Source organism: Carcharodon carcharias, chromosome 30 (genome assembly GCF_017639515.1).
Source record: "Carcharodon carcharias isolate sCarCar2 chromosome 30, sCarCar2.pri, whole genome shotgun sequence".
Classification (NCBI taxonomy): domain Eukaryota; kingdom Metazoa; phylum Chordata; class Chondrichthyes; order Lamniformes; family Lamnidae; genus Carcharodon; species Carcharodon carcharias.
In genome coordinates, this window is record NC_054496.1 from 18,525,390 (window position 1) to 18,652,763 (window position 127,374).

Sequence of the window (127,374 nt, forward strand, 5' to 3'; positions counted from 1 at the left end):
AAAACGCTGGGGGTCACCACTGTACACTTCCAGTGTGGAAAACGTCCAGTGACCACTCTTCTCCATGTTCTATCAGTCAATTTTGTATCCCTTTTAACCCCATGGGCTTCAATGCCATTTATTCAATTCTTCCTCAAAATAAACATCCCAGCTGTGGAGCAAGTATACTCCATCATCTTGTTGTGCGATTAATTAATTTACTTGGCACGATCCACCAGCTTCTGGGGCACACGCCTCACATCAAGCAAATGTTGAGGTTGGCTTCACAGGAATTAATTGGTTGAAGCCCTGCAGCACATGGTACAGTCAATCAGAGCCATTTTAGTGTTTCTAATTTTTTTAACAAAATAATTGCTTGTTTATAAAAACTGGCCTCAAGGGCTTTCTGACAAGGTTTTTGGACACTCTCCTCGCTCTACTCTGATCCTGTGGCATCCGCCTGTCTTTTCCCATTTTAATCTACAGCAGCTCATCAGGCCTAGTTTTCTTTTGTTCTTTCCTGGGATGTGAGTATCACAGGCAAGCTCAGCATCCCCAATGGCCCCTTGAGAAGGTGGTGGTGAGCTACTGCCTTGAACTGTCGCAGTCCACCCACGGTGCTTGTTAAAATGTTTTTGACACAACTGAGTTTTTATTGCCCATCCCTAGTTGCCCTTGAGAAGGTGGTGGGTGAGCTGCCTTCTTGAACCGCTGCAGCCCATGTGGTGTAGGTACACCCACAGTGCTGTTAGGGAGGGAGTTCCAGGATTTTGACCCAGTGACAGTGAAGGAACAGCGGTACATTTCCAAGTCAGGATGGTGAGTGACTTGGAGGGGAACTTCCGGGCGGTGGTGTTCCCATCTATCTGCTGCCCTTGTCCATCTAGGTGGTAGTGGTCATTGGTTTGAAAGATGCTGCCGAAGGAGCCTTGGTGAATCCCTACCGAGAGTGGCTTTTCACAGTCAGGAGTCACTGCTGACACGCTAGAATCACATATAGGCCAGACTGGGTAAGGTTGGCAGATTTCATTCCCTGTAGGACATTAGTGAACCTGTTGGGCTTGCATAGCCTCCTGGAAGTTTCATGGTTATTACTAATGAGAGGAGAATTTTCTTTCCAAATTTACTATTTGAACTTAAATTCCCCCAGCTGTCATTTGAACTCAAGTCCCTGGGTTAAAAGCCCAGTAGCAATATCACTATGTTACTGTCTTTGCTTGATTATAAGCAAAAGTGAGGAGAGGCAAAATCAACCTAAATACCAATGATGTAAATGGAAAAAGAAGATCAGGAGGTGCAGGTAAATAATATTTCAGGATACTCAGTAAATCATTAATTGGGGACATGATGTGTAGTGAGTGTAGCATGGATAGAAGGAACAGGAGTTTTTGGGCCTATGGTTCCCAGAGTTCTCCACTACTGGAGGTTTTCCTCACTTCAGGCAGAATCCTGTTGAGATGTTTGGGGTCTCCACCACCAGCTGGAGAGCTAGCACAAAACCTGAATTGCCTCTTTTTGGGAAGGCCTGCCGAACCACAAACCAATAAACCAATCAGGCAGTGGCGAGGCCAGCGGCTGCCCTTCACTTGGAATCAAGACCCCAGGGGCAGATTACTTGCCCACCGAGAGCTGATGGCCAATCAGAGGATGGAAGCTCTTGTGCTCAGTAGCGCCACTGGGGAGGTGGTGGCTGCTGCCAGAAAGACAGGTACCAGAGTCCCAGGATTATTGAACGATCCAGGCCACAGGTCAGTAATGTGTTGGGGGGTGGGGGGGGAGTTGGTTTTGTGGGATGGGTGTCGGGGGAGTGGGATGCAGGGGATTAGCAGCAAGGGAAGGGGGTGTGGCTCTCAATGACCCCCAACCCTCCCTGACCCCCTGCCCTTTCTGATGCCCAGTTCCTCGATCAGGGGCTGAGTACCTCTGATCAAGGGAAGCCCCTGGATATGGCAAGCTGGTTGCAGGGTTTTAATTGTCATGCATGCCGCATGGTGACAGACCCGCCCGACAATGGGTTAATACCAATGGTGGTGGGATGAGGCTCTTAAGTAGTCAATAATGGGCAACTTAAGGACCTCAGCAGGTGGTGGGGCAGGAAGGTCGACCATAGGCATTCCCACGGTGGCGGGGTTCTGATACGCCACTATCCTGCCTAAGAAAATGCCCTTCTTGCTCTTGCTACCAGCAAGAACAGAAGATTCCTCCCTCCATGTCTGCTTCAGTTGCAAACTCATTGATAGAGGTTGATTGTTATTGTTAGTCAACAACACCAGTATCATTGATTCATGTGACTGTCAGGATAGTCGAAAAACTGGATGGAGCTTGGCCTTCTCTCATCCTGGGAGGTGGTTGCATTGTGGTATTGTAAACTGACTAGTAATCCAGAGGGCCAGGGTAATGCTCTGGGGACTCAGGTTCAAATCCACTATGGCACATGGTGAAATTTGAATTCAATAAAAATCTGGAATTAAAAGTCTAATAATGACCATGAAACCATTGACGATTGTTGTAAAAACACATCTGGTTCGTTAATGCCCTTTAGGGAAGGAAATCTACCATCCTTACCTGGTCTGACCCACATGTGACTATGTGGTTGACTCTTAAATGCCCTCTGAAGGGTAATTAGGGATGGGCAATAAATGCTGGCTTAGCCAGTGACACCCACATCCAATGACAGGGTTGATACATTTAATGATGCCTGATTGGTGAGGATGATAGAAATGCATAGCAGGTACCCCATGGTGAAAGGTCATTCAGCCCAACCACTCCGTATCTGTGTTTACTCTCCACACAAGATAAGAGTCTCAATCACATTCGGCCACCCTTGTTCCCACATTCCTTTATCCCACTTTCTTTCAGTCAGATGGTTGTGGGTTCAATCTCCTCTCCACGAACAAAATCCAGGCCAATGCTCCCAGTGCAGTACTGAGGGAGTGCTGCACTGACAGGGGTGCTGTCCTTCAGATAAGATGTTAAACTGAGGTCTGGCCTGCAATCCCATGTTGGCATAAAAGATCCTGTGACTCTGTTTTCATAGAAAAGCAGGAGGTGTTCTCTACCATATCCTGATCAATATTTATCTCCTTCCTCTACAAGAGGGTTGAGTAGTGTCATCACCTACCTGTCAATCAAAGCAGCAAACCGCTGACTCCAATCCACACTCTGTGCTCATGGGGTGATCCCAGCCAGTCCACTACAAATTGGACTCAGTACCCTAGGGCTACAAAGAGGACCAATCAGCTAGGGTTCCTGCTCATAATCACCATCCAATGAGCAATGGATAGTGTGTGCATTAATAAGTTCAGTTCCAAAGAAGAGTCATATTGGACCTGAAAGTTTAAGTCTGTTTTTCTCCCTCTCCACAGATGCTGCCAGACCTGCTGAGGTTTTCCAGCACTTTCTGTTTTTATTTCAGATTGCCAGCATCTGCAGCATTTCGCTTTTATCATTAGGTTTGTTTGTACATGTTGACTTTGGGCGAGGGGAGGGTCGACCTCAAATCAGATGCCCCTCACCACTGCCTGATCCACAGGTGAATAATGGCACTTGGCTGAAGTACTGGTTTATAGTTTGTGACTGTGGAAATACAGTAAAGCAACAGTCAGCACAATGAGGCAGGGAGGATAGAACAGGCAAGAATTAACAACACTCCAGAGGTCCCAACACGTACCTTGGGTGCTCCTAACTGGTGAAAACCATCTTGGCGAAATGCCTCATCTCATTTTACTAAAACCATCTCCGCAAACTAGTAAAATCCCAAAGAGGCAACCTCCCAAGCCGTGCCCTGTGGGCACACCCAGTACTTAGAGAGTTACAATCGCAGTTTGAAGTTGGTGGCAAATGGCTGATGAGGTCAGATGATGAGTGAGCAGAAAATACAGCACTGAGAGGCAGAGTGAGTCTAAGGATTAGCTGTAGCTTGAAGGAGCTCCTCATATCATAATTACTGTGATATACTGATTGGAGACTACACCCTATTTTCTGGAATTTTCTGTCAATGGTTGTCCAGATCAGTCTCCTGTGGAAACTAAATGCCACAGATGCTGGAAATCTGAAATAAAAGCATAAAATGCTGGAAAAGCTCAGCTGGTCTGGCAGCATCTGTGGAGAGAGAAAAACAGAGTTAGCATTTTGAGTTCAATATCCTACAAGAGCTCTTGCTCTGAAGAAGAGGCATACAGACTCAAAATGTTAACTCTGTCTCTCTCTCTCTCTCTCTCTCTCCACAGATGCTGCCAGGCCTGCTGAGTTTTTCCAGCACTTAAGGTTTTTATTTCAGTCTTTTTTCTGCTTTGGCATTCTGTCTGTATGAACTTCCTTTATCTATGTGTCCTTTTTTCTCGCTGTCTGAAGTTGCATCTAATTAGTATCACTGACACCTCTAAGCCAGGGGGTTTTTAGCTTCAACTCCCACCTGCAAGAACTTGAGCACATGATCCAGGCTAACACTCCAGGGAAATACTGAGGGGGTGCTGCACTGTTGTAGGTGTTAACTTCCGGATGAGATGTTAAACTGAGACCCCGTATGCCCTCTCAGGGGACCGTAAAAGATTCCACGGCACTATTTTGAAGAAGGGGCAGGGTGGTGCGAGCTCTCCCTGGTGTCCAGGTTAATATTTACTCCACCACTGACATCACTAATATCAGGTTGTCTGGTCATTTCTCACTTTGCTGTTTGTGGGAGCTTGCTGTGCACAAGTTGGCTGTTGAATTTCCTTCATTACAACACCATTGGCGCTTCAAGAGTACTTCATTAGCTGCAAAGTGCTTTTGGACCTCCTGAGGTCTTGAAAGGCGCTATATAAATGCAAGTTCTTTATCACTGTTCCTATATGGATGAATGCAGCACTGCCAGGTGGGAAGGCAGTACTGAGCAATTGGCATTAGCATCTCTCTCTCTTCCTGTAGTGTTCTGATCAGGCTAGAAAGAGAGATGCTAGAAAGAGCGAAAACCAGTGGGCTCCTTCTTTAAGGATTGGCCTCCAATTGCTATTTGAACTTCGGGCTTGAGTGGGGAAGGCCTGAAGTTTCGTCGTCAGGACAACCAAGCGGATCAAGGCAGAGAAATGGTCAGTCTTCCTGTAACTTACTCTTACTTACACCTTGTGGAGCCAGAAAGAAGAGGAAAGACACGCAATTCTACAGGGCCTTTCGCAGCCTCGGGTCGTTCCAAAGCGCTTCACAGCCAAGGAGGTACTTTCAAAGCGTAAGTCGCTGTCGTAATGTAGGAAATGCGCCAGCCAATCTGCGCACAGCAAGATCCCACAAACAGCAAGGTGACAAGGACCAGATCATCTGTCTTTGTGGCGTCGGTTGAAGGATGAATATCGCGGGCAGGACATCGGCGGTGTGGGGGAGCAGGCGGAGAACTCCCCTGTTCTCTTCCAGATAGTGCCGGGGATCTTTTTCACCCACGTGATGGGACAGAGAAGGCCTCAACACCTCATCAAAAAGACGGTAGCCCTGACCGTACTAGATGACGTACTCGTGTCTCTGGGTGCTTGAACCTACAGCTTTCTGACTCATAGGTAAGCGTGCTATCCAGTTGTCCAAGAGTGGGTGAGCAAGCGAGAGACCCAATCTTCAATTCTATTCTGATTTTATTTGCAGTCTGCATGGAAGAAGGTTCCATCAATGTACATTGACCTAGATTTTACCTGTGAGGATAGAAGACCCTGCTGTTTCCCCATGTAATGATATGATGTAAATCTTTCCATGGCAGACTTACAAGGTGACTACAACACAGAAATCAGCATGCATTATTTATTTCAAAATCAATTGTAATGAACAGCAACTGAGGAACATGATCCCGGAGTGCGGTCTCTACAATAAAATCCTTCATAAGTATATCTGATTATAACAGTTTATCACGTCCCTCTCAATGCGATGCCACGTCACTAGCACATAGCCACATGCTTCAACATGGCCGCCAAGGGTTGCCAACCCTCCAGGATTGGCCAACCATCCCCAGGAGTTGAAGATTAATCACCAGGACAGTGATCAGGGCAGTACCCGGGAAAGAAATAATGGGAGCATTATAAATAGAAGTGTTCTTGTTTTTTTTTCCTTTAAGCGCTTGCCTTTCTTAATCATAACATTATTGGGATTTTGGTGAATAGAACAAGGCTGGTTGATGGCCACGAATCATCCAATTGAGTAATGAAGAGTGCGCCTGCTTTGAAATTGGCCAAGGGGTGACCGTGTAGTCATGAGAGTGGATGTATTGGATTGACCAATGGCTAGGGGTTGGGGGAGGAGAAGTGGGAGGCAGGGTACCCATGTGGCATAACCTCCAGGATTACATCCACACAGAGTTGGCAACCCTGACAGCCTCTGAGGCATTTTGCCCAAAAGATCCAACAGCGAAGACGAAGTGATTTTGTGCTTCAAACGAGAGGACCAATTACCTCAGTGCCTGAAGCTGTTATAAGAATTTTCCTGTGATAAAATATTTGTGACAACAGGGATAATTTAATCTGACCCCCCCTCTCCATCCGAGCGGGAACGTGGTACAATTGGTTTGGGGTGGCTATTCACCAGGTTTGGTACTGGATTTCAGTGGATCGGGCCCTGTCGCAGTACTGGACATCCTCGGGTCTGGTATCTTGTAGCTCTCATTGTTAACAGTGCCGCGGCCCAGCCTGAAGGAAGGTCCATTCACTCACTGCGTTTGTCCACCAATCTGGAAAGGACTTTACATGATTGACATCAAAATCAAACAATGATTTAGGGTTGCCAACCCTCCAGGATTGAATATCCATCTCCAGGACGCTGCTGTGTGCAACCCCGGAGACGAGTCATCGGGATATTTTTATTGTCATTTTCTTTGAACATTTCTCTTTATCAGATAAAAAAATATTGAAAATGGGGGAAAGAAATGGCTACATTGGAGAGACCAAACGTAAACTGGGCGACCGCTTTGCAGAACACCTGCGGTCTGTCCGCAAGAATGACCCAAACCTCCCTGTCGCTTGCCATTTTAACACTCCACCCTGCTCTCTTGCCCACATGTCTGTCCTTGGCTTGCTGCATTGTTCCAGTGAAGCCCAACGCAAACTGGAGGAACAACACCTCATCTTCCAACTAGGCACTTTACAGCATCCCGGACTGAATATTGAATTCAACAACTTTAGGTCTTGAGCTCCCTCCCCCATCCCCACCCCCTTTCTGTTTCTTCCCCCTTCCTTTTGTTTTTTCCAATAAATTATATAGAATTTTCTTTTCCCACCTATTTCCATTATTTTAAAATATTTTTAAATCTTTTATGCTCCCCCACCCCCACTAGAGCTATACCTTGAGTGACCTACCATCCATTTTTAATTAGCACATTCATTTAGATAATATCACCAACTTTAACACCTATGTGTTCTTTTGTTCTGTTGTCTGTGACATCTTTTGATGATCTGCTTCTATCGCTGCTTGTTTGTCCTACAACCACACCACCCCCCTCCACTTCTCTCCCCCTACCCAAACCCCGCCCGCACCCCCCCGCCCCACCCCACCCCCCCCACCCCCCACCCCCAACACACACCTTAAACCAGCTTATATTTCACCCTTTCTTGGATTCACTCAGTTCGGTCGAAGGGTCATGAGGACTCGAAACGTCAACTCTTTTCTTCTCCCCCGATGCTGCCAGACCTGCTGAGTTTTTCCAGGTAATTCTGTTTTTGTTTTGGATTTCCAGCATCCGCAGTTTTTTTGTTTTTATCTAGAAAGAAATGGCTGTTTGGCTGACAGTCAAGCATCATCCAATTGGGGGGGTAATGTGTCTTTTTGCTTTCCTATTGGCTTAGGAAGGCAGTGTGGCACAAGGATGGATGTGTTGGCCGCCTAATGGCTGGAGCGTGGGAGCAAGTCATGTGATGAAACCTCCAGGGACACATTTAATCACAGTTGGCAACCCTATTAAAGATCAGTGGCTGAGCAGTTCCAAATGGACACCCTAGCCAGCTTCATTGGTTCAAATGCATGAAGTCACCCAGGTTGCCGAGCGGCAGCTAAAAAGGGTCCTGTCCGACCTGCCCTGTACTCTTTATGACGCTGCCCTCAACATTACCTGATGTTGACCCACCAGTCTCATTGAGTAATGCCAGTGTCAGTCATTTAAAATTATTTTCAGGTCCGCAATTGTGATTCTTTGTGCAAATGCAAGTGCTGTGCCCATTTTAAGCTCGTAACCCTTTTTTTCTCACATGTATGCAGGCACAGGGGGCAGGGTCCATCGACAGTTTCCCTACCTAGCCATCCTAGGGCCACACATTTTCTACCCTGTCCAATTTTAACCTTCCACTGAAGTCCCGCTCAGGGGAGGGCTGGGACTGGGTTGAAGTTGTTCCCCGATATCTTGTAGCTTCCCTGCACTGAGTCAGGCGTGTTCCTAAAGATGTTCAATGTGCATCTCAAAATGGCTACTGAGGTGCCTGCACAGTTTGCCTGAACAAAACAAATATGACCTGCAGTAAGTGGCTGAAAGTGGAGTGAGCGTTAAGTGAAATAGAAGGCACGTCAAGACTTTGTAGGATCTAATTCCTGTCGGGAAAACTCATTTTTATATATCATTAAGCAATTCCAAGAAAACGTTTGATTTCAGGAACCTGGGAAAGGAATCTTTCTCCATCAGACTGTACGTTCTCTCCTGGGCCACCTCAAAACAGGAACTGGTCAGGTCACTTAGGTTCCTGGTAACGATTTCCCTGGTCAGTGAGTCAAGGTTAACCTGAAATTGAGGGAATAACACATCAGGAGGAGAGACGTAACAAGGCATCATGGGAGAACAGTTTGGCAAAAGGAACCCTAAGGTTCCTTCAGATAGTGATGGCTAATCTTTATGGACACTGTGCTCTTTGAGTTTTTCGTTAGGAGTTGAGTTCAAGAGAGAGTCATACACAGGTAGGGTAAAAGAAGTAATACAGAGGATATCTGGAAATCACTTGTGGCAGTAGCGGTGGATAAACGCTTAAGGTGTTCATGAAACAACGATTTGAGCGTGAAATGCAGGGATTGATGGTGGTGTAGTGATAACGTCACTAGACTAGTAACCCAGGGTACAGGCTAATGTTCTGGGGACATGGGGTCAAATCCCATCATGGCAGCTGGTGTAATTTAAGTTCAATCAGTGACATCTTAAATTTGAAGCTAATTAATGGAACTACCATTAGGTGTTGTAAAAACCCATCTGGTTCACTAATGTCCTTTGGGGAAGGAAATCTGCCATCCTTACCTGGTCTGGCCTACATGTGACAGCAATGTGGTTGACTGTTAGCTGCCCTCTGAAATTCTATAACAAGCCATTCTGGCAATTAGGGATGGGCAATAAATGCTGGTCTTGCCAGTGATCCCTTATCTCATGAAAGAATCAAAAATCTTTAACATTTTGGGTACAATTAAGAAGTTTGCAGACAATATAAAAATCGGTCACGTCGTTAATAATGAAGGAGGAAGATATAGACTGCAGGAAGTTATCAATGGACTAGTCAGGTGGGCAGAACAGAGGCGAACGGAATTCATTACGGAGAAGTGTGAGGTAATGCATTTCACCGAATCACAGAATTCTAACAGCACCGAAGGAGGCCATTCGGCCCATCGTGTCTGCACCAGCTCTCCAAATGAGCATTATGACCCAGGGCCATTACCCTGCCTTTTCCCCATACCCTTGCACATTGTTTCTGTTCAAATAATCACCTAATGCCCTCGTGAATGCTTCGATTGAATCTGCCTCCACCACACTTCCAGGCAGAGCATTCCAGACCCGAACCATTTGGGGAAGATTAACAAAACAAAAGGGGATGCACAGTAAATGGTAGGTTACTGAGAGGTGTAGAGGAACTGAGGGAGCTGGGAGTGAATGTCCAGAGATCCCTGAAGGTGGCTGGACAGGTAGATATGGTGAAGAAGGCATACTGAACACCACTTTATTAGCCGGGGGATAGAGCATAGAACTGGGAGGTTTTGCTAGAATCCTACAACACATTGGTTAGGCCACAGCTGGAGTAGTGTGTGCTGTTCTGGTCACTGCACCATAGGAAAGATGAAGATGCAGAGGAGATTTACAAGAATGGTGCCTGGCCTGGAGAATTTGAGTTCTGAGGAAAGGTTGGACAAGCTGGGGTTATTTTCTTTGGAGCAGATGAGGCTGAGGGGAGACCCAATGAACTGTTTAAAATTATGAGGGTCTAGATAAAGTGGATAGAAAGGCATTTATTCCCCTTCAGTGACGGGTCCATAACCAGGGGACATAGATTTAGAGTAAGAGGTAGAAGGTTTATGGGGGATTGAAGGGTAATTCTTTTCACCCATAGAATGGTGGGGATCTTGGACTCACTGCCTGAAAGGCAGAAGCCCTCCTAAAAGTGTCGAAAGAATATTTTGATACGCTCTTGAAGTGCCACAACTGACAGGGCTGCAGACCGAGAATGGAGTGTGGATGAAGCTGGATGGTTACTTGATGGCCAGTGCAACCACAATGGGCCAAAAGGCCTCTGTGCATGTCATAATTTTCCTGATTCTATGTTTGGATGGTATTGTCCGTTATCTTAGACACATTGAAGACAAATTAACCCCTGTAAATACATTGGATGGAGCACTATCTGAACTTATTAAATATTCACCTTCTACTATCCCCAGTAATTATTCCAAGGTTATAAAGACATCCCGACAGTGTCCAGGCCCCTGTAGTGTCCAGGCTCAAATCCTGCCGATTATATCCCAGTTTGAGGATTCACCATGAGGTTATGATTTAAAGTGCATCTATAACACTGCTCCTTGATTCTTGCCACCATTCATTATTAGGAGCAATTACATTCATGGATTCCTGGCATGGAGACTGGCATTAAAAATATGGGATTGAACTCCAGCACTACAACATGAACAACTAGGGTTAGAATGGGGGTTGTGAAAGTAACAGGAATGTGAACAGATTGTCCATGGATGTGAGTGTGCCTACACTGGAGTGTGAACACACTGGAATGTGAACACACTGGAATATTGATGCACAGGATTGTGATCACACTGGAATCTGAACACACTGGAGTGTAATCATACTGGAATCTGAATGCATTGGAGTGTAATCACACTGGAATCTAAACGCACTGGAGTGTAATCACACTGGAATCTGAACACACTGGAGTGTAATCACACTGGAATCTGAACACACTGGAGTGTAATCATACTACGATATGTACACACTGGAGTATGATCACACTGGAATATAAAGTCACTGAACTTCTAAATCAAAGGTAGAACCAGAGGCACACACCAGAATGGTATGAAGCCAATTCAATGATTATGAATGAATTGGGAAAGTGGGGACATGCTGTACACAAATAGTTAGGAGGCACAGAAACACTCTGCCCAGCCTCCTTCCCCAGTGGTTGTTTGTTCCAGTCTACCTCTTTTGGGGCCTGGACCCTGACGAACTCATCGTAAATCTTCTGGGCCTTGAGTGTGAGCTTGGAGCCGGTCTTTGTGTTCTTGTATTCCTCACAGGCGAGCCAGAAGTCGATGTTCTCCTCGCTGAACTCGGAGCGGAGGAAGGAGCGGAACGCAGCCACGCCGCCTGGAAGTGTGACATCACTTCTCTGTCATTTTCATTCATTTATCATTCCATAAAAATCCCCCCCCCAATCCTAAACTTGGAGAGTTAATTTCCACTCTCCCAGTAATTTTTCTGCTGCTTTTCTTCTAACTTGTCTCCAATTCTGGCCTCTCGTACACCCCACACCCCCATTCCCTACAATCCACCATTGGCGGCCATGACTTCGGCTGCCTGGATCCCAAACTCTGGAATTCCCTTCTTAAATCTCTTGACCTCTCTTGTCTCCTTTTGCTGCATTCTTCTATATGTCGCAAACGTTCCAATCATACAACAAGGACTGGTAAAACAATAATGCGGGCTCTTTATTTGAAGACTATACAGAGACAACGGTAACCAGGAGGCTATGTAGACATGTCTGACCTATAGGACTGCTGCTCTGTTCTGCCTACAGAGCCATGGGATTGTACATCACATACTTCCTTGTGGTGGACAGTGATGGACAGCAGTTGATGATGTGCAGCCTAAAAGGTACATGTACATCACATCACCACACGGTTAAGATCCTGTTGAAAACCTACTTCTTTGACCAAGCTTTGGCTTACATGTCCAGCTATCTCTTTGCATGGTTCAGTGTCAAATTCTGTTTGATAATCCCCTTCTGGAACACTTTGCGCACTTTTACTGCATCTGAGGTAAATGCAAATTGTTGTCGCCCTCTCTGTTTTTTCTCTGTCTGACAATGATGCCTCGCAGCCAAGAGCCGTAAGGAAGATTTCACTCCCAAGCTATCCCTGGTCAGCTGCCAGAACCATCCCTGTGAAACTTCCTCTTCCCTTCCTGCTCCATTGTAATAAGAACTCACATCTATAGCCTATCTTTGATATAAAGTGCTAAGATGCTTGCTCTGCCATTCAATTAGATCAGGGCTGATCAGCCCCTCAACTAATTTTTATGCCTTTGCTCCCTATTCCTTGATGTCCTTACCCGACAAATCTCTATCAATCTCAGGCCTGAAAGCTTCAATTGTCCCCCAGCCTTTTAAGGGAGAGAATTCTAAATTCATGAAAAAGTGCAAACAAAATCCCCTCCCTTTGGCCCTGCTCAAATTTTAAGGTTCGTTCTTGATTCTCAAACCTGAGGTAATATTTTCTCCGTATCTACCCTGTCAAATCCTTTGAACGTTTTTAACACCTTGATCATTTCTCCCCCACCCCCTCAACCACGTATAATCAAGAGAATAAAAACCCAGTTTATGCAGCCTGTCCTCCTAAGTTAACCCCTTAAACCCTGGTATTTTTCTAGGGAGTCTGTGCAGCACCCACTCCAAGGATAATATGTCCTTCCTGAGCTGCTGAACTGAAGGCAATTCTCCAGAGGGAGCCTGACCAGGGGTCTATGAAACTGAAGCACAACTTCCTCTTGTAATCCACACCGTTTTGTAATCCAGCTTCCTTTAGATATAGAACAACATTCCATTAGCCTTTTTGATTACTTTTTGCCCAGTAGCTGTTAATGATTTTATATCACAAATCTTTTTATATCTCTACAGTCCCTTCGCTCTCACCATTTATAAAAAGACACAACTGGGTCACTGTACCTGGACCAGAGGAAGGAGCCTATTGCTCCGAGGGAGTCAGTGCCTTCAGGGAAGATGGGGAACATGTCTCTTAGAGGGAGCCAGCCCTCAGGAGTGGAAGGGCCTTGGGTGTCAGCTAAGAAAATATTCAACAAGGTCTTCATTAGGAGCAGAGTCAGTGGGCAGTGTTTGGCTGGTGATAAATGGCTGAGCCAGTGGAGTTGATGCTTACGTTTGTTAGTCAGGAGCTTCTCGAAGAATTGACCTCCTTTTAGTGTGTCCTCAGTGCTGGGCCTGGGGGAATGAAGACAAGAGACTGAGAAGACGTTAACATTAGTATCTCATGTACAGCCTCTGAGGTAAGTGCTGCCTCCAAGGTGATTGTGGAGAGTGTCGTCCCAGACTAGATTCCACCACCCCCCCCACCCCCACACACTGAGTTATCAGCCTCACTCACGCAGGTGTCTGCTGTGGGAAAATCCCACATGGTGCAGTAGGAAGCGCTCTACTCTAAATGAGGCTGAGTAATGGACAGACTCTTTTCCACTTACCCAGTGTGTGGCTTAACCAGACCCAGAGTTTGATCCCAAAACAGTGCACTCACTGATCCCAGTGGAGCACACTTCTGGCCTCAGAATCCCTAGGTTACAGAGGAGGAGGAGGAAATAAATCAGCCTTGAATCCTGATGCTGGTGGCTGTGCAGTAACTGCTGTTGGAAGAATGTGTGTGTGTGTGCGTGTGTGTGTGTGTGTGTGTGTGTGTGTGTGCTTATGTGTGTGTCCATATGTGTGCCTCTGTGTGTAAGCGTATGTGTTTGCACGTGTCTGTGTCTTTGAGTATGTATTTATGTATGTGTCTCTGTGTCTGTGTGTACTTGTGCATATATGTGTGACTGTGTGAATCTATGTCTACGTGTGCATGTGTGTATGTGCGTGTCTGTGTGTGTATGCACACATGCCTGTGTGCATGCTTCTGTGTGCATCAATGTGAGATTTTTTACATGAACACTCACTTGATCACTTTCGTAACTCTTTCTTGTTTGACAGGAGGAAGACTATCACAGTCACCGATAACTTTCGATTTGTGCAGGAAATGTCCCAGGTGAACCTTCATCTCTTTGGCCCTGGAACAGAGATAAATAAAGAAACGGCCTCACATTAGAGTCACACAGCTTCGAAGAGCAAGATAAACTGAGCTGGTACTTGGTGACTGCTCTCATGCTCCATCGTACAAGGTCCCAGGGTGAGCTGTGCCTTCAGGGGAGGAGGGGGAGCTCTCTCCCCCGGGGAGGAAGCACCCCGAGAGGAGATGGGGAAGTGGGGAACAGTACTCCAGGAGAATCTTGGGCAGAATTTTCCATTCTGGAGGTTAAGAGCAGTGGCAAGCGGGAAATTCAGCCCTGTTCCCGTCGGCCGGCAGGGCAGCATGTGGTCTTCCACTTTTCAGCTCAAGTTATGCATCCGTGAGGAGCTCAGTGAATTTTGTGATGGGGTGGGCTGGAAGCCATCGGCTCTGCCATTACATCGTGGGGACAAAGGTCCTGGTCCCATATTTAAACAGCACCCGGACAGACATTCACTCAATGCAGGCCAGGAGATCTGCATTGTTCCTCCAGAGTCTTTGCAGCCGCATCTCATACTGGAGAAGCTTGTCCTGGGACATCCCAGGACAAACAAGGACACCTCCAGCATTGCCTTTCACTCATCTCCAGCCAAGAGCACAGCTGCTGGCGATACACTCAGGGTCAGGCCAGTGCTCAGCATTGCAGTGGTCCATGCTCACCAGCCTCTTGACCTTATAGAGCCTCCGGCTGCCTCTTGCTGCTCAGGTCCTTGTTCCTCCTGACCCTGTACCAACCAGTGATGGGTTCTCCTTCTCCTCACCTGGATGAGGCCATTACCAAGGCAGGGTTGCCTGCAGCCTGCATCATCAACACCTCAGTGGATGTGTGAACAAATTGAAGTGATACATTTAGTGAGCATGTCCTTTACAGGTTTCCCTCCATCTCAAAGCCAGCAGGCAAGTGCTAATCCCTTCACCTGGACTTCGTCTAGACATCGTGTCCCCAGCCCACCCCTTCCAGATAAAGGACATCTTGGAGGATCAGAGATGGGCGTTCCTCCTGTTCATATATGATTGTGTATGGAGATGATGCTCTTTGACCAGGGTGAGGAGTACCATGTGTAAGAAGCCTCACGCGGACACTATTCCGCTTGTCCTCACTACCCGTGAAACTCCATAGAGAGACCATTGCTTTGGCAGCATAGAATGACTAAACTCATGATCCCTTGTCAGTATTGACCATTCACCCAGGAGGTTGGAGGTTTAGAGTCAGGAGTTGTCTGCCCTCCACCAGCTGTGCCCCTAGGAGGCATCCACCTCCCTCCCTCCCTCCCTCCATCCCTACCTCAGGCTGCAGCTGATGGCAAATGACCCAGAATGAATGATCTGGGATCTCGATGTCATGAGACCCATGAGTCAGGAACAAACCTTCTGCAATGCGGCCCTCACCATAGAGAGGAGAACACAAGTGAGCATCTTTCACATCCAGTTGCCTCATCATTATTAGGGAGTCCCTTTTATCGGCCACTTGTGTTGACCTTGAACTCCACCCACCCAAAAAGACCCTCCACCCACCTCAAGGGATCTCACTGACTGACTAACTACATGGGCTAGGTCAGTTTGGAAAAATGGTACGTGTCACCTTTCAGACTTACTCCACCACCTTCTACCCTCCCCCGTCACCCACCAACTTCCCCCCATCACCATTGACCCACCCAATGTCACCATTTCTCCCCCCCCTCCGTCACCTTTGAACCATCCCCACGTTACCCTGAACCCTATCATGATCCACCTCCACAGGCCTTTCCTCCCCTCAGAGCTGACACCCATTACTGTCCCCATGCCCACCCTGACCCTTCCCCCTCCCCTGATCCGAGCCACTTGTCTTGTCCCCCTCCCTGACCCACCCGGCGAGATCTTCACCTACCAGACCCTCACTCTGAGCCTGTCACCCTACAGCGTGCCACTTCCCTCTCTGACCGCAACTGTTCCTTCCTATGACCTGTACCCTGAGTTCTCCCCACAGGATGCCACCATCGACACCACTGACCCCACCCTCTAAGATACTCTCCCCCACTTTCTGGACAACATCCCCCCCTGCCACAACTTCCCCAGACATCCCATCCCACCTTCCCTGGACACCCTTCCCCTGTAAGCCTGCCTCTCCTGTCCAGCCTTGGGGTAGCTTGTGACCAGACACCCGAAATCTCACAGCAACGCTCTTAAAGGAAGGTAAAATCAGAGTCTATGTATCTCACAGTAATTGATGAACTGAAGATCGGCAGATGCACACCACTTATGTACAATCGGGAAACAGAACATCCTAATTATCCACTGGCGGGGCACTTAATTTGAAGGGGGAGCGTAATTCTGGAGAGTTGTTCTCTTAATGAGCATTTCTGAATGCAAGTGAAGTTCCCGACATAGGGCAGCGGGAAACCTGCCATCAAAGTTGACAGAATAAAATTCCAAACTAATTTCCCGCCGGCAGGAAACTGACTTTCCCCATGATGCCAAAATTCGTGCCCCTGCCAACCCCGATTCCCGCTGCCGGCCGGAGCAGAAAATTCCCACTCAAAGCCTTCACAGGAAGGAGGAATCCCGGAGATTCTGAAAGCACAGCAATGACCATACTTTGGCAACTTGTTCGCCATTACTGCCACATTCCTCCATGCTTGTTCAAGGACGCAGCCAGAATGGGAACGGCACTTTGTGCACAGCAAGATCCCACAAACAGTGTCCGAGAGAAACGACCAATAATTGATTTTTCAGTGCAGCGGTTGAGGGTTTGATGTTGACCAGGGTACACTGGGAGACCTCCCCTCCTCTTTTTCAAAGTAGCACTTTAGGATCTTTGACTTCTGCCTGAAACGGCCGAAAAAGCCTCATCTGAAAGATGACACCTCTGGCAGTGCCGCACTTCCTCAGTGCCACACCAGAGGGTCAGCCTGAACTATGTGCTCAAGTCTTTTTTTGAAGTGGGACCTGAACCCACAACCTTCTGACACAGAGCTCAGTATTCTACTGTTTGACTAAACTAACACTGTCCAGGCCGACTGTATCAATGTCCTGACCAACTGGTCACCTGTGCCAATGACCTGACCAACCGGTCAACTGTGCCAATGTCCATACTAACTGGTCAACCGAACCAACACCCAGACTAACTGGTCAACTGTACCAACATCCGTACTAATTGGCCAATGTGCCGACTGTTCATGCCAACTGTACCAGCCATTCATGCCTACCGACCAATTGCACCAACCATTCCTCCTAACTAACCAGGACACAAACTGTTCATACCAACTGACCAATAGCAGCAGAAGAGGTAAAAGAAAAAGGCAAAATACCTCTCGATGCAAGTACTGGGCAACGCAGCCAATCCCCTACACATCCTGACCGAATGCTTTTGACCTACAGAATGTTAAAGTGGAAATGATTGTCAGGTTGAGATTCCGTTCGAAGATTTGTGTTTTCTCAGTCTGGGTTTCTACAGCTCTGGCTGAAATAGGCAGAGGGCACAGAGAGATATATATCCACAGTCGAACTCAGATATGGGGAGGAGCTGCCGGCCCATGTCAATCACCAGTTCAACCCTCACAAAGAGCCATCTGACATTTAACAAGAACAATGAGAGGATGGGAACATTCAGAGCCTGTGCCTCGGTATGACTGAGATTGAAAGATGCACTGATTCGCATCCTTTTCTCTGTTATTGAGCAAGCTTTCATCGGCCTGTCTACCAGATTCCCCCCGAATTAGCAGCATCTGCTCAATTTGTCACGAGTTACCCTGCCCAGTTTCCATTTACAGATTGGACTGATGATAAACCAGTCCCAAGTTATCGCAAAGAAATACTTAATCCTTGAGGGGCAGATGGTGTGAGGGGGCAACCGTGAACGACTGCCTGGGCAGGATTTTCCCATCAACTTTGGGGTCCCAACATGTGGGCCGAATGGGGGTCCCCAAGTCCACACTTGCCGTGAGCCAGGCCAGGGAGCTATTTTCCTTCTAACTGGCTCACCCGGAAGTGCTCCCTATGCACCAGCCCAATCAGAAGGCAATGACTCGAAAGCCTCGGCAGCACCAAGGGAGGGTAGGCGCTGCCAAGGCAGGTCAGGATCCTGAGGGCACCCCGGTTTGGAGGCAGGAACCATAAAACTAGAGAACTATTTACACTCGCGAAGGCTTCGTGGGTTTGAGGAAAAGCCCCTGCAGTTGAATGGTTGAGCTCAGGAGATGTCCTTTGATGCCCGCAATCCCCTCTTTGGGGGCATTGAGCCCCCAGCTCCAATCGCCCCTTCCCCCAGACTGCCAAGAGGAAGAGTCTCCATTAAGCTGGTGGTCTCTACAGCTGGTGGGGTTTGAGGTGTGGGGGGTGGGGGATGGTGGGTGGCATTGCGCTTCCCCTGGCAAAATGGTAGCAGATCCTCTAAACCACCCCTGAGGATGGGTGCCATAAGTGGCAAAAATGCCTGCTGCCCCTGTGGAGCAGGGATCTGATCCGCATCCCAGCCCCACTCCAGGAAACTCCCATGGCAAAAGGAATGTATCGGGGAATCATCCCGATATGGCTTCCCCCCTAACTTCCTGATCTGCCTTCAAGCCCACCACCATATAAGGCCAAGAAAATTCAGCCCATTGTATTTACATGATGTGGTGTTACAGTTCAGCCAGGAGTCCGAGATGCATGGCAACATGCACTTTTACATGCATCCATAGCCCAGTAGTGATGGTAGAGACTCCAACATTCTTTCCATCACGTGGCTGACCAGGAATCTCTCCCACTCTTACCGCCTGCCATTGGCATGTGTTGGAAGGATTTGCAGGTTGATAATCAACCTATTTGGCCACATAATGAACCTTGGCCATCAAGCCCTGGGATGGGACTCAAACCCAGAGCTTCTGGCTCAGAGGCAGAGACACTACCCACCAGGCTACCAGATCTCCCAGTATTCTTACAGCACCTTTTAAGTACTAAAATGGGCCAAGGCACTTCACAGACACAGGTATCAAAGTCCAATAAGGTTAGACTGACACAGAACTGGAATAAATGTTGTCATGAGGTTGGTACAATGGGGCACCTGCCACCAGGACTTAGAATATCAAGGTGAGATTCTGTCGACTGGTGCATTGAGTTGGTAATTAGGAGGGAGTACTGCTCCACCTGAGGTACAATCTTTCAGATGAGACATTAGCCTGAGGCCCTGACTGCCCTTTCAGGTGGACCTAAAAGACCCATGTCACTAGTTCAAAGAAGACCTCCCGGGCATCCTGGCAAATATTTATCCCTCAACCAACGTCACTAAAAATATAGATGAGCTGGTCACCAGCAGATGGCTGCTTGTGGGATCTTGCTGTGCGCCGATGGCTTTCCTACATCACAACGCTTCCAAAGTAATTTGCCGGACCCAACATGATTCGGCGACATTCCTAAGGCTGGGAAAGGTGCTATAGAAATGCAAGTCCCTCTGTGCATCCACCCTGAGAGCGGCTGTGCCCTTCCACTTCGGAGCCAAGACCTCCCTCCTGACTGAGCTTCAGCAACGCAGAGTTTCCATTGATCAAAGACAGTGGCTGTCGAGTGAAGTTAACACCTGCTGCTCAGCTCACTGGCTCTATAACACACACAGTCCAGGCACTGACAGCTCAGCCTCAAACACAGCAATCTCTGACAGACTCTATCATCGCTGCCTTCAGAGCAGAAGGTGTTGGTGATCGAATTCTCGAGGGGGTGCGGAGCCTCACTGAAAGGGTTATAATTTTATTTTGTTATCGGTGTCTGTTAGTTAAAACAGAACAGGAAAGCAAAACTGGGAAGCAACAGATGTCTTTCAGTCAGGATAAGAAATGAGATAGGCAAGCTGGTAAAGCAAGGGACAAGCTCCAAGGAGTGGGTGTTGAAATCAAGAAGGCCCAGACTCCCAGGTACAATCAGCAAGATATGGTGATCTTGCAAAGTTGAGAACAATGTCTAGTGTCTGTGCAGACAGGAAGTAAGTGACTAAAGCTGGAGACACCTGTTGACCATGTGATTGTGAGTTGACAAGATTAGAACATCTGGACGTGACTGTGTATAGAAAAGGTGATTTCACTGTAATCTGTAGAGTTCCGTCTTGGGCTGCCCAAGGCTCCGAATGCTTGAAGAATTTATAATAAACAATCTTAGCCTGCACCTGAGTCTCCCGGTGGTTTGTAAGGCAAACTGCAAAACTCACTATTTGTCAACTTGATTCTATATATAATCTCACATGCACAAAATCCAGTCATGTTCACACTGATGAAGAAGATTCCCTCTTGTTGCTGTAAACTCTAAGGTCATACCTATCAGTTGCTGTATGGCCTTGCAGTGTGCACTTTGATCACGTCCAATCCTGCACCCATTCCCACCTGTATAATCTCCTTCAATTCTATAACTCTCCCTCCCTGTGCTGGTGGTGGTACTGTGGCAGTTCACTCAGGGACCCGAGTGGCTGTGACAGCATGCACTATTTACATTAATGTTGTGGTCTGGAGCTATGGACAGTGACAAAGGCTCCAACTTTGTTTCCATCACATCACTGACAAAGGAATCTCTCCCACTCTTACCACCTGCCATTGGCGTGTGTTGGAAGGATTTGCAGGTTGGTAATCAACTGGTTTGGGTACGTTATGAATGCACCTTTCACGGCCATCAAGTACCAGTGTGGGACTCAAACCCAGAGCTTCTGACTCAGAGGTGGGGACACTACCCACTGCACCACAAGATTTTGTCCTCCCTACCTGTAACCTCCTCTAATCCTACAACCCTCTCCACCTCTATAACCTCCTCTGGTTCCACAGCCTTACAACCCTCTCTACCTCTGTAAACTCCTCAGGTTCTACAGCCTTCCCTCCATGTAACCTCCTCCAGCCTTACAGCCCCCTCTATCTCTGTATCCTGCCTTACAACCCTCCCTGCCTCTGTAACCTTCTCCGGGCCTATCTCTGTGCATCCCCAATTTTCATCACTCCATCATTGTTGGCTGTGCCTTCACAAGAAAATTAAAGTATGTGGAATTAGAAGCAATCTATTGGCTTGGATAGGAAATTGGTAAGAGCTAGAGACAGAGTAGGGATATGTAATTAACAGGAATAAAGGTACATACTCAAATTGGCATGAAGTGACCAGTGATGTCCTCCAGGGATCCGTACAAGGATTCTCAACCTTTCACTATGTTTGTAAATGACACGAAAGAAGGAATAGAGAGAGGTGTATCTAATTTCACTCGCGACACTGAGTTAGGTGGCACAGTAAATAGTGTGGATGGGAGCAGAAAGCTACGAAGGATTAAGAGAAGGGGCAAAACTATGACAGATAGAGTGCGGTGTGGGAAAATGGGAGCTCATCCACACTGGACCTAAGAAAGATAGTTCAGAGTATTTTTGAAATGGCAAAAAGCTAGGCATTGTCGATGAGCAGAGATATAGGGATCCAAATACCGGAATCACTAAAAGCTAGTGAACAGACAGAAAGCTTGGAAATCGAAGATTAATGGGTGATCTAATTGAGGCTTTCAAGATGAATAAAGGACTTGATTGGGTAGATGGAGAGGTGTATAAAATTATGAGGGGCATAGATAGGGTAGACAGGAAGGAACTTTTCCCCTTGGTGGAGGGATCAATATCCAGGGGGTATAGATTTAAGGTAAGGGGCAGGAGGTTTAGAGGGGATGTGAGGAAGGATTTTTTTACCCAGAGGGTGGTGGGAATCTGGAACTCACTGCCTGAAAGGGTGGTAGAGAAAGAAACCCTCATAACATTTAAGAAGTATTTGGATGTGCACTTGCGATGCCATGGTATACAAGGCTATGGGCCTAGTGCTGGAAAATGGGATTCGAATAGTCAGGTACTTGTTTGACCGGCACAGACTCGATGGGCCGAAGGGCCTTTTTCTGTGCTGTAGACCCCATGACTCTATGACTCTAAACTATTTCCTCTGGTGGGGAAATCCAGAACACGAGAAGGTAAAACTTTAAAATTAGGGTCAGGCCATTTAGGGGTAATGAAGCACTTCGCCACAAAGGGTAGTGGAAATCTGGAACTCTCACCCTTAAAAGTTGGGAAAGCTAGAGGTTAATGAAAAATTTAGATGGATAGGTTCTTGTTAGGCAAGGGTTGTGGCACAAAGCCAGTTAGTTACTGTTAAAATATAGATCAGCCATGATTTAAATCAATGGTGGAACAGGCTTGAGGGGCTGAACAGCCTCATCCTGTTCCTAATGCTCCAGTGACTAGGCCTAAGGGTCTGGAATTATTTCCCTAACCTTGCCTGCCTCAGTACTCCTTCTTTAAGTTGTATCTTAAAACCTATCTCGGCCACATTTTTGACTACCTGCCTTAATCTTTTCTCTGATAACGAACCTCTGAAGTGCCTTGGGACAGTTTTACAATGTCGGAATCAGAGCGCAAATACAAGTTTGTTACGGATGCTCCTCAAACATCTGTCTTTTTGGGGTGTGGGGGAGTCTCTCTGCCAGGCTCTGTTTGGCTCTGTTGGACTCTGATTGGTTCTGTGAGGCACTGTTGGGATATGTTTGGCTCCGTTTGGCTCTGTTTGGCTCTGTTTGGACCTGTTTTGCTCTGCCAGGCTCTGGTTGGCGCTGATTGGCTCTGTTTGGCTCTGCCAGACTCTGTCTGGCTCTGCCAGGGTTTGTTTGACTCTTTTGGGATCTGTTTGGCTCTGTTTGGCTGTGTTTGGCTCTGTCAGGCTCTGTTTGGTTGTGCCAGGATCTGTTTGGCTCAGTTATGCTCTCTTTGGCTCTGCTTGGCTCTGTTTGGCTCTGCGTGGCTCTGTTTGGCTCTGTTCAATTCTGCCAGGCTTTGTTTGGCTCTGTTTGGACTGCCAGGCTCTGTTTGGCTCTGTTTGGATCTGTTTGGCTCTGTTTGGCCCAGTTTGGCTCTCATTGACTCTGTTTGGTTTTGCCAGGATCTGTGTGGTTCTGCCAGGCTCTGTTTAGCTCTGCCTGGCCCTACCGGGCTCTGTTTGGCTCTGTTTGGCACTGTCAGGCTCTGTTTGGCTCTGCCAGGATCTGTTTGGCTCTGTTTGGTCTTCCAGGATCTGTTTGGATCTGTTCAGCTCTGTTTGGCTTAATATGGCTCTGTTTGACTCTGTTCAGCACTGCCAGGCTCTGTTTGGCTCTGTTTAGCTCTGCCAGGTGCTTCTTGGCTCTGTTCGGCGCTGTTTGGCCTGTTTTGGCTCTGTTTGGACCTGCTAGGCCCTGTATGGCTCTGCTTGGCTCTGCTAGGCTCTGTTTGGCTCTGTTCAGCTCTGTTTGGCTCTGCCAGACTCTGTTAGGCTTTGCCAGGCTCTGTTTGACTCTTCCGGGATCTGTATGGCTCTGACATGCTCTGTTTGGTTCTGCCAGGACCTGTTTGGCTCTGTCATGCTCTGTTTGGCTCTGCCAGTCTCTGTTTGGCTCTGCTTGGCTCTGTTTGGCTCTGTTTGGTTTTGCCAGGCTTTGTTTGGCTCTGTTTGGATCTGTTTGATGCTGTTTGGCTCTGTTTGGCTCTGTCATGCTCTGTTTGGCTCTGCCAGTCTCTGTTTGGATCTGCCTGGCTCTGTTTGGCTCTATTTGGACTGCCAGGCTCCGTTTGGCTCTGTGTAGCTCTGTTTGGTTCTGCTTGGCTCTGTTTGGCTCTGCCAGGCTCTTATTGGTTCTGTTTGGCTCTGCTTGGCTCTGCCTAGCTGTGTTTGACTCTGTCGCGATCTGTTTGGCTCTGTTTGGCTGTGTTTGACTCTGCCTGGCTCTGTTTGGTTCTGCCAGGATCTGTTTGGCTCGGTCATGCTCTGTTTGGTTCTGCCTGGCTCTGTTTGGCTCTGCATGGCTTTGTTCAGTTCTGCCTGTTTTGTTTGGCTCTGTTTGGACTGCCAGGCTCTGTTTGGCTCTGGTTGGATCTGATTGGCTCTGTTTGGCCCAGTTTGGCTCTCTTTGACTTTGCCAGACTTGTTGGCTTTGCCAGGCTCTGTGTAGCTCTCTTTTGCCCTAGCAGGCTCTGTTTGGCTCTGTCTGGCTCTGTCAGGCTCTGTTTGGCCTACCCGGATCTGTTTGGTTCTGTTTGGTTCTGTTGGGCTCTGTTTGGCTTAGTATGGCTCTGTTTGACTCTACTTGGCACTGCCTGGCTCTGTTTGGCTCTTTTCGGCTGTATTTTGCTCTGTCAGGCTCCGTTTGGTACTCCCAGGATCTCTTCAGCTCCGTCAGTCTCTATTTGGCTCTGCTTGGCTTTGCCAGTCTTTGTTTGGCTCTCCTTGGCTCTGTTTGGCTCTATTCCATTCTGCCAGGCTTTGTTTGGCTCTGTCTGGGCTGCCAGGCTCTGTTTGGCTCTGTTTGGATTTGTTTGGCTCTGTTTGGCCCAGTTTGGTTCCGCTTGAATCTGTTGTGCTTTGCTGCGCTCTGTTTGGCTCTGATTAGATCTGCCTGATTCTGTTTGGCTCCGTCTGGCTCTGTTTGGCTCTGTTTGGACATTTTTGGCTCTGCCAGGGCCTGCTTCGCTTTGCCAGGTTCTGATTAGCACTGCCTGGATCTGTTTGGCTCTGTTTGGCTGTGTTTGGCCCTGTAAGGCACTGTTTGATTATGCCAGGACCTGTTTAGCTCTGCCATGCTTTGTTTGGCTCTGCCAGTCTCTGTTTGGCTCTGCTTGGCTGTGTTTGGCTCTGTTTCCTTCTGCCAGGCTTTGATTGGCTCTGTTTGGACTACCAGGTTCTGTTTGGCTCTGTTTGGATCTGTTTGACACGGTTTGGCTCTGTTTGGCTCTGTGTGGCTCTGTTTGGTTCTCCCAAGCTCTGTTTTGCTCTGCCAGGCTCTGAGTGGCTCTGTTTGGCAATGTTTGGCTTTGCCAGGCTCTTATAGTAAGGTGTTTACTAAAACCCGCTTTCACAGCCATATCTCCTTTCTCAGTGACTGTCTCCGTCTCCGAATTACCCCACGTGGATTTCAACTGAAATTCCACCCCTCATGTTTCGAACCCACCAGGATTACATGTATTTCCAGGACATAAAACATTTCTCGGACTGCTGTTCCCGTCGCATCCTGGGATCCACACTCAGTGCCATGCGCCGCCATATGAACACACTCGACCTCTCCCTCCAGCAGCACCGCTGTACCCTTTTTCAAAGCTGCACGTGCCCCCAGTTTCATTTTATCCTTCGGCTCATCCGACGCCTCAACAAGAAACTTTTTCTCTTTCTCTCAAGTGCTAAGGAAGGCAAGCTGCAACAACTCATCGACACCAACACCCATCTAGGACCCTCCACCCCTGCCTGTCCCTCCGTCCCCACCCCATCTTCCAATCCCAACCCCAGCCGTGTATTCACTATACCCCCTGACCTTCCCCTCTCTGATGCTGAACATTCAGTGCTCAGCAAAGGACTTAGTTTCATACCCTTACGCCCTCACCTTAATGAATTTCGGGCTCGGCACGATGCTGAACTCTTCTTCCGCCGTCTTCGTCTCCGGGCTCACTTCTTTGGGCAGGAGTCCTCTCCCAGTTCAACAGATCCTTTTACCCACCTCCAATATTCTCCCTCCACCTGGACCCCTCCCTCTGGATTCTTACCTTCTCTTGATCTTTTCATTGAGAACTGTCGGCGCGACATTAGTCATCTCAATTTCTCTGCTCCTCTCACCCATTCTAATCTCTCTCTCGCTGAACTTACTGCATTCCATTCTCTCAGGTCCAACCCTGACATCGTCATCAAATCCGCTGACAAGGGTGGTGCTGTTGTTGTCTGGCGCACTGACCTCTACCTCGCGGAGGCTGAGCGTCAACTCACAGACACTTCCTCCTACCTCTCCCTGGACCATGACCCCACCACTGAACATCAAGCCATTGTTTCCAGGACTGTCACTGACCTCATCTCCTCTGGGGATCTTCCTCCCACAGCTTCCAACCTGATAGTCGCCCAACCTCGGACGGCCCACTTCTACCTCCTACCCAAAATCCACAAACAGAACTGTCCCGGTAGACCGATTGTGTCAGCTTGCTCCTGCCCCACAGAACTCATTTCTCGTTATCTTGACTCCCTTCTCTCTCCCCTTGTCCAGTCCCTTCCCACCTACATCCGTGATTCCTCTGACACCTTACGTCACATCAACAATTGCCAGTTCCCTGGCCCCAACTGCTTCCCCTTCACCATGGACGTCCAATCCCTCTACACCTCCATCCCCCACCAGGATAGTCTGAGGGCCCTTAGCTTCTTCCTCGAACAGAGGCCCAAACAATCACCATCTACCACTACTCTCCTCCGTCTGGCTGAACTTGTTCTCACACTGAACAATTTCTCCTTCAACTCCTCTCACTTCCTCCAAATAAAAGGTGTAGCTATGGGTACCCGCATGGGCCCCAGCTATACCTGTCTCTTTATGGGGTACGTGGAACATTGCTTGTTCCAGTCCTACTCCGGCCCCCTTCCACAACTCTTTCTCCGGTAAATCGATGATTACTTTGGTGCTGCTTCGTGCTCTCATTGGGGTTTGGAAAAATTTATTAATTTTGCTTCCAATCTCCACCCCTCCATCATTTTCACGTGCTCCATCTCTGACACTTCCCTTCCCTTCCTTGACCTCGCTGTCTCAATCTCTGGTGATAGACTGTCCACCAATATCCATTACAAACCCACCGACTCCCACAGCTACCTTGACTACAGCTCCTCACACCCCACTTCCTGTAAGGACTCCATCCCATTCTCTCAATTCCTTCGCCTCCGTCGCATCTCTTCCGATGATGCTACCTTCAAAAACAGTTCCTCTGACATGTCCTCCTTCTTCCTTAACCGAGGCTTTCCACGCACGGTCGTTGACGCATGGCCCTCAACCGTGTCCGGCCCATCTCCCGCGCTTCCGCCCTCACGCCTTCTCCTCCCTCCCAGAAACATGATAGGGTCCGCATTGTCCTCACTTATCACCCCACCAGCCTCCACACTCAAAGGATCATCCTCCGCCATTTCCGCTAATTCCAGCATGATGCCACTACCAAACACATCTTCCCTTCATCCCCACTGTTGGCATTCTGTAGGGATCGTTCCCTCCGGGACACCCTGATCCACTCCTCCATCACCCCCTACTCCCCAACCCCCACCTATGGCACCACCCCATGCCCACGCAAAAGATGTAACACCTGCCCCTTCACTTCCTCTCTCCTCACCATCCAAGGGCCCAAACACTCCTTTCAAGTGAAGCAACATTTCACTTGCATTTCCCCCAACTTAGTCTACTGCATCCGTTGCTCCCAATGCGGTCTCCTCTACATTGGAGAGACCAAACGTAAACTGGGCGACCGCTTTGCAGAACACCTGCGGTCTGTCCGCAAGAATGACCCAAATCTCCCTGTTGCTTGCCATTTCAACACTCCATCCTGCTCTCTTGCCCACATGTCTGTCCTTGGCTTGCTGCATTGTTCCAGTGAAGCCCAACGCAAACTGGAGGAACAACACCTCATCTTCCGACTAGGCACTTTACAGCAATCCGGACTGACTACTGAATTCAACAACTTTAGGTCTTGACCTCCCTCCCCCATCCCCACCCCCTTTCTGTTTCTTCCCCCTTCCTTTTGTTTTTTCCAATAAATTATATAGATTTTTCTTTTTCCCTCCTATTTCCATTATTTTTAAATATTTTTAAATCTTTTATGCTCCCCCAACCCCCGCTAGAGCTGTACCTTGAGTGCCCTACCATCCATTCTTAATTAGCACATTCGTTTAGATAATATCACCAACTTTAACTTTAACACCTATGTGTTCTATTGTACTACCGTCGTTGACATCTTTTGATGATCTGCTTCTATCACTGCTTGTTTGTCCCTACAACCACACCCCCCCCCCACCTCTCTCTCTCTCTATCTCTCCGCACCCCACACACACACCTTAAACCAGCTTATATTTCAACTCTTTCTTGGACTCGAACTCAAGTTCTGTCGAAGGGTCATGAGGACTCGAAACGTCAACTCTTTTCTTCTCCGCCGATGCTGCCAGACCTGCTGAGTTTTTCCAGGTAATTCTGTTTTTGTTCTTATTACCTCTGTTTGGCTCTGTTAGGTTCTGCCTGGCTCTGTCACGCTCTGTTGGCTCTGCCTGGCTTTGTCAGTCTCTGTTTGGCTCTGTTTGGCTCTGTGTGGCTCTGTTTGGCTCTGTTTAGTTCTGCCAGGCTTTGTCCGGCTCTATGTGGACTGCCAGGCTCTGTTTGGCTCTGTCTGGATCTGTTTGGTTCTGTTTGGCACAGTTTGGCTCTCCTTGACTCCGTTTGGCTTTACCAGGCTCTGTGTAGTTCTGCCAGGCTCTGTTTGGCTCTGTTTGGATCTGTTTGGTTCTGTTTGGCACAGTTTGGCTCTGCTTGACTCCGTTTGGCTTTACCAGGCTCTGTTTTGCTCTGATAAAAACAAAAAGCAAAAAACTGCGGATGCTGGAAATCCAAAACAAAAGCAGAATTACCTGGAAAAACTCAGCAGGTCTGGCAGCATCGGCGGAGAAGAACTCTTGAGTTCTGTCGAAGGGTCATGAGGACTCGAAACGTCAACTCTTTTCTTCTCCGCCGATGCTGCCAGACCTGCTGAGTTTTTCCAGGTAATTCTGTTTTTGTTCTGTTTTGCTCTGTTTGGCTCTGCCAGGCTCTGATTGGCTCTGTTTGGTGATGTTTTGATTTGCCAGGCTCTTACTGTTTCTGTTTGGCTCTGTTGGGCTCTGGCTGGCTTTGTTTGACTCTGCTGGGATCTGTTGGGCTCTGTTTGGCTGTGTTTGGCTCTGTTTGGTTCTGCCAGGATCTGTTTGGCTCTGCTTGGCTCTGTTTGGCTCTGTTTGGCTCTGCTTAACTCTGTTTGGCTCTGTTTGGCTCTGTTCAGTTCTGCCAGGCTTTGTCTGGCTCTGTTTGGACTGCCAGGCTCTGTTGGGCTCTGCCTGGATCTGTTTGGCACAGTTTGGCACTCCTTGACTCCGTTTAGCTTTGCCAGGATCTGTGTGGTTCTGCCAGGCTCTGTTTAGCTCTGCTTGGCCCTACCAGGATCTGTTTGGCTCTGTTTGGCTCTGCCAGGACCTGCTTGGCTCTGCCATGTGCCGTTTGGCCCTACCAGGCTCTGTTTGGCTCTGAATGGTTCTATTTGGCTCTGTTTGGCTCTGTCTGGTTCTGTTTGGCTCTGTTTGGACATATTTGGATCTGCCAAGGTCTGTTTCGTTCTGCCAGGTTCTGATTGGCTCTGCCTGGATCAGTTTGGCACTGCGTGGCTGTGTTTTGCTCTGTGAAGCTCTGCTTGGTTCTGCCAGGACCTGTTTGGCTCTGTCATGCATTGTTTGGCTCTGCCAGTCTGGCTCTGCTTGGCTCTGTTTGGCACTTTATGGTTCTGGCAGGCTTTGTTTGGCTCTGTTTCGACTGCCAGGCTCTGTTTGGCTCTGTTTGGCTCTTCCAGGTTCTGATTGGCTCTGTTCAGCTCTGTGTGGCTTTGCCAGGCTCTTATTGGTTCCGTTTGGCTCTGTTTGGCTTTGCTTGGTGCTGTTTGACTCTGCCGGGATCTGTTTGGCTCTGCTTAGCTGTGTTAGGCTCTGTCAGGCTCTGTTTGGCTCTGCCTGGCTCTGCCAGTCTCACTTTGGCACTGCTTGGCTCTGCATGGCTCTGTTTGGCTCTGCATGGCTCTGTTCAGTTCTGCCAGGCTTTGTTTGGCTCTGTTTGGACTGCCAGATCTGTTTGGCTCTGGTTGGATCTGTTTGGCTCTGTTTGGTCTGCAAGGATCTGTTCGGTTCTGTTTTGATCTGTTCGGCTCTGTTTGGCTTAGTTTGGTTCTGTTTGACTCTGTTTGGCACTGCCAGGCTCTGTTCGGCTCTGTTCGGCTGTATTTTGCTCTGTCAGGCTCTCTGTGGTTCTGCCAGGATCTGTTTGGCTCTGTCATACTCTACTTGGCTCTGTTTGGCTCTGTTTGGCCCAGTTTGGCTCTCCTTGACTCCGTTTGGCTTTGTCAGGATCTATGTGGCTCTATTTGGTTCTGCCAGGCTCTGTTTAGCTCTGTTTGGCCCTAGCAGGCTCTGTTTGGCTCTGTTTGGCTCTGTCAGGCTCTGTCTGGCTCTGCCAGGATCTGCTTGGCTCTGCCATGCGCTGTTTGGCTCTGCCAGGATCTGTTTGGCTCTCTTTGGTCTTCCAGGATCTGTTTAGTTCTGTTTGGATTTGTTCAGCTCAGTTTGGCTTAGTATGGCTCTGTTTGACTCTGTTTGGCACTGCCAGGCTCTGTCTGGCCCTGTTCGGCTGTATTTTGCTCTGTTAGGCTCCGTTTGGCTCTGCCAGTCTCTGTTTGGCTCTGCTTGGCTCTGTTTGGCTTTGTTCAGTTCTGCCAGGCTTTGATTGGCTCTGTTTGGATTTGTTTGGCTCTGTTTGTCCCAGTTTGGCTCTGCTTGACTCTGTTTGGCTTTGCTGGGCTCTCTGTGGCTCTCTTTGGTTCTGCCAGGCTCTGTCTTGCTCTGCTTGGCCCTACCAGGATCTGCTTGGTTCTGTTTGGCTCTGTTCAGTTCTGCCAGGCTTTGTTTGGTTCTGTCTGGACTGCCAGGCTCTGAGGGCTCTGTTTGGATCTGTTTAGCTTTGTTTGGCCCAGTTTGGTTCTGCTTGAATCTGTTGGGCTTTGCCAGGCTTTGTTTGGCTCTGATTAGTTCTGTTTGATTCTGTTTGTCTCTGTCTGGCTCTGTCTGGCTCTGTTTGGACATGTTTGGCTCTGCCAGTTTCTGTTTATCTCTGACAGGTTCTGATTGGCTCTGCCTGGATCTGTTTGGCTCTGTTTGGCTGTGTTTGGCCCTGTAAGGCACTGTTTGGCTCTGCCAGCCTCTGTTTGGCTCTGCTTGGCTCTGTTTGGCTCTGTTTGCTTCTGCCAGGCTTTGATTGGCTCTGTTTGGACTACCAGGTTCTGTTTGGCTCTGTTTGGATCTGTTTAGCACTGTTTGGCTCTTATTGGCTCTGTGTGGCTCTGTTTGGTTCTCCCAAGCTCTGTTTTGCTCTGTTTGGCTCTGCCAGGCTCTGATTGGCTCTGTTTAGCGATGTTTGGCTTTACCAGGCTCTTACTGGTTCTGGTTGGCTCTGTTAGGCTCTGCCTGGCTCTGTTTGACTCTGCTGGGATCTGTTTGGCTCTGTTTGGCTGTATTTGGCTCTGTCAGGATCTGTTTGGTTGTGCCAGGATCTGTTTGGCTCTGTCATGATCTGCTGGCTCTGCCTGGCTCTGCCAGTCTCTGCTTGGCTCTGCTCTGCTCTGTTTGGCTCTGCACGGCTCTGTTCAGTTCTGCCAGGCTTTGTTTGGCTCTGTTTGGACTGCCAGGCTCTGTTTGTCTCTGTTTGGCTCTGTTTGACCCTGTTTGGCTCTCCTTGACTCCGTTGGCTTTGTCAGGATCTGTGTGGCTGTGTTTGATTCTGCCAGGCTCTGTTTAGCTCTGTTTGGCCCTAGCAGGCTCTGTTTGGCTCTGTCAGGCTCTTGTTGGCTCTGCCAGGATCTCCCTGGCTCTGCCATGCACTGTTTGGCTCTGCCAGGATCTGTTTGGCTCTGTTTGGTCTGCCAGGATCTGTTTAGTTCTGTTTGGATTTGTTCGGCTCTGTTTGGCTTAGTATGGCTCTTTTTGACTCTGTGTGACAGTGCCAGGCTCTGTCCGGCCCTGTTCAGCTGTATTTTGCTCTGTCAGGCTCCGTTTGGTTCTCCCAGGATCTCTTTGGCTCTGTCAGTCTCTATTCGGCTCTGCTTGGCTTTGCCAGTCTCCATTTGGCTCTGCCTGGCTCTGTTTGGCTTTGTTCAGTTCTGCCAGGCTTTGTTTGGCTCTGTCTGGACTGCCAGGCTCTGTTTGGCTCTGTTTGGATCTGTTTGGTTCTGTTTGGCCCAGTTTGGTTCTGCTTGAATCTGTTGGGCTTTGCCAGGCTCTCTTTGGCTCTGATTAGTTCTGTTTGATTCTCTTTGGCTCTGTCTGGCTCTGTTTGGCTCTGTTTGGACATGTTTGGCTCTGCCAGGGTCTGTTTCACTCTGCCAGGTTCGGATTGGCTCTGCCTGGATCTGTTTGGCTCTGTTTGGCTGTGTTTGGCCCTGGAAGGCTCTGTTTAGTGCTGCCAGAACCTGTTTGGCTCTGCCATGCTTTGTTTGGCTCTGCCAGTCTCTGTTTGGCTCTGTTTGGCTCTGTTTGCTGCTGCCAGGCTTTGATTGGCTCTGTTTGGACTACCAGGTTCTGTTTGGATCTGTTTGGATCTGTTTGATACTGCTTGGCTCTGTTTGGCTGTGTTTGGCTCTGTCAGGCTCTGTTTGGTTGTGCCAGGATCTGTTTGCTTCTGATTGGCTGTTTTTAGCTCTGGCTCGCGCTTCCAGACTCCTCTTGACTCTGGCTCTGTTTGGTCATGCAATGCTCTATTTTGCTCTGGTTGGCTCTTTGTGGCTCAGTCTGGCTCTCTTAAACTCAGTTTCGCTCTGCCAGGCTCTATTTGGCTCTGTTTGCCTCTCTTAAACTCAGGTTGGCTCTGCTGGTCTCTGTTTGGCTTTGTTCAGCTCTGCCAGGCTCTTTTTGGCTCTGCCAGGCTCTGTTTGGCTCTGTCTGGCTCTGCCAGGCTCTGTTCGGCTCTGCCAGGCTCTTTTTAGCTCTGCCAGGCTCTGTTTGGCTCTGTCTGTCTCTGCCAGACTCTGTTCGGCTCTTCCAGGCTCTGTTTAGCTCTGCCAGCCTCCATGAGCCACTGTCTTGCTCTGCCAGGCTCTGTTTGCCTCTGTTTGGCTCTCTTTAGCTCATCCAGGCTCTGCTTGGCTCTGGTTCACTCTATTTGACTCTTCCGGGCTCTGTTTGTCTCTGTAGGGCCGTGTTTGGTTCTGATTGGCTCTGTTTGGCTCTGCCAGGGTATTTTTGGGTCTGTTTGGCTCTGCCAGGCTCTGTTTGCATCTGCTTGGCTCTGTTTGGCTCTGCCAGGTGCTGTATGGCTCTATTTTGCTCTGCCAGGCTCTGTGTGACTCTGCCCACCTCTGCTTCACTCTGTATGCCTCTGTTTGGCTCTGTTTGGCACTTATTGGTTCTGGGTGGTTCTGAAAGGCTCTGATTGGTGCTGTTTGGCTTTGTCTTGCTCTGTCTGGCACTACCTGGCTCTGTTTTGCTTTGCATGGCTCTGCCTGGGGATATTTGGCTCTGTTTGGCTCTTCCAGGCTCTGTCTGGCTCTGCTTGGCTCTGCTTGGCTGTGCCAGATGCTGTTTGGCTCTGCTTGGATTTGTTTGGCTCTGCTTGACTCTATTTGGCACTGTTTGTCTCTGTTTGGCTCTGCCTGGCTCTGTTTGGGTCTGTTTTCATCTCTTTGGCAGTGTTTGGACCTGCCAGGCTCTGTATGCCTCTGTTTGGCTCCGTTTGGCATTCATTTGTTCTGGTTGGCTCTGTTAGGCTCTGATTGGTGCAGTTTGGCTTTGTCTTGCTCTGTCTGGCAGTACATGGCTCTGTTTGGCTCTGTTTGTCTCGGCTGGCCTCCGTTTGGCACCTTTTGGCTCTGTTTGGCTCTGCCTGGATCTGTTTGGCTCCTTTTGGCTTGGCCAGTCTCTGCCAGGCTCTGTTTGGTCCTGATTAGCTCCTTTTAGCTCTGGCTCGCTCTTCCAGACATTGTTCGACTCTGTTTGGCTCTGTTTGGCCAGGCCACACTCTATTTTGCTCTGCCTGGCTCTGTTTGGCTCAGTTTGGTTCTCTTAAACTCTGGCTCTGCCAGACTCTGTTTAGCTCTGTTTGGCTCTCTTAAACACAGTTTGGCTCAGCCAGGCAATGTTTGGCTCTGTTTGGCTCTGCCAGGCTCTTTTTGGCTCTGCCTGGCTCTGTTGGGCTCTGTCTGGCTCTGCCAGGGTCTGATTGGCTCTGTTTGGCTCTACTGGCCTCTGGCATTGTTTCATTCTGTTTGGGTCTGCCTGGATCTGTTTGGCTCCTTTTGGCTTTGCCAGGCTCTTTCCTGTGCTGTTTGGCTCTGCCAGGCCCTGTTTGCTTCTGATTGCTCCTTTTTAGCTCCGGCTCACTCTTCCAGACTCCACTTGACTCTGTTTGGCTCTGTTTGGCTCAGTTTGGCTCACTTAAACTCAGTCTCGCTCTGCCAGGCTCTGTTCGGCTCTGCCAGGCTCTGTTTGGATCTGTCTGGCTCTGCCAGGCTCTGTTTGGATCTGTCTGGCTCTGCCAGGCTCTGTTTGGATCTGTCTGGCTCTGCCAGGCTCTGTTCGGCTCTGCCAGGCTCTGTTTGGCTCTGTCAGCCTCCATTAGCAACTGTTTTGCTCTGCCAGGCTCTGTTTGCCTCTGTTTGGCCCTCTTTAGCTCAGCCAGGCTCTGCTTTGCTCTGGTTCACTCTATTTGGCTCTTCTGAGCTCTGTTTGTCTCAGTAGGGCTGTGTTTGGATCTGATTGGCTCTGTTTGGCTCTGCTAGAGTGTATTTGGATCGGTTTGGCTCTCTGTGGCTCTGTTTGCCTCTGCTTGGCTCTGCTAGGGTCTGTTTGGCTCTGCTTGGCTCTGTGTGGCTCTGCCAGGCACTGTATGGCTCTAGTTTTCTCTGCCAGGCTCTGTTTGGCTCTTCCAGGCCCTGTTTGTCTCTGTTTGACTCTGTCTGCCTCTGCTAGGCACTGTTTGGCTCTATATGGCTCTGCCAGACTCTGTTTGACTCTGCCAGACTCTGTTTGATTCTGTGTTGCTCTGTTTGGCTCTGTTTAGCACTGCTTGGGGCTCTTTGGCTCTGTTTGGCACTGATTGGTCCTGGTTGGCTCTTTCAGGCTCTGTTTGGTGCAGTTTGGTTTTGTCTTGCTCTGTCTGGCACTACCTGGCTCTGTTTGGCTCTGCTTGGCTCTATCAGGGTATATTTGGCTCTCTGTGGCTCTGTTTGGCTCTGCTAGGCTCTGTTTGGCCCTGTTTGGCTCTGCCAGGCTCTGTTTGGCTCTACTTGGCTGTGCCAGGTGCTGTTTGGCTCTGTTTGGCTCTGCTTGACTCTGTTTGGCTCTGTTTGGCTCTGCCAGGCTCTGTTTGCCTCTGTTTGGCTTTGCCTGGCTCTGGCAGGTGCTGCTAGGCTCTATTTGGCTCTGCAAGGCTCTGTCTGACTATGCCAGCCTCTGTTTGGCTCTATTTGTTTCTGTTTGGCTCTGTTTGGCACTGTTTTGTTCTATTTGTCTCTGCCAGGCTCTATTTGGCACTGTTTGGCTCTGCCAGTCTATTTTTGTTTCTGACAGGTTCTGTTAGGTGCTGCCAGGCTTTGTTTAGCTCTGTTTGTGTCTGTCAGTCTCTGTTTGGCTCTGCCCGGCTCAGTTTGGCTCTGCCAGCCTCAGTTTGTCCCTGTTTGGCTCTGCGAGGCTCTGTTTGGCTCTGATTGGCTCTGCTTGGCTCTGCCAGAGTATATTTGGCTCTGTCTGGCACTCTGCTGCACTGTTTGGCTCTGCCAGGCTCTGTTTGGCTCTGTTTGGCTCTGCCAGACTTGTTTGGCTCTCTTGAACTCAGTTTAACTCTGTCAGGCTCTGTTTGGCTCTGCTTTGCTCTGCGAGGCTCTATTTTGCTCTGCTTGGCTCCTTGGGCTCTATTTGTTTCTGTTTGGCTCTGTTTAGAACTGTTTGGATCTATTTAGCTCTGCCAGGCTCTATTTGGCTCTCTTTGGCTCTGTCAGGCTCTGTTTCACTCAGTTGGGCTCTGTTTGGCTCTGATTGGCTCTGCTTGGCTCTGCCAGGATATATTTAGTTCTGCCTGGCTCTCTGTGGTTCTGTTTGGCTCTGCTAGGCTCTGCTTGGCCCTGTTTGTCTTTGCCAGGCTCTGTTTAGCTCTGTGTGGCTCTGCTTGCCTCTGCCAGGTGCTGTTTGGCTCTGTTTGGCTCTGCTTGACTCTGTTTGGCACTGTTTGTCTTTGCCAGGCTCTGTTTAGCTCTGTGTGGCTCTGCTTGCCTCTGCCAGGTGCTGTTTGGCTCTGTTTGGCTCTGCTTGACTCTGTTTGGCACTGTTTGGCTCTGTTTGGCTCTGCCAGGTTCTGTTTGGCTTGCCCAATCTCTTTTTGGCTCTGTTTAGCTCTGCTTGGCTCTGTTTGGCTCTCTTAAACTCAGTTTTGCTCTGCCAGGCTATGTTTGGCTCTGCTTTGCTCTGCGAGGCTCTATTTTGCTCTGTTTGGCTCTGCCAATCTCTTTCTGTCTCTGACAGGCTCTGTTTGGTGCTGCCAGGCTTTGGTTAGCTCTGTTTTGCTCTGCCAGGCACTGTTTGGTGCTGTTTGTGTCTGTCAGTCTCTGATTGGCTCGGCCAGACTTAATTTGTCTCTGTTTGGCTCTGTCACATTCTGTTTGGCTCTGTTTGGCTCTGTGTGGCTCTGTTTAGCTCAGCCAGGCTCTACCTGGCTCTCTTTTGCTCTATTTGGCTCTGCCAGGCTCTGTTTCACTCAGTTGATCTCTGTTTAGCTCTGTTTAGCTCTGCTTGGCTCTGTTTGGCTCTGTCAGGTTCTGTCTGGCTCGCCCAGTCTCTTTTTGGCTCTGTTTATCTCTGTTTTGCTACCTTAAACTCTGTTTGGCTCTGCCGGGCTCTGTTTGACTCTGCTTTGTTCTGCGAGGCTCTATTTTGCTCTGTTTGGCTCTGTTGGGCCCTGTTTGTTTCTGTTTGGCTCTGTTTCACACTGTTTTGATCTATTTGGCTCTGCCAGGCTTTATTTGGCTCTGTTTGGTTCTGCCAGTCTCTTTCTGTCTCTGACAGGCTCTGCTGCTGCTTCCAGGCTTTGCTTAGCTCTGTTTGCCTCTGTCTGGCACTGTTTGGTGCTGGTTGTGTCTGCCAGTCTCTGTTTGGCTCTGCCAGGCTCTGTTTGGCGCTACCAGCTTAAGTTTGTCTCTGTGTGGCTCTGCCAGGCTCTGTTTGGCTCTGTTTGGCTCTATGTGGCTCTGTTTAGCTCAGCCAGGCTCTACATGGCTCTCTTTCGCTCTATTTGGCACTGCCAGGCTCTGTTTCGCTCAGTTGGGCTCTGTTTGGCTCTGATTGGCTCTGCTTGGCTCTGCCAGGGTATATTTGGCTCTGTTTGGCTCTCTGTGGCTCTCTTCGGCTCTGCTAGGCACTGCTTGACCCTGTCTGTCTCTGCCAGGCTCTGTTTGGCTCTGTTTGGCTCTGCTTGACTCTTTTTGGCTCTGTTTGACTCTGTTTGGCTCTGCCAGACTCTGTTTGGCTCTGTTTGCCTCTCTTTGGCTCTGTTTTGTCCTGCCAGGCTCGGTTTGTCTTTGTTTGGCTCTGCTAGGCTCTGTATGGCTCTGCCAGGTTCTGTGTGGCTATATTTGGCTATGTTTGGCTCCGTTTGGCTCTGTTTCACTCTGTTTGGCTCTGTTCAGCTCTGTTTGTGGCTCTCTGCACTCCACAGACATGGAAAACCCTCAGCCTCAGCTGGAATGAGTGGGGGCTCCTGGGTTGTTGTGGGGCGGAAGAGTTCTTCATCCAATACCTGAGCTCCATGAATCCTCTCCCCCACCCTCAGAAACACATGGTGGAGGGTCAGGGTTAGGGGCGGGGAGCGCAGTGCTTGTGGAGGGAGAGGAGGGGTGAGGACTTGCTGGAAATGAAGCGGTGGGAGGAAAAGAAACTGTAAACAGGAAATCCAGAGGCCATCAGCCCTCCAAGATTCTTGGATGTTTATTTCAGCTCTCTTTCAGTTTCCATCGCCTGCAATTGACAGTCTGTGTTTATGCTGTACTTTCTCAGGCGGGGTCCCAGCTGATAAGATCTTTTTATGTATTCATAGCAAATACTTGTCATCATCTACTGAGGTCTGAGTAAAGTCACAGTGTACATCCTGTGCCTGAACTGTACTATCCCTGCGCAGCACAGCACTTTCCCCAAGGGGGAAAGTGGCTGACATTCCAAGAGCTATAAACTCACTTAACTTTCCCAATGGTTCATGTGGATTCCCTCATCATTTCTATTTATATGTGGTTTTCTGGGACAGGTTTCTGGGTGTACGCGGTTACAGAGTTACTACGCTCTTCAGGTGTCAGCAATCAGCCCTCAGGCCAACCAGCCGAGCAAAGGTCCCTTAACTCTCCCCTCCCTGCAGTAGTCTCAGCTACTTTATGGGCAGAATTTTGTCTTCACTGGGTGGGCTCAGCAGTGGGAGGGGGGACGGTTAGGAGCGGGTCAGGGAGCCAATCGCAGCCCACGATTGGGGCTGGGCCACGATTTCACGCTGGGCGAGCCAGCTGAGCAACGCCCAACATGGATGCCAGCTGGCAGGACCTCCGAGAAGGACTCCCGCATGCACCCGCCGAGCGAAGTATCACCCGACGTCTGGACGGTCACCCACTGTCATCACGCGTCAGCTCACACTGGTGTGGGTTGGGCGCGTGCCCATTCGACAAGCGGAAAATTCTGCCCTATGTGGCAGCGAGTTCCACATTCTCTCCTTCTCTGGGTAAAAAAGCCTTCACCTGAATTCCTTATTTTACTATTGGCGCCTATTTCACATTTATGACCCCTAGTTTTGGTCTCCACCGGAAAGGTGAACATTTTCTCTCCATCGTCGTTGTCAAACCCTTTCACAATTTCCTATCAGGTCACCCCCTCAACCTCTCATTCTCCAGAGTAAAGAGCTCTGGCCTGCTTGGCTGTTCCTGATGGGTATACCCTCTCCGTTCTCATATCAATCCGGTGATCCTTCTCCAGTGCCTCTGTTTCCTTCTCCAGGGAGTGAACACACAAAATGAAGGCTGACACTCCAGTGCAGTGCTGAGGCAGTGCTACACTGCCAAAGACTTCGATCATATTTCGGGTGGTAAGTTAAGCTGAGATGCTGTCTGCCTGTCAGCGGGATGTAAAAGACCCCATGGCACGATTCTGAAGAAGAGCAGAAGAGCCCCCAATCCCTTAATTTATTGGTGCTTTTTCCCAAGCCCCCAGTGTTGCGTGGGCCTGTCAAAGTGCTCCCCCTGCAATTCTCTCAGGTCTCTACAGCTCTGTTCCTTGTTTGCCACTGAGTCTCACACACGGTTTCTTCAGGTCAGCTGAGTGATCCGGATAATTGAGTTTTCAACATATCAGGTCACAGGGAAGCAGCAGGTCTGGTGGGACGGAGAAATATAAAAGAATCAGGGAAAAGATTTACCTTTGAAGGTGGCAGGACAAGCTGAGAAGCCTCCTTCATTCAGGATGCTTGGTTTATTTACAGCAGCGGGATTTTACATTCCCGCCAAAGTCAATGGAATTTAGAACGGCTCGCCGCATTTTACAGACCAGTCCCTTCATGACAGGGCCGTACCATTCTGGCCATAGGTCGGAATCGTCCCAGAATCGCACTAAGCGTGGTAGCGAGTGGGCCTGGTAGGTAGACACCTGCCTGTGAACCCCCCCCCTAAAACTGATGTGGTGCTGCCTGCGAAGCCTGGCGCTGATGGTTCTGATTGCTGCCTGAAGCAAGATAGGCAAACAGACCTTGAAATCCTGAGCCAAGCGCCGTTCACCAGGCTCACGTCACTGACGTACAGCTGTGAAACACCCCAACGTGCTTAAATCACCCAGCGTGGGGGGTGATTCAGGCAAGCTGGGCTTATATGCAGTTTATTAAAAATAATAATAATAATGATAATAATAATAAATGATAATATTATAATGATATACAATGAGCTTCACATCTGGTGACAGGAAGCACAGCCCACCATTGACGGGTTGGGCGGACGATTACAAACTGGTTTCACGACAAAGTGAAACCTATTTTTGGCCTTCTCACCATATTGCCCACTCATGCCACCAAACATGCCCAAAGCCAGCGGGCATGGAAACTTCTGCCCATAGAGTACAAAAGCAAAGGAGTTGTGCTAAATCTGCATAAGTTACTGGTTAGGCCTCAGCTGGAGTATTGTGTCCAATTATGAGCATCAAATTTCCGGAAGGATGTCAAGGATTTGGGGAAGGTGCTGAAGGGATTTTCTAGAATTGGACCAGAGGTTTGAGCTTTGTGGAAAAGCTGGGATTGTTCTCCTTAGAGCAGAGAAGTTTGTGGGGCAATTCAGTAGGGTCATTCAAAAGTATGAAGGGTTTTGATAGAGTAAATAGGGAGAAACTAGCCAGACACAAGCCAGAGGACACAAATTTCACAAAATTGGCAAAAGAAACAGGCAAGAGGTGAGGAGAAAAACATTCCTACAGTGAGTTGTTCTAGTCTAGAATGGGCTGCCTGATAGGCTGGTGGAGGCAGATTCAGTAGTAACTTCCAAAAGGGAATTAGGAAACACTTGAAAAGCAAACATTTGCTGGGCTTTGGGGAACGAGCAGGGGAGTGGGGCTAATTGGATAACTCTTTCAAAAGAACCAGCACAGGCATAATGGGCCGAGTAGTCTACCAGCTTTTAATTTCCAGATGTTTAAGAACTGCATTCATGTTCTCAAACTGCCACAATGGGATTTCAACTCATGTCTTCTGTTTGCTGGTGCAGTAACACAACCACTAAACAGTCATACACTGGATACTATTCCATGACTTGCAAAGTTTGTTCCTGACCTCATCAATGAGACGAATGCCCGGTTAATGTGTTTTTGCGATGTTCGCTGAGCAATCGATGTTGGCCAGGACACTATGGAGAACTCCTCTGCTTTCCGCTGAATAGTGCCATGGGATCTTCAACACTTGCCCTGAACTTGCAAAGGTAACTAAACCTTCCCTGAGTAAATCCAACTTTGGTTTAAAGTTTTGTGATTTTGAATGTCTATTTAAGGTGGTGGTGTGAGATGGGAGACCCATTGCTCCTTGAGATCCACCACTCAAGGATGAGCTTGCAGGACCACTGTTGGCCAACAGAGGGACATACCATTTGTTTCCATAGCTCATCTGGGCCCCCTATTGGCAAATCTCAGGTATTGTAGCAGTGGGAGTGAATCTGAAGGAGCGGAGGAGGATTCTTCTACTAAGGGGAGGACACTTTAATGGGGTCACCCATTTAAGACAGAGATGAGGAGGAATTTCTTCTTAGAGTAGTAAGTCTGTGGAATTCATTACCGCAGAATGCTGTAGAGGCTGGGTCATTAAGTATATTCAAGGTTGAGATAGACAGGATTTTAATCAGTAAGGGAACCAAGGGTTATGGGGAAAAGGCAGGACAGTGGAGTTGAGGATTATCAGATCAGCCATGATCTCATTGAATGGCAGAGCAGACTTGATGCATTGAATGGCCTATCTCTGCTCCTACGTCTTATGGTGTTATGTTTGACATTTGAATAAACTCACAGTGAAATATTAAATCCTAACCCCAGTGAATGATGTATCAGCACTGGGAGTGTACTTATATCCATGAACTATTTGTGAAACAGCTTGCAGATTTTTGGCACCTTTCATGATCTCAGGCTGTGCCCAATGTGCTTAACAGGCAACAAGTTACTTTGGAAGTATAGTCACTAGGCAACACAGCAGCCAATTGCAGCACAGCAGGATCCCAAAAGTGGGAACTGGGTTACGATCTGTGAGATGGGAGACCCATTGCTCCTTGAGATCCACCACTCAAGGATGAGCTTGCAGGACCACTGTTGGCCAACAGAGTGACGTACTTGCTTCTTTGCTTTCCATTTCCCTCCTAGTGTTTGACAAGGTGTTTATTAAAACCCGCTTTCACAGCCATATCTCCTTTCTCAGTGACTGTCTCCGTCTCCGACTTACCCCACGTGGATTTCAACTGAAATTCCACCCCTCATGTTTCGAACCCACCCAGGATTACAGGTATCTCCGGGACATAAAACGTTTCTCGGACTGCTGTTCCCGTCACATTCTGAAATCCACACTCAGTGCCATGCGCCGCCATATGAACACACTCGACCTCTCCCTCCAGCAGCACCGCCGTACCCTTTTTCAAAGCTGCGCGTGCCCCCAGTTTCATTTTATCCTTCGGCTCATCCGACGCCTCAACAAGAAACTTTTTCTCTTTCTCTCAAGTGCTAAGGAACGCAAGCTACAACAACTCATCGACACCAACACCCATCTAGGACCCCCCACCCCTGCCTGTTCCTCCGTCCCCACCCTTTCTTCCAATCCCAACCCCAGCCGTGTATTCACTATACCCCCTGACCTTCCCCTCTCCGATGCTGAACGTTCAGTGCTCAGCAAAGGACTTAGTTTCATACCCTTACGCCCTCACCTCAATGAATTTCGGGCTCGGCATGATACTGAACTCTTCTTCCGCCGTCTTCGTCTCCGGGCTCACTTCTTTGGGCAGGAGTCCTCTCCCAGTTCAACAGATCCTTTTACCCACCTCCAATATTCTCCCTCCACCTGGACCCCTCCCTCTGGATTCTTACCTTCTCTCGATCTTTTCACTGAGAACTGTCGGCGCGACATTAGTCGTCTCAATTTCTCAGCTCCTCTCACCCATTCTAACCTGTCTCTCTCTGAACTTACTGCACTCCATTCTCTCAGGTCCAACCCTGACATCGTCATCAAACCCGCTGACAAGGGTGGTGCTGTTGTTGTCTGGCGCACTGACCTCTACCTCGCGGAGGCTGAGCGTCAACTCGCAGACATTTCCTCCTACCTCTCCCTGGACCATGACCCCACCACTGAACATCAAGCCATTGTTTCCAGGACTGTCACTGACCTCATCTCCTCTGGGGATCTCCCTCCCACAGCTTCCAACCTGATAGTCGCCCAACCTCGGACGGCCCGCTTCTATCTCCTACCCAAAATCCACAAACAGAACTGTCCCGGTAGACCGATCATCTCAGCTTGCTCCTGCCCCACAGAACTCATTTCTCGTTACCTTGACTCCCTTCTCTCTCCCCTTGTCCAGTCCCTTCCCACCTACATCCGTGATTCCTCTGACACCTTACGTCACATCAACAATTTCCAGTTCCCTGGCCCCAACCGCTTACTCTTCACCATGGACGTCCAATCCCTCTACACCTCCATCCCCCACCAGGATGGTGTGAGGGCCCTTAGCTTCTTCCTCGAACAGAGGCCCGAACAATCCCCATCCACCACTACTCTCCTCCGTCTGGCTGAACTTGTTCTCACACTGAACAATTTCTCCTTCAACTCCTCTCACTTCCTCCAAATAAAAGGTGTGGCTATGGGTACCCGCATGGGCCCCAGCTATGCCTGTCTCTTTATGGGGTATGTGGAACATTCCTTGTTGCAGTCCTACTCCGGCCCCCTTCCACAACTCTTTCTCCGGTACATCGATGATTACTTCGGTGCCTCTTCATGCTCTCATCAGGACTTGGAAAAATTTATTAATTTTGCTTCCAATCTCCACCCCTCCATCATTTTCACGTGCTCCATCTCTGACACTTCCCTTCCCTTCCTTGACCTCTCTGTCTCAATCTCTGGTGATAGACTGTCCACCAATATCCATTACAAACCCACCGACTCCCACAGCTACCTCGACTACAGCTCCTCACACCCTGCTTCCTGTAAGGACTCCATCCCATTCTCTCAATTCCTTCGCCTCCGTCGCATCTGTTCCGATGATGCTATATTCAAAAACAGTTCCTCTGACATGTCCTCTTTCTTCCTTAACCGAGGTTTTCCACCCAAGGTCGTTGACAGGGCCCTCAACCGTGTCCGGCCCATCTCCCGCGCATCCGCCCTCACGCCTTCTCCTCCCTCCCAGAAACATGATAGGGTCCCCCTTGTCCTCACTTATCACCCCACCAGCCTCCGCATTCAAAGGATCATCCTCCGCCATTTCCGCCAACTCCAGCATGATGCCACCACCAAACACATCTTCCCTTCACCCCCCTTATCGGCATTCCGTAGGGATCGCTCCCTCCAGGACACCCTGGTCCATTCCTCCATCACCCCCTACTCCTCAACCCCCTCCTATGGCACCACCCCATGCCCACGCAAAAAATGCAATACCTGCCCCTTCACTTCCTCTCTCCTCACCGTCCAAGGACCCAAACACTCCTTTCAAGTGAAGCAGCATTTCACTTGCATTTCCCCCAACTTAGTCTACTGCATCCGTCACTCCCAATGTGGTCTCCTCTACATTGGAGAGACCAAACGTAAACTGGGCGACCGCTTTGCAGAACACCTGCGGTCTGTCCGCAAGAATGACCCAAACCTCCCTGTCGCTTGCTATTTCAACACTCCACCCTGCTCTCTTGCCCACATGTCTGTCCTTGGCTTGCTGCATTGTTCCAGTGAAGCCCAACGCAAACTGGAGGAACAACACCTCATCTTCCGACTAGGGACTTTACAGCCTTCTGGACTGAATATTGAATTCAACAACTTTAGGTCGTAAGCTCCCTCCCCCATCCCCACCCCCTTTCTGTTTCCCCCTTCCCTTTTTTTTCCAATAAATTATAAAGATTTTCCTTTTCCCACCTATTTCCATTATATATATATAAAAAAAAACCCACTAGAGCTATACCTTGAGTGCCCTACCATCCATTCTTAATTAGCACATACGTTTAGATAATATCACCAACTTTAACTTTAACACCTATGTGTTCTATTGTACTATTGTCGTTGACATCTTTTGATGATCTGCTTCTATCACTGCTTGTTTGTCCCTACAACCACACACCCCCACCCCCCCCTCCACCTCTTTGTCTCTCTATCTCTCCGCCCCACACACACACACCTTAAACCAGCTTATATTTCAACTCTTTCTTGGACTCGAACGCAAGTTCTGTCGAAGGGTCATGAGGACTCGAAACGTCAACTCTTTTCTTCTCCGCCGATGCTGCCAGACCTGCTGAGTTTTTCCAGGTAATTCTGTTTTTGTGAGGGACGTACCACTTGTTTCCATAGCTCATCTGGGCCCCCTATTGGCAAATCTCAGGTATTGTAGCAGTGGGAGTGAATCTGAAGGAGCGGAGGAGGATTCTTCTACTAAGGGGAGGACACTTTAATGGGGTCACCCATTTAAGACAGAGATGAGGAGGAATTTCTTCTTAGAGTAGTAAGTCTGTGGAATTCATTACCGCAGAGGGCTGTAGAGGCTGGGTCGTTAAGTATATTCAAGGTTGAGATAGACAGGATTTTAATCAGTAAGGGAACCAAGGGTTATGGGGAAAAGGCAGGACATTGGAGTTGAGGATTATCAGATCAGCCATGATCTCATTGAATGGCAGAGCAGACTTGATGCCTTGAATGGCCTATCTCTGCTCCTACGTCTTATAGTGTTATGTTTGACATTTGAATAAACTCACAGTGAAATATTAAATCCTAACCCCAGTGAATGATGTATCATCACTGGGAGTGTACTTATATCCATGAACTATTTGTGAAACAGCTTGCAGATTTTTAGCACCTTTCATGATCTCAGGCTGTTCCCAATGTGCTTAACAGGCAACAAGTTACTTTGGAAGTATAGTCACTAGGCAACACAGCAGCCAATTGCAGCACAGCAGGATCCCAAAAGTGGGAACTGGGTTACGATCTGCTTTTGGAGATGTGAGTAGAGGTGGGAATGTTAACCAGGACACTGAGGAGAACTATCCTGCTTGCTGTTTAGTGCCATGGGATCTTTAACAGAAAGACCAGGCCTCGGCTTAACAGCTCATCACAAGGATGGCGCATCTGGCTCTCAGTAAAGTTCACCTCAGTGCCTGTGATCTGTAACACCTGTACAGCAGACACATGGGAACACCACCACCTAGAAGTTCCCCTCCAAGCTACACACTATCCTGACTTGGAAATATATCGCCGTTCCTTCATTGTCGCTGGGTCAAAATCCTGGAACTCTCTCCCTAACAGCTCAGTGGGTGTACCTACACCACATGGACTGCAGCAGTTCAAGAAGGCAACTCACCACCACCTTTTCTCAAGTGCAATTAGGGATGGGCAATAAACGCTGGCCTAGTCTGTGATGCCTACATCCTACGAACGAATAAAAAAAACTTCCTGTTTAGGTAAATCGGGGTAAATGCCTCTTTATCCTACAAAGTAAATTCATTGCAAAAGAAAGTTAGCACTGAACCTGCATCCAGCACCCTTTCAGACAGTGCCTTCTAGACCCTAACAACGCACTGTGTAAAAAAGCTTATCCTCATCTTCCAGCCACTTACATCCTCCCTGAAGTGTTCTACCCATAACTGATCACAGTATTCCAGGCCAGAAAATGCTTCTGTAAAATATAAAATAAATAATTTTACAGAGTAACATAAAGTATATCTCCTTTTGTTTCTCAACTTTGGACTGTCTATTTCAACTACTGCATCATACTTTAAAACAATGCCCTTAGTTCTGGATAAAAGCAAAATACTGTGGATGCTGGAAATCTGAAACAAAAACAGGAAATGCTGGAAAAAACTCAGCAGGTTTGGCAGCATCTGTGGAGAGAGAAACAGTGTTAGCATTTCAATTCCGTATGACTCTCCTTCAGAGCTCCTGAAGAAGGGTCATACAGACTTGAAATGTTAACTCTGTTTCTCTCTCCACAGATGCTGCCAAACCTGCTGAGTTTTTCCAGAATTTTCTGTTTTCACAAAACAAAAACAAAGATACCTGGAAAATCTCAACAGGTCTGGCAACATCGCTGGAGAAGAGCACAGTTGATGTTTCATATCCTCATGACCCTTCAACAGAACTAAGTAAAAATAGGAAAGAGATGAAATATAAGCTGGTTTAAGGGGGTGGGGGTGGGATTGGGACAAGAAGAGCTAAGTAAAAGACCAGTGATAGGTCAAGATAACCAAAAGATGTCACAGACAAAAGGACAAAGAGGTGTTGAAGGTGGTGATATTATCTAAAGGAACATGCTAATTAAGGGTAGAGAGCAGGACAATCAAGGTACACATAGCCTTAGTGGGGGTGGGGTGGGGTGAAGGAATCTAAAAAGGCTAAAAGGTAGATATAAAACAATGGATGAAAATACTTTCAAAAATAATGGAAATAGGTGGGAAAAGAAAAATCTATATAAATTATTGGAAAAAACTGAAAGGAGGGGGAAGAAACAGAAAGGGGGTGGGAATGGAGGAGAGAGTTCATGATCTAAAATTGTTGAACTCAATATTCAGTCCGGAAGGCTGTAAAGTGCCTAGTCGGAAGATTAGGTGCTGTTCCTCCAGTTTAGGGCTATCTGTATCTTGTTTGTCCTGCTTTCTACCCTTAATTAGCACATTCCTTTAGATATTATCACCACCTTCAACACCTCTTTGTCCTTTTGTCTGTGATATCTTTTGGTTATCCCCACCTATCACTGGCCCTTTACCTACCTCTTCTTGTCCCAACCCCACACCCCACCCCCCTTAAACCAGCTTATATTTCACCCTTTTCCTATTTTTACTTAGTTCTGTTGAAGGGTCATGAGGACTCAAAACGTCAACTGTGCTCTTCTCCACCGATTCTGCCAAACCTGCTGAGTTTTTCCAAGTATTTTTGTTTTGGATTTCCAGCATCCGCAGTTTTTGCTTTTATCTCTGTATTTTTTTTCTGTTTTCACCCCTAGTTCTGGACTCACCCACAAGAGGAAACATCCTTTCCACATCCACCTTGTTGAGACGATTAAGGAAAGGATGTTTCCTCTTGTGGGTGAGTCCAGAACTAAGGAGCACTCTACTGAAATCAGAGGTCACCCTTTTAGGAGAGATGAGGAGAATTTTTTTCTCTCAGAGAGTTGTGCAACTCTGGAGCACTCTGCCTCAGAAGGTGGTGGAGAGGGGTCATTAAATACTTTTAAGGCAGAAGTAGATAGATTCTTGTTAGGCAAGGGAATCAAACGTTATCAGGGGTGGATGGGAATGTGGAAATCGAAACACAAACAGAGCACCCATGATCTTATTGAATCACGCAGCAGGCTCGAGGGGCCGAATGGCCTACTCCTGCTCCTATTTCATATGTGAGGTCTGATTTAAAAATACAACGTTGAAATTTTAAGACGTGAGGCTCAAGTTAAAGAAATGTAAGCATTTGCGGAACTAATTTGTCTTCCCTGTTTTGTGAAACATTAATGTTGACCATGAAGGGCCAATAATGTAGTTCCTAATCCCAGGGCAGTGTTATCTTTCCTATTGTCCTCAAGCCTTGGAACGAGACCCTGGTGGTGCCAAAGGCTCGCGTTGAAGTGACCAATCTGCATAACGCCAACAACAATGGGTCAAATTACTCAAGGCTTGGACAAAACCCACAGGAAAGTGCCTCACTTCCTGTTCCTGCAGAATGAATTGATGCAAATGAAAGAAAATGCAGAGGGTTTATACAGTATATAACACACTGGGAGCCAACAGTCCAGAGGGTTTGGAGCATGCAGAGGAAAACAGCTTTACCATCATGAGAATCAGCGGCTACGTGACATTTCTGGGTAAAAAGCTTTTATTAGATGTCTTTTGATTACTCTCTTCCCTTCCTCATAAGGAAAAAACAGTAAATACTAGGAAATAAGAGTACTGGCCTGAACTGTGTTTTCCTTCTGGATCCTCTCCCCATTTCCCATTCGCTCTCCTCCCCATCTCTCCTCTATTCCCTGCCTATCCTCCAGGGCCCAGGACAGGAGGCTGGGGTACGTGCCTTTGAGGGGCCCGGACTCGGGCGGCAATGCCCCCTCTCTCAGTGGCCGCCTCACGCCTCAATGTGTTTGCAGAAAAGCCCACACTGGGCACTCCACTCCGGGGCAACGTTCTGTAATATAAAGGGTTACTAGGGCAAGAGCCCGAATCTGCGAGGCTACTTTTTTAGAGCCAGGGTACATTCTGGGTGATGTAGTCTCCCCCTGACCACGGTCTCGCCCTATCGCACAGGTGCCAGCCCACTAAAGCACTCCAGGAGTCAAGGTGACAGAGCAGGCTGGAGATGCCAGGAGGGGCAGCAACAGCAAGGCCTGAGGCAGCTGGAGGGTTAGTCAGGGCCGAGGGAAAGTGTCTCTTCCCACCTTCACAGCCAACTCTTAACTCCTCCTCACTGAGAAAATTTCCAAACCTCCAGCGCCCAAGGTGTGCGTGAGTGTCCGTTGTGAAAGACCAAAGCAGGACATAAACTGTGTAGTTTTGAGCACCCTCAACTAGAAAGGATATAAAAGTAATAGAAAAAGGCTACTGTAGGTTCACCAGGATATTATGAAGAATGAGGAGGCAAAATTAGGAAGAGAAGCTTGAAATGTTTGGGCTTTTTCATGAAAACTGCAGTGAGTGAGAGAGAGTGTGTGTGTGTGTGAGAGACAGAGAGTGTGTGTATGTGTGAGACTGAGTGACTGAGCGTGAGTGAATGAGAGTGTGTGTGTGTGTGTGTGTGTGTGTGTGTGAGAGAATGAGTCTGTCTGTGAGACAGTGAGTGTGTGAGACATGATTGAGTGTGTGTGCATGGGAGTGAGAGAGAGAATGAATGTGTGTGAGTGAGAGTGTTTGTGAGAAAGAGTGTGTGTGTGAGAAAGTGAGGGAGTGTGTGAGAATGAGTGAGTGCATCTGTCAGAATGATGTGTGTGTGTGAGAGAGTGTGTGTGAGACATGATTGAGTGTATGTGTGTGTGTGTGTGTGTTTGTGTATGTGAGTGAGTGTGTATGTGAGGGAGTGTGTGTGAGAAAGGGTGAGTGGGTGTGTGAGAGAGTGAGTGGGTGTGTGAGAGAGTAAGTAGTTGAGAGTGAGTGAGTGCATGTGTGAGAATGAGTGTGTGTGAGAGACAGAGTGAGTGTGTGTGTGAATGCGTGTGTACGTGTAGCAGGGTGTGAATATGTATGTGAAAGAGTGGGTGAGTACGTTGGTGTTTGCGCGCGTGTAGAGAGAATGTGTGAAAGAGTGAGTGAGTGTGTGTGAGAGAGTGTGTGTGTGTGTGTATGTGTATTTGTGAGTGAAAGTGAGTGAGTCTGAGAGAGTGCATGACTGAGTGAATGAGAATGAGTGTATGTGTGTGTGCGTGTTTGTGTGTGTGAGTGTGTGTATGTGAGGGAGTGTGTGTGAGAAAGGGTGAGTGGGTGTGTGAGAGAGTGAGTAGGTGTGTGAGAGAGTAAGTAGTTGAGAGTGAGTGAGTGCATGTGTGAGAATGAGTGTGTGTGAGAGACAGAGTGAATGTGTGTGTGAATGCGTGTGTACGTGTAGCAGGGTGTGAATATGTATGTGAAAGAGTGGGTGAGTACGTTGGTGTTTGCGCGCGTGTAGAGAGAATGTGTGAAAGAGTGAGTGAGTGTGTGTGAGAGAGTGTGTGTGTGTGTGTATGTGTATTTGTGAGTGAAAGTGAGTGAGTCTGAGAGAGTGCATGACTGAGTGAATGAGAATGAGTGTATGTGTGTGTGCGTGTTTGTGTGTGTGAGTGTGTGTATGTGAGGGAGTGTGTGTGAGAAAGGGTGAGTGGGTGTGTGAGAGAGTGAGTAGGTGTGTGAGAGAGTGAGTGAGTGTGTGAGAGAGAGTATGTGTGAGCGTGTGTGTGTGTATGTGTATTTGTGAGTGAAAGTGAGTGAGTCTGAGAGAGTTCATGACTGAGTGAATGAGAATGAGTGTGTGTGTTAGCGTATGTGCGTGATAGAGAGAGAGTGAGTGAATGAGTGTGTGAGAATGAGTGAGTTTGTATGTGTAAGTGTGTGTGAATGTGTGTATGTGTGTGTTGTGTGCTTATGAACCCTGAAACTGGGAGTAAGCCAGACACACACACACACACAGGCTACTTGATGTGGGGACATGAACACAGTTGATCTCCCCCTTCTTCCTCCTCCCTCCCCAAAAAAACCTATCCACACACCTCGTTGGTGAGGAGGAAAACCCGGGGGAATGCTTCTGACTCCCACTTTTGTATGAATTTCACTGAGACCTGCTTGGAGTGTGTGCACCGGAGATGAACGTAAGATCGGTGTTGGTTAAACCCAACTCCTTAGCTCAGCCCAGCCCCTTCCCCCTTCCCTGGTGACCAGGACTTGGGGCCTCATCTGTCTCTCTAGCTCTGTAAATAGGCAAAAGAAAGGTTTTATTCGTTAGTCCTGCTGCTTGGCACTTTTTAATAGTCATTTTTATTAATTACTCATTTATTAAATGCTCAACTTATTGCTTTGGCATTGTTGTTTAAGCTTTCTTCTCAAGTTAACATCTTTTTTCACATTTAACATTGTGCCAAACCAGACCTCAGGCAGCTGCTGCTGGGTTTCTTGCTGAAGAGGAATGAGCGGCTCACAAGACCTGATTAATTTTTGGAGGGCTGGCAAGGTGGTTATTTTGTTCCAAGAGAAATGGGAAGTGTTAGAAATGCTCAGCATGTCTGGCAGCATCTGTGCAAAGAGGAACAGAGGTCAGTGACCTTTCATCAGAGCTAAAGAAGATCATGGACCTGAACCATTAACTGGATTTCTCTCTCCTTTGATGGTCCCTGACCTGCTGAGTATTTCCAGAATTTTCTGTTTACATTTCAGATCTCCAACATCTGCAGTATTTTGGTGTCCTATTATTTGCTCCATGATGGGCATTTGTAAGTGTGATTAGTTTCAATTTAAAATGAGAACATATTTATCACTCAGTGCAATGTGTAATTTTTCTGTTAATAAAGCCCACTTGTATGGAGAGAAATAGCACATTATTGCAAGTGAATTGGTTGGCGCAAATTTGTTGGAAGGGTTCTGCCATTTTTAAACTTGGAAGTGAAACCAGGTGTCATGCGCCAATAGAATATGTCACTGTTGGTTCAAGATATTCTCACTTGTACATAGGATTGTTGTTTGTGGTGCTTGTGAAGTTCAAGTCTTTTGGATGTTTCTGTCCAAACATTGCACAGGGCCAGGTTCAAAGAAGCGGAGCATAATACGAATGACCAAGTCGTGTGTAATTAGCTGACAAAGCCGTGGTTGTAAAGTCTATCATACTGAAACCTAAGCTTTCGATGGGCTTTATAAATAGAGCCATAGAGTACAAAAGCCAAGAAGTTTTGCTAGACCTACATGAAACAGTTCAACCCGACTGTGACTATGGTTCCCAATTCCGGCCACCTGAAGGATGTGAGGGGTGGGTTAAAGGAGGGTGGGATAAGGGGCCCGGAAACAGGAGAAACACCAGGTCCCATGATTTCTCTCCCTAGCCATGCTTTACTCTCTGTTTTGCCTTCTCTCCCCTCCTCTTGCATCCATGCCCTCATCTCCTCCCCTCCAACGTCTCCTCCTTACCATCCTCCCTTTCTTCTCCCTTTCTCCTCTTTTCATTCTCCTCCCTTCCCCTCTCCATCTCTCCCCTTCTCTTCTGTCCTCTCCTCTCCTCCCTTTCCCACCTCCCATCCCTTCTTCTCTCACTTCCTGCCTCTTCAACTCTCTGCTTTTCTTCCCCTCTCCTCTCTTCCAATCCTCTCCTCTCCTCCTCTCTATAATTTCTTCCCTTCCTTCCCTCCCCTCATGACCACTTTCCTCTTCTACTCCCCACTTCCCTCCTTCTCCTGCTCCTCTCTCACATCTCACTCTCTATTCTCTGCTTAAGGGAGACTCTTAGCGAATATCTTTTCACAGATGCCAGCAACCCTCTGGTGTCTTGATTAGTTGATCTTTTATCAAGCAGGAAGCTACAGAGTGAAGATTGTTGGGTATTTAATCACATGAGACATCACAGCTCACCAAATTCTGTCCGCACCCAATGTTCATCTATAGTCACTGATCTGGGACAGAAATTGTAGCTTATTTCTCTACTCCTGGGCGTTTGAAATCTAACGCTCCAATCACTACTCCAGCTATCTCATTAGAGACCAAGAATCAAATTTGATCTTTATGAGGTGGATAATACACTGTCCCCATCCAACACTCCCAGGATAAGTACAGCACGGGGTTAGATACAGAGTAAAACTCCCACTGCACTGTCTGCATCAAACATTCCCAGGACAGGTAAAGCACAGGGTTAGATACAGAGTAAAATTCCCACTACACTGTCCCCATCAAACACTCCCAGGACAGGTACAGAATGAGGTTAGATACAGAGTAAAGTTCCTTCTACACTGTCCCCATCAAACACTCCCAGGGCAAATACAGCACAGTGTTAGATACAGAGTAAAACTTCCTCTGTACAGTTCCATCAAACACTCCCAGGTAAGGTGCAGCATGGGGTTAGATACAGAGTAAAGCTTCCTCTACACTGTCCCCATCAAACACTCCCAGGACAGGTACAGCATGGGGTTAGATACAGAGTAAAGCTCCCTCTACACTGTTCCAATCAAAAGCTCCCAGGGCAAATACAGCATGGGGTCAGATACAGAGTAAAGCTCTCTCTATCCCCGCCAAACACTCCCAGGGCAAATACAGCACGGGATTAGATACAAAGTAAAGCTCCCTCTACACTGTCCCATCAAACACTCCCAGGACAGGTACAGCACAGGCTTAGATACAAAGTAAAGTTCCTTCTGCACTGTCCTTATCAAACATTCCCAGGATAGGTAAAGCACGAGGTTAGATATAGAGTAAAACTCCCTCTGTACAGTTCCATCAAACACTCCTAGGTAAGGTGCATCATGGGGTTAGATACAGAGTAAAGTTCCCTCTACACCGTCCCCATCAAACACTCCCAGGACAGGTACAGCACAGGGTTAGATACAGAGTAAAGGTCCTTCTGCACTTTCCCTATCAAACACTCCCAGGATAGGTACAGCACGGGGTTAGATATAGAGTAAAGTTCCCTCTACACTGCCCCCATCAAACACTCTCAGGACAGGTACAGCACGGGGTTAGATACAGAGTAAATCTCCCTCTACACTGTCCCCATCAAACGCTCCCAGCTATGATGTTTCTCTGTCTCACGGCACTGCCTTTATGAACCCTCTGATGTTCAGTGATCTCCTGCATTTCTGATGGTCTGAGTTACAACTTCAAAACTATAACTAGTGAGGCCAGAGTTAGGGAAATGTAAGAATTCGCAGAACCATTTTGTCTTCCCCTTTTGTGAAATTGTGTAGATTCCATTTGGTCACTGAAAATAATTGCTGTAGACAAATGTAACAGACAACTTATTGTGACAAGCAAAGTCACGGCTGGGCTGGAGAGAATCCTAAAATTGACCTTAAGGGCATTATCAAATTGGCCCAGAAGTCTTAAACACTAGTAAGATCACATCTAGAGTACCGTGTGGAGTTTTGTTCACCACATTACAGGAAGCTTGTGATTAAGTTAGAGGGTGCAGAAGAGATTATCAAGGATGTTGCCAGGAATGAAAAATGTTAGCTCTGAGACATAGTTGGATGGAACTGGGCTTGTTTGCTTCAGCACAGAGGAGGCTGAGGGGAGGTTTAATTGAGGCATCTTGAGGGGGTCTTGATGGAACGATTAGGGAGGACCTATTTCCCTTAACAGAGAGGTCAATAACCAGGGGGTGTCATTTTAAAATAATTAGTGGCAGGATTAGAAGGGAGTTGTCAAGTAGGTTTTTCACCCAAAGGGTTGTGGGAATCTGGAACTCACAACCTGAAAAGGCGGTAGAGGTAGAAACTCTCATTGCATTTAAAAAACACTTGGACCTGTGTTTGAGGTGCCATAATCTACAGGGAAATAGGGCAAGAGCTGGAAAGTGAGAGGAGACTGGATTAGTCTTTTTCTCAGCCAGCTCGAACACAACGGGCAGAATGGCCTGTTCCTGCACCTGCCAACTTAACAAAGCTGCATCAAAAACAGAAAATGCTGCAAAAACTCAGCAGGTCTGACAGCATCTGAGGAGGGAGACAAACAAAGTTAACGTTTTGAGTCCGTTTGACCCTTCTTCACAGCCGAAGGGTAGTGGAAATGTGATGAAATTTATACTGTTTAAGGAAAGTGGGGCAGTTGGAGCTGGATAGAGGGCCATTGATAGGTGGGGGCAAAGGAGGGATTGACAAAGATGTCAGGAACTAAAGGACAAAGGGAGTGTCAATGGTAGTGGTTCGTGCTACAAAAGATGCTAATAGTGGCATAAAGATAAGAAAGCAGAGTGTGATTATAGCACGAAGGGTTTCTTTATCCCCTTTCTTCTGCATTCATTTTTATTTTTTATCCACTTATTTCATCTTTATTTTTATTCATTTATCTGTAGTTTTATCCCCTTTTTTATCCCATTTTCTATCCTTTTTTCTCCACCACCACCCCTTCCGCTACAGCCATCTGTCACTTGTTCCATGTTGTCCTTTTACACAATGCTCCCCTTGTTCCGCTATAAACACATTCTACTTTCTTACCTTTATGCCGCTATTAGCACCTTTTTTAGCACTAACCATTAACACCCCCTTTGTCCTTTAGTTCATGACATTTCTGTCAATCCCTCCTTTGTCCCCACCTAACACTGGCCTTCTATCCAGTTCCACACCCGCCCCCCCTTAAACAGTATAAATTCATCACATTTCCACTTCTCTTCAGCTCTGAAAAAGTGTCATACGGACTCAAAACGTTAACTCTGTTGTTCACTCCACAAACACTGTCAGGCCTGCTGAGTTTTTCCAGCATTTTCTGTTTTTGTTTCAGATTTCCAGCATCTGCAATATTTTGCTTTTAACTTAACAAAGCTGTTAGCCAACCTCTTTCAGTTCCCCTGGGAGCGTTTGATGGGGACAGTGTTGAACTTATATGTAAATACAGCAATGACAACTTGCATTTATGTCGCACCTATAGTGCAGAAAAACATTCCAAAAATATGACCATCCCTGCACATATATCAGTGATCCTCAGAACCAGATCTTTCCCTGTTTGATATTGAGAGCCATAGATTAGGGGCAGGTTGAGGGTCGAGCATTGTTGGGTTGAGATTACACTGTGAGATTTCAGGATTGAGCACGTCCCAATGAAATTCCTCTGACCACTATTTGGAGGAACTTTTGAAAGAAGTTGGTTAACAGCTTTGTTAAGTTGGCAGGCAAAGTAATTCTATGTAGGCATATTGACTATTATATTAGACAGTTACTATTATCGGGAAGCATGATTTTATCCTATTTGTGTTATTTTGATTGCTTTCTCTCTGTTAAATCCTCGCACCCCATTTCTCCGAAATAGTCCTTTCACTGGTCCAGATATCGGGTATAATCCTTCTAGGGATCGAAGGGAAAACATTCTTCAGTTTATTTCAGTGATTGGTTCTACCTTAACTCCAAAGCCTCACTTGAAACAAACACCCTGGACTCCTGTCCGACATCCAATCCGATTGACTACCTCAGCAAGCAGGAAGCCCAAGGCAGGGATCGGAGAGGGGGCTGTCAGTGTGCCGAGGATTTCCAGGGAAATCATGTTGAGCGATTGGAAAGGAAGGGGTGTGGAGGGACCAAGGCTCCAGAAGACCTGGAAACCGTTGGGAGTTCACGAGAAGTACAAAGAGAAGGAAGCTTTTAAAAACTTATCTTAACCCTTTGGCACCAGCCAGGCAGCAGATCAAGTGGAACTCCCACTCCCTTGACATAAACATTGCATCACAGCACCAGTGATGTCATCAGACTGCAACTGAGACTTAAGTAGGCGCCACCTGCTTTTAGCAGGACCCTTGTTTATGGCCTGAATCCCAGGTGTTAATGTTATTACATCTGTGGGTCTGAAGCAGGATTTTGACATTCAAGATATTAACCCCTCACCTGACTCTTTCCTGCCAATTGAGGGTGGGTTAAAATCTAGGCCAATTGGGTTTAATCAGCAACATCATTCAGGCAGAATCAAATCTTGGAATCTGTGAAATTGAATTTAATCAGCCTGCTAATTTGACGGTTGGCAGCAGGAAGAATGGCCAAGAAAGTTTGTACAAAGCCAATCAGTTCCATGATGGCCTTCAGGAAAAGAGATGGGCCGTCCTTGCCCAATGTGGGCCTACACACATGTCCAGCTCATGCCATGTTCTTGACTCTCAATGGTCTCTCCAACCAAACCAAGTCAGTTGTCAAGAGCAGCTGGGAACAGGCAATAAGTGCAGCCCAACAAAAATGAAGAGGAAAAAACAGTGTTTTAACTAATGAATACATGCATCCGTCTCCGCAAGTATGTCAGCCCCTCCTCCTGCTTGGCACCTCTTTCACCTCTCTCTAAGTGAGTCTGGTCACTAAAGACCCTCATCAGCGAGGAGAAGGGATGGGATGCTGCAAGCCGAGAAGTCAACAATACGGCACCATTGGGTTCAGTTGTGTTCAACATTACTTTTGGGGATCCATCTTTTGATGGTGATTATTGGGGATAATTTTGACCTTGATAGTGTAAAACGGACAATATCAGGTCATCGAAGGGAGTGAAAACCGGGTGCCTGAATCACCTAAAGCCACAACTAGCATGGAGCTTAAGCCACTTCACCCCTAAAGTAAGAGGCCTTAACTATGAGGGTACCACTTTTATCCCCAATCCCTGCTACGATGGGCTTGTACATGGAGAATGGGTGAAGTATTGGAGCAGGACAGGGAGAGAAGCAACTAGGGACCAAATGTCTAACTGTTTAATTTTGTTTCTCCTAGTGTCCTGCTGGTACTTTAGTTTGAGTCCGCATTCAGCCCAAGCTGGAGTTTGTAAACCAGGCTACTACTATAATCCGATTTATTTTTGCATAGGTAAGTGTCAAACAAGGTCAGGAAACTGCTGCGTAATTGAAAACAATGGTCAGGATTTACTCTCTGGGATCCTGAACTCTGCTGCCAAGCTGAACTGTGCAGCCCGAATGCTCGCCCTGTCTGCCTTGGTGCTGCAGTACTCGCAGGCTTCCCCATGAACAAGTGCTGTGAACTCATGTACCCCACCACGCACCCTCCTTCATCCCCAACAATGGCTACAAAAGCCATTTTTTAAATTCAAGTTTTTAAACAAATGGCTTTTATTGCAAGGGGGATGGAGTATAAACATAGGGAAGTCTCGCTTCAGCTGCACAGAGCCTTGATGAGACCTCACCTGGAGTATTTTGTACAGTTTCTGCCTCCTTATTTAAGAAGGGATTTACTTGCATTGGAAGCAGTTCAGAGAAAGTTCATGAGTTTGATTCCTGGGGTGACGGGCGTTGTCTCATGAGGAAAGGTTAAGCAGGTTGGGCCTATACTCATTGAAGTTTAGAAGAATGGGAGATGATCTTATTGAAACATAAGATTTTGAGGGGGCCTGACAGGGTAGATGCTTTGAGGATGGTTCTCCTCTTGGTGGGAATCTAGATCAAAGAGACACAGTTTCAAAAATAAGGGGTCTTCCCATTTAGACCAGAGATGAGGAGGAATTTCATCACTTGGAGGATTGTTAATTTTTGGAATTCTCTTCCTCAGAAATCAGTGGAAATATTGGGTCACTGAATATATTCAAGACCAAGTTAGACAGATTTTTGATCTTCAAGGGAATTAAAGGTTATGTGGGGCGGGGGGGTGGGGGGGAATGGTTGTGGGGGTGGGGGGTGGGGGGTGGTTGGTGGGGGGGTGGTGTGGGGGGCGTGGGTGCGGGTTGGGAAGGTTGGTGTGTTTGCAGGCAGGAAAGCGGCTTTAAGGCCACAATCAGCCATGATCTTACTGAATGGCAGTGGAGGCTCGATGGGCCAAAAGGGCTATTCCTGCTCCTATGTCAAGGTCTTAATAGAACAAAGCGGTGATTCCAAAAGTGAAAATTTTTCCCTGTTTACACAAGTATCAATGAGTGTCAATCCTCGCCTTGTGACCCACCCAAAACATGTCACAATTTAAAAGGGACCTATGAGTGTAAATGCGGAGAAGGATTTACGTCCACTTCTGGGAACTTCAGCTCCACCAATATGAGAACTTGTGAAGGTAAGGATTTTAATTGCTGAAGGAAGTTCATCATTCAAAGAGTTGTAAATCCTGGGAATTCGCCACCAAAGAGGGTTCTGCAAGATCCATTGTTAAATATATTTCAGGCTGAGAGTTTTTTGGGTCCTTTGAGGGAGTCCAGGTATTTGGGGAGCTGGCAGGATAGTGGAGTTGAGGCCAAAGATCAGTCATCATCGTATTGAATGTTGGAGCAGGCTCGACTGGGCTATATGGTCTACTCGTGATCTGATTTTTTATATTCTTACATTCTAACAGAAATCTATCAATCTCAGTTAACATTGTGTCCCCTTGTTCTGGACTTTGCCACTGGAAGAAATAGTTTCTCTCTACCTACTCTGCTAACTCCTTTGATTATCTTAAATATCTTAATTAGGTCACCCCTTCATAAGCTATACATTAGGGAGTACAAGTCTAGTTCTAATAATGCCAGTACTCATTAATTAACGCTTTAATGCATGGTTATCATTCTGGTATCCTAGGCCCAGCCATCTTCAGCTGCTTCATCAATGACCTTCCTTCCATCATAAGGTCAGAAGTGGGGATGTTCACTGACAATTGCACAATGTTCAGCACCATTCACGACTCCTCAGATACTGAAACAGTCCTGCCCCCTCCTCTACTCCTACCCCCATCAGACATGAAAAAGAGAAGGACCAAATTGAGGCCATTTTTCTGCTATAGGCCCATTCTTACAGGGATATAATATCAAGATCGGGAGCTTGAGGAGCTTATAATTTCCCTTTGCTTTCTCCATGTCAATGCCTCAGCCAATCAGGGCTAACTTGCCAACCAATCAACACCCTTTTCTCATGCAGTATAAATTGTTGTGATTGTTTGAAATTTGGCATTCTTGCATTTGTCCTAATGAATGAAAAGACAAAATGCTTTGACAACTTGTCTCTCTCTTCAAAAATATTCAAGTTCTATACTACTAAGTGACTGAAGATCAAGATTGTTTGATATCAAACTCTCTTACAGTTTATGATTATCTTTGGTTGGTTGTAAAATACAATGCACTGGTAGAAGAGGGAAAAGTTTGTTACCCATTGTGTGGAACTTCCACCATTTCTGTTTTACAGATATCAATGAGTGTGATTCTTCTCCCTGTGGCCCTCAGGCAGTATGTAAAAATACACCAGGATCATTCAAATGCTCCTGCCATAGCGGATTCAAGCCATCCGTTGGGAATTCTGGATTTTCTGGTGGAGCAAAGTGTGAAGGTGAGGAGTTTACTCTTTCCAGAGTAGCGTTGTGTCAGCTGTGGCTCCGAGTCAGAATCTGTGGGTGCCCACTCCAGAGGCTTGAGCACATACTCTGGGCTGACTTATAAGGGAGTGCTGCACTGCCAGGTGTGCTGTCCTTTATGTGAGACATTCTGAGGTGGACATAAAAGCTGGCATTATTCAAATAAGAGCAGGGGAGTTCTCCTCAGTGAACTGGTCAATATTTATCCCTCAATTGCCATTACTAAAAAAACAGATTATCTGGTCATTAACTCATCGTTGTTTGAGGAACCTTGCTATGCACAAATTGGCTGTCGTATTTCCTACATCATAACAGTGGCACCACTCCAAAAGTGTGTTAGTTTGTTAGGACAAAGGGACAGTTTAAGTAAGTTATTTGTATTTGTGGGTGTTAGGAATGAGCTTTAGCTTTAAAGTTTAAGTTTGATTTTGTATTTCTGCATCCGTGTGTTAAGAAAAGTCAAATGAGTTTTAGCTTCACTTTAAAAAGGGTCTGCATTTCTAATGTTGTTTTTTTATGACTTAAACTAAGGTAAACAAACAAAGGTAGAGGAATTGGGCTGTTGCCTAGCAATAGGGGCTCAGAGAGGCAGGTTCCTTCCACAGACACACACATAGAAGAGAAGCCTCCCCAATTTATTTTGCCCTGCAATTGGTAACCATGCCTTCTCCCCTGCCCCAACTTCTCCCGTCTTGAAATTTATGCTTAAAATGTCCCTTTGAGCAACTTTTTGCTTTGTTGTCAGTTTTTGTCTGATCAAGCTTCTGCGAATGTTTTTAAAATTTTCATGCTTGATTTCAAATCATGACCTCCTCCAGCCTTACAACACTCTGAGATGTCTGCGCTCCTCCAACTCCGGCATCTTGGGCATCCTCAGTTTTATTAGCTCCACAAATGGCTTTGCTAAGGTCCTCGGCTCTAAAATTCCCTCTCTAAGCCTCTTTGTGTATGACTCTTTCTCCTTTAAGTTGCTCTCTGAAACTTACTTTGTTGCTATGCATTTGGTCATCCATCCTAATATCTCCTCGTGTGGCTCAGTGTCAAACTTTGATGATGCCCCTGCGAAGCACCATGGGATGTTTTACCTTGTTAAAGGTGCTACAGAAATGCAAGCTGTTGTTGAAATGGGATGCAAAGTCTCACATAGTTTTACACAATTGTGGTGGTGCACCTGCCTCAGCAGTCGATTTCGGGCTTGTCAGGTATATCACTTATTGTGCTGTTAACTCGACAAGTGCCTTTTTTTAATGGCTCAGTGAGGACTTGTCACCTCTTGTGGCGGATAATTTAAATTGTTTTTTGAGGGGCTGGGCGAGAAGCACCCCAGAACAAGGTGCTACATCAGACTTCCCCAGCAAATCCATCAAGTTAATCATACTGAGCAAAAAGGTGTCCGATTGAGACCCCAGAGCGTGTTATTTGCTGGTCTCAATCAGGCATGTGTTAGCTGACTTCAGCTCCCTGCTTCCAGAGGATGAACATCAGCTGGAGTTTCCTACTCCAAATTGTGTGATGCTGCCTGTGGCTGAATAGCATGTGATTCTATTTTTTTGGCTGTAATGGCTCACACTGAACGAATAGTGCGGGCTGTGGGAGCAGGGTAGCAGGCAGTGTCCAAGGACTGTGAAGTCCTCCCCTGGCCATCAACAGCACTTTGGGCGGAAGTCAAGAAAAGGGAAAGCTTAGTGCTGATCTACAAGCATAATCCATTTGGGCCTTGCTCGGTTTTCCCTGTGTTGGTCCACCCTTTATTGTGACATTGACGAGAGAGCTATAATACATGCATCTTATTTAGTGCTGATATTATTTCTCAAGTGGGAATAAATCTTGTGCTGAGATTTGGCATGGGACGCTCTCTATCAGATGAACAAGCCCTCTGATGTACAAATGTGGTGCCTGTGTTTGTTTAAGATTGGCTTTAGATGACTGTGGTGTCTGTGAAATGTAATCCATCACGAAGGGAAGAGTTCCTTGTCTTGCAGTGCATGACAGTTAAATAACTCACCTGCAGTATTTAACTGTTAATTGTGACTTGACATACGGACGAATAGGACCTACAGAAATGTTTGATGTTTCTTTTGATGTGATTTTTTTTAAAAATTGTGGTGTTATTGAAAGTAAAATTCCTGTATATTAACTGTGGGGATACCCAAAAGGCTGAGGCCGACTTTGTGAAAAATTGAAGCTTTATATTTTAATCAAATATCTTTTTAAATGGCTTGAAGCTGCGATTTTAAGATCTATTTGAAATTCTTCGCACAATGGGGGCGGTGGGAAGTTTTGGTGATGTTGGAAAGACTTGTTGCACCTTCTGATAGAATTGGGTCCCTTTTACATTCAGGAATGTTTGATTTATGCAGAATTTTCAACTGAGTCAGAACTTGCAGTGAAAATTTGAATGAATTTCGAAAGGCCTTCAGCGAGGTGCCACACAATAGACAAATGAATGAGGTCAGAGAATGTGGAGTCGGAACAAGTGGCAGAATGGATTGCCGGCTGGCTGCAAGACAGAGAGCAGAGAGTGGGAGTAAAGGGTCGTTGTTCAGTGTGGCAGAAGGTGGGAAGTGGTGTTCCACAAGGATCAGTGCAGGGATCACTGCTTGTTCACAATTTACGTTAATGCTTTGGACTTCAGGAGCACAAATGCAATTTCTAAATTTGCAGATGACACCAAGTTGGGAGTGGGGGTGGAGGTGGGGTGGACCCAACACTGAGGATCAAATTGCGGGAGGTTACTAATAAACTTGCAGAATCGACAAATTGGTCACTTTTTACTTGGAAAGAGGAAGTCTAGTTGTGGTAGGGAAATAAAGGGATCCTGGAATATAAATTCACCAATCACTGGGATATAGGCCAAGTGCTGGAAAATGGGATTAGAATAGATAGATGCTTGACAGTCGGCATGACACGGTGGGCTGAAGGGCCTGTTTCTATGCTGTATGACTCTATGACAGAAACAGCAGTTTTAATTTGGAAGCTGTTTGAGTGCAGTTGTTTCTGAAAGTTACTGCCGGGGAGACTGGAGCAAATGGGACAGATAGCCAGTCCAAAGCTAAGGAAAACCCCAAAAATTCAGGGGATTGGAGGAGGGGAAAGTCCAAAGCAGACCTCCTAGTCAAAGGAAAGACAGGAACCTGGTAAAGTTCCTGTTAAGTAAAGTTAAGAGTGAGGCGTCAGAGAGGAAGACTCCAAGTTTCAGATTTAAAGAGACAAAAGCTGCAGATTTAAAGTGAGAACAGCTTGCAAGAGGCAAGAAGCTTCAAAGAGACAACTTAAGGTCTATAACTCTTAGCAATGGGCATGTGAAGCAATGGTGTACTGTTGGCATGGCTGAGTCAGTGAGAGAGAGTGCATGGAAGAAAGCTCAAATGCATGTGGTGACCCAGGGGAGAGGAACATCAGAAGGAGAGTTCAAAACCCTGGAGGTGAACCTTTGTGGAAGGCATCTGAGAGAAAGTGTCCATTTGGGAGGATATTCCAAAGCAAGTTCTTGGAGAGTGGAGATTGGAAACCCTCATGTGAAAGACAGAGTTCAGTGAGACCGATTAGCTCACGGGGGTAACAAGCATCTGGGGGGAGTGGAGAGAAATACATGGCATCAGGTTGAGGTGGTATCTGTCACTTGGTTTCAGAGTGTGGTGTGTCTGACCACTGGATGCCATAGAATAACATGGACTGTGTACTTACTGTGAACATTAAAGTATAAGATAGTTTTTGTAACTTGTGTTATCCTTACAAATCTGTATATATCTGTAAAGGTATAGTTGTGGGTGAAAGATTATTGTATTTTGTTCATCTTCTCTTGCTTAATAATTATTTTATTCTTTTAATAAATGTACATCAGCTGACTCCTGCGACTCTGTTCAGTAGCTACTCTCCATATATCTAAACAAACAAATAAAAGTTAGGATTTATCAAACTGAGTTCCACACTGGGATCAGGCTTGCCCAGGGGTAACCTCAGCTGGGATCATAACAAGTAGTGTTTATTAGTTTAATGCCTCATGCAAACAATGGCACCTCTGAGACTGCAGTGTGCACTCAGTACCCTGAGCCTCCCAGTCTGGCATCTCTAACACGTTTGTTTCTGCTCCCAAGACTGACATATCATTCCAATCTTTGATCACCCATTTTGCTCTCTGCACCCTCTCTGATTCAAATTCCACACTAACTGGGCAGAATGCACTGGTCCATGTGAAGTCCAACCCCTGCATTAGTTCATTGCAGCATGAGCAGGATAGATTTTGCTATCTGCTATTCTGATTATATCTCCTATAGATAAAACCTTAAGCATTCAACTATGCACACAGTTGCTACGGTGTGTACCATCTATAAGATGCACTGCAGCAACTTGCCAGGGCTTCTTCAACAGCACATTCCAAACCTGCAACTTCAACCACCCAGAAGGACAAGAACAGCAGGCACTTGGGAACACCATTATTACTTTCCACAAAGCCAGGTGGTGAAGTGGAGCCAATCATTGCACGCTTTTATAAACATTTATTTACAGAGATACATATAACAAGCATCTACCACCTAACCCAACAACCATTGTTTCAGATTGTTCCTTTATATAGAAACACAATTGAATCCCAGTTAATGTCCAACACCCACAATCAATTAAATACAATTAATATACAACTAAAGCTCACAGCCAAGTTCCTGTCCAGGCCACTCACCATCCTGACTTGGAAATGTACCGCCGTTCCTTCACTGTTGCTGGATCACAATCCTGGATCTCTCTCCTTAACAGCACTGTAGGTGTACCTACACCACATGGACTGCAGCAGCTCAAGGAGGCAGCTCACCACCACCTTCTCAAGGACAATTGGGGATGGAGAATTGCCAGAGGCATGCGCAGCCCACAAACAAATGAATAACACAAATGAATTATCAGCTCTTTTAATCAAATTGTCTGGACATAGAAATAAATAAATGTTCTTTCTATGTGTCCTGGTAACATTGGTTACTGCATTTTTTCCCTTCATTTCCCACAACTCTGCAATCATTTATGTGTCATCAGTCTAATATTTTCTTACCATTAGCCTGCCCAAAGAGGAAACCTATTTATTACATCCCCTGGCTCTACCACTCATCAGATTGTAATGAATATCTGACAAGTAAAGCAAGAGTTTCACCATCCAAGCCACTTGTTCAATCTGAAAGATTATAATTATCAGGAAGGACTTGAGCAGGCTGGGGCTCTTTCCACGAGAGAGGAGAAGGCTGAGAGATTACCTATTACATGTCTTTAAGACTCTAGGCTAGAAGTAAAGAGGATATTTACACTTGCAGCTGAGTCAAAATATAGTGGTCATGCAGCGGTCACTAATAAATTCAATGAAGAGTTCAGGAGGAACCTCCTCACCCAGAGAGTGGTTAAAAAGTGGAGTTGTTGAAGCTAGATGTACATACGAGAAGCTGGATTAATACAAGAGGGAGGAAGGAATAGAGTTGTGGCCTGAATTTTTAGCTCATTGGGCCCGAGAGTGGTTGGGAAATGGACCGCCAACCACGATCGGCCCCCGACCATGATAAGGAATCAACCATTTTGGACTGATATGAGGAGGAAGCTCGTCACTCAAAGAGTTGTAAATCCTGGGAATTCTCTACCCAAGAGGGCTGTGCAAGATCCATTGTTAAATATATTTCAGGCTGAGAGTTTTTTGGGTCCTTTGAGGGAGTCCAGGTATTTGGGGAGCTGGCAGGATAGTGGAGTTGAGGCCAAAGATCAGTCATCATCGTATTGAATGGTGGAGCAGGCTCGACTGGGCTATATGGTCTACTCGTGATCTGATTTTTTATATTCTTACATTCTAACAGAAATCTATCAATCTCAGTTAACATTGTGCCCCCTTGTCCTGGACTTTGCTAACAGAGGAAATAGTTTCTCTCTATCTACCCTACCAATTCCTTTGATTATCTTAAATATCTTAATTAGGTCACCCCTTCATAAGCTATACCTTAGGGAGTACAAGTCTAGTTCTAATAATGCCAGTACTCATTAATTAACCCTCTAATGCATGGTTATCATTCTGGTATCCTAGGCCCAGATATCTTCAGCTGCTTCATCAATGACCATCATAAGGTCAGAAGTGAGGATGTTCGCTGGGGGTGATTGCACATTGTTCAGCACCATTCACGGCTCCTCAGATACTGAAACAATCCTGCCCCCTCCTCTACCCCTACCCCCATCAGACATGAAGGTAACACTTGATAAAGAGAGGGACCAAATTGAGGCCATTTTTCTGCTATAGGCCCATTCTTACAGGGATATAATATCAAGATCGGGAGCTTGAGGAGCCTATAGTTCTCCATTGTTTTCTCCATGTCAATGCCTCAGCCAATCAGGGCTAACTTGCCAACCAATCAACACCCTTTTCTCATGCAGTATAAATTGTTGTGATTGTTTGAAATTTGGCATTCTTGCATTTGTCCTGATGAATGAAAAGACGAAATGCTTTGACAACATGTCTCTCTTTTCAGAAATATTCAAGTTCTGTACTACTAAGTGACTGAAGATCAAGATTGTTTGATATCAAACTCTCTTACAGTTTATGATTATCTTTGGTTGGTTGTAAAATACAATGCACTTGTAGAAGAGGGAAAAGCTTGTTACCCATTGTGTGGAACTTCCACCATTTCTGTTTTACAGATATCAATGAGTGTGATTCTTCTCCCTGTGGCCCTCAGGCAGTATGTAAAAATACACCAGGATCATTCAAATGCTCCTGCCATAGCGGATTCAAGCCATCCGTTGGGAATTCTGGATTTTCTGGTGGAGCAAAGTGTGAAGGTGAGGAGTTTACTCTTTCTGGAGTAGCGTTGTGTCAGCTGTGGCTCCGAGTCAGAATCTGTGGGTGCCCACTCCAGAGGCTTGAGCACATACTCTGGGCTGACTTATAAGGGAGTGCTGCACTGCCAGGTGTGCTGTCTTTTATGTGAGACATTCTGTCTGCCCTCTGAGGTGGACAAACATGCTGGTATTATTCAAAGAAGAGCAGGAGAGTTCTCCCCAGTGACCTGGTTCGTAAGGTTGGACAGGCAACAGAAAATCCCAGGTTATTGAGCCGTTAATGGGCTTGCTTAACAGCCCTCTTAAATGTCGGCGGATGCGTTTCCAAGTTTAGCGCCCGCCCGCTGACCGAAATATCGCGTGAGTGCGCGATGACATCGGGACACTTACCCGACATCGTCAAGCGCTATTTTACGCTTGAGCATGTAGCGCTCATGTCCACACACCAAGCGAAAAATTCAGACTTATATGTTGATAGGGTGAGACAAAGTAGGATTGGAAAAGGCTCGTGTGAAGCATAATGACCAGGGTCAACCCATCAGACCAAATGGCCTAGTTCTGTGCTGTAAGTTCTCCGTATGTAGATTATAAACAACAAGAGATCCAAGCCCCGAGCTATGTGGGAGTCCACGTAGCATCTCCCCCTCAGTCCGGCTCTGTACATATAGTGAGTGATGTGATTTCTGTTCGTCTTTGCTGCAGATGTGAATGAGTGTGAGGATGAAGGCGTGTGCGGCAGGAACGCAACCTGTTACAACTCCGTTGGGAGTTACCATTGCATCTGTCACGCAGGATTTCACCCAGAGCCAGGAAAGACACAAAACACCTGCAAAGGTAAAGTTAATAATTGACACAGAAAGAGCAACGGTCACTGGGGCTAGAGGAGGGGTGGGCGGAGGGAGGGGAGAGTGCTGAGTACATAGGGGCTGAAATTAGTTTGAGTCCATTATTAGGCCTGGACTCCTGCTGTATGAGTAGCTCTCTGTCTGACCATAGAGGCCTGAGAGCTAGGAAATTGGGCCTAAGACCTCATCTTCAGGGCTTGTTGCATCTCCACAGGCAGCTCTCCAATTTCGGCAAACTGGCATTGACCTTGAGGTCAGTATTGGAAGGATGGAGGGGTGCTGTCGAAAACATGTTAAAATTCAGTTCATCTAGTTGACAGTTGCCAAAAATCTTGTGTTAGGCCCTTTGGTGCAAATTTTACATAGGGCTCTTCCTGCAGCCGTTGGACCCCTCATTGACAGACTTACTGGGCTTAATGGATGCCTAAAGAAGGATGCCTAAAATATAGCAGTCGGACCAACCCCTAAGGTGGTTTGTTAGTATGGTTTGTGCCAGTATTATGCTTAAAAATCAGGCACACCGCACGCCAATTACTATGCTGTGGTGTCAACTCTTTCAGATACCAGCGTACATAAGGCTGGCTCACTTATTACCACTCGCACCTCTGGGTCAAAAGGTCATGCTGTCAACCACCATGCTAGGACTTGAGTGGAATCTATGTTGATGCCCCAGTGCTGCACTGATGGAGTGCTGCACTGTTGGAGGAGCATCCTTTTGGATAAGCTGCTAAACTGAGGTCCTCTCCGCCTGTTCAGGTGGGCTTTAAAAAACTGTAGTAGGAAAATGGCAGAGTTTGCCAATGGGCATCAGCGTAGAGAAATATCTTAACTGTTTTAATTTCTACAGAGCCACCTTTTAACTGTCCCAATGCTGAAAAACAGGAGAATTCCATTCTTGTAGAGTGTGGCCTAAAGCATTCGGAAACCCTAAAACAGGTATGTGACCCATTTTGTCCTGTTTCCAGCTGCACTCTTTTGCTAGCTCCTGTAGGAGTTCTTATGTTTAATGGAATACCCTACTTATAGTTATTTCGACCTGCGTCCTCCAGGAGAATTACAAATTGACTCACTTGAGAGGGTTAATTCACAACATGAGCACAGATTTGAATTGGGCTTCTGGAAAATTATAATGGTTACAGAAAGAGATTACAGGTTTAATGGATTGAAGAAAGGAAATGAAAGGAAAAATAGTTTTTTTTTAAATCAGCAACTGCCTCATACTGCTTAGTCACTCCCAACAAATCGACTCTTCACTGTTATCTAGCATCAGAAGGTTCAAATCAGTTAATTACATCCAGCAAGTAAACACTTCACCAATATCTAGCTCAAATACGCTTTTCACTGTGGTCCTACAATCACCAGTAGTATCTAGCCCCTGTGGTTGGAGTCTTTTTCCGATAACCAGTCGGTCTTTCCCCGTCTCTCCCTCGCTCTTTCTGAAATCCCTTTCTGGCAATTAACAGGATCATCCTTCGACTGCAGGGCAGGTCTCAATCTTCTTTGCCCTTTTTTGAGGGGATGGGATCAGTTTATTATTGTTGATAGGCCATACTATCCTATGAAGCTTCTTTTAAAAGCACAATACCCAATTATAGTCTGTGGCCTTTTGTTTAAACCATGATTTGCTCCTGTGCAGAAAGTTATCCATCATTTTTATTGCTTTCTCCTGTAATTTTCCATTATGTGAAGCCCTTTATAGTCAATTTTTGAGGAAAAGCTATTTATATTTTGCTAGAACACATATCTCGTTTCAAGGCCTGCTAGAACGCTAAGTGTCTCTGGCTGGCCTGCTATATCCACTGTTATTTTCCTCTCTCGGCTTGGTGAGGCTTCGATCAGAAAGAAAGTTGCTTTCTTGGATCGGGTCATTTCATTGCAAAGTGTAGTACTGTCAATCTCTTGCCCTGAATTTGTATGAAAGGTTTTTTTTTCACCCACACTCCCAAACCAATATCCGTTTTACATGGAAATGCACTGGTCCAACAAGCTTATGTTGGTGCCAAAGCTCCATGTGACCTCCCTTTCTGCTTATTATCACACACCCTATTACCACATCCTTCCCCTTGAGTGCTGTTTATTCCTCCACATGGTAGCAAGTTCCACATTTTTACTATTCTCTGAGTTAAGAGATTTGTCCTGAAGTTCTTCACAGCTTTCTTTCTTCCTCTTCTGTAGCCACTATTAACAATTTTAACATGTTACTTAGCATTGTTTAAAGTGGAAAAACATTTGTTCCTGTAGATGAGAGAGAGAGGGAGAAAAGGAAACGCTTACATTTACAGATCACCTAAGAACTCAGAGATATGTGAAAGCGCCTTGCCACTTTTGAAGCATAGTCAGTGTAAGAAATGCGGCAGCCAATATGTGCACAGCAAGCTCCCACAAACAGCAGGATGATGATGGCCAGATAATTTGTTCTAGTAATGTTGGTTGAGGGATAAACATTGGCCAAGGCACCAGGGAGAGCTCCCCTGCTCTTCCAAGGATAGCGCTGTGATAATCTTTACCCCCACCTGAGGTGGCAGATGGAGCCTTGGTTTAAAGTTTCATCTGAAAGGCGGTACCACTAACACTGCAGCACTCCCTCCATACTGCACTGAATGACCAACCTGCATGGAGAAATGTGAAGCCTGGCATTAATAAGCAATAAGAGTATAGGAGATTGCCAACCTCAGACTTGAGGGAGTTGAGGCCTGGGACTCCCAAATCGGTGAGGATTTATCATCTTTAAACCTGCACCCCCCCCCCACCCCCACCACCCCCAACCCACACCCACACACACACACACACAAGCCGCCCCCCACAACCCTCAACCAACCCACCCCCACACCACCAACCCATTTGGTGGAAAGGGACCTGGGAAACCAAGGTTCAAATTTTCTTGGTCTTAAGCTGGGCTTTCAGATGAGATGTTAAACTCATACCCAGTCTTCCCTTTTGGGTGGAATAAAGATTACCATGGCACTTCTTGAGAATAAGCAGGGACGCTCTTCCCGGTGTCCGACTCAATACTTATTCCTCAACACAATGCTTAAAAAGCACATTATCTAATAATTTGTTGCATTGTTGTTTGTGCGAACTCACTGCCTGCAAATTGGCTGCCACTTTTCCTACATTACAACTGTGACAAAATTAATTCATTGGATGTAAAGTTTGGAATGCCCTGAGGCACTATGTAAATGCAAATCTTTCTTTCTATAGGAGGCGCTTGCCCATGATCCCATGCCAATAAGGCGCCCTTTCACTGATCACATGAACTCCAGTGGGTAGTGCCAGACATCATCACCTGGTGCAAGCACTGGAGCCGTGACCCAAGGAATTTTGCATCCTCTGTTTCTAGACGATGTTAAGTTGATGCTCAAGGCTTTTGTTCTAGGGAACTAGGGAACACATTTGGCAGGTTTTCTAGGTTGCCTTGCCCAGTTACGGTTATCATTGAGAAAGGTTGCTGTTTAACTGTTGTCCTGTTTCCCCTGTCCAGTCAAACACCTCGGATAATGGGTCCTGCTCCATATTGGAATCAGCTCGCCGATTACTTGGCAACGTCTGTCAGAATTTCAGTGCCGCAAACGACACCCAGGTAAGGAATTACAGGCCTGGTATTTTTTTAATTCTGAAAAGCGTAATGGATCTGTTTTCCCACCCCTGCTTTACCGAGATCATAACCCTGTGAACTGCCTTGGGACATTTTACTACATTAAGGGCACTATGTAAGTAAAAGTTGTTGCCGTAATTGAGAAGGCTACACCAAAGGGGAGAAAATCAAATTGAAGGTACCTTCCCAACAGTATCTACAGAACACTAATATTAGGAGGCAATGATTCAGAAGAAATCCCATCCCTCCTGCTCATGTAGATATGAAAATCTGGGCTTTATAATTTATCGTTTACAATGGGCTCCTTATAGCTACCATCCTGGAGCAGAGTCTTGGCTTAGTGGTATTCTTCCCATCTCCCGGCCAAGGGGTCTAGGCAGTCCCAGCAGTTCTCATGAGTGGAGACTGGATCTCCAGTTCAGTATGCTGGGTCGACATCCAACAAGATGCTCACATCCAATGGGTGCGGGTGGTCCCATCAGTGTATAGGTTGCAAGAGCCCATCAAACCATCCTGCAGCATTGGACTAACCAGGGCGTGAAGCTGGTCATTGATGTGGAAGGAGCATTCAAGTCACAGACTGCTAATGAGGCAGGGGCCAGGATGTCAGGCAGGCAGGGGGTCATGAGAGAGAGGGACCTTAACCCCATTTTTTTGAGGCAGGTAATTGGCAGTCACAAGGGGCTGGGAGAAATGGGGGGAGGGGAGTGGGAAACAGAAGGAATAATGAAGAAAGCAAGAGCAGGAGAAAAGGATTGCAAGAGAATCAGAGGAGAGGGAATGTGCGAAAAGGAGATGAGAGTGCCACATCAAAAGTTATTGCGGAAAATAAAAGCTCATGACATATTGGAATGGATAGAAGATTGGCTAGCTAACAGGAAACAGAGCATAGAAATAAATAGATCATTTTCTCATTGGCAAGATATGATGAGTGGTGTGCCACAGAGATCAGTGCTGGGGCCTCAACTTTTTACAGTTTATATAAATGACTCTAATGAAGGGACTGAAGGAATGGTTGCTAAATTTGCTGAAGTCACAAAGATAGGTAGGAAGTAAGTTGTAAAGCGGGCATAAGGAGGCTACAAAGGGATATAGATAGGTTAAATGAGTGGGCAAAAAGATCTGGCAAATGGAGTATAATGTGGGAAAATGTGAAATTGTCCATTTTGGCAGGAAGAATAAAGAAGAAACATATTATCTAAGTGTTGAGAGATTGCAGAGTTCTGAGATGCAGAGGGATCTGGGTGTCCTAGTGCATGAATCACAAAAGGTTAGTCAGTGGTTGAAGCAAGTAATCAGGAAAATTAATAGAATGTTTTCCTTTATTGTGAGGAAAATTAAATACAAAAGTAGGGAGGTTATGCTTCAGTTATAAAGGGCACTGATGAGAGCACCTCTGGAGTACTGTGTACAGTATTGGTCACCTTATTTAAAGAAGGACGTAAGTGTGTTGAAAACAGTCCAAACAAGGTTTACTAGACTAATACCGGGAATGGGCGGGTTGCCTTACAAGGAAAGGTTGGACAGGCTGGGCTTGTATCCGATGGAGTTTAGGAGATTAAGAGGCAACTTGATTGAAACAGATAAGCTCCTGAGGGGTCTTAACAGGATAGTTGTGGAGAGGATGTTCCCTCTTGTGGGAGAATCTAGAACTAGGGGTCACCATTTTAAAATAAGGGGTTGCCCACTTAAGACAGAGATGAGGAGAAATTTTTCCTCTCAGAGGCTTGAGCCTTTGGAAGGTGGTGGAAGCAGAGTTTCTGAATCTTTTAAGGCAGAGCTAGATAGATTCTTGATAAGCAAGGGGGCAGAAGGTTATTGGGGGTGGGTGGGAATGTGGGTTGAGGTTACAATCAGATCAGCCAAGGATCCTATTGAAGGCAGAGCAGGTTCAAGGGACCGAGTGGCCAACTCCTGCTAATTCACATGTTTGTGTGGGAGATAAATAAAGAAGGACAGGGGAGAAGGGATAGGGGGAAAGAAAAGGAATGAGAGAACAGGGAAAACGAATAGAAGTGAGGGGAAGAAAACAGATCAATTAACTCACAGGGCAGTTTTCTTTCTATCCTTAGGCCATCACAGAATTTGTAAATGACCTTCTCGATAGGAAGTCACGATGGGCCAACATGGAGGTAACTCAACGGCTCAATGTAGCAGCGGCTATCATGGACCTCATGGAGAATATGGCAATGGCTATTGCTTTGACTTTGCCCAGTGCAGGAGCAAAGACAATATCAGAAGACACTTTTGGTAAAATATTATTTGGTAAAAATGCTAACCATCTGATCTTGCTCAGCAGGTGTCGAGTTGACGCAGAAAAGAGTTTGATTAAAATTAGCTTTTAATCAATGGAAAGGTTTATTTCATGTTTTATGGGCCAAAATTTCCCCAGAGTCATTTGGCATATTAACTAAAGAAATGTAACAATTAGAAACAGCTGACATAGCCTTTAGAACATATTTCTTAGAATTTATTTTGAGGAACAAAGGCAAACATTAAGTCTTACCAGTGGCACTGAATCATGGATCTGAAGGAAGTTTCCTCATTCATATGTGATCTGTGCTGGATTATCTCATCTCTGCAGCAACAGGGATGCTAAGGAGATTGTTATCAGCCAGGTTTCCTGCTTCTGATGGCTGTGTGATATAAGTTGTTGGAAAGTGCGTGAATCATGTGTGAATATTGATCGAGAACAGGTTTCTCTGTACCCCAACCGCAGGCCACACTCAATGTCCTCAATTGCACCTGGATCACCTGCGGCTCAGGGATGGTGTTATTGCCTCTTCTGAGGCTTGAGCACATGACCCAGGCTGACGACCCCACTGCAGTACTGAGGGATCTCTGCAATGTCGGAGCAGCCAATTTTCGGAGACAGTAAACCGAAGTTCCCCTCCCCCGCCCACCCCATTCTGCCCTCACAGGTGGATAGAACATCCCAAGGCACTATTTTGGAGAAGAGAAGGAGAGATCTCCCTGTCATCCTGGCCAATATTTATCCCTGAACTAACACCTAAAACAGATTAGCCATTCAGGTTATTTCATTGTTGTTCATGGGTGCTTGCTGTGCGCAAATTGGCTGCCATCTTTCCTGCGTTACAACAGTGGCAACACTTCAAAGTGTACTTCATTGGCTGTAAAATGCTTTGGGCCAATCTGAGGCAGTGAAAGCTGTGAAGATCATGATGTGTCAGCATGAATTTGGTACTCAGGTCTCTGGAATGTAGTCTGAACTCAGTATCTCCTGATTCAAAGGTAAGAGTGATTCTGTCTGATTTGCATCCAACATCCACATGCTTATATGCTCCTAACAAGATGGTGATGAGGAAAGGGAACCCTGGTTCATTGACTCCCTCCCAATTCTGGGGACTTTGTCATCAACTATAGCCTGGCAGCTGCCCTGACAGAGGTAAGCTGGGTTAGCACAGAATGAGGTTTGAACCTCGGACCTTGAGACCCAAGTGACAAAGTCACAAATTAATCAAGTGGAGCTCCCACAGAGCCTGAGCAAGGCATTTCAGAAGAACGATGCCCATAAAGTTATCAATGGAGGCATGAAAGCTTGTGGAAAAGAGGTGAAACTAGAGATGGCCAGAGTCATCGATAGAGAAAGGTAAACATGTGAGAGAGAGGCAGGACAATCCTCTTTGACACTGCATACTTCACAGGGTCTTATCTTTCCTCTTAGCTCTCGAGATCCAGGTGGCCGGTGGGCAAAATATGAGCTTGGACGACTTGGTGAGAATGCATGTCCGGAATAACACCATGGAGATATATTGGAAATCAATCATTGGAGCGAAGCACTCTGGTAAAATTTTTGGCTCTTTTTCAACTCAGCTTGTATTTTGCAGCTCTTACATGTTTAGAAATGCTTCACATTTTTATAAAGGTGACTTATATTAATGTCTGTGGGCATGAAGATGTCCGCAAACCTCTCTGCCTCTCCACCTCTCTGTCCTCCTTTAAGACGCTCCTTAAAGCCTACCTCTTTGACCAACCTTTTAGTCACTTGCCCTAATACATTCAGGATTGGATTTTCCAGCCCTGCCCACTGCAGGAACCATCACGTGCGGGACAAAAAATTTGACGGAACAGCAAAATGTCAGTTGACTTCGGGCGGGAATTTGGACTGGAAAATCCCCCGTCAGGCGCTAAATCAGGAAGCACATTTTCACACAAAGGCCGGTGAAAACCTGAAATTCTCTCCCCCACACAGCAGTGGATGCTAGGGGACAAAATGATTGATCGATTTTTTGTGAGGTAAAGATAGGCAGAAATGGTTTCAAGATCAGAAGCTGAAAGTGGGATCAAAGAGTAGTTATTCAAAGTGGCAGAAAGTAGAAAGTGACATTCCACAAGGATCAGTGGTGGGACCACTGCTGTTCACAATTCACATGAATGATTTGGACTTTGGAATCAAAAATACAATTCCTAAATTTGCACATCACACCAAATTTGGTGGGGTGGGGAGGGCAGAATAATCAATAGTTGGAGGACCCCGACAAATTACAGTAGGACATGAATAAATGGGCAAATAATTGGCGAATGAAGTTCAACACAGAAAAAATGTGAGGTAGTGCATTTTGATAGGGAGAATAGGAAGGTCACTTATTATCTGGAAGGTGCAAGTCTAGGTGAGGAAGAGGAACAAAGGGATCTCGGAGTACAAGTAAACTAATCATGAAAGGTTGTGCCACAGCTTAGTAAGGTTTGTCGGGTGGCCGAGTTGTGCTATTAATGATAGAGTTGATCTGCAGACACTTCTTGGGTGAAAACATTAAGTTTATTTACAATATGCTCAGCAGCAACTAGATGAATGCTTTCAGCTCCAACTCTAACTCTACACTGGCTGCTGAGGTAGCCCGCGCTACTCTCCTATTGGTTACTACAGATCATGTGATCTTCCTTAACAAGTATTATTCTTAAAGGTACATTACACTAAATAAAACCATAATTATTACATTCCTCCCCCTTTAACTCAGCTATACATATTGTATTTACAACTACATATTTTTCAAGACAACAAAATATTTACACTGGGTAAGGAATTTACAAGTTCATCTTTCAGGTGGTTTCCTGGTACATGTGGAATGTTGCAGCTCCACAACTTCAGATTCTTTGTCAGGAACCTCTTTTTCCAGAGTTGCCTGAACATCAGGTGCTTCGATGGGCACTTGCAGTTCTGTATCCTCAACTCGTACAGGAACATCAGATATGTCAATCCTGGGTTGAGTACCCTCAACAAGAAACGCAGACCCAGTCATGATCACTGGTGGAACCAAATCTTGGTGATTTGTCTCTCTCTTCCTTAATGGGTCCACATGTTTGCAGATAATCCGGCCTTCCACCTCCACATGGTAAGACGGAGGCCCAGTCACCGCACTTGTTTCACCCGGTAACCACTTTGGCCCTTCCCCAAAGTTCTTCATGTATACTGGCTCTCCCACAGTAAATTTCCTCTCATGACTATGCTACTCATGTCTAGCTTTCTGACTTCCCTGACTCCTTTCCACCTTCCCCTCTAAATTCGGCATTGTTAAGCTCAATCTCATCCTGAGACTGCGTTTCAACAATAACTCCATAGGTATAACACGTGTTGTTGTGTGAGGTCTAGTCCTGTAATGAAAAAGAAAGCATGTTAGCTTGGTTGCCAAGGAATCACCAGTTAGCTTTTCATGCCAGCCTTGAGCGTTTGAACCACCCTTTTGGCCAGTCCATTTGAGGGAGGGTGGTACAGTGCAGTTTTTACGAGTGATACTGTTGAGGCTGATAAACTGTTGAAACTCAGCACTCATAAATGCCGTGCCATTATCAGAAATGACTACTTCTGGTAGTCTGTGAATGGCAAAACTCTGACATTGTTTCTCAATTGTAGCATCCAACATTCAATTGTACGCCCAGCCATTTTCATAGGCATCGACAAAAAGCAGAAACATTGTTTACAGGAAAGGTCCAACATAGTCAATGTGTAACTACATCCGGGGTCTACCTGGCCACTCCCATGGGTGTAATGGAGCTATCGCTGGCAACTTTTGCAATTGCTGACATTGCCCACAGTGCTTTACTAAACTCTCTATTTCGCCATCCATCTCTGGCCACCATCAATAGTCACTTGCTATGGTCTTCATTTGGCAAATTCCTGGATGGGCACCGTGTAGTTCAATTAAAAGTGGCTCCCTTCCCTTTGGAGGAACTATCACTCATGCTCCCCACAATAAGATGCCATCCTAACTGGTTATTTCATGTCTCCTGTTGAAGTACAATTTCATTTCATCAGATGCAGGCTCCTGTGACCAACAATGTAGTAATTGTTCTTGTACTTGAGATAGGACTGGGTCCCAACTTGTCCAGTCTCTGATCTATCGAGGAATCTAAGAAATTTACCAGTAAAACAAGATCCTGTGGAACTGGGATGTGCTCATCATTTTTTTGTAAAGGCAAATGACTAAGGGCATCGGTGTAAGAAAGTATATTTATATGCTGCCAGAATTAAAGCCCATCATTGTATTCTTGCTGAGGCTATGGGTGGTATAGCCTTGTCCTCACTAAACAATCTCAGCAATGGTTTGTGATCTGAAATGATTGTAAAATGGCAGCCGTGTACGTATTTTCTGGCCAATCTTCCGATGGAGGATCCCGCAGAGCTCAGCATAGGAAACCTCGGAGACATCAGTGAAGCGAGACGGCGCAGAAGCCATGCCCCCTTTTTTACAGCACAAGCTGCCAGATTCTGGTAATTAAATTGTCGTTTGGAAGTACAGAACTTGAGTATTGCTGAATATTGCTGATAATTCACAAGAATACCCAATGTAAAGGGAACAACAATTCATCTTCTCATATAGTATAAATTGTTGTTCGCTTTACAATTTGCTATTCTTGTGTTTTGGCCTGATGAGTGCAAGACGAAAAGCTTCGACAATGCGTCTCTTTATTCAGAAATTTTGGTAATTGTTCACTAACACAATGAAAAGCTTTGGGCCATTTAAACAGCTTTTCAGTGTGTTAGTGAATGAGTGTTGTAGGGCGCGTGACATAAGTGGGTAAGAGGGTAGGGTGGCAGCTGGATAGGGTGGTGAGATTGGGTCGGGTTGGGTCAGCAGGAGTTGTGGGATCAGAGGGTTAGTTAGGGGGAGCCGGTGGGCAGGGGGGGGTCAGTTGCGTACTTACTGAGGAGTTAGACTAGGGTTTTTCTGCCTAACATTTCCTGGGTAACTATTCAGGTAAGTAAGCCGGAACCGTCCAAAGGCTCTGACTCTAGCTCAGAGTTGGAAACCTTTTCGGAGAGTCGCAGTGAACGGGGAATTGCCCATTGGAAGTTCAATCTTCCCGGGCAATTCTCACAGGGTCAGTGCATTGGGACTTCTGAGGGGTCCCATAGCACATCTAAGGGGCTATGTCCGGTCTCCGACAATGCAAAGATCAGAAGATATGGGCCAATGTGCTGTAGACTTGGATGTATAGCCATGAATGTCTTCATATTCATTAATGTCCAAACCGTTATGCTCTGCCAGAGTTTGCTGCAGTTTCCTTGCTCGTATTCAACAACATGGAATCCATTTTGAACAGCGAGATATATGGAGAAGGGAATGAACAAGCCCATAAAACTGAGAGGACTATCCAATTAAACTCCAAGGTGATAGCAGCCACAATCAGCAACAAAGCAGCCAGTCATGAACTGGCGGAGAAGGTCAATTTTACACTGAAACTCAACCAGGTTTGTAAATAAAACTTTGCAGCTTTTCCAACCTTAATTGCTTTTTCATAGTTTAATTGGGAAATGGCAGTCAGAACTCGGAATAATGACCTTAAATGCTGATCCAAGAACATAAAAATCCTAGCCCAGAAGTGGGTCTGGCGGATCTCCTACAAGTCCTGACTTGGAAACTATATCGCCGTTCCTTTACTGTCACTGGCCCAAAATCCTGGAACTCCCTTGCTAACAGCACTGGAGGAATACCTACACCACATGGACTGCAGCGATTCAAGAAGGCAGCTCACCACCACCTTCTCAAGGGCAATTAGGGATGGGCAATAGCTGGAGCATTTAAAATTGGGACTGCACAAGAGGCCTGAATTAGAGGGATGCAGAGATCTCGGAGGGTTGTGGGGCTGGAGGAGATTACAGAGATAGGAAGGGGTAAGGCCATGGACGGATTTGAAAACAAGAGGTAAAAGATCAGGAAGGGTTACTGCGCTCAATCACTGTCCAGTAATTAATTATTGGAAAACGTCAATGCATCAAATAGGTGCTGACGATATGATCATGTTTGACCGTGACATCTGACAAAAGCAAAGAACCTCTGACACTCAGTGTAAAGAATGGGAAAGTGCTGGAAATACTCAGCAGGTCTCAGGGCTCCTGTGGAGAGGGAAACAGAGTTAACGGCCAGAATTTTTCGGCCAGGTCAAGGCGAGGATGGGGCCGTAGAATGCTGCGAGCCATTTTAAACTCCATTGACTTCGGCGGGACTGTAAAATCGCTCTGGAGTAAAATTCCACCCGATGTTTCGAGTCCGATATGACTTTTCATCAGAAATTCTCCAGTTCAGAAGAAGGATCAGGTTCGACTGGAAACGTTAACTCGGTTTGTCTCTCCACAGATGCTGCCAGACCTGCTGAGCATTTCCAGCACTTTCTGTTTTTATTTTAGATTTCCAGCATCTGCAGTATTTTGCTTTTATTTCAGTAAAGAATGGAAGGTTGGTGAGGTCTGAGCTGATTTCAACTCGAGCCAGTTGTGACATCCCAACGTGAATTGAGTTACAAGTTAGTTCACCCTAGACATGGGTCACAAAACTGCCTCCCAATTCACAGTCATTCAGAAAGGGAACAAGTGTGCCTGACAGGGAAAATGGAACATTCGCACACTGGGGAATTGGGATGATCACTGGACATTGGCATTCAGGCACATCAGAGGAAAACTTGCCTGGTCACCTTTTCTAGTGAAGTTGTGCAATGCATTCTTTTAGAATCCCATCATCATTTTACCAGAAATAGTGGCCAAAGGAAACTCACATTATTGATACAGTGCAGAGGTAGCTTTACTCTACATCTAACCCCGTGGTGTACCTGGGAGTGTTTGTTGGGTCAGTGTAGTGTATGATTTACCATATAGCTAACACTGTGCCATACCTGCCCTGAGGATCTTTGATGAGGACAGTGTAGAGGGAACTTTGTTCTGTATCGAATTCTGTGCTTTACCTGCCCTGGGAATGTTTGATGGGGACAGTGTCGAGTGAATGTTACTCTGTTTCTAGCCCCGTGCTATACCTGCCCTGGGAGTTTTTGGTGGGGACAGTGTGGAGGGAGCTTTACTCTGTATCCAACATTCTGCTATAACTCTCCTGAGAGTGTTTGATGGGACAGTGCAGAGGGAGCTTTACTTTGTATCTAACCCTGTGCTGTACCTGTCCTGGGAGTGTTTGATGGGACAGTGCAGAGGGAGCTTTACTCTGTATCTAACCGTGTGCTGTACCTGTCCTGGGAGTGTTTGATGGGATACTGCAGAGGGAGCTTTACTCTGTATCTAACCCGTGCTGTACCTGTCCTGGGCGTGTTTGATGGGGACAGTGTAGAGGGAGCTTTATTCTGTATCTAACCCCTTGCTGTACCTGCCCTGGGAGTGTTCAATGGGACAGTGTGGAGGGAGCATTTGGTGATGGTGCTCCCACAATGGCGTTAAGTGCGTTTTTCTGTCTAATTTCTTCTCTACAGAAGGTTCCTGTGCATTGCATGGACCATAAAGAATGCTCAGAGAGTTGGCAATGTTTAAACTGGTTGTGGGAAGTGGGTGTTTTTGATGATGTTTAACAGGGTTTATTCTTGCGTGCAGGGTAAGAAAGCCAACGAGAAGATAGAGTGCGTCTACTGGAAAACAACAGCAGTGGATAGTTTCTGGTCCTCCGAGGGCTGCATAGTATTTGGTTCCAATCAAACCCATGTAATGTGCCAATGCAACCATCTGACAAACTTTGCTATTTTAATGGCACCAATTGAGATAGAGGTAAAACTTGGCTCAAACTTGTGTCAAAGAGGGAGGTAAACACACTCAGCTTCCGTAAACACAGCGGTTCTCTTGTTCATCCCAGGACTCAGTCGGCAGCACTCTCTTGCCTCTGAGTCAGAAAGTTGTGGGTTCAATTCCTGCTGCAGAGACTTGAACAGAAAATCTAGACCGATACTGCCAGTGGGGTATTGAGGGAGTGCTGCACTGTCGGGGGTGCCGTCTTTCAGATAAGATGTTAAACCCCATCTGCCCCCTCAGGTGGAAGTAAAAGACAACATGGCGCTTTTTCGGAGTAGAGCAGGGGAGCTATCCCAAACGTCGATATTTATCCCAGAATGAACGACATTGGCCTTTATTAGAATCAATGAAAATATAAGCTGAACAAAGCGTGAAACGAGCTGCTGATTTCCTCTCACTGTGTGATGCAATCAACTGAGATTAATGTCACAACCACATAGCATGACTGGCACTGGCTGCTGCTTACAGTGCCATCCAATCTGTCACCGTGCCTGGTACAGGTCATGCCATCCAATGTTGGGGGGCGGTGGGGGGGGGGACGCGCGGGGTGGTGGGGTGGGGTGGAATCCAAAACCAAGTCCACAAGTAGAAGATGATATTTTATAATTAAATTCAACTCCTCCCTCCCTGCCAATCCCCTCAAAGTGAGGAGGACACTTGCCACAGCCCATGGGTGGAGTCTGTTAACATGGGGAAGCTGTTGCACTGCAGCTACCGCACGGTTCTGGCTGGCCAGGAAACTCTCCTATTCCTACTCCCTGCCATAGGTGTGTTGGAAGGATTTTTTCCCCCTTCTCAGGTTGACAATCAACCTGTTTGGCCAAATTGTGAATGCACCTTCCATGGCCGTCAAGTCTTGGGATGGAATTCAACTCAGAGTTTCTGGTTCAAAGCTCAGGACACTGCACCTCAAGACCTCCAGTTGATTAAATTCAATGGGGAATTCAGGAGAAGCATTTTAAAACAAAGAGTGCTTAGAATGCAGAACTTGCTACCAGAGGGAGAGGTGCAGGTAAATGGCATAGACACATTTTAGGGGAGTCAAGATAAACACATTAAGAGAAAGGAGCAGAAGATTATGTTGATAGAATGAGATGAAGAGAGGTGAGGGACGCTCATGTGGAGGATAAACATCATGAGGGGCCAGTTAGGCTGAATTGCCTGTTTCTGTACTGTACATTCAATGTACTTCTGTGATAGGACTGCCAAACAGCTGTTGCCAAGCGTGCTTTACCTGGATGTGATTCCCTCTTTGTCCTCACTGCAGGATGACTTGTCCATGATGATAATGACCTCTGTCGGTCTTACCATATCCCTACTGTGCCTAGTGGCCTCGATTGTTGTGTTCGTCAAGTGCCGCTCAATCCAAAATTCCAACACCACCGTGCACAAGCACCTGAGTGTGAACCTCTTCCTGGCGCAGCTCCTATTCCTGACAGGAACCCATGTAAGACACAAGGTGAGAAAACCAATCTGTAGACTGTATTCCTCAATCAGGCAGCAGAACCAGACTTGCCATGGATGTCACAGAGCCTCACGGTCAATCTCCCCCTCTGCTAGCTCCCTGAGCTGTCCACTCATCCCATTCAGACCATCATAGATATCAAGTCACTGTCTTTGATTTGACCTTCCATGAGGTCCGTTCCCTTCGATCGTCAGTCTCCATTCTTCAGCTTCGTGAGTTCCAAGCATTACAGATCCTCTAACACTACATGTAGGCCACTCCTTTATAATCCTTCAGTGTTACTTTGTCGGAGATCAATCACACCAATGCATCACAGAAACCCCATTTATTACTTGTGCACAAGGGAGAACAATACAACGAGAGCTATTGTGCCGTCTCAAAGCAGAACACACAAACACTTGCTTAAAAGCATTTTACAACCAATCAGTAAATTTTGCACATCTCAATCCACTTATTTGCATAAGTTTACTGACCAATCCATGTTTTACTTAATTTTCATTCCTACACAACAGATGCCTACACACTTGGTTATCAAAACTTTGATTCCATTCGGCCCGAGAGAGAGACACATGGAATGTCTCAGGGCTCATCCTACAGTAGTCAGACAAGATGCTATTGTTCTTCAAGGTTGCAGTATTTTTCTCTTAGGCCTAAGCATTTAATTCAATTTCTCCATTAACCCTTTCAGTACTAAGCGGGTTCCCTATTTGTCTAGGCCACCACAACTTCGTCTATCCACCAGTTGATGCCCAATAACACATTGAACAGGATTTTCCAAAATTAACATTTTTTTATCTTCGTCTCTAATTCCTCAGATGAACCACTCTCAATCCAGCCAATCTCATTCCAGAGCCAGCTACTATAGGGCTGGTTCACTCTGGCCCTGACCCTTTTTTTAATTCATTCATGGGATGTGAGCTTCACTGATAAGGCCAACATTTGTGGCCCATCCATAGTTGCCCTTGAGAAGGTGGTGGTGAGCTGCCTTCTTGAACCGCTGCAGTCCATGTGGTGTAGGTACACCCACAGTGCTGTTAGGGAGGGAGTTCCAGGATTTTGATCCAGCGACAGTGAAGGAACTGCAATATGTTTCCATGCCAAGATGCTTTATGGCTTGGAGGGGAACTTGCAGGTGATGGACTTCCCATGGATCTGTTGCTCTTGTCCTGCTAGGTGGTAGGGATCGCAGGTCTGGAAGGCGCGATCGAAGAACTGGATTAACATTCCCTGTGGCCTTGCCTCCCTTGCTGCAAGGAAGATATAGACTTGTGAGGGTTTGCCCCGATGCCCTGGCCCTGCTTATATTTTTATACATGTCAAAAACAGGTGCTGGGGGATGGGGCACTTTTTCATTTCATATCCATGGTGGACTTCAAATGGGATTCTTGTCACTAAGAGGGTTCCCAGCCATTACTCAGTCACAGATTTCCACTAGTGCTTCATTCCCACAAGAGGCTGTCAGGCATTTAAAGGGGCAGAAAAACACCCTGAGGATTGGCTTACCAGCTGTCTTGTAGGCATTTGGCAGTTTTTGCCCCAAAGTGCCCCACTGTGTAGAGCCAGTAGAGCCTCCAGTGGAAGCTAATTTATGGGTCTTCACACCACCTTCCCCACAGAGGCTCAGGACTTGGTCCTAATTGAGCTTGGGTGTGGAAGCCCACCGTAATCTGTCCACACTGCCCCACATTTCCCTCATTGTCAGCCTCAAGCCTGCACAACTCCAGGCAGAATAGCGAGAAGCCTTCCAGCCCCTGGTTGAGGTGTACAGTCAGATGCAGAGTAAAGCTCCCACGATACGATCCAGCCTAACCTTGGGAAGGCATCACTCACCAGTGTGACCTCCCATTTCCCCCACTGTCCTCCTGTGGCTTCTCTAAGATTGGCCATTTAATACCAGCTTGAGGCCCTGCTGAAAGTGTTATGATCTTTACAGCCAACAGACAGCTATCTCATCAATATGAACAAAATTTCAGCCCAGGCCATGGAGTTGGATATTTCACAAAACCCCTCTGTTACCCCCTATCTCTCTGTGTGTCTCTGCCTACCTTTGTGTATCTGTCTATATGCCCCTGCCTGTGTGTGTGGCTTTAGTTGTTGTATGCCCTTGCCCATGTCTGTCTGTGTCTCTGCCTGTGTTTGTGTCTATGCTTGCAAGTCTATGCCCATGTCTACTAATCTGTGTGCCTGTATGTGGGTGTTCTCTCTGTGTCTGTATGGGTGCCCCTGCCTGTGCTCTCTGTATATCTGTGTGTCTCTGTGTGCCTGTCTGTGTGTCTGCCTGTGTGTTTATTTCTGCGTCTTTCTGTCTGTGTGTTTCTGTCTGTGTATCTTTGCCTTTATGTCTGCCTGAATGTTTATCTCTGTGTCTTCCTGTCTTTGTGTTTCTATCTGTGTATCTCCGCCCTTATCTCTGCCAGTGTGTTTATCTCTATGCATCTCTTCCTGTGCCTCTGTGTGTTTCAGGCTAGCTTTGTCACTCTGTGTCTTTATTTTGAACCGAGCTGAAAACTAACCAACTGCTCTGATATTTTCTTCAGATAATTTGTGCCCTGGTTGCAGGATGTTTACATTACCTTTTTCTAACTGTCTTTGCCTGGATGTTCCTGGACGCCTTGCAGCTTTTCATTGCATGCAGACATCTTACAGTCAAAGTGTTTACTCGCACACACGTCATCAAGCAGAGATTCCTGTATCCTTCTGGCTATGCTGTTTCTGCATTGATTGTAATAATCTCGGCAGCAATACATCCCAGTGGCTATGGATCAGAAAAAGTGTGAGTAATTTTATATTTAGTTAACATCATAGAATTGAATAGCACACAACGGTGGGGTCATTCAATCCATCATGCCGCAGTGCCTGCCCTATCAAGTCCCTTCAGAATCTTGTGTGCTTCTCATTCATCTAAACTCCAGAGACTCAGTTTATTCAGCCTCTCATCATAGGACACCCCTCTCATCCCAAGGACCAATCCAATGAACCTTCACTGTATGTCCCCCAATGCAAGTATATCCTTCTTTAAAAATGGAGTCCAAAACTGTGCAGAGAGCTGCAGGTGTAGTCTCACTGTAGCCTTGACTCCAAATCTTTTTAATGCCCTTACCTAACACCAATCTCTCAATTGTCTATCGATCAACAGTTTTTGGGGGGGTGGGGGGCAGAGCGTTTCGGTGAGCCCAAATTCCCACTGCTGCTTGCTGTCTAGTGGCCCTGCTGAAAGGCCACTGGAGTGGCCTGACTTTGTACGAAGAACATAAAACGGTGGATGACAAGTCAGCAGCCCCTTCACCCCTCGCCTGAGTTTTATTTCCATTGACTCCAAATGAGAGAATGAAGCAGAGCCAGTTCTGATGACCTAGAACTGTTATCCCCTCAACCAACTGCGTTAAAGCAGTTTATCTGATCATATATCACATTGGTGTTTGTGGGACCTTGCTGTGCGCAAAGTGGCCCCTGTGTTTCCTACATTACAACACTGCACGTCAAAAATGGCTGACTGACATTCAGTAATGAATTCTTTGGCTCTCGTAGCTGCTGGTTGAAGCTAGAATCGGGATTTCGATGGAGTTTCCAAGGGCCAGTTTGCTTTGTGATTGTGGTAAGTTTCCAGTGTTTACATTATATTCATTAAGGTGACTGACCTCTCCAGCAGCGAGAGATTGAATAACTAGAGTAGGGTTGAGTCCATGGGTTCAAAGCATTCCAAAAATAATTGAAGTGCAACATAACAGCAGAGAAGGTGATTGATTGTTTTGTGAGCATTTTCTCTTTTCCTCTTATGTAAAACAGGGAATTTTAATCAGGTGAATTATAACATTAATTGAAATAGTAAGAATAAGAGTCTTCCAAAACTCAGGTAATTTATTAGTAAGATTTTATTAGTAGTAGTAAGGTTTACTAGCAGTTGTAAAACTTAATAGTAGTAGTGGGGTTTACTAATAGTAAGTTAATAAGAAAAGTAAAGTAGGGCTCTACCTGAGCATTAAGCAAATTGTTGTAGGGTAATTGAGATTAGAGAGGTGAATGCGTGGCTCAAAGACTGGTATGGGAGAAATGGGTTTCTCATGGGGCACTGGCACCAATACTTAAGATAAGTAAATTTATTAATACTTGATAAAGATGACAGGGCGTGTCATGTGTTGCAGCTGCAGTATGTGTGGCTGCTGGTGGACAATTGTGTGATTCAGGGCAAAGATGTCTACAATAAGTGTCTGTGGCTTAAGGAGCTTCAGCTCAAAGTCAACAAACTGAAGGCCAAGCTATACACACTGCGATGCATCAGGGGAAGGTCGGGGGGAACATATCTGCAGAATGCGACCATATCTGTGGCAGAAGGAGATTCAGCTCAGAGTCAATGAGCTGGAGGCCAAGCTACAAACATTACAATGCGTCAGGGAGGGGGAAAGTTGCCTGGGCACTTTGTTCCAGAAGGCAGCTACACCCCTTAGGATAGGGTCAAGTGATTTGGTTCGTGTTCAGGGACAGGAGGGTGTGACTACGAGTGAGGCAGGTAAAGGGATCAAGAAGGTAGAAGTGGAGGAGCCTCAGCTTTTGCAATTGTCCAACAGGTTCAAGGTTCTTCCAGCCTGTATAGATAAGAGCGGGAGCTGCAAGATGGATGAGCAAACTGACCATGGCACCAGGGTAGAGGAAGCCATGCAAGCAGTGTGCGTAAATAGGAATGTAACGGTTGTATGGGATAGTATAGTCAGGGGAGTAGACACAGTTCCCAGTAGCTGAAAGCAAGAGTCCAGATGGCTGTATTACCAGTACAGTTTGGGACATCTACTCTGGGTTGGAGAGGAATTTGCAGTAGGAGGGGGACGATCCATTTGTTGTGGTCTACATGGGTACCAACAACATTGATAGGGCTAGGAAAGAGGTTCTGCATAGGAAGTATGAGCAGCTAGGATAAATTAGAAAGCAGAACCTCAAAGGTAATAATCATTGGATTTCTACCTGAGCATTAAGCAAATTGTTGTAGGGTAATTGAGATTAGAGAGGTGAATGCATGGCTCAAAGACTGGTATGGGAGAAATGGGTTTCTCATGGGGCACTGGCACCAATACTTAAGATAAGTAAATTTATTAATACTTGATAAAGATGACAGGGCGTGTCATGTGTTGCAGCTGCAGTATGTGTGGCTGCTGGTGGACAATTGTGTGATTCAGGGCAAAGATGTCTACAATAAGTGTCTGTGGCTTAAGGAGCTTCAGCTCAAAGTCAACAAACTGAAGGCCAAGCTATACACACTGCGATGCATCAGGGGAAGGTCGGGGGGAACATATCTGCAGAATGCGACCATATCTGTGGCAGAAGGAGATTCAGCTCAGAGTCAATGAGCTGGAGGCCAAGCTACAAACATTACAATGCGTCAGGGAGGGGGAAAGTTGCCTGGGCACTTTGTTCCAGAAGGCAGCTACACCCCTTAGGATAGGGTCAAGTGATTTGGTTCGTGTTCAGGGACAGGAGGGTGTGACTACGAGTGAGGCAGGTAAAGGGATCAAGAAGGTAGAAGTGGAGGAGCCTCAGCTTTTGCAATTGTCCAACAGGTTCAAGGTTCTTCCAGCCTGTATAGATAAGAGCGGGAGCTGCAAGATGGATGAGCAAACTGACCATGGCACCAGGGTAGAGGAAGCCATGCAAGCAGTGTGCGTAAATAGGAATGTAACGGTTGTATGGGATAGTATTGTCAGGGGAGTAGACACAGTTCCCAGTAGCTGAAAGCAAGAGTCCAGATGGCTGTATTACCAGTACAGTTTGGGACATCTACTCTGGGTTGGAGAGGAATTTGCAGTAGGAGGGGGACGATCCATTTGTTGTGGTCTACATGGGTACCAACAACATTGATAGGGCTAGGAAAGAGGTTCTGCATAGGAAGTATGAGCAGCTAGGATAAATTAGAAAGCAGAACCTCAAAGGTAATAATCATTGGATTTCTACCTGAGCATTAAGCAAATTGTTGTAGGGTAATTGAGATTAGAGAGGTGAATGCGTGGCTCAAAGACTGGTATGGGAGAAATGGGTTTCTCATGGGGCACTGGCACCAATACTTAAGATAAGTAAATTTATTAATACTTGATAAAGATGACAGGGCGTGTCATGTGTTGCAGCTGCAGTATGTGTGGCTGCTGGTGGACAATTGTGTGATTCAGGGCAAAGATGTCTACAATAAGTGTCTGTGGCTTAAGGAGCTTCAGCTCAAAGTCAACAAACTGAAGGCCAAGCTATACACACTGCGATGCATCAGGGGAAGGTCGGGGGGAACATATCTGCAGAATGCGACCATATCTGTGGCAGGAGGAGATTCAGCTCAGAGTCAATGAGCTGGAGGCCAAGCTACAAACATTACAATGCGTCAGGGAGGGGGAAAGTTGCCTGGGCACTTTGTTCCAGAAGGCAGCTACACCCCTTAGGATAGGGTCAAGTGATTTGGTTCGTGTTCAGGGACAGGAGGGTGTGACTACGAGTGAGGCAGGTAAAGGGATCAAGAAGGTAGAAGTGGAGGAGCCTCAGCTTTTATAATTGTCCAACAGGTTCAAGGTTCTTCCAGCCTGTATAGATAAGAGCGGGATCTGCAAGATGGATGAGCAAACTGGCACCAGGGTAGAGGAAGCCATGCAAGCAGTGTGCGTAAATAGGAATGTAACGGTTGTATGGGATAGTATAGTCAGGGGAGTAGACACAGTTCCCAGTAGCTGAAAGCAAGAGTCCAGATGGCTGTATTACCAGTACAGTTTGGGACATCTACTCTGGGTTGGAGAGGAATTTGCAGTAGGAGGGGGACGATCCATTTGTTGTGGTCTACATGGGTACCAACAACATTGATAGGGCTAGGAAAGAGGTTCTGCATAGGAAGTATGAGCAGCTAGGATAAATTAGAAAGCAGAACCTCAAAGGTAATAATCATTGGATTTCTACCTGAGCATTAAGCAAATTGTTGTAGGGTAATTGAGATTAGAGAGGTGAATGCGTGGCTCAAAGACTGGTATGGGAGAAATGGGTTTCTCATGGGGCACTGGCACCAATACTTAAGATAAGTAAATTTATTAATACTTGATAAAGATGACAGGGCGTGTCATGTGTTGCAGCTGCAGTATGTGTGGCTGCTGGTGGACAATTGTGTGATTCAGGGCAAAGATGTCTACAATAAGTGTCTGTGGCTTAAGGAGCTTCAGCTCAAAGTCAACAAACTGAAGGCCAAGCTATACACACTGCGATGCATCAGGGGAAGGTCGGGGGGAACATATCTGCAGAATGCGACCATATCTGTGGCTTGAGGAGATTCAGCTCAGAGTCAATGAGCTGGAGGCCAAGCTACAAACATTACAATGCGTCAGGGAGGGGGAAAGTTGCCTGGGCACTTTGTTCCAGAAGGCAGCTACACCCCTTAGGATAGGGTCAAGTGATTTGGTTCGTGTTCAGGGACAGGAGGGTGTGACTACGAGTGAGGCAGGTAAAGGGATCAAGAAGGTAGAAGTGGAGGAGCCTCAGCTTTTGCAATTGTCCAACAGGTTCAAGGTTCTTCCAGCCTGTATAGATAAGAGCGGGAGCTGCAAGATGGATGAGCAAACTGACCATGGCACCAGGGTAGAGGAAGCCATGCAAGCAGTGTGCGTAAATAGGAATGTAACGGTTGTATGGGATAGTATTGTCAGGGGAGTAGACACAGTTCCCAGTAGCTGAAAGCAAGAGTCCAGATGGCTGTATTACCAGTACAGTTTGGGACATCTACTCTGGGTTGGAGAGGAATTTGCAGTAGGAGGGGGACGATCCATTTGTTGTGGTCTACATGGGTACCAACAACATTGATAGGGCTAGGAAAGAGGTTCTGCATAGGAAGTATGAGCAGCTAGGATAAATTAGAAAGCAGAACCTCAAAGGTAATAATCATTGGATTTCTACCTGAGCATTAAGCAAATTGTTGTAGGGTAATTGAGATTAGAGAGGTGAATGCGTGGCTCAAAGACTGGTATGGGAGAAATGGGTTTCTCATGGGGCACTGGCACCAATACTTAAGATAAGTAAATTTATTAATACTTGATAAAGATGACAGGGCGTGTCATGTGTTGCAGCTGCAGTATGTGTGGCTGCTGGTGGACAATTGTGTGATTCAGGGCAAAGATGTCTACAATAAGTGTCTGTGGCTTAAGGAGCTTCAGCTCAAAGTCAACAAACTGAAGGCCAAGCTATACACACTGCGATGCATCAGGGGAAGGTCGGGGGGAACATATCTGCAGAATGCGACCATATCTGTGGCAGAAGGAGATTCAGCTCAGAGTCAATGAGCTGGAGGCCAAGCTACAAACATTACAATGCGTCAGGGAGGGGGAAAGTTGCCTGGGCACTTTGTTCCAGAAGGCAGCTACACCCCTTAGGATAGGGTCAAGTGATTTGGTTCGTGTTCAGGGACAGGAGGGTGTGACTACGAGTGAGGCAGGTAAAGGGATCAAGAAGGTAGAAGTGGAGGAGCCTCAGCTTTTATAATTGTCCAACAGGTTCAAGGTTCTTCCAGCCTGTATAGATAAGAGCGGGATCTGCAAGATGGATGAGCAAACTGGCACCAGGGTAGAGGAAGCCATGCAAGCAGTGTGCGTAAATAGGAATGTAACGGTTGTATGGGATAGTATAGTCAGGGGAGTAGACACAGTTCCCAGTAGCTGAAAGCAAGAGTCCAGATGGCTGTATTACCAGTACAGTTTGGGACATCTACTCTGGGTTGGAGAGGAATTTGCAGTAGGAGGGGGACGATCCATTTGTTGTGGTCTACATGGGTACCAACAACATTGATAGGGCTAGGAAAGAGCTTCTGCATAGGAAGTATGAGCAGCTAGGATAAATTAGAAAGCAGAACCTCAAAGGTAATAATCATTGGATTTCTACCTGAGCATTAAGCAAATTGTTGTAGGGTAATTGAGATTAGAGAGGTGAATGCGTGGCTCAAAGACTGGTATGGGAGAAATGGGTTTCTCATGGGGCACTGGCACCAATACTTAAGATAAGTAAATTTATTAATACTTGATAAAGATGACAGGGCGTGTCATGTGTTGCAGCTGCAGTATGTGTGGCTGCTGGTGGACAATTGTGTGATTCAGGGCAAAGATGTCTACAATAAGTGTCTGTGGCTTAAGGAGCTTCAGCTCAAAGTCAACAAACTGAAGGCCAAGCTATACACACTGCGATGCATCAGGGGAAGGTCGGGGGGAACATATCTGCAGAATGCGACCATATCTGTGGCTTGAGGAGATTCAGCTCAGAGTCAATGAGCTGGAGGCCAAGCTACAAACATTACAATGCGTCAGGGAGGGGGAAAGTTGCCTGGGCACTTTGTTCTAGAAGGCAGCTACACCCCTTAGGATAGGGTCAAGTGATTTGGTTCGTGTTCAGGGACAGGAGGGTGTGACTACGAGTGAGGCAGGTAAAGGGATCAAGAAGGTAGAAGTGGAGGAGCCTCAGCTTTTGCAATTGTCCAACAGGTTCAAGGTTCTTCCAGCCTGTATAGATAAGAGCGGGAGCTGCAAGATGGATGAGCAAACTGACCATGGCACCAGGGTAGAGGAAGCCATGCAAGCAGTGTGCGTAAATAGGAATGTAACGGTTGTATGGGATAGTATAGTCAGGGGAGTAGACACAGTTCCCAGTAGCTGAAAGCAAGAGTCCAGATGGCTGTATTACCAGTACAGTTTGGGACATCTACTCTGGGTTGGAGAGGAATTTGCAGTAGGAGGGGGACGATCCATTTGTTGTGGTCTACATGGGTACCAACAACATTGATAGGGCTAGGAAAGAGCTTCTGCATAGGAAGTATGAGCAGCTAGGATAAATTAGAAAGCAGAACCTCAAAGGTAATAATCATTGGATTTCTACCTGAGCATTAAGCAAATTGTTGTAGGGTAATTGAGATTAGAGAGGTGAATGCATGGCTCAAAGACTGGTATGGGAGAAATGGGTTTCTCATGGGGCACTGGCACCAATACTTAAGATAAGTAAATTTATTAATACTTGATAAAGATGACAGGGCGTGTCATGTGTTGCAGCTGCAGTATGTGTGGCTGCTGGTGGACAATTGTGTGATTCAGGGCAAAGATGTCTACAATAAGTGTCTGTGGCTTAAGGAGCTTCAGCTCAAAGTCAACAAACTGAAGGCCAAGCTATACACACTGCGATGCATCAGGGGAAGGTCGGGGGGAACATATCTGCAGAATGCGACCATATCTGTGGCAGAAGGAGATTCAGCTCCGAGTCAATGAGCTGGAGGCCAAGCTACAAACATTACAATGCGTCAGGGAGGGGGAAAGTTGCCTGGGCACTTTGTTCCAGAAGGCAGCTACACCCCTTAGGATAGGGTCAAGTGATTTGGTTCGTGTTCAGGGACAGGAGGGTGTGACTACGAGTGAGGCAGGTAAAGGGATCAAGAAGGTAGAAGTGGAGGAGCCTCAGCTTTTGCAATTGTCCAACAGGTTCAAGGTTCTTCCAGCCTGTATAGATAAGAGCGGGAGCTGCAAGATGGATGAGCAAACTGACCATGGCACCAGGGTAGAGGAAGCCATGCAAGCAGTGTGCGTAAATAGGAATGTAACGGTTGTATGGGATAGTATTGTCAGGGGAGTAGACACAGTTCCCAGTAGCTGAAAGCAAGAGTCCAGATGGCTGTATTACCAGTACAGTTTGGGACATCTACTCTGGGTTGGAGAGGAACTTGCAGTAGGAGGGGGACGATCCATTTGTTGTGGTCTACATGGGTACCAACAACATTGATAGGGCTAGGAAAGAGGTTCTGCATAGGAAGTATGAGCAGCTAGGATAAATTAGAAAGCAGAACCTCAAAGGTAATAATCATTGGATTTCTACCTGAGCATTAAGCAAATTGTTGTAGGGTAATTGAGATTAGAGAGGTGAATGCGTGGCTCAAAGACTGGTATGGGAGAAATGGGTTTCTCATGGGGCACTGGCACCAATACTTAAGATAAGTAAATTTATTAATACTTGATAAAGATGACAGGGCGTGTCATGTGTTGCAGCTGCAGTATGTGTGGCTGCTGGTGGACAATTGTGTGATTCAGGGCAAAGATGTCTACAATAAGTGTCTGTGGCTTAAGGAGCTTCAGCTCAAAGTCAACAAACTGAAGGCCAAGCTATACACACTGCGATGCATCAGGGGAAGGTCGGGGGGAACATATCTGCAGAATGCGACCATATCTGTGGCAGGAGGAGATTCAGCTCAGAGTCAATGAGCTGGAGGCCAAGCTACAAACATTACAATGCGTCAGGGAGGGGGAAAGTTGCCTGGGCACTTTGTTCCAGAAGGCAGCTACACCCCTTAGGATAGGGTCAAGTGATTTGGTTCGTGTTCAGGGACAGGAGGGTGTGACTACGAGTGAGGCAGGTAAAGGGATCAAGAAGGTAGAAGTGGAGGAGCCTCAGCTTTTATAATTGTCCAACAGGTTCAAGGTTCTTCCAGCCTGTATAGATAAGAGCGGGATCTGCAAGATGGATGAGCAAACTGGCACCAGGGTAGAGGAAGCCATGCAAGCAGTGTGCGTAAATAGGAATGTAACGGTTGTATGGGATAGTATAGTCAGGGGAGTAGACACAGTTCCCAGTAGCTGAAAGCAAGAGTCCAGATGGCTGTATTACCAGTACAGTTTGGGACATCTACTCTGGGTTGGAGAGGAATTTGCAGTAGGAGGGGGACGATCCATTTGTTGTGGTCTACATGGGTACCAACAACATTGATAGGGCTAGGAAAGAGGTTCTGCATAGGAAGTATGAGCAGCTAGGATAAATTAGAAAGCAGAACCTCAAAGGTAATAATCATTGGATTTCTACCTGAGCATTAAGCAAATTGTTGTAGGGTAATTGAGATTAGAGAGGTGAATGCGTGGCTCAAAGACTGGTATGGGAGAAATGGGTTTCTCATGGGGCACTGGCACCAATACTTAAGATAAGTAAATTTATTAATACTTGATAAAGATGACAGGGCATGTCATGTGTTGCAGCTGCAGTATGTGTGGCTGCTGGTGGACAATTGTGTGATTCAGGGCAAAGATGTCTACAATAAGTGTCTGTGGCTTAAGGAGCTTCAGCTCAAAGTCAACAAACTGAAGGCCAAGCTATACACACTGCGATGCATCAGGGGAAGGTCGGGGGGAACATATCTGCAGAATGCGACCATATCTGTGGCAGGAGGAGATTCAGCTCAGAGTCAATGAGCTGGAGGCCAAGCTACAAACATTACAATGCGTCAGGGAGGGGGAAAGTTGCCTGGGCACTTTGTTCCAGAATGCAGCTACACCCCTTAGGATAGGGTCAAGTGATTTGGTTCGTGTTCAGGGACAGGAGGGTGTGACTACGAGTGAGGCAGGTAAAGGGATCAAGAAGGTAGAAGTGGAGGAGCCTCAGCTTTTGCAATTGTCCAACAGGTTCAAGGTTCTTCCAGCCTGTATAGATAAGAGCGGGAGCTGCAAGATGGATGAGCAAACTGACCATGGCACCAGGGTAGAGGAAGCCATGCAAGCAGTGTGCGTAAATAGGAATGTAACGGTTGTATGGGATAGTATAGTCAGGGGAGTAGACACAGTTCCCAGTAGCTGAAAGCAAGAGTCCAGATGGCTGTATTACCAGTACAGTTTGGGACATCTACTCTGGGTTGGAGAGGAATTTGCAGTAGGAGGGGGACGATCCATTTGTTGTGGTCTACATGGGTACCAACAACATTGATAGGGCTAGGAAAGAGCTTCTGCATAGGAAGTATGAGCAGCTAGGATAAATTAGAAAGCAGAACCTCAAAGGTAATAATCATTGGATTTCTACCTGAGCATTAAGCAAATTGTTGTAGGGTAATTGAGATTAGAGAGGTGAATGCGTGGCTCAAAGACTGGTATGGGAGAAATGGGTTTCTCATGGGGCACTGGCACCAATACTTAAGATAAGTAAATTTATTAATACTTGATAAAGATGACAGGGCGTGTCATGTGTTGCAGCTGCAGTATGTGTGGCTGCTGGTGGACAATTGTGTGATTCAGGGCAAAGATGTCTACAATAAGTGTCTGTGGCTTAAGGAGCTTCAGCTCAAAGTCAACAAACTGAAGGCCAAGCTATACACACTGCGATGCATCAGGGGAAGGTCGGGGGGACCATATCTGCAGAATGCGACCATATCTGTGGCTTGAGGAGATTCAGCTCAGAGTCAATGAGCTGGAGGCCAAGCTACAAACATTACAATGCGTCAGGGAGGGGGAAAGTTGCCTGGGCACTTTGTTCCAGAAGGCAGCTACACCCCTTAGGATAGGGTCAAGTGATTTGGTTCGTGTTCAGGGACAGGAGGGTGTGACTACGAGTGAGGCAGGTAAAGGGATCAAGAAGGTAGAAGTGGAGGAGCCTCAGCTTTTGCAATTGTCCAACAGGTTCAAGGTTCTTCCAGCCTGTATAGATAAGAGCGGGAGCTGCAAGATGGATGAGCAAACTGACCATGGCACCAGGGTAGAGGAAGCCATGCAAGCAGTGTGCGTAAATAGGAATGTAACGGTTGTATGGGATAGTATAGTCAGGGGAGTAGACACAGTTCCCAGTAGCTGAAAGCAAGAGTCCAGATGGCTGTATTACCAGTACAGTTTGGGACATCTACTCTGGGTTGAAGAGGAATTTGCAGTAGGAGGGGGACGATCCATTTGTTGTGGTCTACACGGGTACCAACAACATTGATAGGGCTAGGAAAGAGGTTCTGCATAGGAAGTATGAGCAGCTAGGATAAATTAGAAAGCAGAACCTCAAAGGTAATAATCATTGGATTTCTACCTGAGCATTAAGCAAATTGTTGTAGGGTAATTGAGATTAGAGAGGTGAATGCGTGGCTCAAAGACTGGTATGGGAGAAATGGGTTTCTCATGGGGCACTGGCACCAATACTTAAGATAAGTAAATTTATTAATACTTGATAAAGATGACAGGGCGTGTCATGTGTTGCAGCTGCAGTATGTGTGGCTGCTGGTGGACAATTGTGTGATTCAGGGCAAAGATGTCTACAATAAGTGTCTGTGGCTTAAGGAGCTTCAGCTCAAAGTCAACAAACTGAAGGCCAAGCTATACACACTGCGATGCATCAGGGGAAGGTCGGGGGGAACATATCTGCAGAATGCGACCATATCTGTGGCTTGAGGAGATTCAGCTCAGAGTCAATGAGCTGGAGGCCAAGCTACAAACATTACAATGCGTCAGGGAGGGGGAAAGTTGCCTGGGCACTTTGTTCCAGAAGGCAGCTACACCCCTTAGGATAGGGTCAAGTGATTTGGTTCGTGTTCAGGGACAGGAGGGTGTGACTACGAGTGAGGCAGGTAAAGGGATCAAGAAGGTAGAAGTGGAGGAGCCTCAGCTTTTATAATTGTCCAACAGGTTCAAGGTTCTTCCAGCCTGTATAGATAAGAGCGGGATCTGCAAGATGGATGAGCAAACTGGCACCAGGGTAGAGGAAGCCATGCAAGCAGTGTGCGTAAATAGGAATGTAACGGTTGTATGGGATAGTATAGTCAGGGGAGTAGACACAGTTCCCAGTAGCTGAAAGCAAGAGTCCAGATGGCTGTATTACCAGTACAGTTTGGGACATCTACTCTGGGTTGGAGAGGAATTTGCAGTAGGAGGGGGACGATCCATTTGTTGTGGTCTACATGGGTACCAACAACATTGATAGGGCTAGGAAAGAGGTTCTGCATAGGAAGTATGAGCAGCTAGGATAAATTAGAAAGCAGAACCTCAAAGGTAATAATCATTGGATTTCTACCTGAGCATTAAGCAAATTGTTGTAGGGTAATTGAGATTAGAGAGGTGAATGCGTGGCTCAAAGACTGGTATGGGAGAAATGGGTTTCTCATGGGGCACTGGCACCAATACTTAAGATAAGTAAATTTATTAATACTTGATAAAGATGACAGGGCGTGTCATGTGTTGCAGCTGCAGTATGTGTGGCTGCTGGTGGACAATTGTGTGATTCAGGGCAAAGATGTCTACAATAAGTGTCTGTGGCTTAAGGAGCTTCAGCTCAAAGTCAACAAACTGAAGGCCAAGCTATACACACTGCGATGCATCAGGGGAAGGTCGGGGGGAACATATCTGCAGAATGCGACCATATCTGTGGCAGGAGGAGATTCAGCTCAGAGTCAATGAGCTGGAGGCCAAGCTACAAACATTACAATGCGTCAGGGAGGGGGAAAGTTGCCTGGGCACTTTGTTCCAGAATGCAGCTACACCCCTTAGGATAGGGTCAAGTGATTTGGTTCGTGTTCAGGGACAGGAGGGTGTGACTACGAGTGAGGCAGGTAAAGGGATCAAGAAGGTAGAAGTGGAGGAGCCTCAGCTTTTGCAATTGTCCAACAGGTTCAAGGTTCTTCCAGCCTGTATAGATAAGAGCGGGAGCTGCAAGATGGATGAGCAAACTGACCATGGCACCAGGGTAGAGGAAGCCATGCAAGCAGTGTGCGTAAATAGGAATGTAACGGTTGTATGGGATAGTATAGTCAGGGGAGTAGACACAGTTCCCAGTAGCTGAAAGCAAGAGTCCAGATGGCTGTATTACCAGTACAGTTTGGGACATCTACTCTGGGTTGGAGAGGAATTTGCAGTAGGAGGGGGACGATCCATTTGTTGTGGTCTACATGGGTACCAACAACATTGATAGGGCTAGGAAAGAGGTTCTGCATAGGAAGTATGAGCAGCTAGGATAAATTAGAAAGCAGAACCTCAAAGGTAATAATCATTGGATTTCTACCTGAGCATTAAGCAAATTGTTGTAGGGTAATTGAGATTAGAGAGGTGAATGTGTGGCTCAAAGACTGGTATGGGAGAAATGGATTTCTCATAGGGCACTGGCACCAGTACTGAGAAAAGTGGGAGCTGTACATTGGCATAGCCTTCACCTTAAACCATGCAGGGACCAGTGTTCTGACAAATTATATAACTAGGGCAGTAGAGAGGACTTGAAATTAATGTAAGGGACATATCTTTTTATTTCTGTTGGACTGTTGTAAAGAGCATATCTTTTTATTTTCTGCTGGGCTATGGATTAAAATTACAATGGCTGCAGTTTGAAAGACATGTCCACTGGAATAGGATGAGCGATATATACAATGCTAAAGTCCTGGAACAGAGTTTGCCATAAAAGACAGGATGGTGCAGGAAAGGAGTCCTGGACCAAGGGAGCTGTCTGGCAACAACATTTTAATTGGCTCCTAACCAGGTGACCAGGTTTTGTGTGAGGGCAGTGCAACAGAGTAGCTCCTAGCCTGAAAGGGGAAAGACGTAAAACCTCTTGCATCTGTGAGTGGAAGATTCCAGTCATTCCAAAATAATAGCAAGCTGGCTTTTTCTCCTCATATCTCTATAACCTGCTCTCTCTCTCTGAAAACCCCTGACAAGAGGCAAAGGGGAAAATCACTGTTGGAGACATTGAAAGGCAAGTGCTCAACCAGTGAACTAAACAATGAAAGTGCTGGAAGACCACCTCGTGCCATCAACAAGAACTGAAAGGAATTTGGAAGATGTCAATCAAAATCAACCCATCGAATTCTGTACTCCGGAATTGGTGCTATTGAACCGTTTTATCCCACCCTTAAAATCCATGTTTTGTGTGTCTCATGTGTTTTGTATGTGTGTGTGTATAGAGATTTAAGAAGGGGTAGAGTTTAGGTTATAGAGTTAGAAATTAGCAGTTCATATTTCTTTCTTTTGCCGCTGGTTAACAACAGTTTGTTCAATAAACAGTTATTTACACGTTAAGTTTACAAACCTGGTGCTCGTATTCTGTTAACCTAAATTAAACAGTGAGATAGAATTAGTGGTTTGGTGGTTATCTGATGGTTTGGTTAAACTTTTCACATTTGTCACGGCTCGGGGAACAGTGGAACTTGATATTACAGCGCACTATCCCCAGTGAGTTGTGACAAAGTTTGGGGGCTCAGCTCCGGGATATTTTTGAACAAAAGATGACAACGATTTGGGTGTAGATTTAATAAGTAATAAAAGTGAGAAAGAAAGACCAGGTTTGTACTGTCAAAAATAAGATGGCACTGGAAACTGATAATGCTTTCCTGTAAGTGGAAGAGATGTCCCTGACGATTTTACAAAGGATCCTAAAAGCCAGGTTAATCGAATTGTCAAGTAAATTAAGAGTAGGATTGCCTGCCAAAGCTAGGAAGGCAGAGACAATCGAAGGGATGGCTCAGCATTTGAAATTGGAAAGAATACCCGAGAGACTGAGTTCTCCAAGGGATGGTTCATTGGAATGGGCTCAAATTCAGTTGCAAATGAAAAAAATTGGAAATAGGGGCAGCAGAAAAGGAAAGTGAAAGAGCATTCCAAAGGGAACAGGCAGAAAGGGCATTCCAAAGGGAACAGGCAGAAAAGGAAAGTGAAAGAGCATTCCAAAGGGAACAGGCAGAAAGGGCATTCCAAAGGGAACAGGCAGAAAAGGAAAGTGAAAGAGCATTCCAAAGGGAACAGGCAGAAAGGGCATTCCAAAGGGAACAGGCGGAAAGAGTATTCCAAAGGGAACAGGCAGAAAGAGCATTCCAAAGGGAACAGGCAGAAAGAGTATTCCAAAGGGAACAGGCAGAAAGGGCATTCCAAAGGGAACAGGCAGAAAGGGCATTCCAAAGAGAACAGGCAGAAAAGGAAAGGGAAAGAGCATTCCAAAGGGAACAGGCAGAAAGAGCATTCCAAAGGGAACAGGCAGAAAGAGTATTCCAAAGGGAACAGGCAGAAAGGGCATTCCAAAGGGAACAGGCAGAAAGGGCATTCCAAAGGGAACAGGCAGAAAGAGTATTCCAAAGGGAACAGGCAGAAAGGGCATTCCAAAGGGAACAGGCAGAAAGGGCATTCCAAAGGGAACAGGCAGAAAGAGTATTCCAAAGGGAACAGGCAGAAAGGGCATTCCAAAGGGAACAGGCAGAAAAGGAAAGTGAAAGAGCATTCCAAAGGGAACAGGCAGAAAGGGCATTCCAAAGGGAACAGGCAGAAAAGGAAAGTGAAAGAGCATTCCAAAGGGAACAGGCAGAAAGAGCATTCCAAAGGGAACAGGCGGAAAGAGTATTCCAAAGGGAACAGGCAGAAAGAGCATTCCAAAGGGAACAGGCAGAAAGAATATTCCAAAGGGAACAGACAGAAAGGGCATTCCAAAGGGAACAGGCAGAAAAGGAAAGTGAAAGAGCATTCCAAAGGGAACAGGCAGAAAGGGCATTCCAAAGGGAACAGGCGGAAAGAGTATTCCAAAGGGAACAGGCAGAAAGAGCATTCCAAAGGGAACAGGCAGAAAGAGTATTCCAAAGGGAACAGGCAGAAAGGGCATTCCAAAGGGAACAGGCGGAAAGAGCATTCCAAAGGGAACAGGCAGAAAGGGCATTCCAAAGGGAACAGGCAGAAAGGGCATTCCAAAGGGAACAGGCAGAAAAGGAAAGGGAAAGGACATTTGAAAGGGAGTTAGAAATGGCAAAGTTAGAAAGGGAGGTAGGAAAAAAGAGAGAGAATTCCAGGTTAAAATGCTGACAGTTAATAAAGAGACACCAATGGGTGAGGCAGGTCTTATTTCCAGATCAGGACCCAGTGGGAAGATGTCTAAATTTGTGCAAGCTCTTCCAAGGTTTGAAGAAAGGGATGTTGAAGCATTCTTCATTTCACTTGAGAAGATAGCTAAACAAATGAACTGGCCAAAGGAAAACTGGACACTGCCCATGCAGAGCAAAGTGACAGATAGAGCACAGGAAATTTATGCTTCACTGTCAGAGGAGATTTCTAGGGATTGTGGTGTGATAAAAAAGGCCATTTTGAGTGCATATGAGTTGGTCATTCAGACAAAAATTTTGAAATTTAAGAAAACAGCCTGGGCAAACATACATTGAATTTGAAAGGATTAAGCAAAGTAGTTTTGACAGGTGGATGCGATCATTAGGAGTTGAAACTACCTATGAAGTTCTCAGGGAGACCATTCTCTTGGAAGAATTTAAAAACTCTGTACGTTCTATAATAAGAACCCATGCTGAAGATCAAGGGTTGCAACTGCTAGACAGGCAGCAGCAATGGCTGATGATTATGAGCTGATCCATAAAACTAAACCTTTTTTCCATCACCCCCATAATGTTGAAAAGTGGGAGAGTGAAAGTGAGGCAAGTAGCCACGGTAAAGAATAGATAGCTGGGAATACCTAGAGATCTCCTCCCCAGATCAGGAAGGAAGGTACAGAGGGTGGAGGTGAGTCTCAAGGCCTAAGTGCTTCCATTGTAATAAAGTGGGACACATTCATTCAGAATACTGGAAGTTGCAAGGGAAGCCCATGGAACTTATTGGAGTCTGTAAGAGTGAGTCCGAAAAGGAAACTCAAAGAGAAAATGCCACGGATCAAATTGTAGCTTTAACTACAAATAAGGGTCTGGAGGTAACCATTGCTGTGAATGCAGGTGAAGTGAATAAGGTAGGTGAGAGATATATAAGGTTTTTGTCTAAAGGAAAGATAACCCCTTTTTTAACAAATGATGCAGCTAAACCCATAACTATACCTAGGGACACAGGAGCTACTCAAACTCTTTTGCTGGAGAAGGACCTAGTTTTCCCTCCAAAGAATTCAATGAAAGCTAAAGTATTGGTAAACGAGATAAGTGGAGAGTATATCCCGGTTTCATTGTACAAAGCACAATTGGAGTGTGATTTGTTGTCTGGATCAGTGGTTGTAGGAGTAGTTAAGAAATTACCCGTGGATGGAGTTGATTTACTTCTAGGGAATGATTTGGCAGGAGTGAAGGTTATAGCTTTGCCCATAATTACAGAAAGTCTGAGAGAGGCTAAAGAGATGGAACAGTTACAAGAAAGGTTCCTGGTATTTTTCCATCATGTATGGCGACCAGAGCAATGGATAAAAAAGTCCATCACCAGAGGCCAAAGTAATACCACAAGCAGATGTTAGAGTAGCCGAAACTTTCTTTAAGGATGAGGATAATTCAAAGGAAGTGTTTGGCAGGTCTTCATTAATTGAAGCTCGGAAAGCAAATCCAGAGTTAAACAAGTCAGTACAATCAGCTCACACTGAAGCTGAGGCAGAAGGAGTTCCAGAGTGCTATTACAATAAAAATGGAGTTCTGATGAAGAAGTGGAGACACCCTCACAGACCTGCAGATGAGGAATAGACGGTTCTTCATCAGACAATTGTACCACCCAAATATTGTAAGGAGATATTGCGAGTAGCTTGAAATCCCTATGACAGGAATACCGAAAACCCAAGCATTGATAAACAGGCATTTTACCTGGCCAAGACTTCATAAGGACGTAGTGCAATTTTACAAAATGTGTCATACATGTTAGGTAGTAGGTAAACCTCAACATGTAATCAAACCAGCACCTTTCATACCCATATCAGTTTTTGAAGAACCATTCAGTTGGGTGTTATTGTGTAGGACCATTTCCCAAATTGAAAGAAGGCCATCAGTACATCCTCACAATCATGGATATGACAACCCGATTTATAGATGGTATTCCTTTAAGGACAAATACAGCTAAGGTGGTAGTGAAAAAGTTAACTCAGTTTTTCACTTGTTATGGCCTGCCAAGTGAAATGCAATCTGACCAAGGTTCTAAATTCATGTCTTCCAGGACATAATCAGCGATTTGGGTATCAAACAACTAAAGTCTACCGCCTATCACCCACAGGCACAGGAGCTTTAAAGAGATGCCATCTGACTCTCAAATCCATGATTAAGACCTATTACCATGAATACCCATAGGATTGAGACAAAGTATTAGATTCTTACTACTTGCTACCAGAGATTCTCCAAAAGAATCTATTAGATTTAGTCCATTTGAATTGATCTATGGCCATGAAATAAGAGGCCCATTAAAAGTGATTAAGGAAACGTTCTTGAAGCCGAAAGACAAATCCTCCATGTTGGATTACGTGTCCACGTTTCTAGAAAGACTCACAGGCGCATGTAAAATAGCACGAGAGCGCTTAAAACTTTCCCAAGACAATATGAAAGAATGGGTAGACAAACATGCTGCAATTAGAACATTCCAAGCAGGAGATGAAGTATTAGTATTATTACCTTTGCAGGGTGAACCCCCAAAAGTGAAATTCAGTGGCTTCTACAAGATAGTTAGGAGAGTTAGTAAATTGACTTATCTGATAGATACTCCTGAGTATAGGAAGAAGAAATGGTTATGTCACAAAAACATGATGAAGCAATATAATCACAGAGAAGGTGATCAGACAGAGCAGGTGTGCCAGGTGGTAGGAGTAGTGGAGGGTAACAGAGAAAGTAAGGGCAAGGTAGAAGGAGAAGTAGACGGTGCCCAAAGTGAAGCTCCTACTATTTGACTAGCGAATACGACAACACTGGGACAGTCAGACACTCTGTTCTCATATCCGAGAAAGTGTTCTACAGTAGAAAAAGAAACTCTAGCATTGTTGTTGTCTCTTCAACACTTTGAAGTTTATGTCTGACATGATAACAAAGAAACACTAATCTCCACTGACCATAACCCGCTGCAAAGTTTAAAACTCGAAATGTGAGACTGCTTAGATGGAGTCTATTATTTCAACCATTCAATGTAAAGATGGTTCACATGACCGGCAAAGGTAATGTGATTGCGGATGCATTGTTCCAGGTGTAAAATACTAAAATAAGTTAAAGGGATAAGAAACGCTGAAGATTGTACAAGGGGGAGGAAGGATTAATTAAAGTAAGTCTCGTGTTTTGTTGCCCATGTGTCATATACCTTGTGAGGAAGCACATTTTTGAAATGACATTTCATCTCTTTTAAGGGTGGAGGCATGTAAGAAACATACCTTTTTTTTCTGTTGGACTGTTTTAAAGAAAATATCTTTTTATTTTCCGTTGAACAGTGGATTAAAATTACAATGGCTGCAGTTTGAAAGACATGTCAACTGGAACAGGATGAGAGGTATATACAATGTTGCAGTCCTGGAGCAGAGTGTGCCATGAAAGACAGAATGGTGCCTAAAAGGAGTCCTGGACCAAGGGACTTGTCTGGCAACAATGTTTTAATTGGCTCCTGACCAGGTGACCAGGTTTTGTGTGAGGGCAGTGCAGCAGAATAGCTCCTAGCCTGAAAGGGAAAAGACCTAGGCCTGAATGTTTCCCACATGAGGAGGGATCGGTGGGAGCAGGCGGGGGCAGTCACATTTGCGGAGCAGACTGCTGCCCACAGTCAGCTCCGTGCTGCCATTTGATGCAGGCAGGCCAATTAAGGCCCGCCCAGCATAAGGCGCGAGCGGTAGCACTCAGTGCTACCTGTGTAGGTGGGAGGAGGAGGGAGAGTCAGGGCCAGCACGCAAAAGAGCACTTCACTCTCCCCCGAGGCACGGAGCTGTCCCCTCATGTGATAGTGTCACATGAGATGGGGTATGTTTTTATTTTTCTGAAAAACTTTTTATTTCTTTCATAAAAGTTTTAGGAAACCCCATCCAGGGTGTGCCCGCTGAACGAAACATCACGGGACAGTGCGATGACCTCAGGACGCACACCCAATGTCATCACGTATTATTTTATGCACAGGTCTGTCGGGCCAGCCCACGCACGCCGACTGAAAAACCCTAGCCCTAAATCCTCTTGCTCCTGTGTGTGGAAGATTCCAGTCATTCCACAATAACAGCTAGCTGGCTTTTTCTCCTCATATCTCTATCACCTGCTCTCTCTGAAAACCCCTGTCAAGAGGCAAAGGGGAAAATCACTGTTGAAGACGTTGAAAGGCAAGTGCTCAGCCAGTGAACTAAATACTGAAAGTGTTGGAAGACCACTTCGTGTCATCAACAAGAACTAAAAGGAATTTGAAAGATATCGCTCAAAATCAACCCATCGAATCCTGTACTCTGGACTTGGTGCTATTGAACTGTTTTATCCCACCAGTAAAATCCATGTTTTTGTCTGTCTTAAGTGTCTTGTATGTGTGTGTGTATAGGGATTTAAGAATGGGTAGAATTTAGGTTATAGAGTTAGAAATTAGCAGTTTATATTTCTTTCTTTTGCCACTGGTTAACAACAGTTTGTTCAATAAACAGTTATTTACTTATTAAGTTGACAAACCTGGTGCTCATATTCTGTTAACCTAAATTAAACAGTGAAGTAGAATTGGGGCAATCTGGTGCTATGGTCAAACTTTTCATATTTGTCACAGCTTGGGGAACAGTGGGGCTTGATAGTACAGCGCACTATCCCCAGTGAGTCAATATTACAGCGCACTATCCCCAGTGAGTCAATATTACAGCGCACTATCCCCAGTGAGTCGATATTACAGCGCCCTTTCCCCACTGAGTCGATATTACAGCGCCCTATCCCCACTGAGTCGATATTACAGCGCACTATCCCCAGTGAGTCGATATTACAGTGCACTATCCCCAGTGAGTCGATATTACAGCGCACTTTCCCCAGTGAGTCGATATTACAGCGCACCATCCCCAGTAAGTCGATATTACAGTGCACTATCCCCACTGAGTCGGTATTACAGCGCACTATCCCCACTGAGTCGATATTATAGCGCACTATCCCCAGTGAGTCAATATTACAGCGCACCATCCCCAGTGAGTCGTGACACTAAATAGTGGGGAGAAAGGACCATGTGAGAAGAGATGTGGTAAATTAAAGGGAAAACGATGAAGAAATTGAGCAGGGTAGAAATTTGGATAATGATAACCAGGATGTGGCAAGAAGGGATAGAGCACACAAACTTATGAGCGCACCAGCAGAGGTGTAAGGCCAGATATTGCAAAAATGGTTAAAAAAAACAGAGTTAAAGGCTCTGTATCTGAAAGCATGCAGCATTCAAAATAACATGGATGAATTGTTAGCACAAATAGAAATAAATATGTGTGATCTGATAACCGTTACAGAGACATGGTTGCAAACTGTCCTAGGCTGGGACATGAATATTGATGGGTATTTGATGATTCAGAAAGACAGGAAGCTAGGAAAAGGTAGGGGGTAGCTCTGTTAATTAAAGGTGACGTTAATACAGTAGTGAGAAATGACCTAAGCTCTGAAGAATCACTTTGGGTAGAGATAAGAAATAGGAAATGTAAGAGATCAATTGTGTGAGTAGTTTATGAGCCCCCTAACAGTAGTTACACCATAGGACAGAGTACACTGGAAGAAATAAATGTGGCATGTAAGAAAGGTACTGAAATAATTATGGGTGACTTTAATCTTCATGTGGATTACATGAATCATTTTGGCAAAGGTAACCTAGAAAATGAGTTCATAGATGGTATCCAGGGCAATTTCTTAGACCAGCACCTTCTAGTGACAAATAGGGAGCAGGCTATTCTAGACCTGGTAATTAGCAATGAGACAGGATTAATTAATAACTTCATGGTAAAGGTGACAGCATTCGTAATATGAGCGAATATCATGTTCAGTTTGAAGGTGAGAAGTATGAGTCAAAGACTAGTGCTCTAAACCTAAATAAAGGTAATTATAAAGATATGAAGGCAGAGTTGGCTAACCTGAATTAGGAAACTAGGCAAAGGTAGGACAGTAGAGATGCAGTGGCAGAATTTTAAGGAGATATTTAATAACTCTCAGCAAAGATATCCCAGTGAGAAAGAAAGAGTCTTTGAGAAGGACAAATAAGGAATTTAAAGATAGCATCAAATTGAAAGAAACGCTGTAAAAATCTGCAAAGATTAGTGGTAAATCAAAAGATTGATCAGATTTTAAGAACCAGGAAAAATGAACTAAAAAATAATAAAGAGAGAGCTATTAGAGTATGAGAGAAAACTAGCTAATAGTATAACAGAGACAGTAAGAGTTTCTACACATATTTAAATAGGAAAAAAGTAACTAAAGCAAGTGTTGGTCCTCTAGAAAGTGAGTCTAAGGAATTGATAATGGAAAATGAGGAAATGGTGGAGGCATTGAGCAGGTATATTGTGTCTGTTTTCACTGTAGAAGTCTTAGCAAACTTCCCAAAGATACTTGAAAATCAAGAGGTGAAAGGGACAGAGGAACTTGTAACAATCACCATCACCAGGGAAAAGGTGCTGAGGAGATATTAGATCTAAAGGCTGACAAGTCCCCAGGACCTGATGGCCTGCATCTTTGGGTCTTAACAGAATTGGCTGCAGATATGGTAGAGGCATTGGTTATAATCTTCCAAAATTCCTTAGATTTTGGAAGGATCCCAGTGGATTGGAAAAGAGCAAATGCAACTCCCAGTTAGCCTAACACCTGTCATAGGGAAGTTGATAGAATCTATTATTAAGGAAGTGATAGCACAATGCTTAAAATATCATAATAGGAGCAGACAGAGTCGACATGGTTTTGGGAAAGGGAAATTGCATTCGACTAACTTATTAAAGTTCTTTGAGGAAATAACAAGCAAGGTGGATAAAGGATAAAGCTGTGGTTTAGTTTGATTTCCAAAAGGCATTTGGTTTCTTTTTATTCATTCACAGGATGTGGGCTTCGCTGGCTGGGCCAGCATTTATTGCCCATCCCTAGTTTCCCTTGAGAAGGTGGTGGTGAGCTGCAGTCCTGAACCGATGCAGTCCATGTGGTGTAGGTACACCCACAGTGCTGTTGGGGGGTGAGTTTCAGGACTTTGACCCAGCGACAGTGAAGGAACGGTGATATATTTCCAAGCCAGGATGGTGAGTGGCTTGGAGGGGAACTTCCAGGTGGTGGTGTTCCCATGCATCTGCTGCCCTTGTCCTTCTAGGTGGTGGTGGTTGTGGGTTTGGAAGGTGCTGTCGAAGAAACCTTGGTGAATTCCTGCTGTGCATCTTGTAGATGGTACACATTGCTGCTACTGTGCGTCGGATGTGGAGGGAGTGAATGTTTGTGGATGTGGTGCCAAATAAGTGGGCTGCTTTGTCCCTGGATGATGTCAAGCTTCTTGAGTGTTGTTGGAGCTGCACTCATCCAGGCAAGTGGAGAGTATTCCATCACACTCCTGACTTGTGCCTTGTAGATGGTGGACAGGCTTTGGGAGTCAGGAGGTGGGTTACTCGTCGCAGGATTCCTAGCCTCTGACCTGCTCTTGTAGCCACAAAATTTATGGCAAGTCCTGTTCAGTTCCTGGTCAATGGTAACCCCCAGGATGTTTATGGTGGTGGATTCAGTGATGGTAATGCCATTGAACATCATGGGGTGATGGGGCGATGGTTGGATTCTCTCTTGTTGGAGAGAATCATTGTTGTCATTGCCTGACACTTGTGTGGTGCAACAGATAAAGTGCCACAAGTGACAGATAAAGTGCCATATCAAAGGATACTACAAAAATAAGAGCTCATGATGTAGGTGGTAACATGTTAGCATGGATAAAGGACAGGTTAGCTAGCAGGAAGCACAGAATAGGGATAAATGGTCTTTTTTGGATAGGCAAGCTGGAACAAATGGAGTGCCACAGGGATCAGTGCTGGGATTAACTATTTACAATCTATTTAAATGACTTTGATAAAGGGGCTGAATGCATGGTAGCTAAATTTGCCGATGACACCAAGATAGTTAGGAAAGTAGTTTGTCAAGGGGAGGTAAAGAGTTCACAAAGGAATATAGATAGGTTAAGTGATTGGGCAAAAATTTGGCAGATGGAGTATAGTGTGGAAAATTGTGACCTTGTCCACTTTAGCAGGAAGAATAAAAGCAATATATTATTTAAATGGAGAGAGATTACAGAAATCTGAGGTACAGAGGGATCTGGGTGCCCTGGTACATGAATCACAAAAAGTTAGTGTGCAGGTACTGCAAGTGATTAGGAAAACAGATGGAATGTTGGCATTTATTGCAAAGGGAATGGAATATAAAAGTATGGAAGTTTTACTGCAGCTGTACAGGACCTTGGTGAGACCACATCTGGATTACTGCATATAGTTTCTGTCCCCTTCTTTGAAAAATAATATATTTGCATTCGTAGCAGTTTAGAGAATGTTCACTCAACTCATTTCTGGGGTGAAGGACTTATCTTTTGAAGAAAGGTTGAACAGGCTGAGCTCTTACCCACTGGAGTTTAGAAACATATCAGATCCTGAGAGGACTTGGATACCTGGAAGGTGTTTCCTCTTATAGGGGAGACTAGAATTAGGGGACACAGTATAAAAATATGAGATCTCCCTGTAAAGATGGAGATGAGGGGATGTTTTTCTCTCTCAGAGCTTTGTAAGTTTGTGGAATTCTCTTCCCCAGAAAGTGGGTCACTGAATTCATTCAATGCTGGGTTAGAGAGATTTCTGATAGACAAAGGAGTTAAGGGGCATGGGGAGCAGACAGGAAAGTGGAGTTGAGACCACAGTCAGCTCAGCCATGATCTTACCAAAGAGCAGAGTAGGCTCGAAGGGCGAAATGGCCTTCTTCTGCTCCTATGTTCCTATGAACAAGGCCTCATTCAACAGGAGAGATCAATCAGGCCATTAGGTGCACCCGGCTTATGGGCCCCTCCCAATGTACTGAAAGATGTCCTCACCTAATTGTCCAACCTGCTCCTCACCGCTGTCCTGAAAGGGTTCAGATGTGAATTTAATGGGAAAATATTTGAGGAGGTAGAGTCTTCATGCAAAAGGTGAAAGACCAATCAGCCTTTGGGAACTCAGCCCTCGGAGAGTTTTAGACAAAAGTAGAGAGAGAAAAAGAATTGTAGGTAAAGCTATAGAGCAACAAAGAGAAAATGTGAGAGAGGCATTGGGAACTTAAATTCAAATCCCACCAAGGCAATTCGCTGGGCGAATTTAAATCCAACTATTTAATAAACTGGAATTAAATGATAGACTCATAAATAATGATCATGAAACTGTCTAGTTCACTGATGTCCTTCAGAGAGTAAATCTGCCATCTTTACCCGGTCTTGCCTACATGTGACTCCAGATCCATAGCAATGTGGTTGTATCTTAATTGCCCTTTGAAATGGCCTCGCAAGCCACTCAGCTGTATCAAACCATTAAAGAAGAAAGCACTTACACCACACGGACTGCAGCAGTTCAAGAAGGCAGCTCACCACCACCTTCTCGAGAGTAATTAGGGATGGGCAATAACTGCTGGCCTTACCAGCGACGCCCACATCCCAATAACGATTTTAGTGAAAGTGGGAACAGAGAGAATGGAAGGCAAATAACGGGAGCGTTAAAGAGAATTCCCTGCGTTGTGTGCTGTGAATTTGGAAGATGTGAGTCCACCTTCGCTCACCAAGCTTTGTTTCTCTTCCTCTCCAGGTGAACGTGGTGTTGTTTGTCTGGACGCTTTGCTTACTGAGACATCATTTGTCCACACGCAATGTAAATGTGTCAAAGATCAAAGACACCAGGTAAATATCTAGCACAAGATTCGCAGCCCATTGCCTTCAGCTCACTGATCACCATTCCCATCTGGAAGTGGTGGTCTCATCGACATCTCTCCATGATTTGACCTTCAAATCGAGAGCTGAAGGAGGACAGCTGCAGTTAGGCCCCAGTGCAGTACCAAGGGAGACATGCTGCACTGTCAGAGGTACCCACTTTCAAATGAGACGTTAAGCGCTCATCTGCCCTTTCAGCTGGGCATTAAAAAAAAATCCCACAGCACAATTTCAACCAAAATTCTCCCTGGTGTCCTGGCCTATAATTATCCCTCAACCAACATCACTAAAATCAGATTATCACATTGTTGTGTTTGGGAGCTTGCTGTACGCAAATTGTCTGCCGCATTTCCTACATTACAACAATTCAATAGCGTATCACTGGCTGTCATGTGTTCTGGGACACCTGAGGTTGTGAAAGGTAGCATACAAATGAATGGTTATTTTTAATTATAATGAGAGATATTAAACTGAATCTGTTTTATTTCCCTCTCGGACAGGACCTTGACCCTTAAGGCAGCTGCGCGGTTATTTATCATGGGATGCACTTGGATCTTTGGGATCTTTAATGTCAATGAGAGCACCAGCTTCCTCTCCTACATATTCATTGTCATCAACACTCTCCAAGGCGTCTTTATTTTCCTTGTTTACTGTGTTTTCAGTTGCCAGGTAAGACTGAGTTCATTACAGGTATAAACTCCAGTGGAAATGGAGTGTGGGCCAGATATTGGCTGTGTGACAAAGTAACTATCTGGTACCACGCACAGCCACCAGTGTAATGAACATGAAGAAGGGGCCAGCAACCTGTGGCTCATTGCGGACTCCTGTGTAGCTCCTGACCTTGGTTGTTCAAACTCATCGTGATAGCAATGGTTTATTTGTTTGTTTTCTAAAACTTACATTGGCATGGCAGGCTGGACACTAGGCTTTGGCCTCTCCAGCCACAGGTAAAGCCCCAGTGGCAGTAGGAGGAGGCCCTTAAGCATCCATTAATTGGGCCATGGGCGAGCGGGTCACCTGATGCCTCCCCTGCCACTGGTAAAATCGCAGAGTGGGAGAGCGGAGATGGGCGGATAGGCAGTGGGCATGACACCACTGCCACATGGCACCCAATTTTACATTCCCTCCCCTCCCACCTGCCATCCCACCCATGGGAGTCGTAAAATTCTGGCCTCGGACGTTATTAGTACACAATGCTAATCCTCCCCTTATCTCCTCATTATAGGAACATAGAGCAACAGTAGGCTGTACAGCCCTGTAAGCCTGCTCTGCCATTGAATTAGAGTAAAAGCTGCAGAGATCCATCATGTTACATAGGATTTCATACAATGTACAGCACAGAAATAATCTATTCAGCCCAACTGGTCTGTACCAGTACTTATGTTCCCATATAAGCCTCCACCCACCCCTCATCATCATAATATCCTTCCATTCCTTTCACCCTCAAGTACTTATCTAGCTCCCCCTTAAATGCATCTATGTGAGTGGCCTCAACCATACTTTATGGTGGCGAGTTCCATAATCTCACCACTCCCTGTGTAAAGAAGTTCCTGCTGAACTCTCTCTTGGGCTTATTAATGACGACCTGCGTTTCATGCTTATGGTCACTAGATCTGGTCTCAGCTACAGAACGGTCATGTGAATTGACTCGGGTGTTTTTACAGCATTAAGGGTGTCTTACAAATGCAGATGGTTGTTATACAGGTAGAGGTGCCACACTCCTTTATTTTATCAGTGTTGCTGAAGCTAAGGTTTAAAATTGGAGGCCATTCGGCCCAACTAGTCTATGCTAGTGTTTAAACTCCACATCAACCACCGCCCACCCGTCTTCATTTAACCCATCGATTTAACCTTCTATTCCTTTCTCCCCCATATGTTTATCTAGCTTCCCCTTATATGCATCTCTTCACCTCAACTATTCCCTGTTGTAGTGAGTTCCACATTCTCACCCCTGTCTGGTTAAAGAAGTTTCTCATGAATCCCCTACTGAATTTATCAGTGATTATCTGAAATTTATGGCCCTTAGTTCACCTGGAAGGGCAAACATCTTCTCTACGTCTAACTGTCAAACCCTTTCATAATCTTGATCTCTATCAGGTCATCTTTCAGTCTTCCTTATTCTAGGGAAAAGATCCCCAGCCTGATCTATCATTCTTGCTAGGTATAACCTCTTAGTTCTGATATTATTCTAATGAATCTTTTCTTGTCCCTTTACCAGTTTCTATGCCCTGTTTGTAATATGGAGACCAGATATGTTCACAGCTGTATTCCAACCAGGGCTCTATACAAGCTTAACACAACATCTTCTGAACGCAATGATTGACTGAATTATCCTCCTGTTATTAAAGGTGAGGAATGAGTTTCGGAAATGGTTCACCAACGCAAAGGCAGGTTCACTCACTGACTTCTCAAATGTTCCGATGAATTCTCATGAGGTAAGAAAATGGTGCGCAAAGAGACAGTTGATGTGCAATGATATAAAAACAAAAAACTGTGGATGCTGGAAATCCAAAACAAAAACAGAATTACCTGGAAAAACTCAGCAGGTCTGGTAGCATCAGCGGAGAAGAAAAGAGTTGACGTTTCGAGTCCTCATGACCCTTCAACAGAACTGAGTGAATCTTAGGAAAGGGGTGAAATATAAGCTGGTTTAAGGTGGGGGGGAGGTGGTGTTGGGTGGGGGGAGAGAAGTGGAGGGGGATGGTGTGGTTGTAGGGACAAGCAAACAGTGATAGAAACAGATAATCAAAAGATGTCACAGACAAAAGAACAAAAGAACACACAGGCGTTGAAGGTGGTGAAATTATCTAAACGAATGTGCTAATTAAGAATGGATGGTACGGCACTCAAGGTACAGCTCTAGGGGAGGTGGGGTGGAAAGGCTAGCAGGGCATAAAAGATTTAAAAATAATGGAAATAGGTGGGAAAAGAAAAATCTATATAAATTATTGGAAAAAACAAAAGGAAGGGGGAAGAAACAGAAAGGGGGTGGGGATGGAGGAGGGAGTTCAAGATCTAAAGTTGTTGAATTCAATATTCAGACCGGAAGGCTGTAAAGTGCCTAGTCAGAAGATGAGGTGCTGTTCCTCCATTTTGTGTTGGGCTTCACTGGAACAATGCAGCAGGCCAAGGACAGACATGTGGGCATGAGAGCAGGGTGGAGTGTTAAAATGGCAAGCGACAGGGAGGTCTGGGTAATGCTTGCTGACAGACCGAAGGTGTTCTGCAAAGCGGTCGCCCAGTTTACGTTTGGTCTTGCCAATGTAGAGGAGACCGCTTGGGAGCAATGAATGCAGTAGACTAAGTTGGGGGAAATGCAAGTGAAATGCTGCTTCACTTGAAAGGAGTGTTTGGGCCCTTGGACGGTGAGGAGAGAGGAAGTGAAGGGGCAGGTGTTGCATCTTTTGCGTGGGCATGGGGAGGTGCCATAGGTGGGGGTTGAGAAGTAGGAGGTGGTGGAGAAGTGGACCTGGGTGTCCCGGAGGGAACAATCCCTACGGAATGCCGCCAGGGGGTTGAATGGAAGATGTGTTTGGTGGTGGCATCATGCTGGAGTTGGTGGAAATGGCGGAGGATGATCCTTTGAATGCAGAGGCTGGTGGGGTGATAAGTGAGGACAAGGGGGACCCTATCATGTTTCTGGGAGGGAGGAGAAGGCGTGAGGGCAGATGCGCGGGAGATGGGCCAGACACGGTTGAGGGCCCTGTCAACGACCGTGGGTGGAAAACCTCGGTTAAGGAAGAAGGGGGACATGTCAGAGGAACTGCTTTTGAAGGTCCTCCTTGTCCTCACTTTTCACCCCACCAGCCTCCGCATTCAAAGGATCATCCTCCGCTATTTCCACCAACTCCAGCATGATGCCACCACCAAACACATCTTCCCTTCAACCCCCTGGCGGCATTCCGTAGGGATCGTCCCCTCCAGGACACCCTGGTCCACTCCTCCATCACCCCCTACTCCTCAACCCCCACCTATGGCACCTCCCCATGTCCACGCAAAAGATGCAACACCTGCCCCTTCACTTCCTCTCTCCTCACCGTCCAAGGGCCCAAACACTCCTTTCAAGTGAAGCAGCATTTCATTTGCATTTCCTCCAACTTAGTCTACTGCATTCATTGCTCCCAATGCGGTCTCCTCTACATTGGAGAGACCAAACGTAAACTGGGCGACCGCTTTGCAGAACACCTGCGGTCTGTCCGCAAGAATGACCCAAACCTCCCTGTCGCTTGCCATTTTAACACTCCACCCTGCTCTCTTGCCCATATGTCTGTCCTTGGCTTGCTGCATTGTTCCAGTGAAGCCCAACGCAAACTGGAGGAACAGCACCTCATCTTCCAACTAGGCACTTTACAGCCTTCCGGACTGAATATTGAATTCAACAACTTTAGATCTTGAACTCCCTCCTCCATCCCCACCCCCTTTCTGTTTCTTCCCCCTTCCTTTTGTTTTTTCCAATAATTCATATAGATTTTTCTTTTCCCACCTATTTCCATTATTTTTAAATCTTTTATGCCCCCCACCCCACCTAGAGCTGTACCTTGAGCGCCCTACCATCCATTCTTAATTAGCACATTCATTTAGATAATATCACCAACTTCAACACCTCTGTGTTCTTTTGTTCTTTTGTCTGTGACATCTTTTGATTATCTGTTCCTATCACTGCTTGCTTGTCCCTACAACCACACCACCCCCCACCACTTCTCTCCCCCTACCCCACCTTAAAGCAGATTATATTTCACCCCTTTCCTAAGATTCACTCAGTTCTGTTGAAGGGTAATGAAGACTTGAAACGTCAACTCTTTTCTTCTCCGCCGATGCTGCCAGACCTGCTGAGTTTTTCCAGGTAATTCTGTTTTTGTGATGTGCAATGATGTTGGGTCTATAAGAGGTTAAACAATTTGTACACAGGCCACTTATGCGGGGCAATGGATTCCCAAGGACCATCTACCAATCCTATCTCACCCGCTTTCACTTGTCCTTGCAAATAAAACACATCAGAATTAATAAGAACTTATGGAAACTAAAAATATTTTGCTGATTTTTCACCACTGAATCTAATAAATTTGTTTTTTTTAAATCATAAGCAAATTATCACTTTGTGCCAGAAACGAAAGTACAGGCATTTTTCATATTATAAACATTAATACTACAAGGGCAGTCAAGAGACAACCACATTGCTGTGGTTCTGGAGTCAAATGTAGGCCAGATTAGATAAGGACATCAGTGAATGAGATGGGTCTTGGCAGCAACCAACAGCAATTTCATGGCCACTATGACTAAGACAAGCTTTTAATGCCAGACTTTTCTTGTAACTTATTGAATTTAAATTCCACCAGGTGCTGTGGTGGGATTTGAAATGATGACAGTAGAGCATTTATCTAGGTTATTAGTCTAATGACTGTAGAGGTCACTGGTTTGGAAGGTGCTGTCGAAGGAGCTTTGGTGAGTTGACTAACTCCCTCCCCTTCTCAATTGTCCCCTTGTTTTCTTTGGCATGACTCCTCTCCAGAGCTGCAGGCCAGAGGCTACACTCTCCTATTCTCCTGTTCCTTTACCTGCTTGGAGTTACCTGCTAAGCAGTGGCAGCTGGTAGACCCAGTGAGTGGGAGTGTTAGCTTCCCCCTCAAGGGTATTTGTGGCCCTCCCCACCCCTCCCTCTCACCGGTGACTGGGGCCCCTGAAGATTTAATTGTCAACGCAAGGTGGTCACTTGCGCTGGGGGTAAAGCGGACCATTGGCAGATCAGTACAGGGGGCTCGGACACTCCAACCACCCAGCCATACCCCCCTGCCACCACCTCACCCCAACTCCACAGCCAAGTGGGCATCAGAGTTTCCAACAGGCTTAGGCAGATGGGTATTGATGCAGCACCAAAAAAGCTTTTGTTCCCACCCAACCCACGCAGCTAAGATGCCCTCCTGTTGACCATATGAACAACAACAAGCACCAATGGGCACCACCCGTCAGGGCATCACTATCAACATCACCACCCAAGAGTTTTCAGGCCAATAATGTTCCTCTTAACTACCTGCCAAATGGAAAGGCACAAATATTAAATAATCCTCCATCGTTTTTCAATTTTTTTCCATCTAGACTAATGAAATATAGCAATTCTGAGGACTCAAGAGGCGACGGCAACATGTGTCTCGGACTGGATTTTGTTTGCTCATTTTTCAGGTTTTGCCTGGCTATCTTCCATTACTTTGCTCAATTTGTTGCTTGTGGAAGTGTCACATTGAGGTCCCATCTGAGGTCAGTGGAGGGCATCAGAGTTGAACATGACCCTGTCTAACACACTAACATGAAACACATGCACGTACACACATACACACATACACACATATACACAAACACACATACACGCGCATGCTGTCATACACACGTATATACATACACCAGGCCCACACACGCATGCACATACACACACACACATACATACACACACATAAACGCACACACACACACAAAAACACACACGCATACAGTCATACACACATATATACATAGACCAGGCCCACGTGCACACAGACACATGTTACAAACGAACCAGGCACATACACAACCGCCATACACATATGTATATACAACAGATACACTCACCCACTCATACACAGAGAACGCCACAGAGGCTACTAAAGATAATGTTAACATTCCTACTGCCACCCTGTGCAATTGGTTAACTCAGCGCTAATGGCAACCAAATTTCAGGTCTTCTAGCTTGTTTGTTTTAGCTACAATGTCCCTTTACAAGCTGAATGATTTTGGGGTGCACTGTAGATTTTGATCACAGGCTTTGCCTTATTGGATTTATGTAACACAATGAATGTAAAATAATATATCATTTCATTATTGAAGTGTAAGCATTTATTAATAAGATTTAATATCACAACAAAGACTATGTTTGCAAAGGAAAGTATTCTTGAAGTTTTCTGGACTGTTTAAGAGTTAATTAAAATCTATAACAAATTGTATCTTAGTAGAATAAAGCTTCTTTTGCACTGACACTTATTATTCTGACAGGTTAATGAGTAATATTTAAGAGTAAATGAGTTTTATGTTATGCTGTACACAGAAACATTACTATTAAGTTCTGGGCCAGGGTTTTACATTTGGTGTGCGAGGATGGGCCTGACACATCATGCGCGATGAAGTGGGGCATGCATCCCGATGTCACCGCGCTGTATCACGATGTTTCGTTCGGCAGGCACGCGCTGGAGTCGGCTGTGCGCCTGCCGATACTTAAAAGGCCTATTAAGGCCTAACGTTTGGCGGGCAGGTGAAAAGGCCAAGCAGGAGCGGGATGAGGTTTCCTAAAGCTTTTACAAATTGAATGAAAAGTTTTTTTTGAAAGATAAAAACATGCCCCATCTCACGTGGCACAGTCACATGAGGGGACATGTTTCATTAAATTCATATTGTATGTGTTTCTTTTTTTCAAAAATGCTTCAATCTCCCTGAGGCAGCTAAAGAGCACTGGACCCGCCTCTCCCTCCTCCCCCTCAACCCCACCACCGCCCCCCCCCCCCCCCACCCCCCCCCCCACCCGCACAGGTAGCATTCAGTACTAGCGCTCGCGTATTACACTGGGCAGGCCTTAATAGGCCCACCCTAATAAAATGGCGGCGCAGAGCCGATCGTGGGTGGTGGTCAGCTCCGCGGCCACCCCTGCCCGCTCCCAGCAAGCCCACCTGACCCAGGGGAAATCCAGGCCCTGGCTACAATGGAGATGATGGACTCTGTTTGGTGTAAAATCGATTTTGTTTGCTGTTGTATATAGTGGCATGTTTAAACAGGCTCTGTTTTCTGTTTGATCGCCCCAATTCACTGCCTTACTCGGCGGTGTCAATTCTCATTCCATTCATTTTATGAGACTTTGAAAAGTGAGCTGGGAAGGATGACTATTGGTTAAAGGAAACCCCTCCTCTATCTCCCACCCACTTCCAAGCCCCTCTGCTAATCGAGCACCCTTGGCAGTGCTCCTGGTGGAACCAGTTCCTCGCCAAACATTTTGATACAGTCAAATACTGTGATTGGAAAATCTCTAAATTACTCACTCAAAACATGAAACACTGACATTTACCGAAGTGATGGATCATCTAGAAATGTTCACTCCATATCGATACAATTAACTAATTAATCACAGGCCAGGGATTGTTATGACCAGGTGAGAAGGGGGTGAACTGGCTCCCCTCTGTTCAACCTCCTCAGGTAGTCACAACAAAGGCTTAAGTTTATGTTTCATGAAGATTTGCCTTTGTCAAATCAGAATGCATTTAACTATTTAAGCAGTGAGCAATAAGGAGCCAATCAAACAAGGTTTTCTTGAGTCAAAAAAAGAGTAAATTCATTAACCACTAAACCCTAGAGAAAGTCTTAAAGTGATGTCAAGCATTCATCCCTCGTGCAGTCAATTGGGCCCACACACATGTATCAGAAATAAGGGAAATTAGAGTCCAATAAAAAAAGGCAAAGGAGTATAGGACTAAATATCCTTTGATTGTCCTTGAGGTGTAGATTTTAAATGCTGCAGTCGATTTGGGTTTGCTGGTTTCTTGGGTGTGGTCAGATGTAGAAGATATTGCAGTATTACAAGATCTCGGTTCTCTGGTAAGTTTCTGATAGAGTTAGCTTCTCAAACCACAGGCGACATGTTTATTGTGAAAGAGAGAGAGGGAGAGACAGAGCAGCCTTCAGCCCGCTTTCCTCTGCTGAGAAGTTCCTTGACACCACCTGTGTCAATTACAATCTCTCTCTAGTGGCTAGCCAGCCTTGCCTTGAAATACTTCACCCATTGTGTAATTCCAAGAGGTTTTGAGTGTGACTGGCTCTGGCAGCCATTGTTTCAATGTTTAGCACTTTGCATTTTCAATGTCTCTTCTTTAGACAGTTTCAGTGGGTGTCTGGCTTATGGGAAATGTCTCTCTCTTCACACTCCCCTGAAGGTGATTCATTTCTCACCTTCACCTTGGAATGTGGTCTTACATTTTTAAGCAATTTCCTCTGGCTCAGTTCAAATTGCAAAATTTCCCACCATTTGAAAGTTGAAAAATAATATTTTCAAAAATAAAGGGGCATAGACTCATGACAGGATACAATCCAATATCTTGCTGCTCTCCATCGTTCAGTTGACCGTAAAGGATCATAACTGAACTACACGTTAGCCGAGATATTTGTTGTGCTAGTGTCTCATGTGACCGGATACTGTTTCAGTCAAGAACCTGTAACTAAGCTGCATTCATTTTCCTGAAATTAGGAATAACCTTAGATTCCAGCTCCGACAATGGCCCTGCAGGTATAGACCAGCAACAGTCACAGCCTTCAGGACAGATGGAGAGGTAATCTTTTAAATCCCTTCAGGGTCTCACTCCTATCCCTGTAATCCACTCCAGTCCCAAACCCCTCTGGGATACCTGTGCTCCTCTAATTCCGGCCTCTTGAGCATCTCTGATTTTAATTGCCCCACCATTAGCGGCCCTGCCTTCAGCTGCCTATACCTTCAGCTCTGGAATTCCAGACCTAAACCTCTCTACCACTCTTTCCCTCTGTAAGAGCTTAAAACCTACCTCTTTGACCAAGCTTTTCATCATCTGACCGAATATCTCCATACGTGACTCAGTGTCAAATTTTGTTTAATAACAGCCGTGTGAAAGTGCCTTGGGACGTTTTATGTTAAGGGTGCTATATAAATATAGCAATCAAACCAGAAAGTGCTGGAAAAACTCAGTAGATCTGGCATCATCTGTGGAGCGAGAAACAGAGTTAACGTTTTGAGCCCAATATGACTCTTGTTTGGAACTGAAGAAGTTTTGAAGAAGAGTCATATTGGACTCGAAACATTAATTCTGTTTCTCTCTTCACAGATGCTGCCAGATCTGCTGAGTTTTTCCACTACTTTCTGGTTTGATTGCTATATTTATATAGCACCTTTAACATAAAACGTCCCAAGGCACTTTCACACGGCTGTTATTAAACAAAATTTGACACTGAGTCACGTATGGAGATATTCGGTCAGATGATGAAAAGCTTGGTCAAAGAGGTAGGTTTTAAGCTCTTACAGAGGGAAAGAGTGGTAGAGAGGTTTAGGTCTGGAATTCCAGAGCTGAAGGTATAGGCAGCTGAAGGCAGGGCCGCTAATGGTGGGGCAATTAAAATCAGAGATGCTCAAGAGGCCGGAATTAGAGGAGCACAGGTATCCCAGAGGGGTTTGGGACTGGAGTGGATTACAGGGATAGGAGTGAGACCCTGAAGGGATTTAAAAGATTACCTCTCCATCTGTCCTGAAGGCTGTGACTGTTGCTGGTCTATACCTGCAGGGCCATTGTCGGAGCTGGAATCTTCACTGCTCACTGAAATTGGATAAAAATGTATTCAAACAAAATGACTCATCAACCCATTCACTCTTCTTAGACAGTTGACCAGCTGAAGCCCTGAGCCTGAGAAATAAAAGACCCAGACCCCAGGTATCCAGAGGTAGTGCCGATAATTCACTAAGTGATGGTCTGCAGAGCTGTCTGTGATTCCTCTCCCTTTCTCGGATGTGGATCTTCCTCCAGCTCTAGGCCTGCTTGAACAAGCCGAGGTATAACTGGGAGCTCAGGAAACGAGGAGTCTTTCTCCACAAGATTCTTAGATCCTTTTCTGGGCTGGGTCGAAGCAGGAGAAGCTCAGGTTGATCATGTTCTTGTGGACGCTCTCTCTTCTGTGCGAGTCGAGATTCACCTGAAAAGAACCAACAAGGAGACAATCAGTGTTCTGCTCACTAGCTCCTCCTCTGCACGGCCCTCCCATGGGCACTGTCGACTCCTTTTTGAGGTACAGCCCTTCTCCATCTTCTCCACCGCAGCCTCCAACTCCCTCTGCTCCCTTCTATTAGACTGTAAGATAACCATTAATAAATGTGACAGGAAATTCAGGAGAAATTTCTTTACCAACTAAGAGCGTGGTTAAAATGCAGATCTCGCTACCACAGGGAGTAATTGAGGCAACTAACATAGATGTATTGAAGGGGCAACCTAAGTAACACGAGGGGAGGAGGGCAGTGGGTAAGGAATGGAAGGATAAGCTAATACACGGAGATGAAGAGTATGGGAGGAAGCACAATGGAGCACAAACACTGGCATGGGCTAGTCAGACCAAATTAAATATTACCTTAGCAAAGCAAGTCAGAGGTGATTGCATTTATTTATGCGGCTCGCTTAGGTCCTCTGCTGGCAAATCTCAGCTGCTGCTGCAGAAGGAGAGAACCTTACTGCACTGAAGGGGAGGAGAGGGAGGGTCAGGAGAAGGAGCAACTTGGAAGGGAGGATCCTGGGGAGGAGAAGGGTCAGAGGCCGGGTAAGATGGAGTTGGTGTTGTCCAGCTGAAGTTAGGGCGATTGGTATTTTTGGCACATTTCATTGAACAGTTTTGCTTTTTGGAACCATGGCTCGCACACACACACACACACACACACACACACACACACATGCATGCACGCACAGGCACACACACACACACACACACACGCACACACACACACAGGCACACACACACACACACACAGACACACACACACACACACACACACACAGGCACACGCACACATACACACAGGCACACACACACACACACACACAGGCACACACACACACACACACAGACACACACACACACACACACACAGGCACACATACGCACATGCACACACACACACATACACACAGGCACACACACACACATACACACAGGCACACACACACATGCACACACACGCACACATGCACACACACACACATACACACAGGCACACACACACAGGCACACACATGCACAAACACACACGCATGCACACACACACGTATATGCACGCACAGACACACGCACACGCATACACACAAACACACACTGAGGTCTGAATTTAATCTGAGGGGGTTTGGGGTTTTTTTCAAGGGTGTTTTAGGTTTGGACGATATGAGAAGAAATGACTCCATCTGTGTCTTTGCCAGTGAGGGATTTTGTGAGGGAAATTGACAGTTTTATATGTGCGTCAATCGTTATGGATTGAAAGCCTTTGGCCCTGCGTCGCTCATCCCTTTCTCTAACAGCTGGCGATCCTTTCACGCACAATCTCGCGTTGGGGGAGAGGGTCATCTCTTCATCATCGCTGCCTTCAGCTTCCAGAAGCAGCAAGGCTTTATCAACTGTTGCTGAGAGAGACATGTTGCATCTTGCTCTCATCAGGACAAATGCCATGATGCCAAATTTCAATCCATCATGATGATTTACAATACAGGAGAAAAGGCCAAGATACTTCCTTTCAGCACTATTCAACTCCTGCGCTGCCAAGCAGCTTTATCGATTGTGATGTTGTGTAGCAGTTTAGGTGCCAGTGGTTGTGTGGAGGTTGGGGGGTGTAAGTCACTGAAAGCACATCTGGAAGCCAGCCCCAACACACAAACTTCCAGATTTAGCCCAGGCATGTTTGGTTTGTCCCCAGGCGTGTAACTCCGGCTCCGCCACTCACCCACCCCCCACCCCACCAAGAGAGTCGAGTTAGCGGTTCGAATATTTAATTTACTGAATTCCTTTGATATTTTAACTGGCATTTAAACTTACCACGTCCAAGCTTCTGGAAGTTTGCCACTTTGACCAGCCTTGGTGTCAAATTTCACCCCCGGGATGAGCTTCCTGACCTCGTGTTCCTGCCATCACTGAGAACGCCTACTTCCGCCACCATAATATTGCCCAGCTTCGCTCCGTCTCAGCTCATCTTCTGCTGAAGCCCTCATCTGTTACCTCCAGACTTAACTATCCCAACGCATTCCTGACCACTCTCTCACATTCTACCCTTTGTAAACCTGAGGTCATCCGAAACTCTGCTGCCTGTGTCTTAACCTACACGCCACCCCCCCACCACCCCCCACCCACCCCCCTCCCACCTCCACCAGCCCTAGGCACCCTGACCTACATTGGCTGCCATCTTGATTTTAAAGTTCTCATCCATATTTTCAAATACCTCCCTATCTCTGTAACCCCCTCCAGCCCCACAACCCTCCGACATCTCTGCATTCCTCTAATCCTGACTGCTTGTGCGCTTCCAATTTTAACTGCTCCACCCTCAGTGGCTGTGCCTTCAGTTAGCGGGACCCTGAGCCCTAGGATACGCTCCATACACCTCTCCGCCTCGAAACCTCGCTTTCCTCCATCATCCTTATCCTAGTCCTTAAAACCTACCTCTTTGGTCAAGCATCAGTTCATCTGTCCTAACATCTCCTCATGGCCCTGGGTGTCATATTTTGTTTGATAATGCTCCTGTGTAGTGCCTTAGGGAAGTTTATTACCTTAAAGGTGCTGTATAAATACAAGTTGCAGGGGGTTGACCAAGACGGGAACAGAACAGCAATTCACGGGGCTCATTCAAAAAGAGGGAAGATCCAAGGGCTGTATTTGGAGGCACTGGGCGGGCTGAGGCTACACAGATGTGTGAAAGGAGTGAAGTCAGTGCAGGAATTGGCCACTTGCACTGCAGAACACAGCTCAGGCAATCATTGTGCAATGGCCAAATATTACATGCTGTGAGAAATCGCAGGCCTCAGCATCACCAAATACTGCTTATCCGGCATTGACTTTGTTACGTTTCAGCTTCTCAACTAGGGGAGGCTCACACCTGAGCCTTGCCCTACAGGATCACTGGGTAGAAATCAGGACATTTTGACAAGGCTTTTCATCTTTGCACTCATCAGGACAAATGCAAGAATGCCAACTTTCAAACAATCACAACAATTTATACTTTTTAAATTTATTCTTTCATGGGGATGTGGGCGACACTGGCAAGGCCAGTATGTGTTGCATTGCCCATCCCTAAATGCCCTTGAACTGAGTGGCTTGACACACTTTTTCAGAGGGCAGCTAAGAGTGAACCACATTGCTGTGGTTCTGTAGCCACATGCAGACCAGACTGGATAAGGACAGCAGATTTCCTTCCCTAAAGGGCACTGGTGAACCAGATGGGTTTTTACAACAATTGATGATGGTTTCGTGGTCACCATTGCCGAGGCTAGCTTTCAATTTTTGATTTTTAATCAATTGAGTTTAAACTCCACCAACTGTTATGGTGGGATTTGAACCCGTGTCCCCAGAGCACTAAGATAAAAGCAAAATACTGCAGATGCTGGAAATCTGAAACCAAAACAAAAATAGCTGGTAAAAATCAGTAGGTCTGTTGAAGAGTCATACGTACTCGAAACGTTAACTGTGTTCCTCTCCGCAGAAACTGTCAGACCTGCTGAGTTTTTCCCAGCTATTTTTGTTTCTGGCCCCAGGGCGTTAGCCTGGTCCTTTGGATTACTCATCCTTGTGACATTACCACTACGCCACCATCTCCCCTCTACAGGTGAATAGGGAGTGGATTTTCTCCTGTGGTCTAAATCGTTGTGATCCTTTGAAATTTGGCACTCTTCTATTTGTCCTGCTGAATGCAAGTTGAAAAGCTTCAGTAACATGCCCCTCTTTGCAGCAAGGTTCAAGTTCAGTGCCACCCAGAGACTGAATTAATTTATTCTCCTTCTCCTCAGTTCAAGCCAATCTCTAGTCCTGGCCTGGGTGCTTTCAGCTTAAATCACTGGAACGCCTTGTTCACGCCCGAGGTGTTTAAGTGATGTTGGCATGTAAGGCCCTGCACCACACCACACAGTGCATTCTGCCCCATCGACTACGAAGGAGTTAAACAATGGGGAAGCCAACACGAACTTTGTGTCAGAACCTTGGCATCAAGGCTTCATTCTGTGAAATCCATTGCTCTGAAATAATCCTAGCTCCAGCTCTCCCCTGCGCATCATCATGTCAACACTGATTGCTTGGCAACCAAACAGGCACCATTTACGTAGGATAAGAACAATTGAAAGGTCTAAAGGGATAATTCGTGCTCGGGAATATACGCATCTGCAAATATCTTACTTTGCATGCCATAAGCTATAGATCCTGATTCCCCTATCCCAATAGGTGTATATGGGAACAGGGGCAGGCCATTCAGCCCCTCCAGTCTAGTCCACCATTCGATTAGGCCATGGTTGATCTCTACCTTAACTCCATTTACCTGCCTTCCTGTAACCTTTAATCTGCTTACCTCACCAAATTCTATCGATCACAGTTTTGACTTTGTCACATAAGTCCCATGCCGCAGCAGCTTTATTAGGGAGAGAGTTCCAAATATCCTGTTTGTGAAGAAACGTTTCTTACCATCAGCCCTGAATGACCTGGCTCTAATTTTATGGTTCTGCCCACTTCTCCTGAACCAGAGGAAATATTGGGAGGGATTGTATGACCCAGTCACAGCAGGGCAGTGTCGAAAAATGTGGTGAGCCGTGAAATTCCGCCCATTGTCTCTCTTACTCAATCGTTCTTTAATCGCCTTCTGGTTGTTCCACTCAAGTTGTCCCTGTTGTTATACTCAGGCTCTGAAACTCAGCTCACCTTGAATGAGTAAAGCCTCCAGTACTAGGCCGTGTGGACCAGGAAATATGCATGATCCAACTGTTGTTCTGCCCTGCTCAAACTCAGGCCGTCAGGTAGTTCCTGAAGGCAGAATTAAACTCGGCTGTTGTGTGTTCTCCATACTTGACAAGCCTACCACTACTTGTGGTCCAGGAGTTAGTGAGTAAGCACAGTCTAGTATGTTGTTCACATTTAAGTTATGCTGGGCAGTGCTGGCGTAGCCGGCAGGGTGAAAGGTGAAAAGTTATGACAGGAGTTTGGGAAGAGGAATTTTGGGATCTCCTCTGGAACCTGGATTCAAACTCCTGATAAGGTTAGACCATCGTGACGGGGTTGTTTGCTGGGGATTCCCTCACTCATAGGCACTCAGTCCCTGATCGAGGGACCCAGCATCAGGAAGGTGGAGGCCTGGTGAGACCCAGCCGCTGCCCTTGCTGCCACCCCCCTACCCTGCCGTACCCCCCCTCCCCCTCCCAGCGACACCCACCCTGTGACCCCCTGATTGGCACTTATGTCAATGGCCTCCCGAAAGTTGGTGACATGGGGTTCTTGTCGGCTATCCAGCCGGCAGGTGAGACCCCTGTCACCTCCATTAAATACCACCCTTGTGTGTGAGTGCATATGTGAATGAGTGATTGTTTGTGTGTGTGTGTGTATGAGTGAGCATTTGTGCGTGTGTGTGTGTGTGTGCATGTGTGAGTCAGAGAGCGTGTGTGTTTGTGTGTGTGTGTTTCTGAGTGCGTTTGTCTGAGTGTGAATTTGTGTATGTGAGTATCTGAGTGTGCATGTGTGAGTGTGTGTGCAAGTATGTAAGTATGTGTTTGAGTGTCTAAGTGCACTGTGAGTGAGTTTGCAAGTGCCTGAGTGTATATGTGAGTGTGAGTGTGTGTGAGTGTCTGATTGTGCATGTGAGTGTTTGTGTGAGAATGTGTGTCTGAGTGTGCAAGTGTGTAAATATGCGATTATGTGTCTGCATGTGTGTGTAAGGGTCTGATTGTGTGT

At 46.2% G+C, this 127,374-nt stretch overlaps 2 protein-coding genes across 6 annotated transcripts; one reads left to right on the forward strand and one right to left on the reverse strand.

Annotated features, from left to right (window-relative positions):
- Positions 1 to 8,527: 8,527 nt before the first annotated feature.
- LOC121271325 (regulator of G-protein signaling 16-like) lies at positions 8,528 to 17,542 on the reverse strand. Its single transcript, XM_041177250.1, has 6 exons — positions 17,499 to 17,542; positions 14,164 to 14,212; positions 14,110 to 14,117; positions 13,321 to 13,382; positions 11,367 to 11,533; positions 8,528 to 8,695 (listed from the first exon to the last, which is right to left on the reverse strand). The coding sequence occupies exons 1-6, from the start codon at positions 17,540 to 17,542 to the stop codon at positions 8,528 to 8,530; spliced, it is 498 nt and encodes a 165-aa protein (XP_041033184.1).
- Positions 17,543 to 48,176: 30,634 nt separating this feature from the next.
- On the forward strand, positions 48,177 to 117,897 carry LOC121271411 (adhesion G protein-coupled receptor E1-like). 5 transcript variants are annotated; one of them, XM_041177403.1, is made up of 18 exons: positions 48,177 to 48,308; positions 57,327 to 57,419; positions 59,708 to 59,848; positions 66,528 to 66,668; positions 67,371 to 67,502; positions 68,361 to 68,449; positions 70,995 to 71,093; positions 73,181 to 73,358; positions 74,794 to 74,913; positions 78,617 to 78,819; positions 80,938 to 81,108; positions 82,397 to 82,588; positions 85,132 to 85,367; positions 86,123 to 86,189; positions 110,780 to 110,871; positions 111,402 to 111,570; positions 113,250 to 113,336; positions 116,995 to 117,897. In XM_041177403.1, exons 1-18 carry the CDS (start codon positions 48,191 to 48,193, stop codon positions 117,007 to 117,009), a joined length of 2,343 nt encoding a protein of 780 aa, XP_041033337.1. In that variant the 5' UTR covers positions 48,177 to 48,190; the 3' UTR covers positions 117,010 to 117,897. The 5 variants fall into 5 exon arrangements, 4 of the variants coding, with proteins under 4 accessions (XP_041033337.1, XP_041033338.1, XP_041033340.1 ...); XM_041177404.1 differs by having other exon boundaries at positions 80,938 to 81,045; XR_005941713.1 differs by lacking the exon at positions 111,402 to 111,570 and having other exon boundaries at positions 116,995 to 117,023.
- The last annotated feature ends 9,477 nt before the right edge of the window (positions 117,898 to 127,374 follow it).

Bases quoted from the DNA above. Each gene is read 5' to 3' on its own strand.
- LOC121271325 (XM_041177250.1), bottom strand. From the start codon at position 17,542: ATGTGTAGGGGATTGGCTGCGTTGCCCAGTACTTGCATCGAGAG. The intron at 14,213-17,498 runs GTATTTTGCCTT...TCTCTGTTCCAG, and splicing joins CCCAGTACTTGCATCGAGAG to GGCCAAAGAGATGAAGGTTC. The intron at 11,534-13,320 runs GTAAGCATCAAC...TCACACTTCCAG, and splicing joins GAAGCTCCTGACTAACAAAC to GCGGCGTGGCTGCGTTCCGC.
- LOC121271411 (XM_041177403.1), top strand. From the start codon at position 48,191: ATGCAGAGGGTTTATACAGTATATAACACACTGGGAGCCAACAGTCCA. The intron at 71,094-73,180 runs GTAAGGAATTAC...TTCTATCCTTAG, and splicing joins GTGCCGCAAACGACACCCAG to GCCATCACAGAATTTGTAAA. The intron at 111,571-113,249 runs GTAAGACTGAGT...CTGTTATTAAAG, and splicing joins ACTGTGTTTTCAGTTGCCAG to GTGAGGAATGAGTTTCGGAA.